Here is a 144179-nt window from a genome sequence, read left to right as displayed (position 1 = left end):
TGACAATAGTTCAATCGATTGAAAATTTATCAAACACCAAAAACAAGGAAAATCCTCATATCTACATGGTGATTCCTAACTGAATTGAAATAAATCGAAAAAAGGAATATATAGATTATTTACAGTTAAAGAAAATCACAATTTTTACGAAAGAAAAGTTTCTGGGTCATCACTCCCTGTAGCTAGAATTTTCATAATGGGGTCCTCGCGTACCTGTTGGCAGAAAGACTCCTTGGTGAGTGGTTTGTGATAGAGATGCACCCGATTCCCATTCACCTTAAAAGAATGGCCAGACCCGTCAATGGTAGTCAAGATAAGAGTACCATTGTTATGTACTTCTTGAATTTCATATGAGCTGAGCCATCTTGTTTGTAACTTGCCTGGAAAGTCTTGGAAACTAGAATCGTAGAGGAGTGCCCAATATCCCTTCTAAAACGTCTTGTTTTTTATAAGGTTGTCGTGCCACTTTTCCCTTTGCTACTGAATAATTACAGTCTCTTGTAGAGCGAGCAGTCGAGCCTCGTCTAGTTCATTGATTTGTTGAAGTCGCTTGGTTTGGGCTTCTATTAAATCCAGTCCAACTTCTTGAGCTATTCTTAGAGTCTTTATTTCAAATTCAATCAGGAAAATAGTTTCTTTTCCAAACACGAGTTGGTACGGAGATTATCCAGTAGTATTCCTCCAAGTTTTGCGATAGGCCCACAAGGCCTTTGGAAGTCTAGCAGCCCAATCTCGTCGATGTGTTGAGGTTGCCTTGATCAGAATTACTTTAGTGACATTATTGGTGCTTTCAACCTGCCCATTCGCCTGTGGGTGATATGGGGAAGTGATCTTGTGTGTAATGTGATGGTTTCTGAGAGTGGCTGTAATCTTGTGTCCTACAAATTTCCCTCCCCCATATGTTATCACTTCCCGCAGTAAACCATACCGCACAAATAGCCCAAAAAGGAAGTTAATCACAGCTTCCTCTGTGGCTCTTAGCAAATCTATTGTTTCCACCCATTTCGTCACATAATATGTGGCAACCAGTATGTAGGCCTTTTGATTTGATGGTGGATGGAATGGGCCAACAAAGTCCAATGCCCATCGTTCAAAGGGTTCTATGACTAGTTGGGGCTACAACGACATTTCATCAGATTGGCCAGGCCGACCCATCCTTTGGTAGCTATCACAAGCCTGGGCATATTTATTAGCATCTTTAAAATAGTGGGCCAATAATAGTCCATCTGTAATACCTTATTCCCTGTCCTTCGATCTGCGAAGTGTCCCCTACAGGGCTCGTCATGGCAAGCCTTCAGGATGTCATAAATCTGATCCTTGCGAATGTATCTGTGTATACACATATCGGACCCTGTGTGAAAAAGATATCCACCAATCCAAGGGAATCGAGCGCTGCATTGGTTGATTTGTTTCCTTTCCCTTGCTGTCAAATGCCTGGGCAACTTCCCCATTGCTAGATAATTTTCTACATCTGTGTATCATGGCGTCTTGAATGATATGACAAACAAATTTTCATCTAGAAATTGGTCATCCACTGCCAGTGGATCATTTACCTTTAGGATTTGAGACAGAAAATCAACGACTGGGTTTTCCTTCCCCAAATGATCTTTGGTAGTGATATCAAACTCCTGCAAAAGCAACAACCAACATGTCACTCGACCATTCATGATAGGTTTTTTAGCTAAATACCTAATGGTAAAGTGATCAGTATACAAAAAAAAACTTGGCAACGAGTTATATAATGTCTAAATTTGTTTATGGCATAAATGACAACTAAGAATTATTTTTCTGCTACTATATAATTAAGCTTTGCAACAGTAAGATTTTTGCTAATGTAATATATAGCATAAGGTTTTCTGTCCTCCTCCTAGTCGAGGAAAATGACTATTGTTGCATCTGATGCATCTGTGGATATGTGAAAAGGCAGCTCCTAGTTTGGTCCACATAATACTGGTGTCGTCGAGCCTAGTTTCTTTAAACCTGTAAAAGTTGTGTCACATTTGTCAGACTATTTAAAATCAACATTTCTAGTTAAAGCATATAAAAGCGCAGTAATTTGTGAATTTTTTTGATAAACCTACGATAATAGCCTACATATCCCAGGAAGATACGTACTTGTGTCTGAGTACAGGGTGTAGGCAATAAAAGAATTACCTGTATTTTGGTTGGATCTACCTGTATCCCGGATGCAAAAATGTAATGTTCCAAGATTACACCTTCGGTCATCATCATGTGACAGTTGAGTTCGCTTAAATATAACATGGTAGCAATGCATTGTTCTATAACATTTTCTAATGTTTGAAGTGCTTGATCAAATTCATCGCCATGTGGAGTAAAGTCATCCATATAAACTTCGAGTCCTTCGTTTATCATATTAGCAAAAATGCTGAGTATGGCTCTTCGAAATGTGGTTGGGGCATTGCATAAGCCAAATGGTAACACTCTATAAGCGAACGTACCCCAGGGGTTGGTGAAGGTTGTTTTTTCTTGGCCTTTAGGGGCGATTTGAATCTGATTGTAGCCGTTGAAGCCGTCTAGAAAGGAAAATAATTGCTTCATTGCCAAAGTATCAAGGACTTGATCAATAAAGGGAAGAGGGAATTATCTTTCTGTGTTTCCTTGTTCAATTCACAATAATCCACACAGATACGCCACTTACCATTTTTCTTGGGGAAGACTACCAATGGAGAGACCCATTTGCTATCTGAAATAGGATAAATGAAATTCATGTCCAACAACTTTTGTAATTCTTCTTTTACAATGTCCTTGAGATGTGGATTCAATCTCCGCTGAGGCTGCTAGATAGGATGAGCATCCTTTTCGATATAGATGTGATGTGTGCACAACTGTGGGTCTATACCCTTCATGTCAGGATAATCCTAGGAAAAAGCCCCTTTATATTTTTGCAGGACCTAAATGAGATTTTGTCGCTGATCATTGTCCAGACTATCATTAATGTTTAAAACTTTTCCTGGTTCAATTTCCACATGCTTGCTGTTATGAATCACAGTCGTCTGGATGTGCTGATCATCAGTATCCTTCAAAGGATCTTCCAAGGCTTCATTATCAAGAATTGCTTTTAACATTTGACATTTGACATTTCTCACATTAGCTGGCTGATTGATAAAGTTGTTTATAACATCATTTTCGGTACGATCTTTGAATTCAAGTGCCTCTACTACTGCGAGTGGTGAACAAATGCTTTCTTCTAGGTATGCTGGTGGTTGTTTACATGTTTTTACAATGGGCAGACTTGGTTTGGTAGGAGGATACAAAAAAATATTTTTTATAGCATCCTCCTTAGCAATAGTCATGCTGCCCGCTCGGCAGCCTATATAAGCATTAGCTGTCGCCAGCCAAGGTCAACCCAAAATTAGAGGGGGACCATCCAATAGACTCTTTGGGTTTATAACAAGAAAATGAATTGGATACTCCCATGAATCAACATAAACCATAATATCCTATAAAGTTCCTTCTAGACTTACCACTGAACGATCAGAAAGTTCTAGTAAGGTGGTGGTTGGTTCTAGCGCTGTAATACCAAGTGCTTGACAGGTTTCTACTGTTAAAATATTAATGCATGCACCCAGATCAACTAGTGTATTGAGAAAGGAATGACCATATATCTGAACTGTAACTATGGGGTTCCCAGGATCTTCATACTTGACCACAGTTTTCCCTCCCAAGAGTAAATGAGATAAGGTTCCTACAACATAAATGGTGGGTGAAGTTTTTTCTTTCTTGATAGGCTTCTTTACACATAGCTCTTTAATTGTTTTAGCATAGATGGGAATATATTGGATGGCCTGGAGGAGAGGAATTTTTATACAAATATTTTTTAGTTCCCCTACAAGATCAAAATCTGGGTAAACAATTAGTTTAGGTATCGTTAACCTTTCGAGGAACGGGGGAGAAGTGACTATGAGTTCCTCAGGATCTTTATGCTGATTTGTCTCTTCTCCTTGTTTTATTTCGGTATCAATTACAGGTGGTAGTATATGTACAGGTGGGGTTTTGATCCCACTTGATGGATGGTCCCTATTTTCCTTAGGGGGTGATGATACATTATGACCTTAATCTAAGTTCAATACATTCTTTTTGTTCAATCTCATAGTTTGAGCTTTTGACAATCTGCACCAGTTGAATCGGTCTGTTATTGGGATTCAGATTCAGTTGAGCTAGCAATTGAGGGTGCAAAAGAGAATGAGGATTTTTCTGTAATGGATAAGGAGCTGATAATGAAGGTTGAGGTTGAGGACATGTCCCCATAGGAGTATTGGATATTCCCAAAGGTTGCTACTAATTTGTAGACCAGTTCAGATTTTGAGAAGTGAAGGTAGGCCACTAGGATGGACAAGGATTACCTTGCCAAATAGGAGCAAAAGGAGAATTTTGCCAGCCATTACCCAAAAAGGATTGAGTTGGCCATGGTGTCATAGGGAATGCCTGGGATTTCCAATTCGAGTAAGATGATTGGCCTTTCCATGCTGCTCCAGGGTTCTATTGTTGATTAAACTATGAAGAAGGAAAGAACTGGGATGCGTCCTGTGACATACCTGTATGTTTTGCCTACAATTTTTGACGCTAGTTCACTATGTACACTGGTTCTATCTCTTCCTTTGCTTCCTTGAAGGCTGCTTTCAACCCAGAAGTGATGGAAATTGTTCAATGGTGTGATCCTTACTATAGATAGCACATGTCTGAACCATATCCAACAGACACTCTCATTGGTTGTGCTTCTTTTGGCAGCGTGGGCAAAAAACGACCAAGTTTTGTTCTGCTAAGGCTTATTTCTGTTTAGCCAGCAGGAAGTCCAGCTACATTATGAGGGTGCCCATAATGTCCGTCTTGAAATCTTATAGGAGGTTATCGATTTCCATTCATGTTACGCCTCCACTGTGTGGTTTGCTTCCCCTACTCATGGGATCTCGACTTCCTTTTCCTGTGCGTGTTCTTCCTCATGAACACCTGATACACAAGCGAATGATTTCATCATAATCTTCTTGAGAAATATCCCCTTTCCCCATTAAATTTAGAGTTTCTATCCATTCTTCTTTCATTCCTTTAATTAAGATAACTCTTAGGAATTATTTTGGTAAGGTGGTGTGTGGAGATCTCTACAAATTATAATGAAACTGTTCGACATATTCTTCTAGAGTTTCATTATCCTTTGCAACCATCTTAAAGATTTCATCTTTTAGCTCCCTAGTCTTGCAAAATTCCTGGTATCTTGTGAGGAAGGAAGTTTTCATATCATCCCAAGAGTTAATAGTACGTCCACCCAGACCCATGAACCATCTTAAAGCTGCTCCTTTCAAAGTAGAAGGGAACAATTTTAGCTTTTGAGGGTCAGTGGTGTAGTCATACCCTCTGTAGAGGACGTCAAACTTGAACATGAAGGCATCTAGATCCTCTGTGATCATCCCATGAAAAGTTGGGATGCTCTGCAAAGGAATAGCCTTCATAGGGGCATTGGCCACATGGTCGACTATGGGATATTCCAATGTCGAAGTTTGACCCTGAGGTGGTTTATTTTCCATTTGGTCAAAGATGTGCCAATATCCTTCAGGGATTTTAGGAGGTGCTATTTGAGTAAGCAGAAGATTAGCAATCTAGGTTGGTTTTGCAGCACTGCCTAGATCTGGGATCACAGGAGATCCTTTTTCAGACAAATGAGGTCCCACCCTAGTAGTCCCACTAGTTTCTCCCTCTCCTTCTCTTACGTTCCACCATTTTCCCTCTTGTAGAGGATCAAAATGTAAATTTTCTGTAACCTGAAGACTCTGTCCAAATCCTCCAATTTGGTTTTGAATCTTAGCGCATGTTGCAGATGGTGAGCCTGCTGCCTGAGGGATTACAATAGGACTTTTTCTAGATACAGTTCAGAATCCTAGTAATGCTTGAGACTCTGCTTTTCTTATGATTTCGTCTATAAAGGTCATTCTCCCAAGGTTCATCTATCCCTTGGGTTTTGTGGATTTAGGTGGGGGGTTCTGATCTTTTTCTATGTTTCTATTCCTAGTCATTCATTAAAAAACCTATTCCTATTAACCTCTAAGATTTTGTTGAAAAGCGGGCTGGTAAGAAAGCACTTTACTTGCAAGGTAATATGCAGGTTCTTACCTCCCATTTTTAAAACCCAATTCTTTTACAACAAGATAAAAAGAAAATCACTTTGAAACACTCTCCCTAGAAATGATGCCAAAATTTTGGTGCATGAAGATGTCTTTTTATAGGCAATCTTAATTCCTACATTAATTGTCAACCCAAGGCAATTATTTTATTTCGAGAGTGTTAGCACTATATATGCAGTGAATTCAGAGTTTAACTGATAATGAAATAAATTGGAATAATTGCAATAGCTAATGACTATCTCTTTTAAATCTAATCCAAACCACTCTAAAAGAAATAACTCTGAAATAAATTCATAACACACTTTGCAATTCTACTTAACCTATTATGAAAGAAAATGAATCTGAATCACACTTGGCAATCTCAAATGGAATTGAAACTAACTCACTTAATCATGAAAGAGAAATATAACAATTGAATCAACAAATAGTAATTGAACAACAAACAGTAATTGAACGACATATGCTAATTGAAAAACAGATGTTAATTGAACAACAAATGATAAATAAACAACAAATAATCATGTAAGAATCCTATGAAAGGCAAACAATTATGTCTCTGAAATATATGATAAAATTACTTGGAATGAACATCGATCTAATCATAACCAATTTAATCAAGAGCATCACACATATCTAATAGACATCTAAATCTGAATCTTGAATAAACAACAAATATGAATCAGAATAGTTAATCCTCACGGTAATCAAAATGATATTAACTTAACAACAATAAACAATAAAGAATAGACAAAAAGAATTATAACATAGGTAAAGAAGAAAATATTCTCTTGACTGGGCCCAAAGTCTCCAGAAGTCCCCGCTATTAGATACTCAAAATATGATTATAAATTAAATGTAGTCTTCTTCATTAAAACAAGTAACAGAGTTACAACATCACCAAGATGAAAGTATTATCTATCAAAAAGAATAGTTACAAACTGTGAATTTCTGAACTAGTTGTGCAGTTTTCTTTTTAGCCTTATATATAACATTTAGAAAATTAAATAGATAAAAGTGAATCCTTAGCATCAGGGGATCCTGAGGATTTCACAATACTCGATCTGATTCTGTCATAAAATAGCATCGGTCTGCCCGGTCTTCCGCTCCCCTGCTTTGCCTCTGACGTTGTATTTTTCCTTTATGGGATGTCATTGTTCTATTGATTGAACAACCATCATCCAATTCGTGTCTTTTGCACATAAAGATAGTAAAAGTTAGTTTTTCCTGCTTAGATTTATCTAATTTTTTATTGATTACTTTTACCCAACTTCAATTGTTGTTTCTTGTACTTTTATCCATAGAATGAAGTTAGACATGTGAAGACAAATGCGAAATAAAGCTCTTTACAAGGAGAAAAGGTACCTTTTTCTCGTCCCAACAACGACTATATAATAGATATGATTAGTGACGCTACATGATGGCACTTAAAGATACCATAATGGCATATTTATCGATGGAAATATATTGGCAGGTGGAATTCTCTCTAGTTGAGAGGGAGTGTTAAAATTATGGAACTGTGATCAAATTCCACTTTTGACATCTCATATGATGAATATAACATTTTCAATGGATTCCTCTTTTTGAGAGGACCAAAATCAACCTAAAGATCACATTATTTGGACAAGAAAAAGTTGGTTTTTGAATTTATTTATTTACTCATGTATATTGGTTTAGGTCAACCCTAAGCACGTGTACAATTGGACAGGTCAGCCTCAGCAGTAAGTGGACCCTCATGGAAGCCTATATATAGAAGATATCTCAAGCTCATTTGGATACAATCATCAAGCACTCTCTTCTCTATTCTATTGTTTGTTTCACACAGGTGAGACGAAGGAAAGCTTGCGCAAAGGGTTCAAAAATATAGGGTCAAATCTCACACATGTCTAAGGGAGTGTCCAGGAGGTCAGGGTTTTTGCAGTTTAGTTTGGTCCCTAGAATCTTGCATCTATTTCTCTAGAGAGCATCCATATTAGTCTCAAACACTCACACACAATGTCTAAGGGAGCGTTCAAGAGGCTAGGGTTTCCGCAGTTTAGTTTGGTCCCTAGATGCTCACATCCAATTCTCTAGAGAGTGTCCATATTAGTCTTAGATGCATGCACACTATGTTTCAGCATGTGTCCATGACCAAAATATGAAGTATCAATATTTTAAATATTTCTCTTAGTGAAAACCATATTCAGTAGTTGACTATAGTCAGTGATAGTGCATTACAATCCTCGGAATCAGGGTTTTGAGTACAATCATGTTTAGGGTCATGTCATGGATGTTCTAGTTGTTTTGTTGCATTGTTGAAGATATATATTATTGTACTCCTTTTTGATGAATCATTTGATGACGATCTAAGAAGAAGAAGATTTTTCAAGGGTTTTCCCCGTAGTGGGTTTTTCCCTGGTCTCTGACCATTCTTGGTGAATCTATGTGTGCATGCTTTTCTTCTATTGTTTCTTTATGTATTGCTGAATTGATGATGATGATATTGTTCTTTCTATATAGTTTCATATTCTGATGAATAATGATGTAAATCTAAATAATGTTATAATGTTGTGGCGTGAACTTAATGTTTAATGAAGAAATCCAATTATCAAAGCAAATAACAATGTAGCCCCATGAAAATTTAACTCCCATATCTTAGAAGCACCACAATGCAACTTGGCACTAGATAGAAGGCGTGACAAAGGCTTCTCCATATATGGATGCCAAACTTAACATTTCACTTTCTATAAAATTCACGACTATATGCAAAAAATATTCCCAAGGACCCTCTAATGAGCACAATCATAAGATGGCATGGCATGAACCATGGCACCACTTGGAATCCACATCATATTTCTTTCCATGTCTTGTTGATGTCGCACTGACATCATGGTGATGTCATCCTACCATGTGGCATCCTTTGAAGGTGCCATGTGTTATCCAAAAATACACCCCCTTAGACATCCAAAATGACCATTTTACCTGCCACGTGTAGAAAAAATGGCTTCCTAGTGAAGTGTCAAATTACCAAAAACAAAGAGAGACCCATTATAAAACTTGGTGAGAGCTCTCCAATAGCACGACAATTCGTCAAACCAAGCTACGATTTTGTCACAATGGACGACAAAAATACTAGGGTATTTACTATTAAAGGGCTCTTTGCCCCCAAAGAACTTTAATTTGCATAGTGATTTGTTGGAGAATTTGGAGAGGAGGAGAAGGCCCTAAATCTCTAGGAGATCATAGTGGATAAACCTTCCATCGAAATTTGAATCTGCGAGTTGGAGGTAGGTGGCCTAACCTTACCCGTCAATTTGGGTGGATTAGACTTTAAGATAATGGCTTCAACTTACTGGAGGAAACCACTGCTATTCCTTACAATTAAAACACATTTTTTGGACCATGTTCTGAATTCTAGAATGTATAAACTAGGTCAAGAAGTGTGTCCTACGCATATTTGAGGGAAATGTTAGAAAATTATATATTACAGAGCAATGGAACACATAAAATATATTGCAGAAATATAAACACAGAACATGCATAAAACAAGAGAGACACAAATATACGTGATTCACACAATTTGGGCTACATCCACGGAGAAACAGCCAGTCCTTCCTTTTATATTATCCAACAAAATGAAGAGATACAACCTACAACAGATTCGTTGTAATTCCCTCTTCGCTCTCAATCTTCTCTCTCTTCCTCACTTAGAATATAGATCTACATAGTCGTAATACAATTCCCTCATATATTGTGAGGGGTTTCCTTCTAGGGAAAAAACCTTAAATTAAACATAACTTCTACCATCAGATCTCCACCTAATGGATGACCCAGATTGACTATGAAATTACAACATTTTACAAGGAAATTTTACATCTATTTTTAGCTTCAGGGGTGCTACACCCGATCCCTCGCTAGGTGGGGGGGCTCCAAATAATCTTCATCACCCTCCCCTAAACCCCCCTGGCGACGTACATTTTATGGGTGGCGTTGCTGCCACATTACGAATTGGGGTCCAATGCGGTGATACTTCTGAATAAAGAAGATAATCATGCTCCACACCCAATACGAAAAAACTATGTTTTGGGTTGAAAGGAATAGCAATTTTGGGGGTTTCTGTTGAGCTAAAGCTAAGAACCAGGAGAGGATTCTTTTGGCTTTGAACTGACACCCATGATATATACTTGTTGACAATATTGCCACCCTTGGGGGTGATGGGTGAGATACATCTAGTACTACCTCATGGGAGGAATATAGGGGAGTGTGTGGAGTGTCATTATGTACCTGGTGCTCGTGCAAAGGGTATGACAATCCATATTCAATACTTGGAGAGACTCGAGACACAAGCTACATCTATGACAATGGTGTGGATATTGGGTAGTCATGCCTTTAATCACATGGCTGGGGGGCATATGATGCTTGTAGAGAGTGTATCGGAAGGGACCTACTATGGTCGGGTCCAGATGATGTTGTCATCGTTGAAATGACAACTGAGAATATGTAGGTGATAAACCAATAATAACTATTCATTTGGGACATGGTGTGCACATTCTTCTTTGAGAATATCCCGACTATCCATCCACATGTATAGATCCATGATGGGGTCCCACAGGAGCCTAGGATGCGCTACAAGGGGAAGCTACTATGACGAGGTGGAGGAGGGGGAATCAAACGGGTGTTCCAACCTTAGTTCGTTTCTCATTGAGATTAGATTCCACTATACATATACGACTATCCATATAGTGGAATTAACATTCAGGGGGATCCTGATCTACCACTACAACTAAGACAAGCATGGGGTTTAGATGGTAAATAACAGTTTCTATATTTTGGTTGCATGTAAAGTTTATAAAATAAATGTATTTGTTACTGATCTCCAAACTTTTGGTATGCATATATAGCCTCAGTAAGGTAGACATGATATGCAAGACAAGTCGTAGCACCTAGGGCTACAGATCAGAAAGGGTCAACATCATGGAAGAGAGCGTATAGTGATGCACTATTGGAGTACCTTCATTGTAGGTTCGATGTACTACTAATGGGGGTGATAGAGCGTGGATGGAATGAGATAGAATATCATTATATGGATGAGTGTACTGGGATTCATTCAGAATGGTGATGTATCACAAGGAATATAACTATGGTTGGTCAGGAAGTTCGAGACTTACGGGTAGGTGGAATAGAGCCATTGGCCCGAGATCCCAAAGATGATAGTGATTAGGCATAGGGACATGTGGGCCCCTATTTTTTTTTTTGTAACATGCTATGGGCATGTCGAATGTATTTAGAGTAGTGGACTCCAAACACTATATGTTGGATATTATGATACATAATATGGTTATGCATCTTTTTTGACGATTTTGGTTTTCCATTTGTTTATGTTATGGATGTCTTCTTGTATATGCATGTGATAAATGTCAATATAGAATTTTATTTGCAATGGTATCTACATAGTTATTTTGTGCTCTAGGAACATGATTGAATGAAATGGATTCAAATTCACGTGCCAAAATCTTAACTCGTAGATATTTTCTAAAGAGGATAGGATTATGCACATGATAAACATCATTCAATTGCATGACAAGTAGCAAGGAATCAAGACAAACATGAAGGTGAAGGATGTAATGATCAAGGGCATCAGCTAACAAACCTATCATTGCATCATATTCATCCTAGTTATTGGTGGTAGATCTGATGCAGACGCTGGTGGACTGAACAAACGAATGAAAAGGGGTGAAAATGGCCCAAGTTGTCAAGGCTAGATTCCTAGAGAAGCGACTCGCACCATTGGAACAACCAATATGTGGCATGGATAATGGACCCATATGAAATATGCAAGAAGAAAATGAATGAGATGATGGGGGATGCAATCTACCTAAATTCATGTTGGGAACGGGATCCCCCAAGGACAATTTTGGGGCTAAAAGCCCATGTTTGGGTCAATTTTGTAATAAAGTTGTAAAGTTTCTGTATTTTGTGGTTGCGGAGCACGAAGGTGTCATGGGTCATAAAGGGTTGTCCACCCTTATTTTGTAAATTGTAAAGTCGGCTGAAAAGATCCACCCATGGTCCACCCATGGTCCGCGGACCATGGGATTGTATAAAAAGGAGCTAAGTAAGTAAGCTCTAAGTAGTTTTAAGTCTTTAGCAAAGTATGGAGTGAAGAGTATTGGTAGAGAAGTCTAAGTGTTCCGGGTCTTAGCATAGGTAGAGGCTCTGCAGCTGAGTGCGCAGAGGCCTAGGGTGGAACTCCGCAACTGAGTGTATGGACCCCTGCAACTTTGTGCACAGGGCGGATAGAGTCTGTAATAATCTGAAGATATCAATAAAGAGATATATTCTAAAAATTCTGTGTATTTATTTCCTGTTAATGCATCTGGTTATATTGTGTTTGGGTTTACTTTATAATGTTTATATGATGTGTGATTATATGTGATTATATTGGTTAACTGAACGCAAGTAATAATATCAATTTACATGGCGCTAACTAGGATTATTTAGTAAGATAAGAAAAACCACTTAATATAACTTGGGAACCTATACAATACACTGCGATAGCAGCGCGAAATTACCTGGACCACAGGTTAAGGCTACGGGAAGGTCAGTCGTACACCTTCATGAAGGTACTGAAGGATGGAATAAAGGGCGAGACTAACAGAGCCCTAAATCTTAGTGACTTGTGCTAAAGTAGGAAGAGAGGGTACAAACCAACATCACGACCATCTCAGGGTGCAGAAACTTGGTTCCATCATCCCCCCATACTACTTCAGGTGAGACTTCAGTCTGTGCTCTGTGGGCTGATGCCAAAAGGGGTAGTAGTGTAGGGATTTGTTTGGCTAACTAACGCTAAACCTGGGTCAGGCCCCACGCAGCCAACAAATGGTTCCATTGCTGAGACCGAAATCTGCATAAGAGATGTGTGATGTCGTATCACTGGAATCCAACTAAGAAATAGATTGAAGACTAGTTGGACAAGAAGATCCACGAATTCATGGCGCAAGAGAACAGAAACCCATGGTTGACAAAGGAACAATGGCTGGACAAGTACCTATATATATAAATCCATGAGATCTTCTTCTGTTCATTTCCAGTTAAGCTATATGAGTGGATCGTGAAGCTAGCAGATAGCCAAGGAAGGTGGAGACTTTACGGTCCGATTGTTTGGACCCCGGAGTTAGTACAAATACTAGAAGCCTCCGAGAATAAGATCATTCGTGCTGTCGATCATTGTCTTGGTCACATCATAGGAGGATTTGTGATTGGATTCGTGGTCGATACCTTAGTTAGTTACAGCAAGGCAGAGCAGTGCTTTTTAAAAGGTCCACGAGTTAAGTACTTGAAGTCTTTAAATACCTGGATTAAGATGTTATTATGCGAAAAATGAGTTATGTAACTACCTTGATGTTCGGGGCTACGCAAAGTGGAAATATTTACATAAACAAAGGAAGAAAGGGTCCTAAATATAGCCCACTAATTTCACCTCCATTGGGTGATGAAGAGGGAGTAGCGCAGGCTTCTCCGCGAAGTGTAATTTAGTTAATAAAATAGGGATTCCTGCAACTGCCACCTCCACCCAAACCACCTCCAACTTCACCACCATCACCTGTGACTTCACCCATATCACCACCACCTCCACCACAGTTCAACATGGCAAATTCAGTGAAGCTACCTTTGTTCACAGGCTTGGGAAATGAGGACCAAGACCAGTTTTTGTTCATCGTGAAAGCTGTATGGGAATCTCAGGGTGTCACAGATGATCACATGAAGAAGGAAAAATTGGTTAGTGCTTTGTAGGATCATGCGCTAAATTGGTACATCAATTACTCTAATGATAACCCAAACGCTAGAGTGGTAGACATCCAGACCATGCTAAATAAAGAGTTCATTAGGCCTAAATCTGAGGCACGATCGATTATGGGGTTAAAGGAAATCGCGATGAAACTAGGCAAGACACCTTGGGAATTGGATGAGAGGCTAAAGTGTAAAACTTGTGAAGCTAATATGAACTTAACAGATGGACAACACCTCGAGTGGTTCGTGGCTTCACTCCTGCCACACCTAAGGGTTGCACTGTAGAACTTATGAATTGATGATGGAAAGAAAACCTACCTATAGGGTTTAGGCAAAAACACAGCCTCCTGACTAAAGCACTGGGATGGCGCGAATAGGCTTATAGGGGCACAGACGAGGTCGAGGCGAAGGAGGACCTGGCAGAGATCAAGGACAACTGATCTGTTACAATTGTGGAGGACCAGGACATTATGACCGTGAATGCACTAACCCAACATGAACATCATGCAAATATTGTACTCAGTTTGATCATAAGACAGAGGACTATCCTACGCTGATAGTGAGGATACGTGATAAGGGGGTGCTACCACCTCAGCTGACTCAGAACCTGCAGATGATGAGATCTGAGCCTCACAAAGAGTATCTGAATGTGAATATAGTGCTCTAAAGTGGAATTGCAATAGGTGATGACAAGGGGAAATAGCCCAAAGGAAATGCAAGGGTTCGCAAGGCTTTGACGAAGGAGGATGAATTTGATTTAGACTGCGCCTGTGAAACGTTCATGAAATCAAAGAAGAGCTTCGCTGAGGCCTCTACCTCAGGGAGAAAGGATAAGCCTGATTAGGAAATGGACCCTTCTATGCTTACGAACTTTCTAGAGACCTGCATGAAGTTGCTACACAACAACAAGGCTATGGAGTGGTTACAGGAGCTTATAAATAGATGCATCAGAAACAATCCAGGTGAACCGTGCGTTATACGGAAGATTGGTAAGCATAAAGGACAGGACAAGAGATGAGACTGACTGCATAGATAGGAGAATATGAAATGGATTAGGTTATTCTGGATCTGGGGTTAGATGTGAATGTTTTACCAAAGCAGACTTGGGAGTAGATGGGGAGACCCGCACTGCAGTGGTCTCCGATTCAGTTAAGGAAAATCAACAGAATATCATCCCCATGGGATCGCTGCAAGGAGTAATTGTAGATATTGAAGGTGCCAATGCATTGGCTGACTTTGAAGTGATAGAAATTGTGGATGAAATCAACCCCTCCCCTACACTCCTTGGCATTGATTGGGCTACTGACATGAACGGGGTAATCAATCTAAAGAAGCGAAATATGATATTTGAAAAGAAGTCACTCCGCATAATAGTACCCCTAGATTCCGTTGAAGGATCACACTATACTGAACCAGTATGTGATTACGAAAGCAATGACGATTTGGACTGCATATATAAAATAATAGCACAAGACAAAGATTGGGTGAATACAACAATGGATGGAAAAATTACATGGGATCGCGAGAGTTCCTACGCCTCAAACTCTGATGAAGAATTAGAGCATTGGCAAAATCGGCTACATGAAGTAACCACACTGAGCTGTAACATGATGACCCGGTCGCTGCACTATGTATCGTCAGAGGTAAGAAATATGCCCACTTACAATGGCTTGAACGATGTATATATATTTTTGGACGCATAAGAAAGGGAAGTACTAGAGAAGTAATGCTTATAGGCTTTGGACTAGGCACTGCGCGCTATGCCCACAAGATGGTTGGGTACGCACAAGGGTAGCTTTGATGATTGGCGTGAGTGTAGGAGGATGATGAGAACACACTTTGGGAAGCCGAAGGTACAAATGACAGACAAATATGATGGGAAGGATGATCCGCATGCACACTTGTCCAATTGGGACAAGGTTTATGGAGCGAAGCCCCAACCTGAATGGGTGCACTTGCTCTATCACACCTTGGATGTCATCCCAATGAACTGGTACTTGTAGATGGAGCTCCACCATGGCACAAGTGAATGGGATATTCTGCACGAAGGATTCATAATGACGTTCAGATTCGAAGATGGGTTTGATTGTATTGATGAAGTGCTACAAGAAGTTAAAGCAACAATATTTAGGATACCATAGGATCCTTTGGATCTGATTCGGACTACTCAGCTGAGCCACATGTTGGAATGTTATAACGTGACTACTGAAGATGAAGATGAGGATCCACAAAAAATTAATATCCCTAAATCATAGGGTCACCACGAAGTTGAGGGACCGCAGATCGAGAACCCTGATATAACCACGCCACTAAAACGAAACATGTAAATATTGGTACAGAGGCGGAGCCCAAATTCGCAAAGATTAGAGATTACTGGGATGATGCGACGGTAGATAAGGTCATTGAATTGCTTTGAAAATACCAGGATTTGTTCCCTACCAAGTTTAAAGAGCTAAAGTGGATAATATGAGACCTAGGCATTATGAAGATCAAGTTAAAACCTGATGTGAAGCTGATTAAGCAAAGACCTTACCGTCTCAATCCGAAGTATAAGGAGAAGGTTCACTTATAGCTTGACAATATGCTTGCGGCAGGCATCATTGAGCCTATAGAAGAATCTGATTGGGTAAGCCCAATGGTGGTACAGGAAAAGAAGAAGGATGAAATAAGGATATGCGTAGATCTCAGGAAATTGAATGATGCTTGTGTACATGATCCCTTCCCGACTCCGTTCACTAACAAGGTATTGGATAATGTAGGTGGCTAGGAAGCATACTCCTTCACTGGTGGGTTCTATGGGTACCATCAAATCAAAATCACGCTAGAGGATAGAAGCAAGAAGACCTTCGCGACTGAGTGGGGATGTTTTCAGTGCACTGTAATGCCTTTCAGATTGAAGAATGCGCCTGCGATTTTTTCGTGCGTAGTCATTGCTGCATTCAAGGAATTCATTCATAAGTTTCTGGAGGTGTACTTTGATGACTGGACTGTGTTTGGGCTGGTGAAATGCCATGTGGCAAGTTTGCGCCTGATGCTAGATACTTTTCAAAGGTACCAGATTACGCTCAATCTGAAGAAATGCCTGTTTTGTGCTCCTTTTGGGACTCTGCTCGGTCATGTGGTTTGTAGACAGGGAGTAATGGTAGATCCCGCGAAGATCGCAGTGATACTTAACTTAGAGACGCCAAGGAGTGTAAAATAGTTGCGCTCAACCTTAGGAAATACTGGGTATTACAGGAAGTTTATCAAGGGTTATGCCCAGATCACTGTGCCTATGGAGAATTTGTTGAAAAAGGATGTCACTTTTTGTTGGAACAAGGACTGTAAGAAAAGCTTGGATGTATTGAAAGAAAAAATGGTCACCGGACCGATTTTAGTCTTCCTGGATTAGAAGAAGGAATTTGATGTACATGTAGACGCGTCACGTATAGCACTTGGAGCAATAATGACATAGGTCGGCGGAGGAGAATTGGACCATCCTATAACATTCACAAGCAGGAGGTTATCCAACGCTGAGAAGAACTATTCCACCACCAAGCGCAAAGGGTTAGCCATGGTATACATGCTCCAAAAGTTTAGACACTATTTGCTAGGTGGAATTTTTAAGATGTATACAGATCATTCCGAATTGAAATACATGGTCAATAAGCCTGTGTTGGGGGGGAGAATTTGTAGGTGGTTTTTATTGTTCTAGGACTATGATTTTGAGGTTATTGTGAACCATGGATGACTGAACGCGGGACTAGACTATCTGTTGTGCAACGAAATAGGGGAAGAGCCCACTAATTTGGAGGAGGGATTGCTTGATGCGCAGCTATTTGCAGTGCGCATTGCGGATGGTCACTTTGAAGACATCATAAACTTCCTAACAATAGGAATCGCATCGGAAGGCTACTCCATCCAGTAGAAGAAGGAGTTAGTGGTACACATGAAAGAATTTTCTATCATTGTCGGACATCTATACAAAATGGGGTCTGATGAAGTATTATGATGATATGTACCAAAGTTTGAAAGGAGCAGTATCCTCACAGACGCTCATGGGGGCGTCGCGGGAGGACATTATGCAGGGAGAGCGACTGTGTAGAAGATTCTACACGCCAAGTTGTGGTGGCCAACCCTCCATCAGGGTTCAAAAGCTTACTGCAAGGTGTGTGATGTGTGTCAAAGGACTGATAGGCCATTGTGAGGGGATGAGCTGCCTCCGAGTCCACAAATGAAGTTACAACCCTTTGAGAAATGGGCGATAGATTTTGTGGGACCCATTCAGCCCCCAGGGAAGAAGCCAGAAGCGTGGTACATTATCACTACAACTGAGTATTTGACTCGATGGGCAGAGGCGCAGCCTGTGAAGGATTACACAGGCACAAATGCTACGAAGTTCCTCTTTGAGTATGCACTCACGTGATTTGGGTGTCCAAATATTTTAATGAGTGATTGTCGTACGCACTTTCTAAACAAGATGGTTAGTGCACTGACAGAGGAATTTCAGGTATATCACTAGAAAAGCACGCCTGATCACCCACAAGCTAATGGGATGGTTGACGCATTCAATAAGGTGCTAGAGAATGCACTGACCAAGGTTTGAAACACTCAGTGAAGTGATTGGGACCTATGCATACCCGCAGTACTATGGGCCTATCAGACGACATGCAAAAAGTTGACTGCATAGACACCCTTTAGGTTTGTATATGGCGTTGAAGTAGTGATGCCCATGGAATACATTGTGCCTAGTCTGTGCATAGCGACACTCACGAGTATGATGGATTGCGGAGCCCGGGAAGAGAGGCTCGCGTAGCCAGCTGAGCTTGAGGAAGAGAGATTTCTAGATGGATTTCACCAACAGGTCCAAAAGCCACGCGAAAAAGCATGGCATGATCAGCACATTAAGCTGCGCATCTTTAAAGTAAATGACCTAGTTTTTTTATATGACAAAAAGTTTGATAAATTTCTAGGGAAATTGAATGCACTGGTTAGGGCCCTATGCCATTAAGGAGATTATCGATGTTGGAGTAGTTCAGTTGGTTAAATTAAATGGAGATCCCTTCCCAGGAAAGGTGAATGGCAGCTAATTGAAGCCATACACCGGTGCTCCAGCCAAGTGACTATATAAGGGTAGCATATTCTTAACGCTCTAGGAAACTGAAAGGAGGCGCAGGACTATAAACTACACTACCCGGGTTGGGGAGCTGCACAATTGGAGGATTGTGCAGAGCAAGGATATGTCACAAGGTTCACAACAACATGAAGGGAGTTGTGCTACCCAAGGAGAAATCACATAGGTCAGCCTAAAAGTGACCGTTAAGGTCATTATTCATGATTTGACAGTGGAAATGCGGTCAAATGGAGTGGGCGACCAACATTTAAGACAAAATTTATGGGTAATATCATTGGAAATCTGTTGCCAATCTGGCATTAATGAACCGAATGTCGGGGGAACAGTCAGATTCAAGTTCGAAATGCCCTATAAATTACAGGTGGCTGCCGAGCGAAAAACACTTGGCATTTTAAGAATTGAGTTGTTGAGCTCTCAGGCGCACATGAACCATGAATTATTTGAAGCTCTGATAGTGAGTTCGGTGTTTGAGAAATTACTAGAGGTGACACAAGAACGATTGAATAGCTTCATGTTGACACCCTCAAAAGTTATGGACATCGAAGTAGTGACAGCCAAGGGTAAAATTTCTATGGGAAATTCTATGGGTAAAATTTCTTCAAGTATAGTGCATTGCGAGGGTTAGGAAGGAGTTCAACCTCTAGAACATCTAAAAGGTATGCCCCCTTTCCCAAACACTTGTGAATGATGTAAGGACCTATCCATAATGGTTCAAACTTCCCATGCCCCAAGACATCATGAGCTTGGTCATATACGAGGACAAGGTCTCCTTCGTGAAAGGTATGAGGGTGGAATTTTCGGTCATACTGAGATTTGGTGCACTTTTTATCCACTTCAATGGTTTTCAATACAACACGAAAATATTCATTGGTGTGCTCAAGCATGATGAGTCGTTGTTCTAGAGGTTGGGTGTCAGGGAGGAGTTCGACAGCAAGGTGGAGGGAGGGGATTTCACACTCGATCGGTAAGACTACCTCCTATCAAAAAACAAGGTTAAAAGGAGCAAACTCGGTGGTGGTTTTGACAGAGGTCCTATAGACCCACAATGCAGGGAAGAACATAAGGTGTTAGTCAGTATTGTGTTTATTTACTACCTATTAAAGCATAGTTTTGAGAACTTTATTGAAAGATTCAACTTGGCCATTGCCTTGGGGGTGATAAGACCATGAATATTGGTGTTCAAAGCCCAACAATGAGGATATCTCATGCTAGAAATCATCTTCAAAGTGTCAACCATGGTCAGAAACCAATTTCTTCAAAACCTTGAATCAATTGATAACATGGTTAAAGAAGAATAGGGTTGCAGGAGCTGCAATGTTATTGAACGTGGGCATGGCTTCAGGCCATTTGGTGAAATAGTCGACAACCAGTATAATATACTTATGGTTATTATCATATGGGGGTCAAAACTCCATAAATTCAATAGCCCATTTACTGAGAGGACTGGCCATGATGACAGGATGGTGGGGGTTAAGTGGAGCTCGAGCCTTAGGGGCATATAATTAGTAATTGGGATAATGTTTGACTGCCTCAACGCAATCACTAAAGAGAGAAGGCAAAAAAAATCGAGCGCGCATGATTTTCTAGGTAGTTTCCATTCTAGAGAGATGACCACCACAACCGCCATTGTGACAGGCATTGAGCGCTTGATCAACTTCAACATGGGTGAGACAATGATGGAGGACAATATCAACACCGCAATGATAAAGATTGTCACCGAGTAAGCGAGAGCCTTGATGTTGAATACATCTTCGATCATCACGAGCGAGATGAGGGTCAAATTTATGGGTTTGCAAATAGGTAAGGATTTCATGGTACCAAGGATCATCTGAGGTTATAACAAATAAGTGTTTGTTTGGAAGATCATCATTAATTGGCGGATCTGGCACACTAGTAGGAAATTCATAAATAAGTTCAGCAAGGGATAAATCTTTCTTACTCTTGGGTGTGAAAAATTCTAGATCAAATTCTTGGAGGATAATGATCCGACGTGCATACTTCCCATCAATGATCCATCGACTCAACAAGAAATCCATGGGGTCGGAACTAGTCACAAATTTTGTGGTACACATAATGATATAATGACAAAAATTTTAAACAGAGAACACAACAACGAATGCCAACTTCTCTTCATGGGAATAGGAAACATGGGGACTTTTAAGTTTCTTATTGACATAATATATGACATGCCCCTTCCCAATACCATCTTCTTAGATTAATACCCCAACAATCGAATCAGTGGAAGTTGAGATATACAATATGAAGTCCCTTTCAAAATTAGGTGGGATAATCAAGAGAGCGGAAGTGAGAGCATGTTTGATGGCATCAAAATAATGTTGAGCATGGTGATAAAAAACAAATGGAATGGTAGATTGAAGGAGCCCAAGAAACCCATGCGCAATGGTGGCATAGTCAGGAACAAACTGATGAAGGAAATTGGCTTTGCCTTGGAGGCTTTGTAACTCATGAAGGGTGCAAGGAGGAGGAAGTTTGAGAATGGCTTGAACTCTCAAAGGATCAATAGTGATGCCATATTTGGACAAATCAAACCCAATAGTCAATGACAGGAACACAAAAGATGCACTTGAGTGGATTGAGGTGAATGTTATACTTGTGACATCGAAGGAAGATAGTACACAAATCATGAAGGTGTTGCGACCAAAGCTTGGAATGAGCAGTGATATCGTCTAGATATGCAAGGTTAAAGTGAGCTAAGTCGTGAAAATAGTATGAAATGGCACACTAAAAAGTGGCCCAAACATTCTTTAGACCGAAAGGAATGACCCTATAAGCAAAAGTTCCCTACAAACTAGTGAAAGCAATTTTAAGTTGATCAGTATGATATATATGTATCTAGTTATATCCGAAGAATCCATCCATAAAGGAAAGAATCCCATGCCCCACACACTCATCAATGATTTTTTCTATGAAAGGTGTGGGAAAGTTATCTTTGGGACAAGATTTTTACAAATTGGGAAATTTTGTGCAAACACGAATGGTGCCTTGCTTTGTTAGGATAGGAACGTGGTTAGACACCCATGTGGTGTATTCAATGGGGTAAATGAGACCATACTACTTGAGCTTGTCAATTTCGGCTTTAATAGCATCAAGCCTGGAAGGATGGATAGGCCTTGTCTTTTTGTAGATAGGACTGGCATCGGGCCAAGTGTCGATGTGATGTTCAACAATGACAATATTAAGTTCGGTCATCTCAGAATAAGAACAATAAAAAAAATCACATAATTCTTTAAATAACTTAGTGTAAGCATCAATTTATCATAGGGTGCGTTGTGCCCCCAAAGTGATATTTTCTTCGACCCTAGTTTATTCGAAATGTTAATTTTGATGGTAGGAGAGATGTTAGCCATATTTCATTCTTCGAAAGCATCTGGTGCAGGATTGGGGATTTTGAATAAGTCGACCTCACCATGGATGAAGTCTTTGGACCCCATAGCATATTGATCATGGGTTTATTGCGGAAGTAAGTACACACGATGGTGCATATCATCCCAAGGATAACTAGGGGTGGTCATGGCTTCCATGATGTCTTCATCATAATGGAAGATGAGAGGATGGGAGGAAGAGAAACAAAAAGATGAAGAGTAGCTACCTAAGGAATCTTCATGAGAGACAAGTTTCACATGTGCATTGTCAAAAATGAGAGATAGATGACTAGTAGATGTGACATCTACCGATGTTGAGAACGAAGTGTTTGTCGAAGAAGGTTCAATAGAATCACAATAGGAAACATCAAGAGAGCCACAATAAATCGATCCCATGAATGAAGACAGGTAGATAATAGGGGCATAACTATCCATCATCTCAATGTTAGCAGGAGGGATAATGATGGGTGGTTGAGAGACCTCCTATTCTAGCATAAGAGTAGGACCAAAACCCACTGATAGAGGGGAAGTGGAATCATTATGAGCGACTTATAACTGGAAAAGTACTTCAATTGTATCACAAAAATATTTGAGATAGTGATGTAGGTTTTAACCTTATATAACGATTACCTACAAATGAATTCTTAAAACAAAAAATATAAAATGGCAAGAACATAAAACAAATACACAGATATTTTCCCCTAGATCCCAAAATTGGGACGACAAGATTGATTTTTAATTGTATTATTTTCAATGTTACCATATATATATTTTTTGAAGCATTCATAAACCCCGATCCATTAACCCTGGATTAGAGCATAAATGTAGTTCCCTTAACTAGATTTACAAAATACTATGGGCGGAAAACCATCATGCCCAAAATCATGTGCACAACCTATGCACAAAACCATGGGTAGGTTCGCCCACCACCTTTAGGTCTACATGTATATAGGGAAAAAAAATATCAGGGCACTACCATGAACCTCATGAAGGGGGGATATCGCCCCCCTGTAAACCCCCTAACAGGGAAGCTGCCTCCCCCCTATGAACCCCATATTATGCCCAACGCAAAAAACAAGGGGGTCTATCATCCCCCCTGTGACCCTTCCACACATACGACTAGTTTTGGAAAGAATATAACACACACCCACAAGGGGAAAGTGATTGGAATAATGGCCATAGTTATCACACAAAGGACAAGAGTGATTCATATGTAAGGATCTGTTCTTCTTAGCTGACTCGGGTAAGGTGACATGGACCTCAAGAATGTTAGAGTTAGGAAAGGTATCAAACACCACATTCTTGATATGAGGGAGCTCAAGACAATTATTGGTGGCATTCCAAACAACATAACACAAAGCGCATGGAGTAGGCTTTGAAGGCTTAGGAGGAGTAGGAGTTATTTGGTATGCCTTGTATTTGGTTCCCTTTTTCTGGGCTTTGCCCCCCTCACCAGATGCTTTCACAACAGGATTGGCTTCCTGTTGAGGTTGTTGTGGAACTAAAGCAAAGGAAGGGGAAGGAACAACAAGTTGAGCCAAGGTCAAAGTTGTGTAAATTTTTAGTTGATTAGGAGGAGTGTTTGCAGGAGGATCAATGTACCAGACTAAGATCCCTAAGGTAATGTTAGGTAAACTCAATGTAGCCATAATAAAGGTAGAGTAGATTCTAGGGGGCAGGAATAAGAAAGGTATATGAACATAAGTATAATGACCTTGGGGAACTACTCCTAGATGGTTAAGACTAGGGGGAATGGTGTCAAGTTGACATGGGTCGGGAGAGATATCAGTAGAAGGAAATGGGACTAGATGGATTATACCTGAAGGCTGGGTTGATTTAGGAGCAGGAGGTTGTAGAGGAGTTGGTTGTTGTGAAGGTGTAACTGACTGCTTATGGTGATTCGGATTTAAACAAGAATGCAACAAGTTACAGAGATAACCATAAACATAGATATGCAGCGAAAATAATACTTCATTTCATTAATGTAAAATACTGAAATATGCTTACAAACAACAATGGAAATAAACTAGCTAGGGCGATGGTTGCTTATCTCTGAGAAGAGATGTGGCGGCTACATGCCTATGAACTATGTTACAATGAGGCTCAAAGGCCTATTTATTGTTGAGAAATAATGGAAAACCCTTAGCATCCCGAAAACTAACCCTAGAAGATGAAACGCAAAATTGTGGGCCCCGTTTTGGGTAAGTTGGTACATCAACTTCCCAGGGTCGTAACTTTGGCACCCGATCTTCGTTTGACACGTACAATAGATCGTTAGAAATATCTATTCGAGCACTACAACTTTGGGAAGAGCAACATCGGTCCCTAGTGAGATGTTCTGCAATCTTTGATGTGTCCAGTAATGGTGGGAAGCATGGTCGAGGGCGGTACACATTAAACACCTGGTGCAGGCGAAGGAATGGAGGAATGTTGTGCTCCAAAGAATTATTTTCCACAGCCTTGGTAATGGCGTAAGGACCATGTTGGCATGGTCAAAAGCTTCTGATGGGCTCTTGTAAGGCGTTCTTTCTGCGAATGCAACCAAACTTTGTTGCCCACCTGAAGCTTGTGTGGCACCCCTGTAGGTGAGGAGAAGTTTTTCCCGTGTTCTTTCATGACCATATCCCTCTGCTGTTGCTACTGCGTGAAGGAACCCTTCACGAGGGTCATGGATTTGGTGACGATATTCCCCTTACTTTGGGAGTGAACCATACAGAAAATAAATTTCCTAGTCTGTGAGATGAGCTTGTTGCCTTTCTTAGCAGTGATCAAAGAGGTGGTAGTAGGTGGGGCTACCTCCGGTATCCTGTATTAAAGAAATAATAACAGTGCGATGCCTTGAATCATACACAGTATGTTGCTTCCACAAGTATGGTTGGCCTAATAATACATCACAAACGTCCAGAGGTGTAACATCACACAATACCTCATCTGTGAAGGGTTTGATGCTGTAAGGAAGGTGACACTGCTGGTAAACTCGGAGATCTTGTCCTTGGTGAAGCCACCAGATATTGTATGGCTATGGGTGTGGTGTAGTCAGTAGGCCCAACCACTTCACGACCTCTACTGAAATGAGGTTCTTTTGGCTGCCACTATCAACAATGAATTGCAGCGGGGAACCCTTCACCCACATCTGTGAGTGGAAAAGATGCTCCCCCTCTTCTGTATCCTCAGGCTCATTCTTCTGGATCTTGGCGGTGGCAACAGTGGCGCTGGGCTTCGCGTCAATGATCTACTTCCCTTTTCCATTCCCCTTGTCAGGTTCTCACTCAGGGTTGGAACATGCATTTGATTCGAAAGCCTTCAACTCGGCCACCAGTGACTGCTTGGTCCGACACTCACTTGTGTTATGAGTGGGACTCTTGTGGAACTTGCACCACTTTCCTGTGTCCTTCTTCAACTTTGTGGTTTTGTTCTTTTCTTGTGGCTTTGACAGGTTGTTTTGGGTCACCCCGCCTTGGCTTTGTCCTTTAGTCTTTGGATTTGTAGATCCAAAGTCTCACTTCTTCTGTTTAAACTTTTGCTCAATTTTGACAGTGTATCGGTACGCCATGCCGAGCAAGGAGGTGTTTAGGAACTCCATCTCTTCTTGGATGTATCTGTGTAGGAAACCATGGTATTTGAGTACCAAATGTAGCTCAGAGTCCTTGATACCCAACTGTGTGCGAAGGGTATGAAAAATGTTTGTGAACTCCGGCACATCTTGGTCCCGTCCCTGCCATAGCATGGTCCACTTTATGTATTTGTCCTCATAGCTTTTGACAGGGTAGTATTGCTCCTTGATGGCATCCCAGAAGGAATTCCAAGTGGGTGCAACTAAGAACATTGAGTCCATACTTTCATCCTTCTGCTCGCAGTAGGTTTCCCACCAGTCCTTGACGTGGGGGCCTGCTTTGAAAAGAGCAAAAATAATCCTTTCCCGACTCAAAATAAACCTAAAGCATGCAAATACTAGATGAGCTAGGCTCAGAAGGGATAAGAGGTGGGCCATAATAAGCCACAAGTAGTATGGAATCTTTATAGACTCCAGGAGACAAATCGGTTAAGGAAGTGATAGTATTATTTACAGTCATCAATGAGATTGTGATCTTAGGAGATGTCTGAGACTGAGGGTCATAGTAATTCAGTTGATAGATAGTGACAATCATTCCATTGTGGGGAAATCACATCTTGTGAAATACAACATATGCGACAACAGACATGGGATACATGTAAGTACGACCCAACAGGATGTTATAATCTAATGGCGTGTTAATGACATTGATATCAATCAAGACAATCTTTCTGACACCAGTAATGGGACAATTGTGATACAAACCGAGGGGCTACGAGGGATGACCATCCAAAGCACGAAGAGTTATAGTATATGAGGACAGGTTAGGGGATCCGAGTTTCTTCCAAACATTAGCGTCCATCACACATGTGGAGGCACCTTCGTTTATGATACACCATTGGACCATGGTGTTCTTTACGGAGACTAGTATTTGAAAGGGAACTAAGGAAGGAATGGAGGGATGTTCCACTTTGTCAATGTTGGATTGTTGGGGCCTGACCCAGGTTTAGAGTTAGTTAGGCAAACAAATCCCGGTACTACTGGCCCTTTTGGCAACAGTCCGCGAAGCGCGGACTGAGGTCTCACCCAAAGTAGTATGGGAGGGTGCTAGAACCAGGTTTCAACACCCTAGAGATATCTGATGAGTTCGATTGGTCTATGGTTTCTCCTTGCACGTAGGTTGCTTCATGCACCTTCCCTTTCCTCACGACTTTATACACTACCTTCGCGCAACCCTATCCAGGGGTTGTGTTGCGTTTTGCACTATTACCCAAGACCTTGATTATATTCCAATGTTAGTTAATTATCTTTGCCTACTCGAGTGCTTTGAGTTATACTTAACAACATAAAACATTCATATAGGTGCGTGCAGTAAATAAACAATATTTTTGCAAGTTATATCAATCATGCATTAACCCAAGAACAAATGCAAAAAATTATAACCAAACTTCTCTTTATTGATTATTTCCACGGTTACAAACTCGAATTGGCCTACGCATTCAGCTGCAGGGGTCTACGTACTCATTTGTAGACTAATAGGCCTTTGCGCACTTAGCAGTAGAGCCTTCTCCTACTCTACGACCCACAAACACACTCTAGACTTGACTCAATTACTCAGACTTCTTATCTTCTATTCTCTCTTGGTTCTCTTAGACACTTAGAGCCTTGCTCTATTTATATAATCCCATGGTCCACGGACCATGGGTAGGTCTATCCAGCTGACATTACATTACAAAACTAGGGTGAACAACCCTGTGACTATATTATGACTTCGCACTCCGCACCCGCAATTTGCGGAGCTTTACAACAAGATTTGGTAAAAACTTGGGCTTTGAGCCCCAAAACATGCCTTGGGGGGATTCCCTACCCAACAGGCCCCCAACACAAACATCATGACTTGCCCTCGAGTCACTCTGTCGGCGCAACAATCTTGGCATGGAGTCCCTCCAATTGTTCTCGAACTATGCGGAGGTCAGCAGCACATTGAGCTGTTGCTTGCTAGATTTGTTGCATATGCTGCTCCGAGACTTCTGTATCGAGAGTGCTTCTTTGCATCAATGTGTGCATCCCCTGCATGTGTGCGAGCTTGCCTTCTATTTCTGCTGTGATGGTGAAGGCCTCATCAATTCAAGGCTGGATGCACGCCTTTAGGACTGCTTCCTTATGTCATGTGGCATCCACCTACTCCTTCAGTGCTTTAGCCTACTACATCTGCGCGAGCCTCTGAGTAAGGGCCACCATCTATGCAATTCCTTTAACATTGTCATACTACTGTTGGAGTTCACGCACCTCTGTCTCCAAGCACTGGATGTTGGGGTCCTCCTGCAGATTTGTGAGGACCTCAAATGATTCTTCCAACATGCTAGTGCAGTATCGCACTGCACTACCAATTTCCTCCAATCCTGCTATGATAGCGCTAGCACGCTGTTCTCTGACTTCTAGGGGAGTGGATGGTTGTGCCTTTAACCACAGCTCGACAATCTGAAGGTTCAGCTCCAGCTAAACCTTTTTCGTTTCTTCCCTCGCCTCATGAACCCCTGCTACTAATATGTGGATCTGCGCCTCCGCTGGTATATCTGCTAGGATGACAAGCTTTGGGATGCTTTGGCAAGCATCATCTATCACCTATACTATCTATTGATTCTACAACACCAATTCATCACACTGCAAGCTTAGTTGTTCCATATTTATTTTCTGCTCACTGAGGACTTTGATCGCGTGGCTCTCCCTAGCTCGCAACTCTGCACTTATCCCATCCTGCAAGACATATAAGGTCTCATGCGAGAGTGCAGCTAGATTGATACCGAGACCTTTTAGCACACTAGCCAAAGGCCGGTCAGCCTCATTTGATGCCACTAGTGCCCCTTCCAATAGCACTATCGTGTTCATTATCTGTGTGCGCAACATTTGCTCTGCTACCGAGGATCCGACTATACCAACCTGAGGGGGGCGTACCTGTAATTCCTGTAATTGCACTTAGAGGGCCCTAAACACAATCTAGTTCTCCTACATGAAATCTTGGAGAGCCTCATTGGTGACATCACGCATCACTTCGCTGATGTCATGCAGATCACCCTCGGTTAGGGTCAGGGAAGATTTTAAGAACCCCCCCTAAATTTACATGTATAATAAAGGGGCGAATCTCCATGGTATATAGGAAAAATGGAAGGCGATTTTATTAATAATATGATATGTATATATAATTTTTTGGCTAATCTCTCACCAGCCATGGCGAATATTTTACTCAATTATAAAATCTTGTGTTTATTGAATACACAAATGAAATCATTGCATTTCTTTAAAATATCTTTTGAAATCAAAAGTACCGAAATTACATATTGATAACCTAGTGGGTGTAGGATAAAATTCACCCGTGCCATTCACAAAAAGCATGAGAAAAAACCTAATACTATATATAAAACCAGGAAAAATTCAAATTCATCACTTCTAGGGACCTCGTAACCACCCTGCCAATACACAAGTATGTTCCTGTTTGCAATTAGAAAAATTACCCAAATTACAATCTGTTTACTCCAGCATATGTTGGAAAGTTATAGAACGATGACTAGTGCAATCAATCCATTCCTTTTAGCCCTGGATTTGTTTCAGTTTAAAACAGAAGTATACAAATATACTTGTCCAATGTCTATGCTTTAACCATTCACCTTAAGATGTTTTTACAATATAATTTCCTAAGTCTATTTAATATCTTCATTATCATAAAAACCAACCTATATCCATCTTAACTCCACATCTACCACTCTTAGGGGGATGAAATATATTTATCCCTCTGAGCACTTGGTAGACCCAGAATTAAGATGGATCTAAGATGATATAATTTCCCCTTTAAATAGTCTATGCTACCGTGGTATTACCATGGGTCAATACCATGGGTTATCATAAACCTGGAGCTTAAAAATTACTATTAGTAATTTATAAAAATTAATAAAATTAATAGTTGATTTTTATTTTATTTTTTATTTTAATCAAGCTAAAATGTTTAACATACATTAAATTACAACATCCATTTTTACTCTTGATCGGATCAAATATTTTTTCACTCTATGCTAGTTTGCATATCACGATATTTGATACCTCTCGGGGGTTAGTAGATCCAGAGTAAATATGGATCTATGTTTAATTCCCCCATTTAAATAGGCTACATTCCAGGTGAATACCATGGGTCAATACCATGTGCCATTTTTATTTTTATTAATACTAATATTAGGGTTAATAATGTTTTTTTGCATGATATTAATAACAATCTAGTCCATGGTATTTGTCCCATAGTATTTTTCCCATAAGTTTCACCTAAATATAAGGCATTTTTTGAGTGTTCGTAAATATAAGGTGACTTATCGAGTAAATATAAAAAAATGTTTTATTTGTTTACCATACCTCTTGTTTATTTATATTTTTATTAATTTACCATACCTCTTTTACAAATATGGTATTTGGCCTATAGGATTCACTTAAATAAAACTTCTTTCTTGAGCCTTCATAAATAGAACGAGGGTTATGGACTAAATATAAAAAGAGGTTTTATTTATTTACCATGCATCTAGTTTATTTATATTTTTATTTATTTACCATACCTTTTGAGTAAGTATAAAAAGATGTTTTATTTATTTACCATACCTCCACTTTACTTATATTTTTATTTGTTTACACCCTTGCATGTATATAAGGTGACTTATGGAGTAAATATAAAAAATGTTTTATTTATTTACCATACCTTTCACTTATTTATATTTTTATTAATTTACCATACCTCTTTTATAAATATGGTATTTGGGCCTTTGGCCCATAGGATTCACTTAAATAAAACCTAGTCTTGAAAATGGGCGAATGGATTCACTTAAATAAAACCTATTCTTGAAAATGGGCGAATGGAAGGTTGTAACTCCTAATTTCAAGGGCTAAATTTACCTTTTTTACCCTCTCCCTTAAAATAAGGTGGGCTATTTAAGGTGATCAGGTTAATGGAAAATTTCAAGGCCTTGACCTTATTTCGTGACCCTGCCCACTTGGCTGGGTGCTGGCATTTCAGCTGTGTTGATGGGGTTTGTGGATCCGCACCTCCTTCTTCTGTTTCTGCTTCCTCTGCTTCCTACCCCTGTGAAGGCCTTGTTTGGCCCTCGTCCGCCATCGCGGCTATCTCCTGTGGTGCTGCTGCTGCTGCGACCTTTCCTACTCAGCTACTTTCTGTGTCACGTCTCATGCTTCCTGCACTTCTACTACCGCTGCTTCTTTTCTTCTCTTTTCAGAAAACTGTGTGATGTGCCACTTGGCTTCGTCCTTCTTTCGTTGTGTCGCCAACTTCTCGATTTCTGCGATGTTCGAGGCACGCCACTCTAATTATAATGCCTCTAGTACATTGAAAATAACGTCGTCAATGGCTATGAAGGGTAGCTTGGTCCACTATTTAGTCGGGTCCTTGCACGCCTTGATATGATGTTATGCATGTCTACTTTAAATTCTGCGAAATCTTGCAGATTTTTGTAAACAGTGGGTGACAACCACGGCCTACGGTTGATACCCATTCTAAGGTTCATTTCCATGAACACCCAAAAGATTTTGCTATCGCGTATCCGCTTAGCATCTTTCGTGGCCTAGAGCGAAGAGTACTTCACGGCCTTGGGAAGTCCCTGTCAATTATGGGGAATTGACTATCCTCCGACAACTCCCCAACCATGAGCACTATGGACAACAACAACGATGCATAGTGGAATGTTTTGCCTTGTCTCTAGGCTTTGCGGCAATTTTCTAAAAATTCCTTGCAGAGGAACTCGGACCAGTTAAACTGGACCCCCTCCATGCACTACTCAACCAGTGCTACCACCGGCATGGGGACTTCGTCCGCGCGGCACTTGCGCATGACCTTTCCTGCCAAGATTTGGGTCGCTACACACTCGGCTTTCTCCTTGATGTTGGAGATGGCATAGCCCCTTTTTTTCTTTCCAGCTTGTACTTTTTCTTCATGGCCTCTGCAATGGCCAAATAAATGCCCTTCCATTCCAATATGTCCATGGGGTCCTCTCCTTTGCATGGAAGATGGGAGACACGGTGATTCAGGTCTGGCGTGATGGGGATGGGCTCCTCCAGCCACAAACACCCATCATGCACCAGGCAGAGTAGCTGCCTGATGATGAAAATGGTTATTGGTGCACGGTGGAAGTGCGATACCCAAAGAAAGTTCAGTAGTCTAGCCTTCTCCACTCCACACAACCACTTTCACGGCTCTAGCTCTATAACCCCCGCCATGGTGTTTTGCTTCGGCTTCATGAGTTTCTTGGTTTCAAGGTGAGGGAACTTCTTGTGGTCCGCGAGGTCCCAATCTTCAAATTTTAGGCTCAAGACACGTCCCAGGTGCGTGCCCTCAAACATAATGTTATCTAGGAGGAGCGGGGTCTGGAGCGATCTCTTGGTCTCGTCCAGGTCCTTGGGCACTTTCACCTTCCCTTTTCGCATAGGGACATAGGTGGGAAATTTTGTTGCAGAGCGAGCAGGCTGAGTGTCCTCGTCCATGCCTTCATCCTCCTGCTTTGTGATGATAAGATCCTCCAGATCTCTTCTTCTTCATCTGTCTCCATGGTGATGGCTTTCCCCTTCTCCTCCATTGACAGTTTGGTGCGCAGTGGGTTCTGCGGGGACACACCTATGGCGACCATTTCTTGTTTGTCCTTCTTGGGTCTTAGTGTGCTTGGTGATTTTGGGATTTCTGACACAATCCCGACACCTTCTGGAACATCCCCCTCAGTCAGGGCTTGCACGACCTCCTCGGCAGTCGTTTCTGTTATGTCCATGACATCCTGAGCAGTTGCCATCGTACTCATCTGGAAATTTAGCACTCGCGAACTCAAGGGCTCAATCAATGCTTGACTCACAACACTCAGGGTTCTACTCAATCGCTGAATTCGCAAATGACCAAGTGTTGTTTGCTAGGTAACCCTTTGTATTTTATAGCACTTTTTGAATTCGAATTCGACCACTCCCCCCAATTCCAGTTCATTAATGCTTTCTTGGTGGCGGATTTTCCCAAATCTTGCCCATAAATCGCGTCATAAATACCTGCTGCCCACTCCATTTGGCCTCAAGTTGAACATCCCATCGTGAATAGTGACTTCAACAGTCACTTTTTGGCCAACCCACGTGACAGTGCAGCCCCTTGTGCATGGTCGTGGACCTTGTGACTTTTGGTTTTTGTGCGCAGACCCAACCTCGCGCAGCTTCCAGGTAGAGTAGTTTATAGTCCCGCGCTTCCTTTCAACTACTTGGAGCACTAAGAATGTATTTCCTTCGACTAGTTAGGTGGCTGCACCACCTGTGTAAAGTTCCATCATGTCCTCCATCATGGTTCTTGGAGAATCCCCACCTTTTATTGTTATGGTCAGCATCACGCATTTCATCATTTGCAACTCGCTACCCTGGTCACTATGCTTAGCAATATGTAGTCCAAGCCAAGGCATCAGACTGATCAATCCAGGGCAATAGTGTTCAAACTTGTTAGCATGATCATATGCACCCTACCTTACCATCCTAGTTTTTTCGGCGAGAAAATCTTCCTTAATCTCGTCCTCCAGCTTCTTGACTTCTACGTTCACCAGAGCGCTTTTCTTCCTTAACCGTGCCCTTTCTTCTTCAAGTTATTGGAGTCTAAGGTTTCCCTGTTGGATTTTTGCTTCCAAGGTTCCGTGAACCATCGTCCCTGGCAGTGCTGGATTAGGCATTTCAAGTACTAGAGGGCTTACAGTGTTCATCTCATATTCCAGCCTGCGCGGTGCCTGCGCGGTCAGGTTCTTACACGTGGCCCTATATGCCCATAGAACTACTGGTACGCGTAGATGCCAGTCAGTCTGTTTCGCATTTGTGGACCCTGTTCAGTACTTCACACACTTTGTTAAAGGCTTCCACGTGGATAACCTTCTACGCACTTGGTCTTACCATACCTCTTGATCCCAAACGGAAGGGTTGTTCACACCATTTTCTTGTCTGCTCCTGCTTACCAATCGTGTTTCCTATCGCGCGGACGATGTGCCTTTGGGTAGGTTGTGTAACATATGCCTGTATCCATCAGGAAAGGTGGGCATGCGGGCCATTTTATCTATTATACTAGGCTTTTATCCACATCTAAGGCTTCTCAAATCATAGGCGCATCATCCTTCTACATTTGTGCTAGTCATCCAAACTCTATTGGTGCATACCCCACCACCTTGCGGGCGTAGCGCACAGTACCCATTTCAATGCGTCGAAACGCTGTTATTTCGATGTTTCTTTTTCAAATTTGTTCAGGAACTCCTTGACTTCACCTAATCCATAGTACGTAGGCAGATCCCTTACCTCTGTTGCTACGTAGCACAGTGACCTTGTCATCATGTTACAGTTGAGCGTGGTTACCTCATGTAACAGGTTTTGACATCATTCTATTTCTTCGTCAAAATCTGATGTGCAGGAGCTTTCGCGCTTCCAACATATTCGGCCATCTGTGGTTGGATTTACCCAATCTTGCTCTCGCGTGGTTATCTTGTAAATGCAATCTAGATCATCGTTGCTATTGTAGTCACGCACTGGCTCTGTGTAGCGTGATCCTTCCGCAGGGTCTAAAGGTACCACTACGCGGAGTGACTTTTTCTCAAAAATAATCTTGCTCTTCTTTAGATTTATCACTCCATTCATGTCAGTGGCCCAATATATTCCTAGTAGTGCGGGATAGGGATTGTTGTCATCAACAATATCTATCACTTTGAATCTACTAGTGCGCTCGTACCTTCAATATCTACTGTTATTCCCAGCAATCTTCCCATAGGTAAGATCTTTTGCTAGTTCGCCATTTGCAGTTGGATAAGAGACCATTGCAGCGTAGGCCTGCCCATGTGCTCCCATGTCTGCTTTGGCAAGATGTTCGCATCCGATCCTAGATCCAAAATCACTTGATCCATTTCATATTCCCCAATCTGCACGGTCAATCTCATCTCTCTTCCTGTTCACATCACGTGCATCTCGAGCTTCTGGACTACGCGCAGTTATCTTGGCACAGTCCCAGCACATCTAGTTATGAATTCCTGCAGTCCCTTCATAGCCTCGTTGTCACACAGTAGTTTCATGCATGTCTCCAAGAATGTAGTGAGCATTGATGGGTCCATTTCTGGCTCCAGTCTGTCCTTACTTCCTAAAGTGGAGGCATCCGTGAAGCTATTCTTAGCTTCCATGAATGTTTCCTTAGAATGCTCCAAATCAAATTATGGTTCCTTCGCTAGTGCTTTGCAAACTTGTGTACTTTCTTCGGGCTGCTTTCCTTTGTCATTCCCTATCGTAATACCACTTCAGAGCACGATATTTACATTCGGGTCTTCCTCACACGGCTCAGGTCGCATCATTTGCAGGCTTTGAGTCGGGGGAGGTTGGAGTGCTCCTTTATCACGCAACCTCGCCATCAGCATGGGACAGTCCTCTGTCTCATGATCGAAAAATGTACAATATAAGCACGATGGTCACATCAAATTTGTACAGTCGTGGGCATAATGTCCTGGCCCTCTGAAATTGTAACATATCAGTTGGCTGTGACCTCTTCTTGGTCCCATTCCTCCTCGGCCTCGTCCACGCCCCTGAAATCTGGTGCGCGCCATCCCTGTGTTTTGATCAAGGGCCCGTGTTTCGACCTGAACTCTGTGGGTAGGAGTCTGATCCATCATCAGTTCATAAATTCTACAGGTATGCTCATCATGGCCTACGAACCTGCAGAAATTACAGAACAACTACTGCGAATTCTGCGTATACTTTTGTAATAGATGGCAATTATCTGTAGCATGCTTCCCTTCTATCTAATAAATCACGCACCATAATTCAGGTGCCATGCTAGGCCCTACTTGTGCCTCTGGTCTCAATGGAATTGGTCCTCCTCCCATGAGGTAATTTGAAAACACCGGGCAGTGGTCCTTGTCGTGCCCCTGGCCTTTTCACTTTACGCACCATACCTCGTTCCGCACTTTTGGACGAGCCATCCTATCTTGTTTCAAACTTTGCAACTGCAGACACAAATTTTTCAACTATGCATGAATCTATTGGACTCCTAGGTTTGGATGTTGTATCAAAGTCTCATGCAATCTCATCACTACCTCCAAAGTTTCAACGTGACTTGTTAGCCTTTGTTGCAACAACATTCCGTAGATGCGGGTTAACGAGGCTACAAACCATTCGTAGTGTTTCCCATCTGTTAAGGTCATGTTCACTTCGCGAATTGTGCACTTCAATCTTTGATCTAGATCCCACGGGGTTTTTCCTGGTAGCATTTTGATTTCCTTGAATCCAATGATTGACTGTGCCTCTGATTTTGGTCTGCTAAATTCCTTATTTAGTGTGGCCTAGATATCCGCTATCACCGCATTCAGATTGTCATTGGAATGCTTAATGTAACAATTCAGTGTGCGATCCTACAGATCACTGACCAATGTTGCCTTCTTTATATTGTCATCCGTGACACCTTGTGCTTCCCATACCGCTTTTACCACAAACCAAAATTGGTCCCGATCTTCATTCCCTACTCCCTTGAACACTGGTAGCTTTATCGCGCTGGCCATATTGCTCTGCAGTGGTGGTGGAGGTGGTATGGGCGAAGTCGGGGGTGAATATGGTGAAACTGGTGGTGGTGTGGGTGGGGGTGGTATGCACAAAATTCTCTGCTTTATCATATTGATCGCACTTCTTGGTGAAACCTTCACGAGTTCTTCTTCGTCTCTATGGGGAGGTGAAATCAAGGGGCTAGTTTCTAGTCCTATGCTACCTTCCTTTCTGTAGATCCTCCCACTCCGTGCAGCCCCAAACATCAATTTATTTGCATAACCCGCCTTTCACACATTAGCATTTTAATCGAGGTGTTCAAATATTTAACATACTTACCTCGTGGTCCCTTGAGGAAGCACTATTTTACCTCGCTATAGCTGACTAAAGTATCTACCGTGAATTTGGTGATGAATCCTCCAATGATTTGATCGAGCCAGTGATCGACAGTGTGCACGATCCTATCTTTCGATGCTTCCAGTTTGCGCACCAATTCTGGAGTCCATACAATAGGTTTGTTGAGTTTGCACCTTCCTTGGCTATCTGCTAGCTTCGCGATCCACTCGTACAACTTAGTGGGGAAGGATGCAAAGAAAATTTCGTGGATCTCCGTATAAAAGTAGAAATCTAACCACACTTCCTTTGATAATCACGTATTCCTGTTTTCCTACGCCGTGAACTCGTGAATCTTTTTGTCCAACCACTCCTTAATTCCTTTCTTTGTCGGATTCCAGTGGTATGACATCAGACATCTTTATGCCGATCCTGGTCCCGGCAACGGAACCATTTGTTGGCTTGTTGGGGCCTGAACTAGGTTTAGAGTTAGTTATCCAAACAAATCTTGGTACTACTGGCCCTTTCGGCAACAGCCCGCGAAGCGCGAACTTAGGTCTCACCCGAAGTAGTATGGGAGGGTGCTAGAACTAGGTTTCCGCACCTTGGAGATGTCTGATGAGTTTGACTGGTCCACAGTTTCTCCTTGCACGCAGGTTGCTTTTCGTACCTTCCCATCCCTTGCAACCTAATACATTGCCTTCGCAGAGCCATATCCAGGGGTTGTGTTGCATTTTGCACTATTACCCAAGACCTTGCTTATATTCCAATGTTAGTTAATTATCTTTGCCTACTTGAATGCTTTGAGTTATACTTAACAACATAAAGCATTCATACAGGTGTGCGTAGTAAATAAATAGTATATTTTCAAGTTATATCAATCATGCATTAACCTAAGAATAGATGCACAGAATTATAACCAAACTTCTCTTTATTGATTCTTTCCACGGTTACAGACTCGACTCACCCTACACACTTAGCTGCAGGGGTCCTCGCACTCAACTACGGACTACTAGGCCTCTGCGCACTTAGTTGCAGAGTCTTCTCCTAATCTACGACCCATAGACACACTCTACACTTGACTCAATCACTCAGACTTCTTATCTTCTATTCTCTCTTGGTTCTCTTATACACTTAGAGCCTCACTCAATTTATACAATCCCATGGTCCGCGGACCATGGGTAGGTCTATCCAGTTGACATTACATAACAAAACTAGGGCAGACAACCTTGTGACTCTATTATGACTTCGCGCTTGGCACCCACAATTTGTGGAGCTTTACAACAAGATTCACTCAAAACTTGGGCTTTGAACCCCAAAACATGCCTTGGGGGGATTCCATGCCCAACAGTCAACATCAAAAATATCAAATGATCATCAGAAGGATCCACAACGTCTAAAGCATAGATTATAGATTTATGTTGGGATGGGCATGTCTAGAGGACTTCCAGCATTGACATGGAAGCAAGGAACTGTGCCAAGTCATCTACTATGCTATAGGTATGGGTAGCTTTAGATGAAGCAAAATTTCAATGTAATGGACCTTTGGGGATCTTAGGGGGAACCTTGAATTTAGGTAGACAGATCTGTTAAAGGTGAAATTTGGTGACAAGAGAGGCTCAGTGGATAGTTGGGGTTGGGAATCGAATGTTGACTTTGCAGAGGGCTTGTCATATTGGCGCGACTGAGTCTCAAGGTTGACTTGTTTACTGTTGACTTCGTCAAAATTCATCATGAGGATCTGGTAGTTGTTCGGGCCAGCTTGTGAAGGTTGAGGAGATGCATTACCCTGAGTGGGTTTGGCAACTATATATCCTTGATGGGGAAAAGGATTGGTAAGCACAACTAGTTGTGATGAAGCAGGAGGGGGAGGAGGTCGAGAAATGGGCTGAGGACCTATAGAAGTAGTTTCTTGAGCTTCCCATGCTTTCTACATCTAAGGTAATAGGGGATATTCATGAGTATGATGGCCATATACTCTGCAGAAGGCATACAGTCTATTCATAGAAAGAGCCTTATTTTTCTTGGGTTGTCCACCCTTTTGTTGGGTAGTAGGTTGGTACCTTGAGGGGCATTAGGTGGTGGACCCTGGTTTCCTTAGTTACCTTGAGATGGTTGGTTTTGATTACCCTTCCACTTATTATTTCACTTGAGGTTGGGGGTTGGTTGCACTTTACTGAGCATACACTTGACCTTAAGGAGGTGGTTGTTATTGTGGTAGAGGAGGAGGAGGCATAGGAGGTTTGGGTGCTGGTGCCAGAGGGTCTGGAGTGCTAGGTGTTGGGATCGGGTCCCCCAGGGTTAAGTTTTGCTAAGTCTTATGTCAAATTTTGATAAGATATTGTAAAGAGACTACATTTTGAGGAGTTGAGCGTGAGTAGAATAGGTTGTTAAGAGTCAAAGAGGATTTTAGGAAAGTCAAAGCCCCTTATTTTTTAAATGAATGAGTTGTATTAAGCTCCCTCCATGGTTCGCAGAACATGGTAATGTAATGTAAACAATATAAAAAGGAGTCATTGAGGAGTCATTAGGAGTAAAAGGAAGTAAATTCAATGTTATGATTGATGCTTAGACTCTGAATTATTCTTTTCTATATTCGAGCGAAGGGGAAGGATCTTGCTACTGTGTGCGTAGAGACCTTGGTAAGTCCATAGTTGAGTGTGCAGGCCCTTGCAGATGTGTGCGTAGGGTTTAAAAAGTATATGTATCGAAGATCTGGATTAATAAAGAGTATTTGAAGCAATTTTGTGTTTGAACTATATACTTATGTGTTTTATGTATTTATGCTCAGTTGAATGCCATTTATCTATAAGATTGTCTTAATTACACCGCGAAGATCTGAATTTATTGTTATATGTTATTTTATGTATGATTAGACCTTTAGGAGAAGATCATAACTCTATTTAATTGGAAATTGCTTTAAGTTTGGGGATTTTGAGGATAAGGGTTTGCGAAGGTCAGATCAACCCTTAAACTAAAGAAATGCATTACCCCACATCAGATAGCCTTTTGGATGAAGAAACCTAGTTCTAGCATCCCCCAATACTACCTCGGGTGAGACTACAAAAAAGAAAGGTGGTTACACAAATATCTATACACAGAAGTGCACAAAGTTTTCTTTTCGATGTTCCCTTGAAAATTACACGAGTGGCTATCCAAATTAGCGGATAGAAAAGCTACTTGGAAGCACGACGATCCTATTGTGTGGACTCTAGAATTAGTCAAACATCTTGAACGATCTGATTATAAGGTTGCAAGGGATGTTGATTACTGGATTGATAGTATCTTGGATGGTTTCATCATTGAATTTGAAATTGATACATCTATGTCTTGTAGAAAATTTGAACACCGATTCTTCAAAGGTCCGAGAAGTAAGTACCTGAAATTGCTAGAGACTTGGATTAAAAAATTGTTGTGTGAAAAAGAGGTTATGCCTTTATATTAATGTTTAATAGAGGTCAAGCTGAATCTACGCGAAGTGGAAAGCGATTCAGAGTAGATCTAGAAAAATTTGGCGGGAGTGAATACAATCGTTTATTGGGAGAATCCGAAAGTGAAGAAGAAATAAGTAGCTCTAGTACACCCAGAGGTATGACGCAGTTAGTAGATCAGGATAATTATTGAATTCCAGATCCATCCACTCCACCTCTACTATTCAGTATGGAGAATACAATGAAAATGCATGTATTCAGGGGTTAGGGATCAAAGGGTCCCAATCAGTTTTGGTTCATCGCAGAAGTTGTGTGGAAGGCGCAGCAGGTCAACGATGATGACATGAATAAAGTGAAACTAGTTAAAATGTTACAGGAAAGAGCACTTAATTGGTACATCATATATAATACAACTCATCTAACTTCTTTGTTAGCTGAGACGATGGATGCGTTGAATACGTAATTTAGGAAGCTGAAATCACAAGCTCAGTGTGTGACCAAAATAATGGAGATCAAGTAGAGGGTTAATGATTCTATGTGGGATATAGATCATCAACTGACATGTTTACAAAGCCAATATAATCTTGATATTTCAAATGAAAACATAAGGACTGGTACATAGCTATGCTATTACCTCACTTAAGATTGTCGTTATCTCAGCAGAATATTGGGTCTCAAGCCGAAGCATTGGAGATTGCGATGAAGCTAGAAGCTTCACCGATCCAAGACACGAATTTAGGAGTTCAACAGATCCAGTCATAGTTAGCCAACCTACATATGGAGTTGCAGGATCTGAAGAAGGGAAACGAGGTTAAATCGGAAACACATTCTAAATTTTTGTGCATGAAGTGCACGACTAAAGGTCATCATAAAGATCAATGCCATGTATTCTTGGATTATATAACTGCAGGGGTCCCAACCCGCTGAAGCCAAAATCTTCCATTGGATCAAGCACCAGTGTAAGTTCCTGGTGTAGCATCTACCAAGTGTTAGGATAACATTCAACATATAACTGTTATCTATTGTAGAAGTTTGTACAGTCTCCAAAGAAACTCTTTTGTAACTTTTGTAAATTGGTTATTCATGATGAAAGGAATTATCGAAGCTAGGAATTGATGATGGACAGGACTCTGATGTATAGAATGCAGGCTGAAAACCATGTGTAGAATGATCAAGATTCACTTGCAGCTCATGGAGGATTCCAAGGATGGGGAAGAGGTCGAGGCCAGATTATTTGCTACAATTGTGGAGAGCCAAGACACTTTGCGCGTGACTATTAGAATCCAACTCACCCTTCTTATCAATATTGTCGGAAATTTGATCATGTTATAGAAGATTACCCAATATTAATAGCGAAGATGTAGGAGAAGAAAAACCAAAAACCAACACGGAATATTTAGATGATGGGTCCAAGCTGTGTGAAGATGATCCTAGTATAAACATAGTCACGCTAAGCGGTATAGCCACTGGTGAAGACAAGGTCGAAGGAAAACAACCAACATCGGATCTATGGTTTTGAAGAGCTGGTGAGAAGAATGTTGGGTTTGATTTACATAGAGAAAAATATACATTCATGGAGGCAAGAAAAATTTTTGTGGATCCAGGTGCTTCTACGTCTAAGAATCAGATGCCGCTAGTACCATGAAAGATAAACCTGAAGAAGTTACTGTGACGTAGGAATCATATCCCACAGTGTTAAAATTATTTCTACAGACCTGCATGAAGTTATTACGGGATTAGAAGGCAATTTAAGGGCTGCAAGAGCTGATAGATAATTGTGCTAGCAAAGATAAGTCATTACCAGAACAACACACAATCAATAAGGTGAACCAAAGCAAGAAGAGAACGGGTAGGGAGATGTGGTAAACAACATAGTTTGGTGATTTCGAGATCGACCGGGTAATCCTAGATTTGGGATCTGATGCTAACGTACTACCAAAGAAAACTTGGGAACTAATGGGGAAGCCTAAGTTATAGTGGTCGCCAATATAGTTGTGCATGGCGAACTAAGAAAAGATAATTCCAATGGGTCACTTGCATGGAATCACTGTAGATATTGAAGGTACAAGTGCAGTTGCATATTTTGAGGTTATTGAGATAATAGATGATAGTAATCCACACACAGTGTTGATTGGGATTCATAGGGCCTTCGACATTAAGGCAATTATTAATTTAAAGAAGTGAAGCATGGTGTTAGTGCATAAATCTACCTCAGGCTGAGAAAGGTAGGACCTAGGATAACATCGAACCACGCTTAACCTGGTAGCTAGCCCTACCAGGTCGGGAGAGGGCTCTCTCCTTGTCAATCTCAGAAAAGATGGCCTATGAAGCTTGAGATGACTGATGTAATGACTCATTTTAGGCTAGGTATGTGTGCAAAAGAGTTTGATTGAATTTAATGGTGTTTTGTTGGCTCAAATGGTAAGGCAGATTTGGGTCTGGGGAATGAGGCTCAATTTTGCAGAGATCTCTATGGGGCAAGGTAGGCAACTGATTTGGCACTTCAAATTGAATGCAATGGAGAGATTTAGATAGGTGAGGAGTTGAAGAGGGCAAGAAAACTTCAGGGATCCTCTTCAAACAGTTGAAAACATCAATAACTAAGCAAACCCTAGGTAGAGCATTGTAATTTCAATGGATTCTACCTTTATCCTTGTTTGTTTTAGTTAAGAAGAAGCAGGAGAGATAATGGCATACATAAAACACATATAAACTTACAATTTACAGAAGGAAACACAATACCAAAGCAAGATGCCACATGAATCCCATAAAGTGCTACAAATCTTGGTCTATTCCTTAGCCAAAACCATTGAGATGAGTATACAATGAAGCTCCAAGCTTTCTCAAAAGTCCAACCTTGCTAATGACTGAAAATTCACAAGATATAGACAAACAATAACTCATCCTAGCCTCTAGGGGTCGAGCTCATGATTTTAGGAGCTATTCCAACTAATTCTAAACTGAGAACTAAAAATTAGGCAGTGGAACAGCTTGCCTCTAGAAACTAGGAAACTGATTCATTCAGTTGCAAACTACTTTTTGATAGATGAATCTATGTCCATGGGTGAAAATTTGAAATAATTACATAAATATCCATCAATTTACATTAAATTACATCATAATTTTGACATTAAGAAGGAGAAAAGTCAAACTGTCAAGAAACTAGGCAAAAAACAGAGTATTCTTGGTCAAACTGGGCAAAATTTCCCCAATGCACCGCATTTCCCTATGTGTAGCACTTGTTTGCAGCCACTTTTAGAGGCCTTCCCAATCTGCTCCAACTGTGCTTGTTGGAAAGGTATGCCCGTCTACTTTCCAGAATAAATAGAATTTTTGAATTTGGCCTCCATTTGCCCCTCCAAAAATGAGTTCTCCCATCACTGCTTCCTGTGTGTCAAAATAGGGGCAGTAAGGTCATTTTTTGGGTGTTTTTGACCTTTTTGGGGGTTCAAAACCTATCAAAATTTGTTGGCCATTGGTAGGCATGCATATTTTTCCAAGACAAAGCCAAAGATGCTGAGTTTTTATCATTTGGAGGCCTCCATCAAAAGTGAGTGCCAGGTGGCGCAGCGCATTGGGCAAAAAATTCTGTGTTTTAGCCCACAAATTTAAAAAATGCAAAAAGCATCCCAAATTTTTTGAAATTTGGGCTGAGTGTTCTCCATCAAGTGCTATGTTGGGCCAAGGAAGCCTCAGCCAATATCTAAATTCTATCTTGCTCCTTTCACCTCCTCGATGCCCTTTTCAACTTTGCCTTCAAGCTTCTGATTCTTACATTGTAACTTTTATTTCTCGCCATGTAATGATAGGCCATATTCCTCAACATTGTTTTCTCCCTGTTGGCCTTCTCTAAAAACTTTTCCAAGTGGATATTAGCTCTCTCAAGCCAAGATTCTCGATCAGCACTAATTTCTTGCTCAAGTGATGTGAGCTTCACCTTCCTCCTTTTGGCAGCTTGCTGGTTTTCTTGTATGTTTTGAAGCTCCATAATTGTTTGTTGATCCTCTAGCTACTTGTTTCTTTTCTCCAGGTACTTTATTATCCACTTAGCTCTTTCTAAGTTGAGGGACAAAGAATTAATGTCCGCATGTTGCTCTTGGATGACCTCCTTGAGCTTTGAGCTTTGTGGGCCCAAATCTGTGTCATTATCCTGAATGAGAATGAAATTGGTCTTCCAGAAAAGATGGCCTCTGCAATCTCCGTTGTGAAAGTCTTCCATAAACTATTTTTCCTCTTCTTCAACCAAACAATTGAGCAAGACACCACCAGGATCTATCCAATAGAGTGCATTATTCATGATACAAAACTTGGTATCCTTCAATTTCAATGTCCTACTTTTGTTCTTAGCCATTCCGGGTGGTGATGACAGATTTTGGAGTACATAAACAATGTCCTAATACCAAGGAGAAAGAAGAAAATTTTTTGATACCTAAGTGGGCAGACTCTCTTCATCTTCCTCGAGCATAGCAGCAATGAGATTGATGTCCAAGGCTTGCAAATTTGACTCGGCCATTAGCTTAGCCAGCCCCTGTCCTTTGATGAGCTTTGTCGGTTTGATCTCGACATCATATTCCAACAAGGCAACAATCCATTTGCCTGGATCTGTTTGCACTAAGACATGTTTAACAGTAGCATTAGGGACATAAGCAAGGATGTGCGAATGCATAATATAAACTTGAAAATATTTCAATGCCTTTACCAAAGCAAGGGCATGTTTTTCAATAATATTGTACTTTAATGCCGCATCCCTTATGGTCCTACTGAAAAATGCAATTGGTTTCTCAAGCTAGTCTCTTTTTTTCATCAAGACCACTGCCATAGTATGATCCAAGGCAAATGAAAACAATGAAATCCGGAGTATAGTTCGGGCTGATCAAAATCGAAGCTGAAGAAAGGGAAAATTTCACCAAATTGAAAGACTTAATTTCTTCCTCGGTCCACTTCACTACACTATATTTTTTGAGCATGTTTTTGATTTCCCTTAAATGTTCTAGAAGATTGGGCACAAAGCGACGCAAGAAATTCATCTTACCATTGAATGATTGGATTTCCTTCTTACTTCATGGAAAATCAATCTTTTGAATGTCTTCCACCCGAGCTGGATCAATGCGAATGCCCTCCTTTGATATGATATGACCGAGAAGCTTGCCTTCATCTATGGCAAACAGACTCTTCTTTGGATTGAGAGAAATACCATATTTCCTACACCGCTAAAATACAATCTTCAAATGATAAAGGTGATCTTCATCTGAATTAGAGAAAACTGTCAAATCATCAAGATAAACAACTAGAAAAACATCGTTTTCATTAGCAAATGCAATATCCATCACCCGTTGAAAGGTTGCACCAACATTTTTCAATCCGAAAGGCATCTTTGCATAGTGAAAAGTTCCCCATGGAGTGGTGAATGCTGTTTTGTCTCTATCATCCTCATGGACCAGAATTTGGTTATACCCAGAATACCCATCAAGTAGCAACATGCAGGAAGCCCAACTACCCTCTAAAGTATGTGATCCATCTTGGGCAATGGATAGTTGTCCTTAAGAGATGCTTTATTCAGATTTCTAAAATCAATACATAACCAAATCTCACCTGTTTTCTTGCGCACGGGCACTAAATTTGAAATCCAATATGAAAATCTTATAGGGACGATGATTCCAGCTTTGTACAACCGATTCACTTCTTTCTCAATTGAGGGCAACAACTTTGGATTTATTCTTCTTAGCTTCTGATGAAAAGGCTTTTGATTTGGCTTGATCAGGATGATATGTTGAATTATGCTTGTGTCATATGCCTTCAAATCTGAATAATCCCAAGAAAATACATCAGTAAAAGAAGATAATAAACTGATATACTTTGCTTTTACCTGTGGAGGCAATGCCTTTGATAACTTCACCATTTTAGGATTTTCTCGATTGGCAGCAAGCTCGGTTTTCGGGCCACATCATCCTGATCGAACAGCTCCTCTAAAGGTATTAGACCTTTAGGAAACGTTGTCCTTCAGCTGCAACACTTCCATCTAATTGACTTCTATATCTTTGATTGTCAGGGACAGCTGGGCAATGTTTTACATGAATCTCAAAATTATTGTTTGAATTCATCGGAATTTTCAAATTACTTGCTGCTGTTGCAAGTGAATTTGCAATGACATTCTGAATACAAGGGACACATGTCAAAGTGTAATCTGAAAATACTCTCAAGATATCTAATACCACATTGCAGCAGGCCTGCATTCGAGGATGCTTAGCTTGATATTCTCCTTTCACTTGCTTGATAACTAACTCGGAGTCGCCATACACTAAAATCCTTTTAGCATTCAACTTTCTAAGAATTTTCAAACCAACAATTAAAGCCTCATATTCAGCCTCATTATTTGAACAGTCAAAAGCTAGTTTATAAGAACAGACCCTTACATTGCTTGGCACTTTGTTTGGGGCGAAAACAGGGCTGCGTATCCAAATGCCAATTCCAGCACCTTCCCTTCCTACCGCGCCATCAAAATCCATGCTCCACAAGCCTGCTTCGTCCTCTTCCAAATGCTGAAATTTTGTTTGCTATGTTACTCTTCCTTGCTATCCGTCAATATGTTGTTGCTGTCAGAAGGCTGATTGCTCAACTGTACTATCAAGTCTTTGTGTTTCTTGTTTTAAGACCTCTCTAAAATTTTCAGTGATCTCTAGAATGTCTTCTACTTCAATTACTTGGCTATTTACATCATTAAAGCTATCTGAATACAAAACAAATTATTCTAAATCAATATGTACATAGTTGATTGGATGATTTACCGGTTTCTCTTTGCTGGTGATCATGTACTTCATATTTTTCTCCCGGTATAATTTTCTCATTTGACCGAACATGGGAATAGTAGCATAGGAGAAATCAAGATGCATTGTCCCTTTAATATTTTCTCCCCAAGATCTGGAAAGAAGCATGCAAAATCTAGGAGGTATATCCGCCACAACCACATCCATCAAAACACTTTTAGCCGGAATTTGATCCAAACTGACCACCAAATCTTTGATTAGACCAATGCATCTTACTCTACTAGAATCAAAGGAATAAAGGTCATGATACTTTCTAGTGATATCCAATCCCAATTTCTCCATGATGGCCTTAGGCATAAGATTATGAGAGGCTCCGGAATCAAACATAGCATTGTGTAATACATAATCATGCACCCTAAGGCTGATGTAAAAAGGAGCTACATCACTATCTTGAGACTGACCTTCCAATGCTGGACCAAAAATCAACTCAAGTCTATCATCCTCCACGTTCACCATATCAGATGATGGATCCAAATTCAAAATCTTAGACACCTGACCTTTGTAGCTGTTGTTCTTCATCAACTCAGTCAAAGGAATAGATACTTTTAACTTAGCAATTTCATTTTCTAAGTTAAAAACTGAAATCTTTTCTACCTCTTTCGCTGAAACATCCTTCTTTTCAGTTTTCTCCTTTGATACACTTGGCTGATTGGATCTTTCATTTGCTGATGGCGTTTTGGTGGTAGGGTCAGCTGTCTCTTTTCCCTTTTTCTGCACAATGAGAGAATCATTCTTTGGCGTTGTTGTCTCCTTCCTTTTTTGAATTGGATTTATGGGCACATCTCTACTTCTGAGTGAATATTGTCGTTGCTAGGCTGATAGAGCATTCATGTATCCTCTTTGATATTCATCAGACTCTTCCTCAAGAACTGTTTCATTTTCCAAGATGAAATTTTTGTCCCTTTGTATAGCTGAATTCTCGAAATAATCCTCATCTTTAGTAATAAAAATTGGCATATCATCGGGTGTAAAGAAATGATTCTCTTCTCCAATTACATTCTCCTCATCATCTGATTCCAGACCATGTACAAAATTCTGCTGTAAGGGTGTCTTTACCTGCTACTGCGCTGCTTGGTCTTGTGCTTGCTGCTCTCTTTGCTTGATTCTAAATTGTGGTTGCTGCTGACCACGGAAGTTGGGATTTCTAACTTGTGGTTCAGGCTTGTCAATTATCAATTTGTCAACCATCTTCTCCATCTTCCAGAGCCCTTGATCTGAAGTGGAAACTTCTTCCTTTATTGTTACCTTATTTTCAACCTTTGTTCTAACTCTCTTGGCAAGCATATTAGCTTCAACGCTGACTGTAATTTTCTGCATGTCTTCCAAAGTGGCCGTATCTCTTTATTTTAATTGATAGGCCATATCATGATTGAAACCATCCAGAAACTTAATCAAATCCAGCCCCATAGGTGGCTTTATATGATCAGGAATTGCATTGTAAATAGAATTGAATCTAATACCATAATCTTGAACAGACTCACTAACATTCTGGTTGATGTTCTCATATTTGGAAAGGATCTAAAGAGGATTTTTCTTCACTTCCCAGCGATCCAAGAATTATCTCTGAATATTAGTCAATGTAGTGATACTTGCAGCTAGCAAAGCTCTAAACCACTTCCTCACTTCACCACCAAAGGTTTGTACAAACAGTCTCATTGTCACATTTTCTGCATCAATCTCATGAAGGCCAAAGAAATTTTTCATCCTATCCACATGTCGCTGAGCTGTAACACCGTGAGGAGTGCCATCAAACAATGAAATTTTACTTTGATAATCGGCAGGCATATCATCCAAATTTTGAGGCAGCACAAGGGGTGCAAAACGAGCAACCATTGCTCTTGGTGGATTTGCAATCGGTCTTGGGGATGTTGGGGGAGTGGGTGCAGCTGATGTATGGGGTGTATGAGGTGGGGATGGTGGTGAAGAAATTTTGGATGTTTGAGGGGTAGAAGGAGTGGATGGAGGTGACACCACTGCAGATTTTTTCACAGAGGTAGAAGGCTGAATGGGAATGGTGGGAATGAAGGGAGTTTCAGTGGGAATTTCAGAGCTAGATGCAATCGCGGAGGACCCAAGGGTTGCAGATGTAGACTCTAAGAAATCAACGATGTTTGAAGCCACAATTGAAGTTTGGAGTTGTTTCAAGATATAATTGTCAATCGATTTATTGGCCTTTTCAGTTTCAAGACCTTTGACAAACTCTGGATTTAGGACAGTAGAACAAACAACAGTTTCAGATTTAGTATCAAACAGTGACAAATCCAATTGTTCGCCAAACTCAAGATCTTCAAGATACTCAAAAACCACAGGACATGAACGAGATTTGAACACGAGAATCACATAACTTTCTTGGTAAAGGATTCTCGGAATAAGATTGGGATTTTCGTACACAGGAGGTGGATCAGGATCCGGATTTTCTCTGGTATATCCTCTAGAAGCCAGTGTGTTATTATTTCCTAGAAATCAAATGGACATAATCAACTTGTTCAGCCTATCAAATTCTAAACTTATCATCCAAAAGCTTAGAATTATCAGATGTACTTGGGAAATTTGCAAGTTAGATATTCCATTTATAAGACTAGACCGGAGATTGACTGAAGTAGTGTTTATCTACTTGCGCTAATGCAAAGCAAAAGCATTTTGAAGGCTACCTGGCTAATCTTCAAACTTTTTCTGTAGTTTATAAAACGAAGAACAGTAACAAACAAACAATTTCTTACCCAGTATGGTCACCACTATGTTAGTGCCTAAATCTACCTCAGGCTGAGAAAGGTAGGATCTAGGATAACATCAAACCATGCTTAACCTGGTAGCTAGCCCTACCAGGTCGGGAGAGGGATCTCTCCTTGTCAATCTCAGAAAATATGGCCTATGAAGCTCGAGATGACTAATGTAATGACTGATTTTAGGCTAGGTATGTGTGCAAAAGAGTTTGATTGAATTTAATGGTGTTTTTTTGGCTCAAATGGAAAGACAGATTTGGGTCTGGGGAATGAGGCTCAGTTTTGCAGAGATCTCTATGGGGCAAGGTAGGCAACTGATTTGGCACTTCAAATTGAATGCAATGGAGAGATTTAGACAAGTGAGGAGTTGAAGAGGGCAAGAAAACCTCAGGGATCCTCTTCAAACAGTTGAAAACATCAATAACTAAGCAAACCCTAGGTAGAGCACTGCAATTTCAATGGATTCTACCTTTATCCTTGTTTGTTTTAGTTAAGAAGAAGAAAGAGAGATAATGGCATACATAAAACACATATAAACTTACAATTTACAGAAGGAAACACAATACCAAAGCAAGATGCCACATGAATCCCATAAAGTGTTGCAAACCCTGGTCTATTCCTTAGCCAAAACTGCTGAGATGAGTATACAATGAAGCTCCAAGCTTTCTCAAAAGTCCAACCATGCTAATGACTGAAAAATCACAAGATATAGACAAAAAATAACTCATCCTAGCCTCTAGGGGTCAAGCTTATGAGTTTAGGAGCTATTCCAACTAATTCTAAACTGAGAATTAAAAATTAGGCAGTGGAACAGCTTGCCTCTAGAAACTAGGAAACTGATTCATTCAGTTGCAAACTACTTTTTGATAAATGAATCTACCTCCATGAGTGAAAATTTGACATAATTACATCAAGATCCATCAATTTACATTAAATTACATCATAATTTTGACATTAAGAAGGATAAAAGTCAAACTGTCAAGAAACTAGGCGAAAAACAGAGTATTCTTGGTCAAACTAGGCAAAATTTCCCCAATGCGCCGTGCTGATTTCCCTATGTGTAACGCCTGTTTGCAACCACTTTTAGAGGCCTTGTCGGTGTCCAAATATGCTCCAAGTGTTCTTGTTGGAAAGTTCTACCTGTCTACTTTATAGAACAAATGGAATTTTTGAATTTGGCTTCCATTTGCTCCTCAAAAACTGAGTTCTCCCAACACTGCTTCTTGTGTGTCAAAATAGGGGTAGTAAGGTCATTGTTTTGGGTGTTTTTGACCTTTTTGGGGGCTCAAAACCTATCAAAATTTCTTGTCCATTGGTAGGCATGCATATTTTTCCAATACAAATCCAAATATGCTGATTTTTGTCATTTGGAGGCCTCCATCAAAAGTGAGCGCCAGGTGGCACGACCACGACGCATTGGGCAGAAAATTCTGTGTTTTAGCCCAAAATTTTCAAAAATGCAAAAAGCGTCCCAAATTTTTTGAAATTTGGGCTGAGTGTTCTCCATCAAGTGTTGTGTTGGGCCATGGAATCCTTAGCCAATATCTGAAGTCTATCTTGCTCCTTTCGCCTCCTTGATGCCCTTTTCAACTTTGCCTTCAAGCTTCTGATTCTTGCCTTGTAACTTTTATTTCTCACCATGTAATGATAGGCCATATGCCTCAACATTGTTTTCTCCCTGTTGGCCTTCTCTAACAACTTTTCCAAGTGGATATTAGCTCTCTCAAGCCAAGATTCTCGATCAGCATTGATTTCTTGCTCAAGTGATGTGAGCTTCACCTTCCTCCTTTTGGCAGCTTGTCGGTTTTCTCGTATGTTTTGAAGCTCCATAATCATTTGTTGATCCTCTAGCTACTTGTTTCTTTGCTCCAAGTACTTTATTATCCACTTAGCTCTTTCTATGTTGAGGGACAAAGCATTTATGTCCGCCTGTTGCTCTTGGATGACCTCTTTGAGCTTTGAGCTTTGTGGGCCCAAATTCATGTCATAATCCTGAATGAGAATGAAATCAATCTCCTGCTCACCTGCAAGCCCCTCATCATGTAATGGCCTCTTGCCCTTGTCCTAAACCTACTATGTTGATGAAGGAAGCGAGACCCCTTCCACCCTGGGTGGAGATAATACTCGCTTTGCTGCTGCAAACAACCTTCTAGTGTCCTTTTGATAGGTGACAAACACCGGCACACTAGCGATCTGTGTCTCATGTCCCTCATGTTGATGTGAAGGTCCACCTTTATCATGAAAAGCTTCTGGAGGTACCTGAGGAACCGTGAAGAACTCATGAGAAATGAAATCCCCCCATGAGATGCCCTGCAAACCAAGTTGATGCATGACCACAATTTTGATGAGTGAAAAATGATATATATTGTTAAACTATTGCTGAGGAGTCTTCTATTGTACTAGGGTGGTAATCTTCTCAATATTTCGGCACATGAAGTAGGAGAGATTCATCATTCTCACCCTGGTAAAGTGCATCAACAATCTGATATGATGGGCATATAGGCGAGAAAACCGGCCCTCACAGCTGAAATACTTCATTATGAGTTTCATCAAGGGAGCATATGAGTCTTTCAAGTATCGAAAAGGAAAAACTATGTTGAGCTGTCTCAAATAACCAGGCTTGATGTATGGTTCATAATGTTCCCTGTCAATCTGCTTCCTTTTATTCCACTACTCTCCGACATTAGGAATGTCGGTTGCTAGAGAAATAGACTCCGGTGTCAAGGTGAATGCCACGCCAGCTAGATTGGCTTGGCCATTATGTAGATGAAGCACAAACAACCTAGCCATCTCATGATGGTACTGGACTCTAGCAACCATCTCACAGAACTGATAACAAGATTGGTATTGGAAGCATGTAATAGCAAGAGGGCAAGCCTGCAGCTTGGCAAGTGAAGTAGGCTCCTCTCGTATATGTTTTCCACCCTTGTGAGGTCTCCTTGGTCATGCATTTCTGTAGGAGAGTCACCGTGTGTCTCTTCATCTCGGTCATATGAAGGATCAGATTCCATGCTTGCTAATGTGTGAGTTTTCTTGATGAGTATGAAGAGATTTATAGTGATTTTAGTTTTCTGCCACCAAGGGTAAGAATGTATGAGGGACTGTGGAGGGAGAGAGTATGAGGGGTTTTGGGAATGTTATGACAAGTTTTTGGGAAATAGGGGGTTTAGGGAATAGTATGTAAGCTTAGGGATAGCAATTAGGGTTTGGGGATTTTGTAGTTAGGATTTGGGAAAATGAGAATTGGGGATAGGGGTGAATGACTTTTTTTTTTAGGAATATGGAAGTTAGGGAATGAGTGGATGAAATTGGGAAACAAATGGAGGAATCAAAAGTGAGGGAGTGGTGGAGTGAACTTGGCAGCAAAATCACAAATACAAACCCTAGGCAATTGTTTTTTGAGAAATTGCAAAGAGGTAGGGTTTTAGTTTTTTCACACTAAACCACCATAAATTCTAAGAAGAACTCTTTCACTTAGCAAGGGAAGAGCTGTAGACTTACTTGCACACCATCTGATTGAGAAAATTTAGAAATTTGAGGGAGTTTGTGGTGAAATCGAGCTTGGCAGCTCTATGCATCACGCCGCACCTCTTGTATGAGCTACGCCAGTATAAATTTAACACTGTGGAGTGCAGCCCAATGCACTATGCCACTTGTATGCGCCACACCTCCCACCCAATGCGCTGCACCTCCAAAACTGGAACTCTTTGCTGCGATTTTGCTTCCTTTCTCCAACACAACCTTCACTTTGCTCAATATTTCTTCTTTGAGTGCCAATGAGCTTTTTGAATTGTAAAGATGATTTATATACAAGAGATTTTGATTTTTCCTTCATAAAACCCACTTTTATAATGTTTGCAATGTGACTTACTTTTTCAACTCTGTTTTTGGGCAGTTTACTTTATTTGTGCCTTTAATGAACTGAATGACTTGATTTTTTGTTTGCCTTGCAGGGGATGGAGCTGCTAAAGCTTGGCAAGGTGACCAGAGTTGCCACTGAAGTTTTTTATATATGAGAGAACTTAAATTACATCAATTTATACAATAAAAACCTAAAATACTCTGTTTTTCCTCAAAACAGGGTTTTTAGGAAAAATACATTTCTGAGCATGAGATTATGAATTTTATTGGTACTGAAAGTTTACTCAACCTCCTCATACGCCTGCTGACTTTTATTAGACATTTTGAATACCTTTTGATGAAACCCTAGACCTAATGAAACTGAAACCCTAGAAATGACTCTTGCAAATTTAAAGACAAAAAGTGACTATAGATGATCTTGATGAATGGAAATGAGCGAGCAGGTAAAGGACATGAGGGAAAATGTACAACAAGCCACTATCGTCAGATGATCCATGCTCCTAATGGAATGCAGTTGACTGAGTGAGACACCTAATACGCAATGCAACAAGAGATTTTGATCTCTAACAGAGGGATGAAGATACCGACACTAACACATGGTATTTGAAAAGAATGATCTTCTAGTGGTTGTTCTGTTGGATCCAGTAGAAGGTGTGTGATACACAGAACTAGTCCATGAGTATTATGAAGACGAATAAATTGAGCACATATATAATATAACTATGCAAAATGAAGATTGGATCAATCCCACCACATATGGAAGGATCAACTAGGAGAAGGATAGTCCCTGCCGATCATATTCATATGAAGAGTTATAAAACTTGCAGAATTAGTTGCATGAGGTCTCTATGTTGCGATGCAATCAACTTAAAAAGTTGGTATGTTGAATATCTACTGAGGTACTAAGTTTCCTTGTTATGATGGCTTAGATTAAGTCAATATTTTTCTTGACCATTTTGAAAGGGACGTACCAGAGGAGAATCAGTTCCAAGCCTTAGATCTAGCTTTGAGAGCTGCATCTGCAAGATGGTGGGGTACGCACAAGACTAATATTGCTGACTGGAAGGAATATTATAGAATGATGCGATTAAGATTTGGCTATGCAAACACCTAACTCACTAAAAAGTATAGAGGAAAGGATGATTTTCCAAACATCTATCTCGATGGACTAAGGCATGAGGTGAGGTACCTCAACTAGAGTGGGTGCATATCTTTATTCATATCTTGGATGTTATCCCAAGGATCTAGTATTTAGAGACGGAGCTGTGACATGGGACTACTGATTGGGATGAAATGAAGGAGAGCTTCTTGCTGAAATTTGGTTTTGAAGATGGGTTCGAATGCATTGATGAAGCGCTTCAGGAGATTAAAGCATCAATATTTTGAACACCCATAGAGCCTATCACTTTGATACAGCCTGACTGGAGTATGCAACTACAACATGCTTTGGAATGTAACAATGTTACTATGGAAGACATTGACGAGGATACACATAATATTAATATCCCTGAGTCAGAGGGACAACGCGAAGTCGTTGGACCTGGTGTGTAGATCCCTAATATCTCACATCGGTGAACACAAAATTGGTAAATATTGGCTTAGAAGAAGAACCAAAATTCACGAACATTGGCAACTATTTGGATGAAGACACAGGGATAAGGTCGTTAAATTATTACACGAATATCGTGATTTATTTACAACTAAGTTTTTTGACTTGAAGGGGATAGTAGGAGATTTGGGTATGATGAATATCAATCTAAAACCAGATGCGAAGCTGGTTAAGTAGCGCCCATATTGGTTGAATCCAAAATACAAGGAAAAGGAAGAGAAGAACTCACTAAGATGCTCACAGCGTGAGCAATTGAGCCTGTAGAAGAATCATAATGGGTCAGTCCTATGGTGGTCAAAGAGAAGAAAATGAAGGGTGATATCAGGATCTGCATTGATCTGCAGAAGTTAAATGATGCATGTGTACATGATCCATTTCCTACACCTTTTACAGATGAAGTTCTAGAAAATGTTAGTGGGCAGGAAGCTTATTCTTTCACAGATGGATTTTCGGGATATCACCAAATTAAGATTGCGACAAAGGATAGAAACAAGACTACCATCATTATAGAATGGGGTTCTTTCCAATATACAGTCATGCCTTTCGGACCACAAAATTCTCCTAATGATATTCTCAAGAGTGGTAGTCGCCGCGTTCAAGGAATTTATTCATAAATTTTTGGAAACCTTCTTCGATGATTGGACAGTGTTTGGGCTAATCAAGTAGCATGTCTCTAGTCTGCGCCTGATGTTGGATACATGTAGAAAGTATCAAATTTCCTTGAATTTGAAGAAATGCCTTTTTGTGTACCTTATGGAATACTTTTGGGACATGTTTTGTGTAAGCAGGGATTGATGATAGACCCTGCTAATATTGTTGTAATTATCAGTTTGGATACCCCTAGGAATGTAAAGCAACTATGCATGACTTTGGGTCATAATGGGTACTATAGGAAGTTTATTAAGGTGTATGTGAAAATCACTGCACCCATGGAGTAGTTGTTAAAGAAGGATGCTACTTTCTGATGGGATGACAAATGTTAGAAGAGCTTGGATATTAAGAAGGAAAATATGGTTACGACACCAATCCTAGTATTCCCGGATTGGAAGAAGGAATTTCACGTGCATGTGGATGCATCTTGTATAGAATTGGGAGTTGTCTTAACTCAACTAGGGGCAAGAGATATTGATCACCCGATTGCTTTCGCCAGTCAAAAAACTGTCTAAGGCAAAGAAGAACTATTCAACCACAAAATGAGAAGGATTGGCCATGGTTTATGCACTACAAAAATTCAAGAATTACCTGCTAGGTGCACACTTTAAAATGTACATAGACCATTCTTCTTTGAAGTACCTGGTCAATAAGCCTGTGTTGGGGGGGGGGGAGGATCTATAGATGGTTGCTTCTTTTCCAAGAGTATGATTTTGAAGTGATAGTTAAGCCCAGGAGATTGAATGTTGGACCTGATCACCTCTCTTGGATCGAGAATGGTAAAGAGCCCACTAATATTGATGAAGGGTTACTTGACACACAACTCTTTGTTGTTAGAGTTGTAGATGAGAATTTTGTAGACATTATTCATTTTTTATCTACTGCTGTAGCTCCTGAAGGTTATACGACATAACAAAAGAAGGAATTACTTGGCAGGGCTACAAATTTTTCCGTGATTGCGGGACACTTATATAAGATGTGACCGGATGAAGTTCTACACTTATATGTGCCTGAATATGAAAGACCTAGTATTTTACCTAAAGCCCATGGTGGTGTTGCTGAAGGACACTATGTAGACAAGGAAACCACGCAGAAGATTTTCCGAGCAGGATTATGGTGGCCTACGGTACATAAAGATTCTAAGGAGTATTGTAGTGTGTGTGATGTGTGTCAAAGGACCGGGAGTCCATCATGAAGGGATGAACTTCCGTTAAATCCACAAGTCGTGCTACAAGAATTTGATAAATGGGAAATTGACTTCGTTGGACCTATGCATCCACCAAGGAAGAAGACAGAAGGGTGTTATATTATCACTACGACATATTCCTAACCAAGTGGGCCGAGGCACAACCTATGAAGGATGGCAACTGTTGCGAAGTTTATATTCGAATTTATTCTATCAAGGTTTGGATGCCTGAAGATTCTAATGAGTGATAGAGGTTCACACTTCCTTAATGAGACAATTGCGCTTTAACAGAATAATTCCAAATGTACCATCAGAAGAGTACACTATATCATCCCCAAGCGAATGCAACTGTCGAATCTTTCAACAAGATCTTCAAGAATTCCCTAACAAAGGTGTACAATGTTAATAGGAATGATTGGGATGTGCGCATACCGATGGTTATATGGGCATATAGGACGAACTATAAGAAATTGACTAGGAAAACACCATTTCGACTAGTTTATGGACAAGAAGCAGTGATGCCAATGGAATATATAGTTCCCAGTCTTAGGATCGTAGTAGTAATTGAGATGGAAAATCATGACGTAATGGAGGAATGCCTAACACAACTACTTGCGTTATAGGAAGATAATTTTTTGGTTGGCTTTCATCAGTGGGTTAAGAAAGCTAGAGAAAATGTGTGGCCGAATTGTCACATTAAGCAGTGTACTTTTAAGAATGGAGATTTGGTCCTCATGTATCACAACAAATTTACCAAATTTCTAGGGAAGTTCCAAATGCATTGGCTAGGACCATACATGATTAGGGATATTTCGGATTATGGCGTAGTTCAGTTCATGAAGATGAATGGGGAATTTTTTCCTAGCAGGATTAATGGGAGAAGATTAAAATTTTATAGGGATGATCCCACCCCTGCGCATTGACTACATGACAGCAGGAAAGTCTTAGTGCTTCTGGCAGTTGAAAGAGAGCACAGGACTATATAGTACTTTGTCAGGAAAAAATTCTATCAATCACAGAGAGCTACTCAATGTTTAGGAAGATGGAACAGGTGGAAGCTGCAACGAGGTATATGTGCTATAAGATGGGGTCCCATGTAGCCTACCCAGAAAGTGACTGTTGGAAAAAATGCAGTTGATTTGACAGCAATTTTGCCGTTAAAAGGTGTGGGGGAAATGAATTTAAGGAGCATATCTATGAAAATCTACTGCTAAAAATGCATTAATGAGGGAGATCTAGAGGGAATCAAGTGTTTTGAATTCGAAAAAGGTTATAAATATGGCACCCCACTCCACATTCGAACACTTTGCTTTCAGAGTGCTTATTTTATGATTTTGTACCTAAGTGTGAGCTGAGAGAATTGTTGGGTGTCTTAGTGAAATTGGATAGAATTGGAGAGGGAATTCTTGTAGAGAGGGCTTGGATATATCATGACCTATACACCACCTACCCATACTACAGTGCCGTGATCCCCTATAAAGTAGTATGCTATCTCAGCAGTAGCAACTAAGAAGAAAAAAATGCTGCAATAGACCCCGGTTCGGCAATCATCGCAAAAAATTCCAACCGAGTAGAGACATAAGTTAAAAATGGATAAAAACAAGCAGGCAATGGAACTGCATGACTTGGATGAGGAGGAATTGACTACTAGCCTTGAATAAGTCAACACCGAAGAGGTTGATCCCATTTCAAGGTTGCCTCTATATTTTCCACCACGGAAGCCAACATCCAAGGTCACTAAGGATCCAGATGCTATTAAATATAAGGTTTTCACTCCACTATTACTAGAATATGTACCTATTGAAGGCGAATTGTTGGCCTGAGTACCATACCTAAAAATGGAATATTGGGATTTAAATGATCGTAGTAAATACCCATAGTTTGAGCCAAATTAATACCTAAGATCTATATATTATGAAGAAACAAGCATTAGACGAGTTTAACCAATGAAGTGGGTTGCTAGAATTCAACGCACAAGATTGTTGAACATGTTGTATGTTCTGCATTTTGGGTGTAGTAATATAAATACTATCTGTGTGTGCTAATTGTTGGCTCTGGTGCACGATGAGTGCCTTTGGCTCGGGACGCCCATCCCTATTGATGAGATGTTGATCAAACAGATTACTGCACTACCTTGTCAGGGGGCGAATCTGGATGATGCTTTTGTAGGAAAGTCACAGGAGAAGAAACTAGCATATCAAATGAAGAGTGACTTTGGATTGATCAAGAAGTCTCGGGGCTATGTCATTATCTCTATCAGTGATCACGTTGTGCAGTTTTTTACCTCTATTTTGGCCAAGAAGATTATGAGAAAGTATCGCGCAGATGAAGTGTTGGCCCCTGTTTTCTCCTTGGCTACATAGTGCAACTAGGGGGTACAGTTCAACTCAGCGGGGTACCTCTGTCGAGAATTCCTAGATGATTCTTGTGAAGCATAGGAGGAAAGAAAGTCATTTCATATTGAATGGTTTTTACTTCTGATTACATTAATAGCTTGGAGAGAACCAGAGGAATCGCAAGTTCCCCACGGTGAACCCGAATATCTGTGAAGTTGCATGATATTCCTTGTTGTGGGCATCCAAAGACCCTACAAGGGCCATGGAAAATAAGATGTTTTGGGTTCTGTTCGAAATGGACCTACACATGGTGATTAACCAATGGCCGCAGTTATCACCTACCCTATTTTCTCAAGACTGCAATGTTGAAAAGTTCAAGGTTGATTTTCACAATGTATATATATTTGCTAAGAAGTATTTGACAGAACATTGGCATGCACTGCCATATCTGGTAGCAAAAGAAAACATTTTGGCTATTATCAGTAAGTGGTCAAGGGATTGGCTCACCCCAACCAACATGACGACATCAACAGGTGTTATAGACATTTTTGTGCCTTACAAATCCAAGCATGAAATGTCCATAAACCAAGGGCTCCTAAGTCCCTAAAAGTGTTGTTCTAACCCCTAAAGGAACAAGGTCAATAGATTACACCTTCTCCCAGAAGTTCTCCACCAGAAATTGCTCAGAATAAGTCAAAACGGGATCATTTCAGTTGCTCCACTAGCTAGGTGCGTTGCATTGCACCTAAATACACTGTGAGGGTGCGTTGCATTTCAAAATTCCCTTCTGTGGGGTGCGATGGGCGAGAAATGACAAATGGCAGTGTCATTCCGCGAGGTGGAGAGACAATGGAAGCTTCCAGAATCTTCTCCTGTGACACTTGCCTCACTGAATTCGACCAAGGATGAGTAAGAGGTCTTCAGTCTCCAAGTGGAAGCAAGAACTGACAGAGAGAAGACACTAATCAAATCACAAGCTGACTCATCCTCCTTACAGATATCTATATATGGATCCCTCATCCCAGAGATCCAGAGGCTGGAATTTTGCATATTGTAAGGAATTGCTGTTGGTTTTTTGAGACAAACATCAGATTGTTGGGTGGTCTATGCTTTGTTTGAGGTGAAGAGGGGCTTCTTTGCTGGGAGGTTGATGCTGGGTCAGGAGCCACTGGTTGTAACTCCTCCTGGATCTTTTCTTGCTTATCAATAAAAACTATTTGAGTTTTCCTCCATGCTTTTGTATCATTGATACTTGTTACATTTGTATGGTTAACTTAAATCTGATCCTAAGTTGTTTATGAATATAGATCCATGTCTTTGTATAGTGTTCTTCTTCTGTGATCTTACAGGTACTTTGTGAAGCTAGGAAAGTAAGGGAGCAGGTAGCTGGAGACTATCAAAGAAGAGAGGGATTGGATCAAAGGATTAGCGCAAGACACATGTTGGTTCTTTCTATTCCTCTCTATCTATAGTTCATAAAGGAAATACAAAAGTAGTTTTTCTCTATTTGTTTCTAAGGCAGCTGTCACACCTTAGTGGGATAGAGCAGTTCTAAATAGACACTTTTCCCTATAACAAAATGGCGACTCCGCTGGGGAGCTAATTAGTTTGTTTGTTTATCATTCTTTGTTTGTTTGTTTCATAAACTTATAAGTGGCATTCGAACTGCATTTGTCATAACAAATGCAAAGTAGACATCTGCTGCTTCAATCCATTCACTGGATCTATTTATGATTTGAACAATTGATTCACAAACTATCTGATTGCCCTTGTGATAGCTCTTAGATCCTCCTTAGATCTACCCCTGATTGTTGAATTACTGATTGCTTTTTACTCGGCCAAAAACCAAAGACTGAACTGCAAACTGTGACCCGGAACCCGGACAGAGTCTCGTTTCTGGCCCAACGCAGGTACTGTTAAGAGATCCTGAATTTCAGCGCACTTCCCGAAAGGGCAACCTGCGCTGCATTTCAGATTCTCTGTGTTACAGGTGCGCTGATTAGACTAGCCCTGTGCAACTGTGGTTTGTTGGCATTATGATACAAGTGTTGTCCTTGATGGCAACTCACTCAGAGGTTGATATAGGTGATGGCAACTTAATCAGAGGACAGATCTTAGTATAGCAGGTCAAGAAAGAGATATACGCAGGTTCATTGTGACAAATCAGTGTATACACGCGGGTTGGACGTGCCGAAGACGTGTATGCGTATACACACACTTTCACGCAAGGAAAAGCGCGTACAGGTGGGAAAACTTATGTCTTGGTCCGTGGTAGTTAGTCCTCGGTATTTGAACCTATGGTTTTGGACCATGGTATCTTGACAAGTGTGTTGAACCCAAGTATTGGGCTCTTGGTATTAATTTATTATGGTTTTGGACCGTGGTATTGAGCAAGGCCTAAGACTATAAATGGAGGAGAAGATCATTAGGCAAGGATGAGCAGCAAGGAATGGATGTCTGACGAAGTGGGAAGATCTAGTATTGCTAGTTATCTGTTTGTGACGCTTGGCTAAGGTTGGATCTGACAGCGAAGGTATAAGTAATTATCTTTAGATCTGTACGTGGGTTGTCTCTGGTGAAAGCGCGTACACACACGGTTTTGATATAGTCAAGCAGCGTATGCATTATGAGATTTGGTGTTTCAGGTTGTTGTTGATTCTAGTGGTTGTTGCAGAGTTCTGGGCTTTGGTTTGTGTTCTGTGTTTTTGATGACAGGGTTTCAATGATTCAGTATTGGGTGATTTAGAGATTTATGATGCAAGTATAAGTTGATGATTGTATTGCAGCAGTGATTGTTCTGTACTTATGGATCCAGTCTGAAAATTGATGAAACGTGGTCCCTAAAGAAAAGAAGGTTGTAGCCTTCTGTAGGTCAGCACCTACGTACTAGTATATTAGCTAGTACAAGAGCTATGGGGGTTGTAGCTCCCTTCCAGAAGTAGCTGGAAAAACGAGAGAGGGTTGTAGCCCTCTGCAGGTTGAAGCCTGCGTGCTGGTAAAGGACTGCACCAGTACATTGTAAAAGAAGTTTCTTATTAAAGAAGAAAGAGACGAATTGCAACAGGTGGTTTTCACCCACATTGGGTTTCCACCTTATATCTTGTGTTCATGTGTGCTTCTTATGTGTGATGATCTGTTCTGTTTTACTGCACCTGATTACTGTTATTATGGTTAATAATGTTCTGATGAATTTACTGAAGATAAGCTAACTGATTCATAAGATTACTGCATGTACGCTAGTTGCATTTAACACAGTCGCGTATATACGCTGATATACTGAACTGAAGCCGCGTATATGAATCTGAGTATGAAATTGAAAAGTATCTGAGTTGATAATACTGATTCACCCCCCCCCCCTCAGTATTATTTCCAACAATTGGTATCAGAGCAGGTCCTTCAGAGGTAGCTTGATCGCTTGAAGGAAAAGATCCATCAGAATGACTAATCCAGAAAGAGAGGCACACATCAGGCCACCAATCTTTGACGGGAACAATTTTACCCACTGGAAGATAAGAACCACTGCATATCTACAATCACTTGGAGCAGAAGTTTGGGGAATCATAGAAGGAGGATACAAATTCCCATCATCAACTCCTACAGATGCAGCAGAGAGAAAGCAATATGAGCTCAATGCCAAAGCTGTTACTGTCTTATTGGGAAGTTTGACACAATCAGAATTTATGAAGGTTATGCATTTCAAATCAGCCAAGGAAATATGGGACAAAATCATTCTGAGCTACGAAGGAGATGATCAGGTAAAAAGAGAAAAGCTTCAAACTCTCAGAATCCGGTATGAAAATCTTAAGATGCATAGTAATGAAAGCATAGCTAATTATTTCCTGCGTATGGATGAAATTGTAAATTGTATGAGGGATCCGGGTGAAGAATTTAAGGAAGTTGTCTTAGTTGAAAAGGTTTTGAGATCTCTGTCTGCTAAATTTGATTCCAAAATGTATGCCATAAAAGAAAAGGAGAATCTGTAGAAAATCACCATGTCACAGCTTCACGGAATCTTAACTGCTTTTGAAATGCGAAAAGAGGGACCATCAGAAGCCACATTTGAAGCGTCAGGATACATGTCAGAGGAAGAAGATGAAGTAAATTTTGTCAAGAATCTTGAACGGGGAACTGGATGGTTCAAAGGTAAGCTACCTTTCAAATGTTTTTCATGTGTTAGAGTTGGTCACTATGCTGCTAGATGCCCTCATAACAAAGGAAAGATGTCTGAAGAAGGTAATAGAAGCTATTATACCCATGTTAAAAGTAATGACTCATTCAATGGTAGTGAAGACATTAGAAGTCTCATGGCATATGAAAAGAAGAATGCAGAAACTGAGGAAGTTACCAAATTAAACGAACAATTGGAGACAGTAACCAGGGTAAGGGAGAAATTGCAGGATATAGTAAATGATCAGAGCATAACAATTCAGAGACTTGAATCAGAGATCCTCTCTCTAAAAGAAGATCTTGGAAAATCAAGAGAGCAGAACAGAGAAGCTCTTGAAGATCAAGAACATGAAGTGGTCAAATTAAAGCAACAAGTGGAAGAAGGAAGAAAAGCTGAAGAAGACCTAAGGAATCAGTATCTGGAAAAGGAAGAACAACATCAGGTTGAGGTAAATATCTTAAAAGGTAAATTAGAAGAAAAGGATAAATTGTTGCGATTTCAAGATAGTACTAAGATTTTGGATGACATTCTTGGTAGTCAAAGATCCCCTATTATCAAAACTGGTCTTGGTTTTTATGAATCCATTGAAGGTGAATCTAGCTCACAAGGTGAGGCAAGAAACTCTAATGAGAAATCTGAAATGCTCAACAAGGAACAACCAAGGAAAGAAATTCCTAAAGGAAAATCCTTTACTCCTAACTATGGAAGTGATAGACGATTATTTCCTCCACTGAATAATGTTGAATGTTATGTATGTCATAATCTTGGACATGTTGCAGCCAGATGTAGAAGTAGAATGGTTCAAGACCATAACAAAAGATCATCGTATCCCAGGTATTTCAGAGGATATTGCTTTGCCTGCAATGCATATGGACACAAAGCAATTGATTGCAATAGAAGGAACATGAAATATGTAAGATGTTATACATGCAACAAACTTAGACATAAAGCAAGGGAATGCAGGAGCAAATTTCAAAATTCAAATCAAGAGGACCATACATCATCACAGTTCCAGGAATTGAAGAAGACAGAATTAGAGACAGAAAGGTGTGACATAACTCAGTTAGCTAACATAATAGACACAGGGGAAAAGTGAAGAAATTCAGTATTCCATCTTGCATACGCTGATATAATGAAGATAAGTCGCGTATATACGCGAGTTACAGGCTGCAGAGTCGCGTATATAGAGATCAAAAGAAAGGGCAGCAGAACAGACCCAGGAAATGGTTCGGTCATGGTTGGCTCAGGCTCAGGGGGAGCATATACTTCAAATAATGCATTGTTGGCATTATGGTTAGAATTTGTTGATAAAGTCTATGAAGCTAAATGATACATCTTGCTGTTTGATCAAAGGAATGGTATTGCAGGTTTGGATGCTAATGCTTATGGTGCAGATCATATATGATGAATGATAGTCATGGTCTTGAATGAATTGTTGGTCTTAGAACTTGCATCTACTCAGGGGGAGCATGGATGGATTGATACAACTTGGCATATACAAAGGGGAGCTCAATCAGAAATTTCAGCATGTACTCAGGCGGAGTATGGACAGCAAAAGGTATACCAAGGAAGAAAATATCTTGGTCAGCCCTTTTCCCTTGATGTCAAAGGGGGAGAGTGACTTGGTGTGGTGGTTGCCATCAAGTCCAAAGGGGGAGATTGTTGGCATTATGATACAAGTGTTGTCCTTGATGGCAACTCACTCAGAGGTTGATACAGGTGATGGCAACTTAATCAGAGGACAGATCTTAGTACAGTAGGTCAAGAAAGAGATATACGCAGATTCATTGTGACAAATCAGCGTATACACGCGGGTTGGACGTGCCGAAGACGCGTATTCGTATACACGCACTTTCACACAAGGAAAAGCGCGTACAGGTGGGAAAACTTATGTCTTGGTCCGTGGTAGTTAGTCCTCGGTATTTGAACCTATGGTTTTGGACCATGGTATCTCGAAAAGTGTGTTGAACCCAAGTATTGGGCTCTTGGTATTGATTTATTATGGTTTTGGACCATGGTATTGAGCAAGGCCTAAGACTATAAATGGAGGAGAAGATCATTAGGCAAGGATGAGCAGCAAGGAATGGATGTCTGACGAAGTGGGAAGATCTAGTATTGCTGGTTATCTGTTTGTGACGCTTGGCTAAGGTTGGATCTGACAGCGAAGGTATAAGTAATTATCTTTAGATCTGTACGCGGGTTGTCTCTGGTGAAAGCGCGTACACACACGGTTTTGATATAGTCAAGCAGCATATGCATTATGAGATTTGGTGTTTCAGGTTGTTGTTGATTCTAGTGGTTGTTGCAGAGTTCTGGGCTTTGGTTTGTGTTCTGTGTTTTTGATGACAGGGTTTCAGTGATTCAGTATTGGGTGATTTAGAGACTTATGATGCAAGTATAAGTTGATGATTGTATTGCAGCAGTGATTGTTCTGTACTTATGGATCCAGTCTGAAAATTGATGAAACGTGGTCCCTAAAGAAAAGAAGGTTGTAGCCTTCTGTAGGTCAGCACCTACGTACTAGTATATTAGCTAGTACAAGAGCTATGGGGGTTGTAGCTCCCTTCCAAAAGTAGCTGGAAAAACGAGAGAGGGTTGTAGCCCTCTGCAGGTTGAAGCCTGCGTGCTGGTAAAGGACTACACCAGTACATTGTAAAAGAAGTTTCTTATTAAAGAATAAAGAGACGAATTGCAACAGGTGGTTTTCACCCACATTGGGTTTCCACCTTATATCTTGTGTTCATGTGTGCTTCTTATGTGTGATGATCTGTTCTGTTTTACTGCACCTGATTACTGTTATTATGGTTAATAATGTTCTGATGAATTTACTGAAGATAAGCTAACTGATTCATAAGATTACTGCATGTACGCTAGTTGCATTTAACACAGTCGCGTATATACGCTGATATACTAAACTGAAGCCGCGTATATGAATCTGAGTATGAAATTGAAAAATATCTGAGTTGATAATACTGATTCACCCCCCCCTCTCAGTATTATTTCCAACATGGTTCTTGTGCTTCATTCTTTCCAGTTCTATCTCTGAATTTTGCTGCCTGTGATCAATATATGTCTGTTTGAAACCCCTTTTCCTTGCTGTTATTCCGCCTCCTTTGTACAAAAGAACTGTAGATGTTTTTGTGTGTTTGTTGAGTCATTTACAGTTCTCCTTAGCAAAAGTAGCATAATCGTACTGTCGTCCTTTGATTTGAATCTGTCATAAGTGTCGATTTAAATCGTAGGAAAGAGTTTGATTGCTATTGATGGTTGATTATCCTGTTACTATTGCTTTTGGTCTGAATTTGTGATTTTCTAGTGTCAAAAACGAGTAATCATTTCAAAATCGTAAGGTGTCGTAATCATCTCTATTTTTTATTTCGAAAAGAAGCTTGTTTATGTTTGTCGCTTGAAAAGAAATTCAGATTTGTGCATCAACTTTATTTTTAGCATCCATATACTAAGAAAGTCGAAAACAAATACATGCATGTGCATTTGCATATAGACAGTCTATTTGGCTTAATTTAGGAAAGTGCATTTACAGTGTGCTCTTTGCTCTTTGTGAAAAGATTCTGTCTTTCTTTTCCCTAGTAGCTAGGATTTTCATTGCATAAAAGAGATAAAAAGTTTGTTTATCATCTTTAGATTGCATTTTAGGAATTACATATACATCTCGTGGTGAACCCAAAAGGAAAACTTCATAAAGCAATATCAACTTAAAATAAATTCAATGAATCTAACAACGCTTTGGAACTTAACGCACAACATTTAGAGGTCTAGGCTAGAGACATATTCCGGCGTCGTAAAGCCTGGTAACTGTTGTTCTCACTGATGGTTGGGTGATTCCTCCACTTTGAGACGATAAGTGCCAGTACGGACTTGTGCTCCCACGTACCGTCGTGTATATTTTGGGAGACCCCTATAGGCTTAAATTCTTTATCCATAGGAAGCCGTGTCTGCTGCCCTATCGATCGCAATGCACTGAACACAGCATTCGGGAAGATTGACTGCCGTACCGTAAAAAGTATTCTGCAGTTTTGCGATTGGTTTGGTACTCCCTCTACCTAGACTTCCAGAGCAGTCCCTTTCGTTCCTTTTCAGACTCCTTAACGGAAAAGGTCCATCTGAGCACTTGTCACTTCAAGCTCGTTAAAAATCGAAGGAGACTATAGTCATCTTTTGTTTTTGCTCGACTCTTAAAAACTGAAAAAACAAGTTGTGTCAAAGCGTCTAAAATTCATTTAATTCGGAAACATACTTCCCCTTTATTTTAGTTGATCGAGTAATCCGCAATCGTGGAAGAAAGTCAATTGAAACCCAGTCATTCGCGGAGTCTTACGAGTCAACCGTCTTTGTCTCCGGAATCGAAGCTAGTACAGACAAAGCGAACTCGTTTAACCGGTTCCAAATCTCCTATTAAAGTTAGAACAAGTGTTCCAACGACATCAGAGACTCCGGTTACTCCAAACATTTCTGGAATCCCTGCCTCTACAGAAGAAGTTCAACAGCCACAGAGGGATAGTGATATTGATCCTAGTCTGAGAGTAAACACTTGTGTTACTGAACCAGTTCCATCTACAACCGGTTCGGAGAGTCTTACTCTTCAAACATCTATCGCTGCCGATTCCATACCTTCTTCGGCACCAGAAATATTCTATGGACCTGACGGTCTTCCCCTTCCACCTGGTTTGATTGCCATAGAAGAAATTGTAGAAGATCCTCCAACAACTACTCCAACGCAATTTGGAGTCGGGATCACTCTATATCCTTCTTCATCAGAAGTTAGTCTACCACCAGCGGAAGCTCCTGTAGAATCGCTAGGTAATCTTTTGGATAGACTACAAATGTCTGAACAACCGTCAACATCTAGGACTGTGTCGTCTGACACAGTGACGGCAGAACTCCCTGCTATCACTCCGACAATTTTCGCCGGTATACCATCTGTCCCGACTAGCTCTCAACCGCTAGAAGGAGCCCACTCAGGGGATACTTCGACAGTATGGTCTGTTCCTGTTTGTTCATCCGGAATAATATCCGGAAAGTCTTATGTTGAGTCTCAACAAATTGATCCATTTGGAGGTCAATTTGGGCAGTCCGTCCCCCAAGGGCAAACCATTCCCTTGAGTTCTGGATTACCACCGTATGGGGGGAAATATACCCTTTCATTATCCCCTCTGGGAGGATATTTGTATGGGAGTTCACAACAACATTCAGGTTATACTGGAATTACCTCAAGCGGTTGGGTACCAATACTACCTCAACAACCAAGAGTTGTATACTCGATGCAACAATGCTTACCTATGTCAAACATATCGACTACGCCAGCTATTGTGACGGTGTCGCAAGTTCAAGCGCTACCTGTTGTATGCCAACCTCAGGTTTCTCAGGTTGTAATGCAACAGCCCCTTGACCCTGCGACTCAACCACAATCGCCGACTGGTGGAATGACATAGGTTCAGATGGGTACAATTACCCCTCATCCTGGTCAAACTGTTAGTATCGGTCAACAGCACATGGCTTCACAACCATGGCTAGTACAATACCAAAAACTGCAATTCCAACAAGTATACCAAGGTTCTGAGCAACAAATCTTTGCTAATAGTGGGCAGCCGTACATTCAAAACGGTCAAAATCAACCATTTTACAATGGTCATGTCCATCAACCTTACCAAACATACCAGCATCAGATGCATTATGCCGGTATGCAAAGACCAACTGCTCAGGAAATCCCATCTTATCATGGGTATGCTTTACCTAACCTGAATCAACAGTTACCCTTTATGGCAACTTTAGAGTTACCTGATTTAAATCGGTTAACAAACGATCCAATCGCTTACGCCCCTTGGTGGCCAGCGATTCCGCATAAACTTCCATCAGATATTCCTAAATTTAATGGAAATCCGGGTGAAGATCCATCGAATCACGTGATGACCTTTCATCTATGGTGTTCATCAAACACCTTAAATGATGATTCGATAAGACTTCACCTCTTCCAGAGGACGTTAACGGGTCCGGCGGCAAAATGGTACATCGAATTTCCTAGAGCTTCGTTCGACAACTTCAGTACCTTAGCCACAACCTTTTTAACCCATTTTCAGTTACCAATAAGGTACGAAATGGGAACAGAACTTCTTACCAACTTCAAACAGAAAACGGCCACTCACATATCTGATCATATACATGAGTGGCGACATCGTCGTAGGATGGTAAAAACGTACGTCCCCGATCAACTCTTAGTTGAATGGTTTATCAAGTCATTACTGCCTTCCATCACGGAAGATGAGGCAAAAGGGGGAGTCGTAACAGAAGAGCAATTTATCGCTCGTGTGCAATATCTGGACTTGATTTACACTCAGTCCGGCATGCTCTACGATAAAATACCTGACGCCCCTAGACCGGAATTCTCAATTCCTCCTCCTCCTAAATCGAACAATGACTCTCATGCTGGCGATGGCGTGATTGGCACAACAGACACGAAATCGACAAAGGCTACATCCAAAAAGGCCCATAAGATTTCAAGTCAAAATGTAAAGGATGAGCTTCTTGCCTCGGAAGTAAATCTTGTATCGACAGATAAAGGCAAAGAAACCAAGCAACCAGGGGGCAAGAAGAAAAAGAAAGGCAGAAAAAAAAGCAAGATGAGTCATCTCCTGGAAAACCTTCTGCAAACCCTTCTGGGCAAAGGAAACCCCTGCGGATTGTCATATATGCGATGAGGATCATCGGACGAGAGATTGTCCACAAAAAGCTGAAGTTAAGAAATTCTTTAAGAGTTCAAAAACCTTAGCAGTATTGACTGATCCGTTTCCAAACCCGGGAACCAAACTGGTTGCTAATCAAAATGCTTCCCGTTCCCAAGTGCTTATGTTGTCTATCTCAGAGCAGAAAAATGATGCTTTGACAAGGAATAAAGATTACGGGAATCCACAGTTGTCGAATAACAAGGCTAATGAACAACCTAGTAGTTCGACAACTTTGACCGAAGTTGTGCCACCCATCATTCCTGAACCAATGATAAAGTTACCAAAGGGAGTAGTACACAAATCGACATTTAATCCTAGTGCAAAAGTAGCACAGAATTATAATATAATAGAGGACCTGACCCAATCGTCGTCCCCTATGTCGACACTTGAGGTACCACAAAATTGCCCCTCCCAAAAGCAAGCTTTATTATCAGCAATAGGTGGGATTGACCCAATGGATTCCAATCTTGTGGCCTTTGATCATAAAGGATATGACCCTCAGTTACTAGCTCAACTAGCTTTCCTTATTCAAGTGAAAGCCCTCAACAAAATTGTTCATCGAGTAGTTTTAGCACATAGTTCAAGCTCGTTAAAAAATAAACATAAGACATGAGCAAATGTTTCCACCCGCGTTTAAGCTTGTTAAAAAATGAACTATTCCTCGGTAAATAACCATCGTGAATGTAGTACTTCAGCCATTAAAGCCTTGGTCGTGTTTGCACCGTCACCTCCACTTTTTCATTGGCCGATCATTCACCTCCATTTGATTGTTTACCCATTTTGAGGAATAGCCATGAAGAGTGATCTCACTAGCCATCCTTGTGACACTGCCATGATTGGAAAATTCCAAACCTTACCTGGAATCAGCTGCTACCCATGTTATCACTTGTTCCTCAAAAGATGAGTCTCCTTTAAGCTCTTTTTAATTGACTCGTAAAATATGAAAAGATTGCCGAGTCCTTGGCCTTCCAGCTCGTTAAAGGGACAGGAAGTGCTATCCCTCCTCTAGATTTTAATCTTTTTGGACATGAGGGATTATTACACAAAAAGATCGAGCACTTGTTTTATTCGGCACGTCAAAAGTATCGAAAATTCATCCCTTCTGTATTGTTTTATACTTTTTTGGACTTAAGGGATTAGATGACGAAAAAGGAATTTTGGAGTTTCCTTTACGTTCCTTTTTATACTCTCTAAAATTGAAAAGGACCAAGTTATCTTTGTCGTTAAACTCGTTAAAAAGATTAATAGCGACAAACTTGTCTATAGACGAGAACGAGTTTCACTATCGCTAGGCTCGTTAAAACATAGCAATGGGTTTGCCCGAAGGGAAAATTATAGAACAAGCATATGTTATCCTCCTCAAGCTTGACAAAAGTAAAGAGGTACTGGTCAGCAATGACTGGGAAAAAATTGGGAAGAAAACTCAAAGAAACTTTGTTGGTAGCAAGTCGCTCTTGAACATGACACTTCCACTCCGTGTCCGAGTCAGGTTGGGTTGTTTCATTCACCGGTCACATCACCATGGTCACGCCATACCATCCACATTTGGGGTTAATGCTACCAATCCATCACATCAGTGTCGCCGATATGTTCAAGAGAAGTCATCCAGAGAAGTCACCTGTGTCTCACCCACTACCATACATTATACTCCATTCTTTCATGACCGCCACCCTGAACCTTATATCACCAAATCGTTTTCACCTCCATTAAAATCATTTGCTCCGTTCCGTGTCATTGATGTGGGATTCATTAAGGCCCTCCTGTGATGGATCACTTCTTGTCGACATCAGCTCATTATCCAAGAAGTTGATCTAGGAACACCCCATTCAGTACTTCGAAGCTTGCCAGCCTCAATGGCAAGTTTCTCACTTCCGGCGACAGGTTTACATCAATGGCCTTCGACCGAAAGATTTTGTGTGGTGTTCGACGCCAAGTCCTTTATTCACACCACATGAATTGTACTGCAGTACCTTGAGGATCATTATCATTATCGGTGATTCCTCTCGTGCTTGTTAACAGTTTACATCATTGACTGGTAATCAAGCGATGTCTTTCCATGTTCGACTTCAGAACATTTCTCACATGGATCGACTTGTACTTCGAGTGAAGATCGGACAAGATTGAAGACCCCGGATCTAGTTTCATCCATCCGGGCTGCGATATATATTCAGGAAAATAAAGACATTAAATGTACATCATTGCTGCACAGATAATCATCCACTCAAAAGGATGATGGCTCTACCAGAATCATCAGTCTACACTCAGACGATTGTCTGTCCTATGTACATGAAAACGAATTTATAAAGCTGAGCATGGGAATGCTCGCCTCAGCTAGATCATGAAAATAGTATGAAGATAATGTATTGTATTGTATCTTATTACAGGTCTCCTCCCAGCATTGAAAGAACTTCGGATCCTCATAATAAAGCATTTCACCCGACACCAAAAGGTTAACGGCCTCATACTTTAGGGGGCAACTATTATAGACGTTTTTGTGCCTTACAACTCCAAGCATGAAATGTCCATAAACCAAGGGCTCCTAAGTCCCTAAAAGTGTATTTCTAACCCCTAAAGGAACAAGGTCAATAGATTACAGCTTCTCCCAGAAGTTATCCACCAGAAATTGCTTAGAATAAGTAAAAACAAGATCATTTCAGTTTCTCCACTGGCTAGGTGCGTTGCATTGCACCTAAATACACTTTGAGGGTGCGTTGCATTTCAAAATTCCCTTCTGTGGGGTGCGATGGGTGAGAAATGACAAATGGCAGTGTCATTCTGCGAGGTGGAGAGACAATGGAAGCTTCCAGAATCTTCTCCTGTGACACTTGCCTCACTGAATTCGACCAAGGATGAGTAAGAGGCCTTCAGTCTCCAAGTGGAAGCAAGAACTGACAAAGAGAAGACACTAATCAAATCACAAGCTGACTCATCCTCCTTACAGATATCTATATATGGATCCCTCATCCCAGAGATCCAGAGGCTAGAATTTTGCATATTGTAAGGAATTGCTGTTGGTTTTTTGAGACAAACATCAGATTGTTGGGTGGTCTATGCTTTGTTTGAGGTGAAGAGGGGCTTCTTTGTTGGGAGGTTGATGCTGGGTCAGGAACCACTGGTTGTAACTCCTCCTGGATCTTTTCTTATTTATCAATAAAAACTATTAGAGTTTTCCTCCATGCTTTTGTATCATTGATGCTTGTTACATTTGTATGGTTAACTTAAATCTGATCCTAAGTTGTTTATGAATATAGATCCATGTCTTTGTATAGTGTTCTTCTTCTGTGATCTTACAGGTACTTTGTGAAGCTGGGCAAGTAAGGGAGCAGGTAGCTGGAGACTATCAAAGAAGAGAGGGATTGGATCAAAGGATTAGCGCAAGACACAGGTTGGTTCTTTCTATTCCTCTCTATCTATAGTTCATAAAGGAAATACAAAAGTAGTTTTTCTCTGTTTGCTTCTAAGGCAGCTGTCACACCTTAGTGGGATAGAGTAGTTCTAAATAGACACTTTTCCCTGTAACAACAGGCATAAGCAAGACCACTACAAAGACAATGGCTAAGAAAAAAGATCTGAAGAAAGACCCAAATAAAGATCCCTAGAAGGTCACGATTGACCTGGAGGAACCCATTGTACCGAAGAAAGAGCGCACTGTCGATGCAGAAACTGTCGAGGAGGAAGAGGGTGGTGTAGACCCTTTTGTGAGCATGGAGAACTTCGAGTCTCCGTTCATTATCAAGAAGTGGTAGAAGTGGAGCATTTGCGGTGCGCAGAAGAAACAAAAATCGAACAAGTCTGCCAGCGTTGAGCCACTAGCCCTCATAGAGGGGTCTTTGATGAAATTGGGGATGTTTTCAGATCCATGAAGGAAGATATCTAGGGACACATCAAAGAGAAACACCAATCAGTATTGACGAAGGTCCAACAGGGCCTTAAGGAATTGGAGGTATAGACAGACGTTCTACAAGTGAGCGTGGGCCATGAGAGCGCAGGCCAAGCGAGCCTAAAGCAAGCGAGCAAGACAACCTCAACAACAGAGCTTACCATAGACCTCTGCATAGTGCAGTTGTCAGAGGGATCATTGCATGTTGACACTTCAGAGGATAGGAAGCGCCTATTGCATATAAAGAACTTGAGCCTTAACATTGCGATGAACCTAATTCAGTCCTTGCATGAGCTACATCAAGGGGTACTGGATGAGCTTCAGGTCTAGGAATATTGGGTATTACTTGTTGTAAGTGAATTCAAGACTAAAAACCAACAAATGTTCAAGGAAAAGGTGTAGTCGCTAAAAGAACAAGAATAATTCATTGCACATAATCAGCAGATGGAAGTGGTGATAGCGCATGTATGTAGCGAGCTTCCCGAGCTCCAGATTCCAGCAGAGGCAGCTTCGACCGAGAAATTACAGAAGCTAGCATCCATAGTGAAAGAATCTAAGGCTGAGGTGGGAAAGGTGTGGTTTGAGCTGCAGCTATAGATTTCAGAGCTTTAGATGAAGTTGTAGCCTACCACCCCTCCAGAAGTCCAAGAGCAATGTGAGGCTACTATCAAAGCCAATATCAAATTTCTTGTCTGTATTTAAAAAATGCAACCAAATTTTTGAAAGTATGATGGAAATATGGGCCTCATTGCAAGAGGATCCACATCTACAGAAAATTGAAGCTGACATCCTTGAGAAGAAACTATAGTTTAATGAATTCAGGGCAATAATGCGAACCTTAGCACCTGTGCAGGGGTTCGCCAAACTCCAAGAAGGGAAAACCATACAAACTCAGATCGATGAGTTGTGTAGAAAGGCCTCTATCATTTCAACAAGGACGCAGTTTTGGGCTGATGAAGCAAGCCAACTATCATAGAATGTCTAGAGAAAATTGAAAGCCCTTCAGCAGATGCAGAGGACAATGAGCTTAGTAGTCGCAGGATCAACTACAGAGAAGTGGGTTGAAGAGGTTCGGCAGGCCACCACGCAGTGTACAATAAAAATTCAAGCCTTAAGTCATAATTCAGCAACCTCAAAGCACGTGTTGAGCACATAATAGCTGAGTGACTCGGATGAGTCATATCTTTGTGTTGGGGGCCTGTTGGGATAGGGTCCCCCAGGGTTAAGTTTTGCTAAGTCTTAAGTCAAATTTTGATAAGATATTGTAAAGACTCCGCATTTTGAGGAGTGGAGTGTGAGTAGCGCAGGTTGTTAAGAGTCAAAGGGGATTTTAGGCAAGTCAAAGCCCATTATTTTGTAAAGGAATGACTTGTATTAAGCTTAATCCATGGTTCACAGACTATGGTAATGTAATGTAAACACTATAAAAAGGAGTCATTGAGGAGTCATTAGGCAGTAAAAGGAAGCAAATTCGATGTTATGATTGATGCTTAGAGTTTGAGTTGTTCTTTTATGTAAGGCGAAGGGGAAGGCTCCTACTGCTATGTGCATGGAGACCTTGGTAAATCCGCAGTTGAGTGCACGGGCCCCTGTAGCTTTGTGCGTAGGGTCTTAAAAGTATATGTATTGAAGATCTGGATTAATGAAGAGTATTTGAAGCAATTTTGTGTCTGAACTGTATATTTATGTATTTTCTGTATTTATGCTCAGTTGAATGCCATTTATCTATAATATTGTCTTAATTACACCATGAAGATCTGGATCTGCTGTTATATGTTATTTTATGCATGATTAGACCCTTGAACGAAGCTCATAACTCTGTTTAATTGGAAATTTCTTTAAGTTTGGGGATTTTGAGGATAAGGGTTCGTGAAGGTAAAAACAAGCCTTAAACTAAAGAAACAGCTTACCCCCACATCACATAGCCTTCTAGATGCAGAAACCTAGTTCTAGCATCCCCCAACGCTACCTCGGGTGACAATGCAGCCTGCGCCAAGCAGGTTGTTGCCAAAAGGGCTAGTAGTGTAGGGTTTTGTTGGTTAGCGCAGCTAACTCTGAACCTGGGTCTAAGCCCCCTCAAGAAAACACTAGGTGGTGCATAAGGATAGAAAGGATTGGCATCAACATTGTTATAACTAGGTGAAGTAATATCTAGCCCTAGCATCGACTCATGTGGATGGGGATATGCATATGATGTGCTTGAAACTTGGTAAGGGTTTCCATTAGGAGGAGTAGGAGAGGGATAGGTGAAATTGGAACTGGTCCCCCCTTGGGGTTGACCATAACTCATGTGAGGTTGAGGATATGGTGGAGGTGGAGGGTGTGAGATCTATCCAACGATACCATCAACAACATGAGATTCCCTTGTTGCATTAGGAGCACGAGGCCGAGGCAGATCAAGAATGGGGGTATAAACATATCCTTAATATGCATAGATCAAGTCATATTTCAAAGCTACTTGGAGCGCGACTTCCTCAGACAGGGGGAACTAAGAGGAGACATATTTACTAATGGGGCTAAAACCAATCTAAGGAAACAATACATATAAAAACATTCTTCAAATTCAAGAGATTTACATATGCTCCTCCTTTTATGCCATTCTTGAACATGGTCAAACAGGCAGGTGGTAGAAGTTTGACAAAAAGAGGTCAAGAGTTCGGTACCAATGTCATAGCGGAGGGTAAATGGAAGTATGAAAAAACATATTTGGCTAGAGTCATGAAGTTTGAATGAAAGGCATGTGCTTGGTCCACATAGCACTTGGTAGTAGCTCCAATAAGAGTGTGTTGGAATAAACGAAGGTGAATGGAGTCTTTAGTGATGGAATTAAATGAACACCATATATGAAATAAGTGAACATGATTTGTGGGATCTTCTATAGGATTACCTTCAAACTTGGGGATGTCAGAAGGAAGCTTGGTAGGCATAGCAGGCCAACTGGGGTCATGAAGGAGAGGGTCATTGATGAGTTGGTTGAAATCAAGGAGGCTAAAACTAGCCATAAATGGAAGCAAAGGAGGAGGAATGACCATACCGGTAGAGGTTCCACTTGTGGGGTTACCTTGGTTAACACCTTGGTTTCCCACACCCACATTAGTTCCTAACATGGTGGTGGTATGGGTTTGGGAAGACACGGAATCAAAGAAATGACTACAAGAATTAGCAGAACCGGAATCAGAATAAGGGTTCAATGGAGGACTAGGAGGATGAAATCTAGCTCGACGGGGAGGAGTAAGATTTCCTAAAGGAAACTGGGGAGGAAGGCCATGAAGTCTCCATGACAAATGCCTAGGGGGCACAATGATTTCCATACAAAGATGACTCAATAGACTAAAATGGGATGATAGGAGAAAAAGAAAAACAAACAACAAGTAAACACCTAGTGCAGTGATGCCAAGTGTAAACTAACTATATTAATATGTTATTGTAATTCAGGTAAACACATCCTATCAAAGGAAAACGACCTCTAGCCTATAGGTGATCTAAATCCTCAAACAAGCCCTAAATATATTGTTTCAGATGGCCTTCTAAAATACTTCTTACTTGATGGAATCTGATCCCTGCAAGTAGAGTTGTCCAGAGAAAGGTGGTGTAGAGAACCAACTACTGCATGCACCTAGTCCTATAGGGTGTTTTCCTATGATTGGTCATTATGGTTACCTTCGTCCCACGAGAGCGGTCGAGTCTTGAGCTTCTTGGTGATCAACCACCACACGGGTTTCCCTGCCACGGGTTGGGTAGCCCCAAGGAGAACTACTTGTATGATGACCTAGCCTAACCCCCTCTGAATCAGGTTTCTAATGCACTATGGCTTTGGACATGGGATGGTGAAGGATTTTAAGCTCCCTAATATGTCAACGTCTATGTCTTAATGTAAGTGATCGATGGGTGTTATTGGAAACCTATCCCACCGATCCTACACCTAACTACACAGATTGTTTTGGCCCTGGTGCCTAAGTGGGTTTATTGTATGTGTGTTGGATTATTAATGTGTAGTGTTTCATGTTGGGTGTGGAGCCTAATTATCTTCTGTATTCAAAGGTATCGCCGCATTGGACCCCAGTTCAAAATGGGGCAACAACGTCGCCCGTAAAATATTCACTATAGGGGGGTCCAATGGGGAGCGACTGCAACCTTTTGGGAGCCCCCCCTAGCGGGGGGATCAGGGGTAGCGTCCCCAAAGCTAAGAATATATGTAAAATTGCCTTGTAAAATGTTATAATTTCGTAGTCAATCTGGGCCATTCATTAGGCGAAGATCTGACGATAGACGTTATGTTTAATTTAGGGTTTTTTCCTTAAAAGGCAACCCCTCGCTATATATGATGGAATTGTATTGTGTCTATGTACATATGTATTCTGAGTGAGGAAGAGAGAGGAGATTGAGAGCGAAGAGGGAGTTACAACAAATCTGCTATAGGTTGTATCTCTTCAGTTTGCTGGATAATATAAAAGGAAGGACTAGATGTTTCTCTGTGGACGTAACCCAAACTGGGTGAACCACGTATATCTGTGTCTCTCTTGTTTTATGCGTTTTCAGTGTTTATATTTCTGCAATATTTTATGTGTTCCATTGCTCTGTAATATATAATTTTCTAACATTTAAAGTGATCAGGTGCTCATGTCCTAAGTGTCGTAAAAATGCTCAAAATTTAAAGTGCTCAGAACTGGTTCAAAGCTGAACGAATGGAAAGTGCTCGTCCTCCCGATTCTGGCGCCGCAAACGGTTCAAAAAACGGTCGCTGTATGAGGAAGATATGGCCAAAAGAATATTTTGCCCAAAACATTAGAAAATTTGAATTTTTTAAAAAAATTAAAAAAGGAATATTTCGCAGAATGTTCCTTGGAATATTCCGCAGAATATTCCTTGGAATATTCTAGAGAATATTCCCTTTCAGCAGCCAATCACAAGCCACCACGTGGCAGGCCCGGAGGGCGCCACGTGGCCCCAGATGACGTCAGCCAAACGGTTTGTGCGTATGTTAAAAAGTTTTGGGCACGCGCCGGGTTTGAACCGGTGACCTCTGCCTTGTCACCCGAAAGGTTTACCAACGCGCCACAGCCAATGGACTTGTTCAAAGGGTTGAGTAATGTGATTATCAAGTTTAAAAAATTGTTTGAGCGGGAAAAGAAAAGGGGGGCCAGCCCGCCCTCCATGTGACCTCGGCCCAGGAACCACGAGCTAGCACACTAACCGCCGGGCACGGAATCCGAAGTAAATCCGCCAGCTGGTCACATGTAACATTAAATGTAACTGCAGTAAGATGGCGGCGGAATTGGCGGAGCACCAAATTTGGCGGTCCCGCCATATTTGGCGGGCTTAACTGGTCGTCACTAAATTTAACTGGGGTTTTGTTAGGCCAAACTGGCAGTTGGGAGTAAATGGCCATAACTTTGGCTAGGAAAGTCGGTTTTGGACGAATTTTTTTTTGATTTTGGGTATTTTCGACCTTCTGAAGCCATTGGTGCTGGTCTTACAGCCATCAAAGGTCATTTTCATACGTTTTGAAGCCGTGAAATTTCTAGGAGCCACTAGGGGCCAGTATTGGGAAGACTGTACAGGGTTGCAGGTATCCATTGGAGGTGATCCAATAGTCAATCCTGAAGGATTCAAGTGTTTTGAATCCATTTCTACCATCTATTTCTCATGTAGATGCTTCTATTCAGTTGTATTTTCAATTTGAGCATTTTATAAAAACAAGGACAAGCCCATTTGGGGGCTTTGGACCCAACAGACGTAGCCTAGGAGGGGTGAACTGCTTTATCAACTTCTTTTGCATCTGTGGTTGGTTTATTTTGCAGAAAAAATTCATTTTAATGTGTTAAACAGTAAAAGGAAATAATTCTGCTATGCTTAGATGGGTCATAAACAGCTGAAAATTTCATGTGTTTCCTTTCTGCAAGACATGGAAGTCTTTTAAACATGTTTATTTCTGAATTGAATACCTTGCAAACAAATTTCAAGTAGTTTCAAATTCAGATCAAGTTGGTATCAAAGGCAGGTTGTTGCTTCTTTGTATCAAAATCAGTCAAATAAGCTATAGACAGAGCCTGAAATGAGCCAGGAAGCCTTCGAAATGCTCTTGTTATACAATTGCAAAGTAGATAAAAGCTCTTTCAGTCAATCTCTGGTGTAGTTGTCTTTTCATTGTTTTTGTGCAAAGATCTTCTAATTGTCTTGCAAGTATTGATGCTTACCAGGTTGAAACTTAAAAGAGGGGAAGGAAAGTTGACTAGAGAACGAGAGAATCCTCAGTCAAGGAAGGCCAGAGAGCCGTCACCTCCACCTTCAATTTCACCCTCAAGAGTCTCAGCAGAAGCTTCAAGGATGTCTGAACATGAAGGAGAAATTCCTATAGAGACAGATCCAAGAGAAGAAGAAAGAGTCTTCAGAAAGGCTTTCTTATATCTCACTGAAATGGTGAGGATATTGTACCAAGAAAGAAATGAGAAATTGGCTGGAGAAGGGTCCAAACATCCACATGAAGGAGAGGGCTCTTCAGGAGGTAAGAAGGATGATGATCATTCCAAGAAAGGACATGAAGGTAATGGTGATCCACCACCCCCATCTTCACCTTCTTCCTTTTCATCCTCGTCTTCTTCTGTTCATAAGCATAGATCCTCTGGAAAATGTCCTTTTTTGAAGCTTGATGTAAAATTCAAATTACCTATGTTTAATGGTGAAGTGAATGCAGAAAAGCTTGACAACTGGATTAGGCAGTTAGAAGTTTACTTGAGGATCCAAAATATGCATGATGATGCCACAAAGATTCAGTTGGTTTCTTTGAGAATGGATGGAGCAACCTTGGTCTGGTGGGAGGCCAAGACTAAAGAGGAGATCAAGAAATTTGGTAAAGTTACCTTAACATGGCTTGAATTTCTGTTAGCCATTAAAAAACAGTTTTATCCTCTTGCTCACATGCAGAAAGCCATTATGAACTAGCAAAATTTCAGACAACTTAAGGGTCAGAGTGTCCAAGACTACACCCAAGAATTCAGGAGAAGAGCTCTCTTGTTAGGGGTAGATTTACAGACCCAAGAAACCTTGCTGAAATACATTGGTGGCTTGCATAGCTACCTTAGACACACCATCTTGACGTTTAACCCTACTAGCCTGGACGAGGTTTGTGTCCAAGCTACCCATTTAGAGGCAAGGGGAAAAAACACATTTGAAGAAGGTAGAAACAAGCCCCCAAGGGGAAAAGCAAAGAGAAAACCTCCAAGGGAAAAGGAAAAAAGAATGCATCTGTCAAACAGGAGAGTGAGAAAGTGATATGTAAACACTGTTCTAAACCAGGCCATGAGGAGAAGAACTGTTGGAAATTACATCCTGAAAAAAGACCTCAATCTAACAAATCCAAAGGGAAACAGAAAACTGCTGCTGCTATATCTACACCACAAGATTTAGGGGAAGATCCAGGTGATGAAACCAAAATTGCAGCCATGGGTTTGAAAAACTTGAAGGGAAAAGAAATTGAAACTCAAGCCAGCACTATTACCTCAAACTGCCATGTACAAGCTCCTAACGAGGAACAAAGAATTGAACTGTTTCATGTGAGGGTGATTTCAAAACATACTAAGATTGACACACTTTTTGATAGTGGGTCACAAGCAAACCTTATATCAGAGGACTTGGTCAAGCAGCTTAAACTTGAGACCGTTCCACATCCGAAGCCATATCCACTTGGATGGATTTGCAAGGATGCAAATTTACAAGTTTCAAGAAAGTGCACATTGCGCTTTGCAATTACTGCACATTTTATTGACACAGTTGAACTTGATGTGGTACCTTTTGATATAGCAGGAATTGTTTTGGGAAGTCCCTACTTGTTTGACAGGAAAGCTATCTTTCATTGCCATGAAAACAAATATCATCTGTTCAAATATGGCAAGGAGTTCATTGTTAGAGCTCATCGCAAGAAGACAAATATAGCGATGGTGAATGCAGGACAGGTAAAAAGGCTGGTCAATTCAAGTAAGAATTTTGTTCTTCTTATGATTAAGCCCAAGGTTGATGTGAATCATGAGTCATTTGACAATTGTGATCCAAAACTTAAATCAGATCTATATGATGTAGTTGATGCATATCATCAGATGTTTCAGGAGCCAACAGGTTTGCCTCCTAAGAGGGAGATTCAACATGAAATCCATTTGCATCCAGATTGTCCTCTTCCAAACATAGGCATGTACCGCATGTCTATTATGGAGAATGTTGAAATAAAGAAGCAAATAAATGACTTTTTGGACAAAGGTTTCATAAGGCCAAGTACTTCGCCATGTGGGTCACCAATTGTATTGATTCCAAAGAAAGATGGCACTTGGCGTATGTGTGTTGATTTCAGGGCCTTGAACAAGATAACGGTAAAGAATCGTTACCCACTCCCAAGGATAGATGATTTGCTAGATCAGTTGAAAGATGCTCGATATTTCACTAAGCTAGACTTGCGCAGTGGATATCATCAAGTAAGAATTGAAGAAAGTGACATTTGGAAGACAGCCTTTAAAACCAAACAAGGACTCTTTGAGTGGCTTGTGATGTCGTTTGGTTTGTGCAATGCACCTGCAACTTTCATGCGGGTAATGGATGATGTCTTGCGTCCTTTTCTTGATGATTTCGTTATTGTCTACTTAGATGACATCTTAATTTTCAGCAAGTCTAGAGAAGATCATGTCATGCATGTTAGAAAAGTACTTGATGTTTTGAAGAAGAATCAGTGATTTCTTAAAATGTCAAAGTGTGAATTTGGAAAGACTTCTTTGGTTTATTTGGGACACATAGTAGGAGGAGGTGCTTTGAGAATTGATCCTGCTAAGATTGAGGCTATTGTGAAGTGGCCTACTCCCAAATCCATAACAGAGGTAAGAAGTTTTTTGGGTGCAGCTCAATATTGGAGGAAGTTCATCTCTAACTTCTCTTCTATAGCAGCTCCTATGCATGCAGTGACAAGTGTGAAGCATGCTTTCCAATGGGGAGGCAAGCAACAAAAAGCTTTCGAATCTTTGAAAGAGAAGATTAGTTCAGCTCCAGTCCTTGCATTACCGGATTTGAGACAGCCATTTGAGATACAAACTGATGCTAGTGATTATGCTATGGGTGCAGTTCTTCTACAACATGGTAAGCCTATTGCTTTTCATTCTGAAACTTTTAATGGTGTTGTTGTAAATTATCCTACATATGATAAGGAGTTGTATGCGTTGGTACAAAGCGTCAAAAAGTGGAAACACTATTTGATGGGCAAAGAAACTGTTATACATACCGACCATCAGCCCTTAGAGTACTTGCAATCACAAAGCAAGTTACAACAGTCACGACACTTCAGATGGATGGGCTTCTTGCAACAGTTCCATTTGGTAATAAGGTACAAGAAAGGTACTTGGATAAGGTTGTTGATATGCTTTCGAGGCCTATTATTGGCGCTGTTACTTTACTTAAGAATGATTCCATTGTACATGATAGTTACATAGAACAATATGCATCTGATGATGATTTTAAAGATGTGTATGCTAACTTGAGTAAAGGGAATCATGTAGAGGAAAATGATTATCACATGCATAACAATTTTCTGTTTCATTTGGGCAAGTTGTGTATACCACAGGGGGAGAGGATAAATGTCATAAGAGAAGCTCATTCTTCTCTTATTGCTGGCCATTTTGGTGTGAGCAAAACAGTTGCACATCTACAGAGGTATTGCTATTGGCCTCGCATGGTAGATTCTGTTTCAAGGTTCATAAGAGGTTGTTCATTATGCGCTACAAGCAAGCCTAGCAATAGGAAGCTTGGTTTGTATACTCCTTTGCCGGTACCTTCTAGACCATGGGAGAGCATCTCTATGGATTTTGTAGGAGGTTTGCCAAAATCTAGAAAGCAACATGATTATTTATATGTAGTAGTTGATCGTTTCAGCAAAATGTGTATACTTATGCCTTGTAAGAAAACTATAACTGCTGAACAAACTGCTGAATTATTTTTTCATCATGTATGGATTCACTTTGGTTTTCCTACTTCCATTATTAGTGACAGGGATTCCAGATTTGTGGGGAATTTTTGGTCCAACCTATGGGAGATGATGGACACAAAGTTGAAGAAAAGTATTGCTTTCCATCCGCAAACAGATGGACAAACCAAAGTTGTGAATAGAACCATTGTGCACCTCTTGAGAGGTTATTGCAGCAAGCATCCCAAGCTTTGGGATGAACATTTGCACTACATACAACATGCTTACAACCGTGCCAAGCACTCTTCCACAAACACCTCACTGTTTGAAGCTTGTTTTGGTTACTTGCCAAAATCACCTCTTGATTTCATTCTTGAGAAAGATGTTGCCATTGAGGGACATAGTGATATTGACAAAGCTCGTTCATTCATTGAAAGAATTCAGCAAATACATCAGCAAATTCAAGAACAGCTTGAGAAGAGTCAAGGCAAGTACAAGGAAAGACACGACAAGCATAGAGTCGATCACAAGTTTCAAGAAGGGGATGAGGTATGGTTGTACATTAGTAAGGAAAGGATGCAAGGAGAAGGTAAAAAGCTAAAGCCTATTCGTTATGGTCCATTCAAAATCCTCAAGAAGGTTGGAAATAATGCTTTTCAATTAGATTTGCCTTCCTACATGCAAATGTATTATGTTGTCAATGTGGAGAACTTACGTTTGTATGAACCTCCTTTGATTGCTGATCATGAAAGTGTTGTTCAGCTGCCATCTATAGAAGATTTCTCGCCAAAATTCTTAGATGAGCTGAAAGAAGATACAATCCTTGACAGAAGGACACACACTTCAAGGAGGGGCAGTGTAGATTATGTTCGGGTTGGTTTCAAAGGCAGCAAACCGAACAAGGCAAAGTGGATGGAGGTGGACAGAGTGAGGGAGCTGTACCCTCACCTCTTTAACAGGTAGTTGAAGGCTTTTGGGGTCCAAAAGCTTCCCAATGGGGAGGCGTGATCAGGTGCTCATGTCCTAAGTGTCGTAAAAATGCTCAAAATTTAAAGTGCTTAGAACTGGTTCAAAGCTAAACGAATAGAAAGTGCTCGTCCTCCCAATTCCGGCGCCGCAAACGGTTCGAAAAATGGTTGCCGTATGAGGAAGATATGGCCAAAAGAATATTTTGCCCAAAACATTAGAAAATTTGAATTTTTTAAAAAAAAATTAAAAGGAATATTCTGCAGAATATTCCTTGGAATATTCCAGAGAATATTCCCTTTCAGAAGCCAATCACAGGCCACCACGTGGCAGGCCCGGAGGGCGCCACGTGGCCCCAGATGACGTCAGCCAAACGGTTTGTGCGCATGTTAAAAAGTTTTGGGCATGGGCCGGGTTTGAACCCGTGACCTCTGCCTTGTCACCCGAAAGGTTTACCAACGCGCCACAGCCAACGGACTTGTTCAAAGGGCGGAGTCATGTGATTATCAAGTTTAAAAAACTGTTTGAGCGGGAAAAGCAAAGGGGGGCCAGCCCGCCCTCCATGTGACCTCGGCCCGGGAACCAGGAGCCAGCACACTAACCGCCGGGCACGGAATCCGAAGTAAATCCGCCAGCTGGTCACATGCAACATTAAATGTAACTACAGTAAGATGGCGGCGGAATTGGCGGAGCGCCAAATTTGGCGGTCCCGCCATATTTGGCGGGCTTAACTGGCCGTCACTAAATTTAACTGGGGTTTTGTTAGGCCAAACTGGCAGTTGGGAGTAAATGGCCATAACTTTGGCTAGGAAAGTCGGTTTTGGACGAAATTTTTTTTTATTTTGGGTATTTTCGACCTTCGAAAGCCATTGGTGCTGGTATTACAGCCATAAGAGGTCATTTTCATATGTTTTGAAGCCGTGAAAGTTCTAGGAGCCACTAGGGGCCAGTATTGGGAAGACTGTACAGGGTTGCAGGTATCCATTGGAGGTGATCCAATAGTCAATCCTGAAGGATTCAAGTGTTCTGAATCCATTTCTACCATCTATTTCTCCTGTATATTCTTCTATTCAGCTGTATTTTCAATTTGAGCATTTTATAAAAACAAGGACAAGCCCATTTGGGGGCTTTGGACCCAGCAGACGTAGCCCAGGAGGGGTGAACTGCTTTATCAACTTCTTTTGCATCTGTGGTTGGTTTATTTTGCAGAACAAATTCATTTTAATGTGTTAAACAGTACAAGGAAATAATTCTGCTATGCTTAGATGGGTCATAAACAGCTGAAAATTTCATGTGTTTCCTTTCTGCAAGACATGGAAGTCTTTTAAACATGTTTATTTCTGAATTGAATACCTTGCAAACAAATTTCAAGTAGTTTCAAATTCAGATCATAAAGTCTTAGCTTGGCAGTCTTAACCAAGCTCACATTCGCTTAGGGGGTTTGTGTGTGAAAATGATGTGTCAATTGGATGATTTAATTGAGCATGTTTTATGATGCCATGTGTTGTTGAAAACAAAGTGCTGAAAAACTGTAAATAATGTTGAAAATGGACAGTAAAATGAACAAAAAATCCAAGCACACAAACCCCCACCCAAGAAGGCTATAAAGAAACCAAAAAAGAGGAGTAAAACAAGTTACTCAAATACACACAAATTGGCAAAGGATTTAAGGTCTAAGGGACTGTGATCTAGAGGCACTAATATGTTGTAAATGATGCAGACAAACAACAAAAATCAGTGGTGAAAAATGTTGCAAAGATAGGCAAGAAGCTCCAAAACTTAGGACACACAAGGGGATCATAAGGGGGAAAGGAAACACCAAACTATAATGGGAGTAAAATTATGGAGAAACATATCCAAGAGGGTTGTAAAATAGTGGAAAAAACCATAGAAATTATTCAAAGGCTGAAAGTGTTGTACCCTAGACTCCTCAACTCAAAACATCTCTTCCTAAATGATGGAGGTGTACTTTAAACCCTAGGGGGGATTTTTCTTCCTCAATGAGAAATTACTAAGAGAATATAGGCCTAGGGGTAGTTTAGGAAATAATAAAAACCCTTCCCAGTACACACGCAACACAATCAACAAATCTAAAAAGTTGCAGAATGTGGATTCTGACCTAAAAAGTGTGTTTGAATGTAGAAAACTGGCTAAAAATGAGTTTTAGAATGCAGAAAAGGGGACAAAAAGTGTTTTTTTTTTCTCTCAAAACTCTCGGTCGGTAGATCTCGCCCATACTTTACCATCTCCTGCTCAGCTACTACTTGTGGCCTACCAAAATACGTGGAATACCAACAAAATCCAATTTTTTTTCCAGAAAAAGAAAGGAGATATAAATACAGAAATTGAGAGGCTAAAAACAACTAGAGAAAATACTAAAAATCACTAAAACAATAGTCACCAAGGATCTGAATTACTACACCAATGGAGCCACCATTTGTTTGTATGAAAATTCTTAGCAAGTGTACCAAAATTACTTCACTTAATTCAATGGTGACAAGTGACCCTAACAACAAGATGTGGTTGTTTATGCTTCAAACCTGCATTGACAAAAGAAGAAAAAATGTCAGCAAAAAGATCATGTGCAATATAAAACATAGAACAACAAGAAATAACTGATGCAATAACCCAATAGAAGAAAACTTTAAATAAATAATCTTTTATTGGAAAATGCTTGGTGAAGGAGGTTTACAACAAGGGTTTGCAAATCTCCCTCCGTGGGATGGGCCCTTTTGATGTCCTTATGTAGAAATTTTGAATAATATGACACATATTCAATGGAGATTATCCTGATCATGTACTATTGCGGAATACATACATAATACATAAGCTCCTCTACGTTGATAATCAATTTACAGAAGCATAAACATTCACAGGTGCACATAGAAGCATCAATCAAACTCATTAACACAGTATGTATCCCGAGGAAAGCATCTCGCTAAAAACCCCAACTATCTGTATATTATATTGACTAAATCATGTAACATTACAAAGTACAATGCTTATCACAAGCAATCTAGTACCAGCTCCACCTGTTACACACAATACGGCTCAGATCTGATCTCCAAATCTCCCCCACTGCTTGCCTGCCTCCACAACTCAATACCTGCTCAAGAATGAATGAGAATGGTTTACAAAACTCGTATTTAACCTCCAAAGAATCACTCACACTGGGAAAGACGTGAGCAGAGGCTATAATACTTGGCATTGGCCAATTCATTGGCATACTCAATCCCTTTGATTGTGAAAATCCTCATGCACAACTATAGTCACAACTGATAGCAATCTGGTCCTCTAACACCTGTCCCTGTTGAACTGAACATGCAATGATATGCAACTGAGTTAACTGATGTATTCTATAGTTGCATTATGAGTTAATAATTAGTTTAACAACTCATCATTAGTCTATTTGCAGTTAGACTAATTACAACTAGTTTAACCAAGTCAAACTGAACACAACTCCATCAACTCTACAATCAAATCCACCAAACTCAACTGATTGAGTTCTAACTGAAGTCATGCATGCAACAACTCAACTAACCCATAAACAAAGCGTACTTCCTTTTGACAGCTGCATGTGCGACATCTGTAGCTCAAACTGAAGTGCTCCAAGAGAATAAGATCAAGTTTATAGTCCAAATATTATTATGAGACAATAATATTTGAATTTTCTATTTTTGACACCCAGTCTAAAAATAGACTTTGATCACTCCTGCTATGATCACTCCTGCTGTGATCACTCCTGCTGTGATCACTCCTATTGTGGTCACTCCTGCTGTGATCATCCCTGCTGTGGTCACTCCTGCTGTGATCATCCCTGCTGGGATCCAAAAATAGAACTTGCGCCATAATTTGCCTGCGGGCCCACTTAGTGAAGGCGACGCTTTTCGCTAAGCTCCATCATCTTGTTGCATTCTCAACAAGAATTTCTTGTTGCACACTTTGCAACACTCCCTCTCAACAAGAAAGGCTTCCTCTCAAACCCGATCCTGTAACTCTGGAATGTTCTCCATGCAACACATCTCGCCGGTCCACTGGCTCTGTCATCAAAGTCTCTGACTGCTATTGCCTCTATCAACTGAAAACTCTGCATATCTGTGCTCTTCAGTATCTGACTGCTCTAGCCTCTGTCACTTTGATCTCTGACTGCATCTGTGTTGCTGCTAGTTCTATCTCTCGGCATTGCATCCGCGCTGCACCTCCCAACTGACCTCCCTATTGGGCTAGAAACACCCTATGATGCTGAAGCTCTACCTTCTACTGACAAGTGCTCCCTCTTTGACATCTGCGCTACTGCAACATCTCCATGCATCTCGCACCATTGCACACCTCTCTTTGCCACCTAGCACTATGCAAAACACTTGTGCCTCTCGCATTGTTGCAGCCTGCTAGCTATAAGTTGTCCTAGGATTCCATGCACTATCGCTCTCTCTGTCGCTCCATCCGCATCTGTCTCTACCCAATCAGTCAGTTCCTGCTACTACACATTGGGGCTCCCATAGCAAGGTCTCATAAAAGAGGTTTGGTACCTCAAGGATCCTGCCCCTCCTCCTTGGGACGATCAATCCACATCACCCCACCTCCTACCTGGAGGTATGGCTGCATGTGATCCCTCAGCCCACTTGGCTCGAAGTTTCCCCCTACTGGAGGTCTCTGGATGAGTAGATGTCTCTGCTCGATCTCCTCTCAGCTTCCCCTTGTTGTGGCTGCTCCACAACCTCCTGAAGCTACTGCACCAATCGTGGCTCCTCCACAATCGTCTGAGACTTATTCTGGCTCTGCATGTTGAGAGGTAATATACGCTCCCTCTCAACCACCAAGTCTCCATCAGTTGCCTCGCTGCTCAAGGCTTTGCATGCATCTTGAACCTCAAGAGCATACAAGTTCTTGACCCGTGAACCAATCTGCTTCACCTGTCTAGTGATGATGTGTCTAAGGAAAACCTTTCCCTTACTGAAGACCACATCATAGCCTTTATCTTCCAGCACCGCGATAGACACCAAGTTTCTCTTCAGTTCTGGTACATACTTGACATCGGTCAAGGTAAGGCGAGCTCCATGCTCCCTCTCAAAAATAACCGTGCCTACACCTGAGACACTATACTTCTCATCATTACCCATCCCTATGAGTATCTAGAGATCTTTCTCCTCCAAAGTAATGAACAAACTTTTGTCACCAGTCATGTGGAAAGAAGCTCCACTGTCAAGAAACCAACCACTTCCCATCATGAATGAAACCATGCATGCGAAGAGTGTGAAATCCAACTCAAACTGTGAAGCAAGTGCCTCACCTTCAGATCCTTCCCCGGATCCCTTCTTGGATTTCTTCTTTGGGCAATTAGTAGCATAATGACCCAACTCATGACAACGAAAGCATCTCACCTTCGCCTTGTCAACCTTCTTCCCATCATTGGAAGAACTGGATTCAGAAAGAGAAACCTTCCCCTTCCCCTTCTTTGCCTTACTCGCTAAGGCACAGTTCTCCTCATCCTACATGGATGAAGAACCATCTCTGGTGCATCGTCTAATCTCCTCCTGCATCAAATCCAACCATAGTCGTTCCTAATTTGGCAGTTTCTCCCTTCCATTCACCGAGTCCTGGTAGCTATGCCAACTCTTAGGAAGGTCAAGGAGTGCTAGACTCACCATCCTCATCCGACATTCACCACCACACTTCCCAGCTCATCCTGGCATTGGGTGAACTTCGTGAGATACTGGGGCATACTCTCTCCATTCTCACACTGAATGTTTCTGAGTTTATCTCTTGCTTTGGAATTAAATCCGAATTCCACCAGCTCAAAACTCAACTGCTTCCGATCTAAAATTCGTGAGAACAAAGTATTTCTTGTGCAGAGATCGACTGTATGGGCATTCACCGGATATCTCACCTTCCAAAAGAAGGATGAATCCAGAGGCTACCTTGCCCAATTACAGACTCTGCCTGAAGAAATAAAATGTAAACACTTTCAGAATAATAGATCTGATGATCAATACAACACTGATATCATGTAGAACTTCTTCTACAAATCAGCTCCCTCTGATACCATGTAGAAATTTTTAATAATATGACACATATTCAATGGAGATTATCCTGATCATGTACTATTGCGGAATACATACACAATACATAAGCTCCTCTACGTTGATCATCAATTTACAGAGGTAGAAACATTCACAGGCGCACATAGAAGCATCAATCAAACTCATTAACACAATATGTATCCCGGGGAAAGCATCTCGCTAAAAACCCCAACTATCTGTATATTATATTGATTGAATCATGTAACATTACAAAGTACAATGCTTATCACAAGCAATCCAGTACCAGCTCCACCTGTTACACACAATACAGCTCAGATCTGATCTCCAAATCTCCCCCGCTGCTTGCCTGCCTCCATAGCTCAATACCTGCTCAAGAATCAATGAGAATGGTTTACCAAACTCGTATTTAACCTCCAAAGAATCACTCACACTGGGAAAGATGTGAGCAGAGGCTATAATACTTGGTATTGGCCAACTCATTGGCATACTCAATCCCTTTGATTGTGCAAATCCTCATGCACTACTATAGTCACAACTGATAGCAATCTGATCCTCTAACATCTGTCCCTGTTGAACTGAACATGCACTGACATGCAACTGAGTTAACTGATGTATTCTATAGTTTCATTATGAGTTAATAATTAGTTTAAGAACTCATCATTAGTCTATTTGCAGTTAGACTAATTACAACTAGTTTAACCAAGTCAAACTGAACACAACTCCATCAACTCTACAATCAACTCCACCAAACTCAACTGATTGAGTTCTAACTGAAGTCATGCATGCAACAACTCAACTAACCCACAAAGAAAGCGTACTTCCTTCTGACAGCTGCATGTGCCACATCTGTAGCTCAAACTGAAGTGCTCCAAGAGAATAAGTTCAAGTTTATAGTCCAAATATTATTATGAGACAATAATATTTGAATTTTCTATTTTTGACACCCAATCTAAAAATAGACTTTGATCACTCCTACTATGATCACTCCTGTTGTGATCACTCCTGTTGTGGTCACTCCTGCTGTGATCATCCCTGCTAGGATCCAAAAATAGAAGTTGCGCCATAATTTGCCTGCGGGCCCACTTAGTGAAGGCAACTCTTTTCACTAAGCTCCATCATCTTGTTGCATTCTCAATAAGAATTTCTTGTTGCACACTTTTCAACACTCCCTCTCAACAAGAAAGGCTTCCTCTCAAACCCGATCCTGTAACTCTGGAATGTTCTCCATGCAGCACATCTAGCCGGTCCACTTGCTCTGTCATCAAAGTCTCTGACTGCTATTGCCTCTGTCGACTGAAAAATCTGCATCTCTGTGCTCTTCAGTATCTGACTGCTTTAGCCTCTGTCACTTTGATCTCTGACTGCATCTGTGCTGCTGCTAGTTCTATCTCCCAGCATTGCATCCGCACTGCACCTCCCAACTGACCTCCCTGTTGGGCTAGAAACACCCTCTGATGCTGAAGCTCTACCTGCTCCTGACAAGTGCTCCCTCTCTGACATCTGTGCTACTGCAACATCTCCATGCATCTCGCACCATTGCACACCTCTCTTTGACACCTAGCACTGTGCAAAACACTTGTGCCTCTCGCATTGCTGCAGCCTGCTAGCTATGCGCTGTCCTAGGATTCCCTGCACTGTCGCTCTCTCTGCCACTCCATCCGCATCTGTCTCTACCCAATAAGTCAGTTCCTGCTACTACACATTGGGGCTCCTGTAGTAAGGTCTCATCCAAGAGGTTGGGTACCTCAAGGATCCTGCCCCTCCTCCTTGGGACGATCAATCCACATCACCCCACCTCCTACCTGGAGGTATGGCTGCATGCGATCCCTCAGCCCACCTAGCTCGAAGTTTCCCCCTACTGGAGGTCTCTAGATGAGTGGATGTCTCTACTCGATCTCCTCTCAGCTTCCCCTTGTTGTGGCTGCTCCACAACCTCCTGAAGTTGCTGCACCAATTGTGGCTCCTCCACAATCGTCTGAGACTTCTTCTGGCTCTGCATGTTGAGAGGTAATATATGCTCCCTCTCAACCACCAAGTCTCCATCAGTTGCCTCACTACTCAAGGCTTTGCATGCATCTTGAACCTCAAGAGCATACAGGTTCTTGACCCGTGAACCAATCTACTTCACCTGTCTAGTGATGATGTGTCTAAGGAAAACCTTTCCCTTACTGAAGACCACATCATAGCCTCTATCTTCCAGCACCACGATAGACACCAAGTTTCTCTTCAGTCCTGGTACATACTTGACATCGGTCAAGGTAAGGCGAGCTCCATGCTCCATCTGAAAAATAACCGTGCCTACACCTGAGACACTATACTTATCATCATTACCCATCCCTATGAGTATCTGGAGATCTTTCTCCTCCAAAGTACTGAACAAACTTTTGTCACCGGTCATGTGGAAAGAAGCTCCACTGTCAAGAAACCAACCACTTCCCATCATGGATGAAGCCATGCATGCGAAGAGTGTGAAATCCAACTCAAACTGTGAAGCAAGTGCCTCACCTTCAGATCCTTCCCCGGATACCTTCTTGGACTTCTTTAGGAAATTAGTAGCATAATGACCCAACTCATGACAACGAAAGAATCTCACCTTCGCCTTGTCAACCTTCTTCCCATCATTGGAAGAACTGGATTCAGAAAGAGAAACCTTCCCCTTCCCCTTCTTCGCCTTACTCGCTAAGGCACAATTCTCCTTATCCTACATGGACAAAGAACCGTCTCTAGTGCATCGTCTAATCTCCTCCTGCATCAAATCCGACCATAGTCGGACCTAATTTGGCAGTTTCTCCCTTCCATTCACCAAGTCCTAGTATCTATGCCAACTCTTAGGAAGGTCAAGGAGTGCTAGACTCACCATCCTCATCCGACAGTCACCCCCACACTTCCCATCTCATCCTGGCATTGGGTGAACTTCATGAGATACTGGGGCATACTGTCTCCATTCTCACACTGAATTTTTCTGAGTTTATCTCTTGCTTTGGAATTAAATCTGAATTCCACCATCTCAAAACTCAACCGCTTCAGATCTAAAATTCGTGAGAACAAAGTATTTCTTGTACAGAGATTGACTGTACAGGCATTCACTGGATATCTCACCTTCCAAAAGAAGGATGAATCCAGAGGCTACCTGGCCCAATTACAAACTCTGCCTGAAGAAATAAAATGTAAACACTTTCAGAATAATAGATCTGATGATCAATACAACACTGATATCATGTAGAACTTCTTCTACAAATCAGCTCCCTCTGATACCATGTAGAAATTTTGAATAATATGACACATATTCAATGGATTTTATCCTGATCATGTACTATTGCGGAATACATACACAATACATAAGCTCCTCTACGTTGATCATCAATTTACAGAGGCAGAAACATTCACAGGCACACATAGAAGCATCAATCAAACTCATTAACACAGTATGTATCCCGGGGAAAGCATATCGCTAAAACCCCAACTATCTGTATATTATATTGATTGAATCATGTAACATTACAAAGTACAATGCTTATCACAAGAAATCCAGTACCAGCTCCACCTGTTACACACAATACAGCTCAGATCTGATCTCCAAATCTCCCTCGCTGCTTGCCTGCCCCCACAACTCAATACCTGCTCAAGAATGAATGAGAATGGTTTACCAAACTCGTATTTAACCTCCAAAGAATCACTCACATTGGGAAAGACGTGAGAAGAGGCTATAATACTTGGTATTGGCCAATTCATTGGCATACTCAATCCCTTTGATTGTGCAAATCCTCATGCACAACTATAGTCACAACTGATAGCAATCTGATCCTCTAACACCTGTCCCTGTTGAACTGAACATGCATTGACATGCAACTGAGTTAACTGATGTATTCTATAGTTGCATTATGAGTTAATAATTAGTTTAACAACTCATCATTAGTCTATTTGCAGTTAGACTAATTACAAACAGTTTAACCAAGTCAAACTGAACACAACTCCATCAACTCTACAATCAACTCCACCAAACTCAACTGATTGAGTTCTAACTGAAGTCATGCATGCAACAACTCAGCTGACCCACAAAGAAAGCGTACTTCCTTCTGACAGCTGCATGTGCCACATCTATAGCTCAAACTGAAGTGCTCCAAGAGAATAAGATCAAGTTTATAGTCCAAATATTATTATGAGACAATAATATTTGAATTTTCTATTTTTGACACCCAGTCTAAAAATAGACTTTGATCACTCCTGCTATGATCACTCCTGCTGTGATCACTCCTGCTGTGATCACTCCTGCTGTGGTCACTCCTGTTGTGATCATCCCTGCTGTGGTCACTCCTGTTGTGATCATCCCTGCTGGGATCCAAAAATAGAACTTGCGCCATAATTTGCCTACGGGCCCACTTAGTGAAGGTGACTCTTTTCACTAAGCTCCATCATCTTGTTGCATTCTCAACAAGCATTTCTTGTTGCACACTTTTCAACACTGCTTCATTGATCTGTTTCTCTCTCTCTCAATATGTAGAAAACCCAAAATAAAATAGAACTCAAGTGGGAGCTCAAATATGAGAAGACAGTAGTGGTGATGATGATAGTGATCATGGTGAAGAATGAATGGAAAATCCTCTTATTTATTAAAAACGTATTGGGCTAAATTATAAATTGGAAAATAATAAAATATTATTGACCAAATCAAGATCTAACCGTTAGGAATACTTTATTACATTTTTTGGAGAGGGAAAAGATATTCAAATTGTCAAAATATATTTATTTAGAAAATGGTTGAACTAATTAACTAATAAAATGATTTATTAATCATTTTGCAAAGATTAAGAAAAGTGTGAATTTGAAATAATTATTAAATAATGGTTTAACAATTATTTCAAAAATAATAATAAGGCATAATAAATAAATAAATATTGATTTATTTATATTATTCCAAGGTGATGTTGTCAAATGCGTTAAGAAATAAGTATCAAATAATGATTTAATAATTATTTCTAAAGAAAATTAAATAAATAATGATTTATTCAATTATTCTCACGGGTTTTTTTTAAACATAAATAATTTAATAAAAATGGTTTTCTAAGTTATTTCCTATGGTGAAAGTGATTTTACTATGGTAAAATTAATCCTACATGGTGTATTTTGGTCCACCTAGTTAGAAATAGCTAGGTGTTCCTTTTCTAGGTGATAACAACATGGGAACCTAGAGCATGCAACGTCTCCACCTAACACCCAGAAGTCTAGAGTATAGAGTGTCTCCAACCAAAGAAACACTTTAGGGAATACAAATTACGCAGTACCTCCACCTAACACCCAAGAGTACAGAGCATACAGTGTCTCTTCCCAATCAAACACTACAACAATATAGAGCCCAAAGTATCTCCACCTGCTTCACCATTTAGGAATCCTAGGCCCATAGTATCTCCAAATGTTACAACCATAGGAATAAAAATAACACCATGTCTCCACTTGTTACAACCATAGGAATACAAAGCACACCATGTATCCACCTAATAAACTCCTCAGGAATCCAAATAACTCGCTCTCCACCTATTAAACCACATAGGAATCCTGAGGACTATCCAGTGGTTCCACCTAATATTCCTTTTTATTTTGTGCTACTTCACCTTTTTTGTTTGAAATTTCTCTTCACATTCCTTGATTTCACATTCTTTGAATTCCTTTTCCACTCGTCCTCATTTGTTCTTCCCTTTTTTGTGTTGACTCCTCCACATGTCTCTCCCTTTACAAGGCTATATGAGATCATCCCCATAACTAGGTAGCTCATACACCTTCAATGCTTATACCAGCTTGCTATTAATTCAACAAGGAGATGAGTAGAAATTAAATGCAACTTATGAGTTTGGTTATTTCCCTAAGCAATTCCCAAGCAACTTCTCCTATCAAGCTCTAACTCCATGCCCACTCCTCAATCCAGTCATTTTTATATTTTTCGTAATTATTTAAAATTTCACATGACAATATTTACATGGGGGGCAACCAAAAGGGGTTGTTACAGACCCCACTCCCATAGAGGAACATCGTCCTCGATATTCTATACCTGAATACAAATTTTATAGCGATCTTTATATACACAAATCTTTTTACATTTCCATTTACATTTACATTTTCTTGCATAATAAATAAAAATGGGTATGATACCCTCATTTAGTCAACCATTTCCTAAGTGACTTCATCTGGTCCAAAGTGCCTCCTCTACACCCACCCACCCTTGTCGAGTTATCTTCACCTGTTTCAAAGGAATAATGTGAAGCTTGAGACACCAAACTGGTTATGGAGAACATATGGGCATAACACCTAGGGGGCAAAGAAAATAAGGTCGACTCCTCATCAATAATTTTTGTCTCCTATTTCCACCCGGAGGGTTCAATTATATCCTTTCCACTCTATCATTGTTTCCTGCTAACATATTATTCCTATGTCCGCATAGCACTCCATTCATCGTAGGGTTATCAGGTTCCCGATATCCATTATATTCCGAGAAGTCATTAATAAAACTGACATGCTTGATTACTTGATTTTGAAGTGTGATATGCCTTTGATCTATAATATAATATGGTTTTGTTTAGAATTCTCCCCTAGATTCCACTTGTATCTTATACCAATCAACAACATGATTAGCATCATGCACATACTTTTTAAGAAGAAAAAACATGGAAAACATAATGTTCCTTCACTGTGGGTGGCAAGGCCAATTTGTAGGCCATTTTCCCCTCTTTCAATAATATGAAATGGTCCTCAAAATTTGGGCACTAGCTTTACACAAGACCCCATTTCTAGTGAACTTTTCCTTGATCTGATACAAATGTAAACATGTTCCTCCACTCAGAAAAATTTATGCATTCTCTGTTGATCTACATAACTCTTTTACATTTATTGATCTAGTTTTCAATTTTTCCTGATAGAAACTATTTATTTTTCAATTTCCTTTAAAACATTAGGTTCAAGAATTACCATTTTCATTGGATCATTCTAGCTAATGGGTGTGTTACATTTCCTTCTATATAGAGCCTCAAAAGGACTAATTTTCAATGATTCTTGGTAACCATCGTTGTAGGAAAATTCTACCAAAGGAAGAAAATTTTCCCACCTTTTAAGTTGATGCATAACTTACATTCTGAGCATGTCCTACAACACCCTTTTAAATATTTTAGTTTAAAATTCTCTTTCAGAATGGTATGTTGTGATATTAATTTATGGTATGTTCTATGCTTAGAGCAATTTACTTCTATTTCTTATTATTATTCACAGATTAGCAATCATATGTGCATAAGTAAAGTGCAGATAGAACATTAAATGATCAACAGAAAACAAGCCAAGACAAGAGACACAAGATGTGGCAGCTAGCCAAGGACAAACCCTAATATGGGGAAACCCTTTGATCAAATCTTCTTTTATCTTCAATAATTCAGTAGAGAGAAATAGTACAAAAATTTTATTTATATCAGCAATAGCAAACCCTAGATTAGCAGCATCAGCATTAGCGGCTTCATCATCAAAACTAGGGCAGTTGATATCTCGCAAACCGACCGTCGGATAATCTTGATTCCTTCACCAAAAAATGTGGCCTTCAAAGGATATCCAGGTACACCTACAACACAATTTAGAGGAGGAGGTCTGATGGTTAACGCTGGTCAAACTTTGGATCTGCAGTTGCAGCTTCAGGTTTTGCACCTTCCTTCCACACGTGTGAGAGAAGAGTCACCTACTGCACTGGGGAGAGAGAGAGATGTGATGAGTTGAGGGAGTCCAAATGAGGAAATTCCTCCTGTATTTATACACATCTGATGATAATTGAATAGATGCGACTGTTGGGCTTCTAAGCCTACATGAGTTTTTGGTAGGCTTGATAATTATTCCATAATCAAAATAAATTCATATCTCGATAAATACTTATCAGAGTCGGATGATATTTAGATTAATCATACACCTCTTGATGAGAGAAATCTAATAAAAATATTATCAGCCATGAATAAGATGATCCACATGTGTTACACTAAAAAATGTCACCATGACTATTTACAGTTAGTATGGCTCAATCAACAGTCATGCTACCCTCTTAGGCAAGTCTTATACCTCTGCTCTCCATGTCAAACTCCAAAAAAGAGAGAAAGTCTTGTATAAATGTATTTATCTCTGGGGACGCAGGTTCTCTCAAACTTATCTGCGGGGACGCTCCCAATGTTCACAAAAGCTGCGTCCAAAGACGCTCTGTATGTAAAGGGACAGGTGCGTCCCCCTGTAAAAGTTAGAATGCGCAAGTTTCATCTTTAAAAAGTTACTTGTGGTCATTTCTAGAGCATTCTAGAAGGTTGTTCGACGTGTATTGGGCGCCTCCAGATGGTTCATGCACTCCTATCAAAGAGGAACTTATCCCATCAATAAGGGAGTGATCCCATCCAAAGAGGGGACTATCCCATTGATGGTGGACCTGATTAACCTCCTCTTGAGTACTATAAATACAGGCATTGGGCCAGAAGGAGGAGAGGTTGAAACTATACATTTTCTAAGGGTAAATGCTGCAGGAATTAGGACTCCCATTTAGAAGCTTGTGAGGAGAGATTACCATCTTTGCTTGTTCTATTTGGAAGTGGGTGAGCTTTGTCAAAGTAGAGGAAGACTCTTGTGGACCCTGGAAGGAGCTTGCACAACACCAAGGCTCAGGTTGTAATGGTTCCTTTTGATTACCTTTAATGCAAATTGGTCCATTCTTCTCAATAACTTGTTGTTTATGGGTTATTTCATGTACTCCTTGGTCTATATGTTGAATATGCTTTGTTTTATGTTATAATCAGGTGCTATTTAATTGTTTGACTGTTGGTGATTGCAGGTTTTGGAGAAAAGGAGGAGCTCATCCAGATCAACAAAGCTTGGACTTCTACAACAGCGTTTGGACAAAGGTAAGAACGAAACACTTGATTTCTCATATCATAATGCATGTTTAGAGAAGGATAGCTCCAGTTTGTTTTGTTTGTCATTAGAATGTCTTAGACTTCTAGGAAGGTCGGTTGTGTCCACACTTTTGACTGATTCCGTGTGACAAATTGGCGACTCCGCTGGGGAAACCATTGATGAGAAGAGTCTTTTCTTTTGTGTGAACTTTGCTTTGAGAAAATTGGTTTATTTTTCTGGTTTTGGCTCTGTGATTCTGTCTCTGGGTGGGTTAGCTTAGGATTAGTTTTATTTTGCATTTTCTTGAGTTTTTCAGTAGGACGCACCCTCTGAGTGCTGCACAGTGCGTCCCTGGACGCACTTTTGCTGTGTGCACAGAGCGGGCCCGCACCTGCGCTAACGAGTTGCCTGCGTCCCCCTGCTAAAATTTGAGAAAACTTCATTTTTTGCTTTTTTACTCTTAGATTTTTTTGTTTCTTAGTTTTTTCTGCCCAGATTCATTAGTCCCTTGCCAAGAATCTTCACCTGAACTTGTTTTCATAGCATTAAGTGTTTTAGTGGATTTCATTGAAATTTAAGCCTAGGGTTTGATTTTTGAAGTAGATCCTGTAGTGACTTTAATGGTGGAAGTTGTCAAGCCTTAGATCTCTCTGGTTTGGTCAACCTTCTTAAGAGTCGGATCTGTCGTAAGTCTACCCGTGTGAGCAACCAACCTGTTGAGTTGTCTCTTTGGTCAAATTTCAAAGTGCTTGTTGATTAAGTCTTGAATTCCATTTTACAAAAAGAACAAAAAGATTTGAGTTTTGTTTTGATCAGCTCTTGATTCTGCAATAGCTGGTCCTTGATTTGATTTTGGTCAAGTAAAACAACCTAGAAACATCCTTGTAAGTTTTGGCCTCGTTAAGTTTGCTTAGAGTAAATTTACCTTTTAGTTTGCTTGTGAGTGAATTTTCGTAGATTTTAATAGTTGTTAAGATTGATTTTTGTTAAATTAGATTTATTTGCTTTATTAAAAGAAAAATACAAAAACATCTTCTTTAAAAGTCTTGTTTCAAGTAGCTTTGAAAGTTTTGAAAGAAAAAGAGTTTTTCGTGCAAGTAAAGAGTGGTCATGTTTGTGTGCTTGAAAAGAAAAAGAGAATTGTTTCTTTGATTGTCTTTTCTAAGGAAGTTGTTTTCTCTAAAATTTGCATTCTCTCAACTCTCTTAGTTAAGAATTTCATTGAAAAAGCAAAGTAGCGTAAATCATCTTAGGTGCATCTTTGTAGTGGTTGGAGTCGAGTCTACATACCATTGGTTTCACTTCCACTACCTTGTGACTTTAAAGAAAAACCATAAAAGTAACGCTTAAAGTAAAATTGAAATAGTAACTTTTATTTACTAGGGCTCTGAAGCACCAATTTAGATCAGGCTAGTGTCTTGGAGTAGGTGAGTAATTAACTCTCCAAGACAACAAAACCAAACAAGTAGTTTATCTTGTGATAGAATAAATCCAATTGTCTCACTTGTACTCTGGGAAAGCTCCTCTTAAAGGAGAAGCACGAGCTCGTGTCCGAACCAGTGAGGGGATCATTCCCCCCTCGTTGGGAACGACGCCAGACAGTACGTATTACAAACGGTAAACCTCGGATTAACCATTGTCGAGGAGCCAGGGGTCACTTGTCGGTAAACCTTGGATTATTGTCAAGGAGCCGGTAAGGGGATTGAGCTTGCTACTCTGCCCTTGCGTGCTGTCGGAGTTTAGACTGTTCCCCCAGGTGCATTTGTTGCGATTGGTAACCTTAGTGGCCATTATCTTTAGGATTCTACCGAGGTGACGGTGGAGGGAAGGTCCCACTGTACCTGGAGCAGACGTCGGTTATACTCACTTGGATTTTCTGGGGGGTTCACTTCACTCGAGACGGTTAAAGTGGAGGAACTTGGTCCAGTCTATTCATTAAGCAGGTTGCCGGGGTAACTGTTCCACCCGCCATTTCTGTACTGAATCCAGCGAGGTTGGGCTTCATCACCAACTAGCGCTTTTGGTCCGGAAGACTACTGTTTGTGTTTGGTTTGACGCCCTAGATTCTTTAGGCGTGTGATTCAAATTTGTTTGGTTCTTTAGAGACTTTAGGTGGTTTGATTTGAAATTTTATTTTGTTTTCGTGTGTAGTAGTTAAAAGTTTTTAGCTGTGGCGGAATTACCGAGACAGTCCCGTAGACTGCGGGGCCAGTCTCCTGAAGTTGTTTCTGTGGCCGAATTGTTGAGAAGATCCCGTAGACTTAGGGGTGAACCTCCTCAAGACGAGTCCAGTCATTTAGAAGGTTTGAAGGTCCTTGTAACTCCTCCTAGTGGCAGTAGAGTAGGTTCACCTGAAGAAGGAGAATCTTCCTTGGTGGTCCATCCAGATTACCAAAGTTTAGAGACAGGTTATAATCCCGAAGCTGTTACAGTTTCTGAGCTTGTTGGTAGTTTTTCGTCTGCTAGTGATACAGGCGAAGAACCAGAAATATCCGAACCTGTTACTCCGACTCCTAGTGTTCCTGATTCACCGAGAATAGAAAGAATTATCACCGAAAATCTTCCTGTTGGTTTGATTGCTATTGAAGAACTTGTTCCAGAGGAAGAAATAGGCGTCTCTGATCCTGAAGATCAAATTACCCTTGATCTAAGGGAGCGTGAATCTATCTTTTACAGTCCTCCTAGAAGTACTACTTGGTACCTTTCATTAACAAATCATCTAGACAACTTTGGGCTAGGTTTTTCTACACCTCGTACTCCTTTTCCACCTGGAGGTATTCATACTCCTGTAAATATGTCTGGTCAGTCGTCCGTGTTTACACAAAGTCCTGAATCTTTTTTACATGGCGGTCCTTCTGTTCCTACTGGGTATCAATCTCTTTCTGGTACCTTTGCGGGAGCATCTCCTCAACCCGTAGATCATGGGTTATTAGTTGGAAACAGTGGTAATGTACCATTGGGTGTAGGAGACATTTACATGATGTCAGGTTCAGTTCCCGTTTCCCAACCTCAAGGTGGCCAATTACCGCCTGGGGGGCAGCCTTCGTTAATGCCTGGGGGGCAACCTCAAGGTACTTCATTCGTGTCTGGGGGGCAACCTCAAGGTCAGTACGCTCCTATGGGGCAATACATACCTCAAGGTCAACCCCAGCCTCAATATGTACCCCAAGGTCAACCTCAGTATCAATATCAACCTCAAGGATGGCAACCCCAAGGGTATCAACCCCAAGGGTATCAACCTCAAGGGTACCAACCTCAAGGTCAAGGTCAACCCCAGTATCCGTATTTACCTCAAGGTTATCAACCTCAAGGTCAATACTCAAATCAAGGTTATCAACCACCTCAAGGTCAATCGTATGGTCAAGGTATGGGAACTACACCTTACAATTATCAATCCTATCCTCAATCCGGCTATGGATCTCAGTATCCTCAACCTGTTATGGGTCAATACCCTGGAATGTTAGTGTGGGATCCTTCACAGGGTCAACAGATGTTGCAGCCGAGTATGCAGTCGGTACCTCAAGCTGGACAACCTGTAGTTTCTGGTCCACCCCAGCAACCGCAACCTGTCCAGCCAAGTGTTCAAACCTCTGTAACATCGGTAGTTACTCAGCCGCCAATTGCACCTAGTACTCCATCTCAAACGGCTGCTGCAACTACCGCCACATCTCCCATACTTACTTCTGGAGTATCGACGGCTCCGATTTCTACTGTCTCTGTAACCACTCCTCATACATCTGTACCGTTGTCCGGATCTACGATTCAAACCACGGTCCAGATGCCTGTAGGCCAGCCTGGTATAAGTACGGTTGTCACTACTCAACCTCAATTTGTTCAACCTCCGTACCAGGGACAGTATCAACCTGGGCAAGCTGTCCAACAACCAGTTTACCAGTATCAACCGTATCCTGGGTACACTTATCAACAACCTCAACAACCCCAGTACGGTCCGGTTAATCCTGGTTTTCCAGGAGGATATAATATCCCAAATGCAACTCCTGTTCCTAGTTATCCTGGATATCCTCCTCCTGGGGCCGGTATTGTGACCCAGAGTTTTAGAGATCCTAACCGGCAGTTACCGTTTATCGCAACTTTGGATTTACCAGACTTGACGCGCCTAACGAACGATCCAATTCAATATCTTCCGTTCTGGCCGCCAATGCCAAATAAGTTGCCCAGCGATATACCCAAGTTCGAAGGTAAGTCTGGAGAGGATCCGTCCAATCACGTGATGACTTACCACCTCTGGTGTGCTTCAAATTCTATCTCGGATGATTCGATCCGCCTACGTCTTTTCCAGCGTACACTCATTGGTCTTGCGGCCAAGTGGTACATTGAGTTACCACGGGCTTCTTTTTACAACTTTAGCCAGTTAGCTACCTCGTTCTTAACTCACTTTCAGTTACCGGTCAGATACGATAACGGTACGGAGTTATTAACTTCACTAAAACAATCAACCTCCACGTATATTTCTGATCACATTCATGAGTGGAGACGTCGAAGAAGGCTAGTGAAAGTTTTTATCCCGGACCAAATCTTAGCTGAATGGTTTGTTAAATCATTATTACCAAGGATTACTGAAGATGTAGCTAAGGCCGGAGTAGTTACTGAGGAGCAAGTCATTGCTCAGGCGCAATACCTTGACTTAGTTTACACTCAGTCGGGTACGTTACACGAGAAGATTCCGGATCTTCCAAAGTCGAATCAAATCGCTGCTGCTCCTTCGGGATCTCATGCCGCTGATGGTATGATTGGTATCGTGAATACAAAGAGCAAGAAGAAGTCTTCCAAGGCTTCAACTACTCCAATTATCACTTTGCCTGATTCTCCGACAGGAGAGTCTTCTCCTGAACTTACCGCCGATATTCACGCTGTAGAGTCATCTACGGCCAAATCAAAAAACGGTGGAAAGAAGAAAGGAAAGAAGAAGGCTAAAGCAGACAAGGCTCCAAAGGAGAAAACTGAAAAGTCGGAAACCACTGACGAAAAGCGCAAACCTCGATATCCTTGTCTTATTTGTGAAGAGGATCATTTTACGAGAGATTGCCCTCATCGGGCCGAGGTAGTGAAAATAGTCAAAGGTTCTCCCACTCCTGCTGTGTTAAAAAATCCATTTCCGGAGCAGGAGAATAAGATGATAGGTTCTTCCTCGAATGCCAGTGAAGAACCCATTTTGATGATGTCTCATGTGAGGATTGCGACTCGATCGCAAGATTATGGTAGTAAGAATCCTGTTGATGGTAAGGAAGCAGAATCTTCTCATTCTAATCCATCAACCTCAGCTCCTGGTTCCGATCCACTACAGATCGAGAAACCTAACCCAGACTTAGTAATTAAACCGCCCGCCAAGGGTGTACTTCGAAGGTCTGCTTTCAATCCACATGCGAGAGCGGCCCAGAATTACAACATTGTTGAGGACTTAGGTGTTTCACCCTCAGCAATGTCGGCGTTAGAAGTGCTGCAATCATGCCCAGCACAACGAAAATTGCTTTTGTCGGCTATAGGAGCTGTTGATGTTCAGGATCCGAATCTAATGATCTTCGATCTAGAAAATAGTACGCCGCGTCTCCCCCATCAAATGGCTTTCCAAATTCCAGTGATAGTCAAAAACAGGCCTATTCATAGGACCGTGATTGATGAGGGAGCTTCTACGTGTATTATGTCGATTCAATGTTGGAGATCCCTTGGTTCTCCTTCGTTGAACCAATCCCCCACCATCCTTAAGGCCTTTGATGGCCGTGGGTTCCGTCCGTTCGGTATTCTACAGGAATTGCCTATAGGGGTAGAAGGTAAAACCGTTAGTCTGGATGTGGAAGTGGTTGATGCCCCTCTAGACTACAACCTTCTTTTGGGTCGAAGTTGGTCATATGCTATGACAGCGGTCATTTCATCGGTCTTCAGAGTAATTAAGTTTCCACACAACGGTAAGATCGTGACTATTGATCAGCTGACATACTTTTCATCCGACCCAGCCTCTTCAGAGAGTATCCAGCATGTCGGTAAGACGACAATCCCTTATAGGGACGTTGGTGTAGGTTTAGTTAAGGATTCCGGTTTACTGGGAACTTTTCCTCTCCCTCCACTCAGCGTAGAACCTTCGTTTGCAACAATTCATATGATTACATCAGAAAATATTATTTATGATGATCCTTGGTTTGTCCCATCCGACTCTGAGATAGACTCACTCGGTAATGCTATGCCCTTGAGTCCATATGAAATTGCTTATGAAGCTCTCATGTCTTTTACCGACTTTCATTCAACCGAAGTCGACCAAATGAATGTGGTCAGTGAAGAGTCACTTTTCACCTCACCCTTAGAACGGATAGCGTTTCCCGAAGTCGTGTCATCTGACGAACAACTTCGTGAAATCCTAAGTGTAGACGATCTACCATGGGAGGATCTCCATCACAGATCTTCGTTTTTACCTAAGGATGATGCATTTGAAAATGATTTTTCATCTATCTTTACCGCTGAATATGTCAAAGACGCTCAGGATCCAACGAAACATTCTGATTCAGAGTTGAATTTAGGGAATATTTCTCGTACTATTCCCGTTGATATTTCAGTGAAGCCCGGAATTGAGGAGAACATTCATATAGGTGCCGCGTGTACTGAAGAAGAAATCCAAATTTACAAGGCCCTATTCCAAGAATTCCGCGATGTGTTTGCCTGGTCTTACGAGGAAATGCCAGGAATCGATCCTGCCATTGTTGTTCATGAAATAAAGACCTACCCGGATGCTAAACCCGTCCGGCAACGGTTGCGTCAGATTCACCCTCGAAAAGCGGCTGCGATTAAAGCAGAAGTCGAAAAGCTGTTGAAAGCAGGTTTCATTTATCCGATCCCGTTAACGGATTGGGTATCGAATATTGTTCCCGTCAACAAGAAACAAGGAACAATAAGAATCTGTATCGACTATAGGGATATCAATCGAGCTTGTCCAAAAGACAACTATCCTACGCCTTATATCGATCAAATTATTGATGATTGTGCCGGAAGTGAAATGTTTTCCTTTATGGATGGTTTTTCGGGCTATAATCAAATCAATATTCTACCTGCCGACCAACCAAAAACAGCATTCATTTGTCCATGGGGGACATTTGCTTATTGCAAATTACCTTTTGGGCTTAAGAATGCCGGGGCCACTTTTCAACGGGCAATGTCTTATGCATTTCATGACATCAAGCACATTGTGCAACCGTATCTCGATGATTTGCCTGCTCATTCTTTACGTCGAGCTGATCACCTTGTCCACCTACGAGCAATCTTTATGAGGTGTAGGCATTATCGAATTCGGTTGAATCCCCACAAGTGTGTTTTCTGTATAGAAACAGGTCGATTGCTGGGATTTGTTGTTTCAAAAGCCGGCATTCGCGTCGATCCCTCGAAAGTCGAGGCTATCATCAAATTGCCTCCTCCTTCGAGTTTGCGCCAACTCCAAAGTTTGCAAGGGAAAGCGAACTTTTTACGCCGATTCATCCCAAACTACGCCGAGGTCACTAAAGGTTTTACACGGTTGTTGAAACAGAACGTTCAATTCTTTTGGGACGAGATTGCCCAACAATCTTTTGATGCACTTAAACACGCGTTGACCCATGCACCGTTGTTGCATCCTCCCAACTACAACCAGGACTACTTCTTATACCTCGCAGCTTCGCATTCCACCATTGGAATGGTGTTAGTTCAAGAAGATGAATTCGGAGCGGAACATGTGATATATTATCTCAGTAGGACCTTAAATCCCACTGAGTTAAAATATTCGCATGTGGAGAAATTGGCCCTGGCAGCCGTTCAAGCTGTCCAGCGTTTTCGTCACTACATTCTTCTCCGTAAAACTACAGTTATTTCGGATTGCAACCCTATGATTTACATTTTGACAAAACAATTGCTAGGGGGCAAGTACTCTAAATGGATCGTTATCCTGCAAGAGTTCGACTTGGAATTCGAGAAGTCCAAGTCTAAGAAATCCTTAGTTTTTGCGGAATTGATGTGTGATTTCCCGAGTGCTGACACAGAGACTGTGGCAGAAGAATCCATTGCGGACGAATCTTTGTTTCTTATCAGTACTGTAGATCCGTGGTACGGGGATATAATCATCTATCTCCAAACCCAAACCTTTCGGCCTGAAGCTTCTAAGGCAGAACGTCGGAAAATTCGGTTTCAATCCCAGCAATATAAAATTATTGGAGATACACTTTATCGCCGAGGGGCAGACTTAGTTTTTCGACGTTGTTTAACTCACGAAGAGGCTGAGAAGGTTTTGAATGATTGTCACTCTGGAGCATGTGGCGGTCATATGTCTGGGTATGCCACAGCTCAGAAGGTGTTGCGCGCTGGTTACTTCTGGCCATCTATGTTTAAAGATTGTATCATTGCAGTCCGGAAGTGCCACAACTGCCAAGTGTTTGATCGAAAGATGCGCGCACCACCTGCTCCTCTCCACCCTATAATTGCCATTGGTCCATTCGCCAAATGGGGTATCGACTTTATTACTTGTAACCCTCACTCGGCCGGGGGGCATGCGTATATCATCCTTGCGGTTGATTATTTCACTAAATGGGCCGAGGCGATGCCTACATTCGACGCAAGCGGCAAAACAGCTGCAGTTTTCATATTCAATCATATAATAACTAGGTTTGGTGTCCCACAAGCAATCATTACTGACCATGGGAGCCATTTTCGAAACACCATGATGACTGAACTTACAAGCCAGCTTGGTTTGCGCCACGACAGCTCTACTCCTTATTATCCGCAAGCCAACGGCTTGGTTGAGTCTATCAACAAAGTTCTGGTTATCATGATCCGACGAACCATTGGTATTCATCGGTCGAATTGGCACAACATGTTATTTTCGGCGCTATGGGCATACCGAACCTCAGTAAAAACCTCAACAGGGTTCACTCCTTTCCAGCTAGTTTATGGCTTGGAAGCAGTGTTACCCATTGAATGTGAAATCCCATCACTTCAAATGGCTGTCGAATTACTTCCAGCTACTTCCGAAGAGGAGAAACGTTTATTGTACTTAGCTAAATTAGATGAGACTCGACGTGATGCTGCATTGGCAATCGAGACTCACGCGAAGCGAATGAAAGCTCAGTATGATAGAAATGTGACCCCTCGAAGTTTTTCGGAGGGAGACCTAGTGCTTTTATATGATCAAGCTAACGATAAACTAGGTGCTGGAAAATTCGTTCCTATGTGGCACGGACCCTATATTGTAAAGCGAAAGCTAGCAAAAGGGGCTTATGAGCTGGTAGATTTTGATGGGGACTCTTTGGGTAAACCCAGAAATGGACTTTACCTAAAGAGGTATTATGCTTAAATGGTGGGTATGGAGAATTTTTAGTTAGGTTAGGTTTTCTTTCTAGCTAGTATGATTGTTAGTTAGTCGGTGTGCTTAACTTAGTGAGTGTGTTTTTCGTCGTTATTCTGGCTTATCTTGGTTTTACTCTTGATATTACAGATGTCGACGCCTCTCCAAACATACATTGGATTTGCTGATGGTGCTTGTCGTAGTACACGGAATATCTCTTCCGCAGCTTGGGTTATCTATTCACCCTCTGACGAGTTAGTTTCTATGCATGGGGTAAGCCTCGGTCAAACAACGAATAACATTGCAGAATACAGTGCAGTGGTTGAATTATTATCCGAATCTATTTCATTTGGAATTCGACGTTTGATAGTGAGGTTAGATTCTGAACTTGTTGTATTACAGCTTAATAGAGTTTATGCCATTAGAAATCCTGTGTTATTAAGGTTGTTTTTGAGAGTGCGTCTCTTGGAACGTGAATTTGATTACATTGAATATCAACATATTCCAAGGTCTTTAAATACATTAGCAGATGCAATTGCTTCTCGAATGTTAGAGAGACATTTACGATAATCATGCAAGTACATTTAAAAACATTTCATCATACATGTTAAACAAGATAAGCCGGTAATAGTGATATATATATAGATAGGAGTGTGTCAAAAAATATACATCGTCTTCGATCATAGGTTGAAAAACACCTTATGATCGGCAAAAATGATAGAGTACAAAAAGTCAAAAATGTCACATGTGTCTACAAAGTGACTAGCCAATCACTGGTGGTGCTCCCTATACGACACCACTGCACGGGCTACCTTACACAAAAATCTCCTAAACGGTCCAGGGACTGCGACTACGAAGCGCTGAAGCCTGATAGGAATGTCATCCATAGTAGTCTCAGGCATATCTGCCGTCAGACACTCTAGATCATGCTCCAACTCAGCTAGTACTTCTGCAGCCGCGTCCTGTGGGGCCGGTACCGGTGCAGCTGGATGTCTCCTCTCAAAAGGCCGGAGGTTGGCTGGACGTTGTAGACCAACATCTGCATTTTGAAACTTTTACTGTCATTTTTGAGACGATATATATAAAAACAAAAAAAAATACATAACTTGAAAACTTGTGAAAAATAAAGTACCTCTGTCATCCCATTGTTCTCCCTGTGGAAGAACCATGTCCGGATCATGTCGAAAATCTACTCCGGCGTACGGAAAGTCCTGGATCGAGAAAACCTGGTCCTCCAACCAGTGAAAGTAACTATCAGAAAATCGAACAACTGCCGCGCCCTCGTCAGGATGCCGGGCCATCACCGCAACCCATCGTACTAGCTTTGGCTCCCGAGGACCCAAGATATCAACAGTGAGTTGCTGAGGGATCAGCATCGGAACTCTCTCTAAGGCGAAGCTCACGACTAAAGGCCCATATCCAAAAGTTTTCAGTCGTCCGTTCTTTGCCTTAGTCAGTTGGCTCTTCATATTGGCTGACACAGCATCACACCAGTTGAAGATGGTGCCTTGGTAACAGTCAATTGCCATCCGCATTTGGGACCCAGAAGCAATGTGCAAAGCGGCCGCGCCGCAAATTCTGGTAACCGTGAAAGCAATAACTTTGAGTTCACGCAGAGAGATGTGTTTGATCTCCACGCCTTTCGAATGGTGTGCCCCAGGAGTGCACCAATCTTCCCGGAGACTAACAAGGGATTGGCCACCCGGCCTAGTCCCGGCTAGATTGAGTTGCTCGCCTCTGTTTGGCAAGCCAGTGAGAAAGTATACATCCGAGGGCTCTATCTCGAGCTGGTGCCCTCCTATGTAAAAGCATTGCTCTTGAACGTTCCATCTCTCAACCAGCCATTCTAAGAATCTTACCTGAGCCCTCATGCCCGGTATGGCCCAGTATTTGTATAACCCGCATGCTTTTAGGGCATCCAGGGAAGGTTGGTGTTCTATTGCAGCTTCATCAACCTCTTCGTGCTCTCTTTCTCTCCAATCCAACATGGTGAGTGCCCTACACACCAAGAAATAATGATTAGAATTAATTTGGGGAAATTTGAATGGTTATTTGTGAGGATTGGGGTTTCAATTTCCGCGTTCCATGGAGGACGCACCCCGCGTTTGGAACACAGGGCATCGGGACGCAGCTGGCCTGAAGGTGGGCTGCGTCCCCCGACCATTTTCCTGTATAGGAAAAAGTCGGGGGACGCAGGTCACCCGAAGGGCACCTGCGTCCACCGAGGAGCGCATTTTGAAACCTAAACCCTCCCAAAAAACAAAACTAAAACCTAAAAAACAATTTTAATCAGATAGAAATGAAGAGTAGGATGTTGTAAAATACCTGGAAGAGACGGCGTTCGATTCTGACAGTCGGATTTTCCACAGCGACCACGGGAAGTTTCTTGTCAAAAGCTCCTTTTTCAACCTCAACAGTCAAACGGTAAAAATGACATGGTAAAAAGTCTTTTTATAGGTTTTTTGGATGAATTTGTTCATTTTTCACCATGGAAAGATGTTTTTCGATGTATTTTTGCCTATCTTAAACAGGTATGAGTAATGTGTCGCTTTTGTGCAGGACAAAGGGACTTAGAGAGAAATTGTCATTTTTTCACAAACAAAATATCAGAGTCATCTTTTAAGCCCTTTTCTGACTCCTAAAATATGAAAAGATTGCCGAGCGTTTCTTTTACACTCGTTAAAATGGAATTAAAAGACGGTCCCCTTATAGCTCTTTTCTGACCGTAAAATCAGGAAAAGATTGCCGGGTTTTTGTCGTTTCAAACTCGATACGGAAATAAAACGACGTGTCCTTGATCGCTTTTTACTTTTCAGGTCAGTGGCACTAATTATGAAAGTACTCCTTGGTCGCAAGATCAAGCGGTTCCCCCAGGTATTATTTTATACTTTTTCGGGCTTGAGGGACACAAATCTACGAAAAAGTTCAACTTGGAGTCTTCTTAAGTTTTTTCAGACTCTCTAAAATTGAAAAACACCGAGTTTCTCCTATACTGGGCTCGTTAAACATTTCACAGTAAAGGACCTGTTCAATTACAAACAGGAACGAACCACTCCTTCCTAGGGTTCGAATCAAAACTAGGTTGGACTCATCCGAAGGATGAGCTTATAATCAAGCACATGTTATCCTCCTCAAGCTTGTTAAAAATAAAGAGGTACTTGCCAGAAATGGTGGGGGAAAAAAGAGAAGAATGAGCCTATTTGTTACCTTTTGTCTCAGAAGAAACTTTATTACCACTCTTGAACACGACACTTTTCATTCACCTGGGTTGGGAAATCTTTTACCTCACAGTTGATCAAACCACTTTGAAAGTCTTTAACCGGGTTCCGTGGATTAACTTTGAGTTATTCGTCACCAAGCCATCTGTCGTGTCGTTATGTGTTCAAGAGGTCCGCAAGCAAAACTTTCATCTGCAAAATACTTGTCATCCATTTGACCATCCCTGAGTCAGTCCTTACAGCAACATTTCTTCAACTTGAACAATGATTTCGTGTTGCGGGCTTGCCTGCAACGGGTCGCTTTCTATCGACATCAGCACATTATCTAGAGAGATGACTTAGAAATCGTCAGTACCTTGAAGTCTGCATGCATCAATGGCAGGTTTCTCGCCTTTGACGTCAGTTTACATCATTGACTTTCGATCGAAGGATTCCGTGAAATGTTCGACATCAACTCATTCATTCACATCTCATGGATTGTACTGGGTACTTTGAGAACCATTGACATTACTGGTGGTCTCTCTCACGCTTGTTAACAGTTTACATCATTGACTGGTAATCAAGTGGTTTCTACCATGTTCGACATCAACTCATTTATTCGCATGGCTAGAATCGTACCAATTCGGGAAGTAGAGATGAAGACCCTGGATCTAGTTTCCACCATCCAGGCTGCGAGGAGTTTTGTATTCATTATCTAAGTAGACTAATCATAAACAGATGGCTGCGTCCATACTGTGTCTACAAAAGTCTATGATTGTGATGTACTGCAAGATCATTCCTATATCAGAGTAGTTAGTCTGTTAGTTAAAGTTTTGATCTGAGTATGGGAATGCCTACCTCAGTGATGATATAATCTTATACATGTATTTTGTGTTGAAAATTGCAGGTTCTGACCAGGCTCTCCACGGGATAATCCTTGAAATGATAAAGCGCTTCACCCTTCCTAGATATTACAAACCCTAATCTATTCCAGGCTTCGCACTTTAGGGGGCAATCTGTTACACTAAAAAATGTCACCATGACTATTTACAGCTAGTATGGCTCAATCAACAGTCATGCTACCCTCTTAGGCAAGTCTTATACCTCTGCTCTCCATGTCAAACTCCAAAAAAGAGAGAAAGTCTTGTATAAATGTATTTATCTCTGGGGACGTAGGTTCTCTCAAACTTATCTGCGGGGACGCTCCCAATGTTCACAAAAGCTGCGTCCAAAGACGCTCTGTATGTAAAGGGACAGGTGCGTCCCCCTGTAAAAGTTAGAATGCGCAAGTTTCATCTTTAAAAAGTTACTTGTGGTCATTTCTAGAGCATTCTAGAAGGTTGTTCGACGTGTATTGGGCGCCTCCAGATGGTTCATGCACTCCTATCAAAGAGGAACTTATCCCATCAATAAGGGAGTGATCCCATCCAAAGAGGGGACTATCCCATTGATGGTGGACCTGATTAACCTCCTCTTGAGTACTATAAATACAGGCATTGGGCCAGAAGGAGGAGAGGTTGAAACTATACATTTTCTAAGGGTAAATGCTGCAGGAATTAGGACTCCCATTTAGAAGCTTGTGAGGAGAGATTACCATCTTTGCTTGTTCTATTTGGAAGTGGGTGAGCTTTGTCAAAGTAGAGGAAGACTCTTGTGGACCCTGGAAGGAGCTTGCACAACACCAAGGCTCAAGTTGTAATGGTTCCTTTTGATTACCTTTAATGCAAATTGGTCCATTCTTCTCAATAACTTGTTGTTTATGGGTTATTTCATGTACTCCTTGGTCTATATGTTGAATATGCTTTGTTTTATGTTATAATCAGGTGCTATTTAATTGTTTGACTGTTGGTGATTGCAGGTTTTGGAGAAAAGGAGGAGCTCATCCAGATCAACAAAGCTTGGACTTCTACAACAGCGTTTGGACAAAGGTAAGAACGAAACACTTGATTTCTCATATCATAATGCATGTTTAGAGAAGGATAGCTCCAGTTTGTTTTGTTTGTCATTAGAATGTCTTAGACTTCTAGGAAGGTCGGTTGTGTCCGCACTTTTGACTGATTCCGTGTGACAACATGGAGTTTGGCCCTAGTTGCAAAATTTAACACTCCCTCTCAAATAAGGAGAACTCCATTTGCAATCTATCTGTCGGTCACTACTATTCATCCATCAAATGCACTGCCCTATACAACTTGACCCTTGCCCTGCTCTGCTCTATTCTACCTGCTCTGCCCTATACTGATCTTTACTGTTCTACTCTATTCTACTCTACTCTACTTTGTTATGTTTTGCTATGCTTTGTTCTTTTCTGCTATGCTTTTGTCCAAATTATGAAGAAGAAGAAATGATCAAGGATGCATCATACTGACTCAAAGTCAGACTCAGAGTATGTACCATTGGTCCTAGACCAATCTCAACCAACCCGAAGTCAGCGTCATAGTGAGTACAACTCTTACCACTAGTCCCAGACTAGTTTCATCCTCCACTGACTCAAAGTCAGTCTCAGAGTGCGTACCACTGGTCCCAGACCAGTCTCAACCCACCCGAAGTCAGCGTCATAGTAGGTACCACTCCTACCACTGGTCCCAGACTAGTATCATTGATCCCAAATCAATGAAGGTCATCCTAGCATAGGGAGTATGGTAGATATAGCGATGCATCCATCGGTACTACTATGGTTCGTAACTTCATTTCCCTACTCATTGATCAGATGAGAGGTACTTCCCATGAGTCCTTGACTGCATGGGTAGGATGCCTTGATAGGAGAACTAATCATCTTGCTACAATTGTCATGGAGAACACATCATCCAGACCTCATAGGAGAACTAATCATCCTGCTACATTTTTTCATGGAGAACACATCATCCAGACCTCACAGGAGAACTAATCATCTTGCTACATAGTCGCCACAGGGTGATACAGGGAAAGCTTTGATTCTTTTACCCTGTGGTCATATGTCGCTCCAAGAAGTACCACGCACAACCTCCTGGAGCTGCAAGAGTTCCATACATCATACAGGACCCTCATCAGAGGGTTTCTAAACAACACCAAGTCGTTCTCTGAAAGTCAAGAATTTGACCTTTCCTAGGTGCTTTGTTAGAATGTCGGTGACCTGTTCATCTGTACTGATATGTTGGAACCTTATAGCTCCCTGCTGCACCATATCTCAAATAAAGTGTTACTTGATATTGATATGCTTGGATCTATCATGAAATATGTGATTCTCTGACAAACGAATCCCACTCTGGTTGTCACATAGGATCACGGTGGTATCTAGTGTAAATCCAAACAGCTCACCGAAGAGCTTATGCAACCAGACTACCTCACAGGATGCCATGCTAGTAGAAATATACTCTGCCTCGGTGGTGCTCAAGGCCACTGACTTCTGCATCCTACTCATCCAGGATATCGAAGTAGATCCCAAGGAGAAACAACACCCAAAAGTGCTCTTACGATCCACCACATTACCTGCCCAATCAGCAACAGTGTATCCAAGTAGTCTCACATCTCCGGTAGTGTATCTTAACCCATAAGTGATTATGCCACGAAGATATCTCAACAAATTCTTGGCACCAATCCAATGTATGTGGTGAGGTTCAACCATATGTTGACTCAACATGTTGACCGCGAAGCATATATCTGGATGGGAGTTCACTAAGAACATTAATGCCCTGATGAGTTCACGATACTCTGTGGCATTTTGTAAAACAGGTCCAGCAATGCTACCACTTAGCTTCTTAAAGTCAACTCCATCGAGGTAGTTACAGGCTTACAATCTACCATACCGAATCTTTCCAATATCTTCACCGTATATTTTCCTTGAGATAGGAAAATTTCCCTCGGCTTCTACCAGACTTCAAGTCCTAGGAAATAGTGCATTAGTCCTAGGTCCTTCATTTCAAATTCACAAGCCAACTCCCTCTCTCATTTGTGAATGAGAGGGTCTGCACCTATTAGGAAGAGGTCATCCACATACAACACCACTATGAGAGGTTTTTCATTTTCAACCTTGAAGTAGAGGTTAGGTTCGTCTTCACTCCTAGTGAATCCCAGCTTCATCAAGTAGTTGTCGATCCTTTCATACCATGCTCAGGGTGCTTGCTTCAGCCCATAGAGAGCTTTCTTCAACCTGCATACATGAGATTTTTGATCATGAATCTCAAATCCTTTAGGTTGCTCCACGTAGACCTCTTCTTTGATCAAACCATGTAAGAACGTTGTCTTGACATCCATCTCATGTAGATTCCATACTTGTGAAGCCACAAGGGCTATGATTGAGTGGATGGTGGTATATCTGGCAATAGGTGCAAATATCTTGTCATAGTCGATACCTTCCTTCTAGGAGAAGCCACGAGTGACAAAACGAGCCTTATATTTTTCCGTACTTCCATCTGCTGCATGCTTTATTTTGTAAATCCATTTAGAAGTGACAATTGTTTTGTGTTGGGGTCTGGGAACTACTTCCCAGACATCATTCTTCATAATAGTCTCATATTCTTCGTTAATAGCATCCTTCCATTCTTGATGTTTGATGGCATCTGAGAATGATGAAGGCTCATTGTGTATGATCGTGCTCATGATGGTCAAGTAACCTTGATATCTGTTGGGTTTCTTACTTTCACGAACGTTTCCTCAAAGTGTAGTGTGCCCTTCAACATCATTAAGTAGCCCCCTAAGCCAAGAGGGCCTCTTCCTGGAAGAGGAGGGCTCAGGTGGATCAATAGGATCCATGGGTTCTTCCACATTAGGCATTATTTCATCATCCTTCTCTTTCGGTTCCCTGGTGTTGACTTCTTGAGAGTTCCTCAAAGTCGGAAGATTGTCCACCTTGCTGAGGGCCATATCTTCGTCAAAGGTGACATCATGACTAATCACGACTTCCCTTTGACCAGGAACATAGATTCCATAGCCCTTAGTATTTTCACCATAGCCCACGAAGATTCCTTTCTTTCCAGATGCACCCAATTTATTCCTTTTCTCTTTCGACACATGAAAATATACAGGGCTTCCAAAAATTCTAAAATGAGATACGTCAGGTTTCTTACTCGTGAACATTTCTTCAAGAGTCTTGGAACCCAATGCTTGATGAGGGCATCAATTTTGTACATATACGGTAGTGTTTGAAGCTTCGACCCATAGAAACTTCGGAAGTCTTTGATCATGGAGCATGGCACAAACAACTTCCACAATCGTATGGCTTTTCCTTTCCACCACACCATTCTGTTTAGGAGTATATGGTGTAGTAGTCTCCCTCTTGATTCCAACCTCTTTACAAAAGTCATGAAACTCGTTAGACTTATATTCAGTCCCATTATCAGTCCTTAAGATCTTGATCTTCTTTTCGGTTTTATTCTCAATCAGGGCTTTGAAGTGTTGAAACTAAGAGAACACTTCATCCTTCCTTTTCAAGAAGTATATCCAAGTCTTTCGAGAATAGTCATCTGTAAAAGTAAGATAATATAAATATCCTCCAAAGGAATTCACAGGCATCATACCAGATATGTCTGAGTGAACTAGTTGTAATATATCAGAGGTCTTGCTTTGGCTTGAGGTGAATGGTCCCCTTTTGAGCTTTCCTTCGGCACATCCTGGACATACACCTTCTTTCTCTACTCGAAATTCGGGCATCCCTGTTACCATTTGTCTTACATCAGGTAGAACTTTATAATGAAGGTTGGAAAACCTTCGATGCCAAAGTTTAGATTGAATAGATGTGTCACAAGACATGACACCTAGTGGACTTCCACCAACCTGATATAATGAATCAACTCGAAACCCAAGAGTGACGGCGTCTTTAACATTATTTTTCCATGTACCTTGTCATCGCTAAAAGTCACCTTGTAGCCTTTTTCTTCCATTTCTAATATGGACACCAGGTTCTTCTTGAGGTCAGGTACATATAATACATCCTGTAAGTGGATCATATTTCCTTGATTCAATTTAAGAGAAACATTGCCTACACCTTTCACGAGATATTTTATATTATCTCCAAGGAAAATTTCCAGGTTAGTTTCCCTCTCTATTAGATTATGGAGAACTTCTTTATAACCAGTGAAGTGCCTTGATGCACCACTATCAATGAGCCAAATTCCCATTGACTCTGAAGGAGCAGAGGTAGATAGAGCAGCTAGTAAATAATATTCATCTTGCTTATTTTCAACAATGTTGGATTCATACCTGGAATTTTTAGCCTTCTTGAATGGTTGTCCTCTTCCTTGATTACCAACACTCCTTTTACCTTTGCTATTAGATTTCCCATTCCTTTGATTTCCATGAGAGGAATTTTGATCATCATCCCGATCTGAGATCTTTCTATCAAGGCACTCCTTCGCATAGTGACCTGGCTTATCGCAAATGTAACATCGTCCTTTTCTTCCACCATTAGGTCTAGCCTTTATTTTTTATTTAGTCCTAGAATTATTCTTTTCTTAGCATGAGAAGAAAAGGTAGCAGGAGGACCTTTAGGCATGGGCTTTTCTTGCTCTTCTACCCTTGTTTCTTCGTGAATGCATCTAGCCATTAATTCCTCGAAACCAGGAATTACATTATTTTTCAGAAGAGTAGTCCTGAACACGTACCATTAGGATGGTAATTCTCCAAGAGTTGTGAGTGCCATTTCCCTATCAGTAATAGTCTCCCCAATAGATAGGAGATCGTTCCTGATCTCGATGATCCTTAAGAAGGATGCATGCATACTCTCATCTTTGCCCTTCTTAATTTCCTTCAACTTATTTCTAAGAAACAGAACTTGATTTGCATCATTAACTTTAAATAAACTCACCAGTTTGTCGTAGATTTCCTTGGTGGTGTTCAGATCAGAGATGTAGACCACCAAGCGCTTGTTGATAAAGTGCCGGGTGATCTTCTTTGTTTTGACTTCGTCGGTTTTCCATTTGTTCCTCGCAGTAGTGGGTGCATTTGATGGAGGCTCAACATTATTTCCTCTCACATGGTCCAACACTCCTTGATCTTCTAAGGTTAGATCAATAGACATCTTCCATCCGTGATAGTCAGCTTTCTCACGGAGCTTTTCTTTGACAGGGAAGAGCGTTGAGGACCCCATATTTCTTTTAGGATAGCCTTGCCAATCTTCTCTCTGGTGATTGCTTTTGCTCTTGCTTAGGCTTTGTCTTCACCTTAGCTCTGATACCATGTTAATTTATGGTATGTTCTATTCTTAGAGCAATTTACTTCTCTTTCTTATTATTATTCACAGATTAGCAATCACATGTGCATAAGTAAAGTGCAGATAGAACATTAAACGATCAACAAAAAACAAGCCAAGACAAGAGACACAAGATGTGGCAACTAGCCAGGGAAAAACCCAATATGTGGAAACCCTTTGATCAAATCTTCTTTTATCTTCAATAATTCAGCAGAGAGAAATAGTAAAAAAATCTTATTTATATTAGCAGTAGCAAACCCTAGATTAGCAGCATCAGCGTTAGCGGCTTCATCATCAAAACTAGGGCAGTTGATATCTCACAAATCAACCGTCAGATCAGCTTGATTCCTTCATCAAAAAATGTGGCCTTCAGAGGAGATCCAAGTACACCTACAGCGTAGTTCAAAGGAGGAGGTCTGATGGTCAACGCTAGTCAAACTTTGGATCTGCAGTTGCAGCTTCAGGTTTTGCACCTTCCCTCCACATGTGTGAGAGAAGAGTCACCTACTGCACAGGAGAGAAGAGCCTCTTTACTGCGCTGGGAGAGAGAGAGAGAGAGATGTGATGAGTTGAATGAGTCCAAATGAGGAAACGTCCTCCTGTATTTATACACATCTAATGATAATTGAATAGATTCCACTGTTGGGCTTCTGAGCTTACATGAGTTATTGGTATGCTTGATAATTATTCCATAATCAAAATAAATTCATATCTCCATAAATACTAATCGGAATTGGATGATCTTTAGTTCAATACTACACCTCTCGATGAGAGGAATTTAATAAAAATATTATCAGCCATGAATAAGATGACCCACATGGAGTTTGGCCCTAGTTTCCAAATTCAAAATGTGTTGAAAGCTAACTCTATCCCCAAAACAACAAACAATGCTTTCTAAAACTTCGAGGTAAATATGGAATCCCAATCCAAGATGATATTCTTGGGTATACCATGCAATCTAAATATATCCTTCATAAAAATATGAGCAATATCAATTGCCTTGTAAGTGGATTTAATAGCTATGAAATGAGCCACCTTTCTCAACTTATCTACCACCACCATTATGGCATCATGTTGCCTAGATGTCCTTGGCAGTCCAGTGATGAAGTCCATAGAAATGACTTCCCACTTCCATTCAAGAATGGGGATTGGCTGCAACAATCCCACTAGATGTCTTCATTCCACTTTCACTTGCTGGCACTCCAAGCATATAGTAACATATTTTGCCACATCCTTTTTCATGCATGGCCAATAATATCTATTTTTCATGGATTTTATCATCTTTTGCTAAGTAAGATGACTTTAATATGGAATTTTATGAAATTCATCCAAGATGAGCTTCTTCAAATCGCCCATGCAAGGTATATACCACCTACCTTTGAATTGCAATAGTCCATCCTCTGTGAGGGATTAATTCTTACCCAATGCCCCTTCTCACTCTAGTTGCTAGTGTTCTCTCACTTGTTGGCAATGTTCACCCTACTGTATTACCTATTTAATATTTTCTTGTATATCGACTTCACAAGTATTGATGGTTGTCACATGAACCACTTGTAACATTCTACTAAGTCCATATGCTACTTTTTTTCCTTGCCTTTGATGTACTTGATTTCAAAATCAAATTCACTAATGAAGGCTAACCACCTTAACCGACTTGCATTCAAGTTGTGATGATCAATAGATACCTCAACCCTCCATGATTTGACATCAATATAAACTTTCTTCCCAACAAATAGTGCCTCCACATTTTTAATGCATGCACTATAATTACTAATTCCAAGTCATGAGTGACATAATTTTTTTCATGCTCATTCAAATTCCTTGAATCGTAACAAATTACATGTCCTTCTTACATGAGGACTCCATCGATCCCTTGCATTTATATGTATAGACTACAAAATATTTTTCTATATCTTCTATCCTCAATATTGGTGCATTGATGAGCAAACATTTTAATTGCTCGAATCCAACCACACATTTTGCTATCCATTTGAATTTAAATCCTTTCTTTTGTAATGTTGTGATTGGATGCCCAATATTTGAGAAATTGTGGATAGACCTCTAGTAGTAACCATCCAATCACATGAAGGATCTGACTTCTAACACATTCTAAGGATTAGGTCACTCCATAATGACTTTGATATTTTCTAGATCTACTACCACCACTTCCTAGGAAATAATATGTCCTAAACACTGAACTTGTGACTAGAAGAAATAAAACTTTCTAAGTTTGGCATAGAGCTTGTGCTCTCTCAGTAATTGCAACATTGTTTCTAAGTGTTTTTTATGATCTTCCTTGGTTTTTTAATAAAAAGAGATGTCATCGACAAAGACCGGCACAAACTTGTCCAAATATGGACTGAGAACATTATTCATTAAACACATAAATGTTGTTGGGGCATTTGTTAGTCCAAACAACACAATCATAAATTCATAGTGCACATACTTGGTTATAAATGGCATATTGTGAATATCCTCATCTTTGATTTATACATGATGGTATCGATACCTCAAGTCAATCTTTGAAAATATGAAAGACCCTCTTCACTGATCATACGAGGTGTCAACCCTTGGCAAAGGGTACTTGTTCTTTATGGTGGCTTTATTTAATTCCATGTAGTCAATACAAAGCCTCAAGGTGTCATCTTTTTTATTTTCAAATAATATTGGTGTTCCCAAGGTGATATGTTGGGTCTAATGTATCTCCTAACTAGCATTTCTTTTAATTACAATTTTAATTTAACTATCTCCTATGTACTCATGTGATATAGGGCTCTTGACATTGGTGTTGTTCTTGACAAAAATTATATTGAGAAATTGATTTCCCTTCTTGGCAACAATCCCAGAATTTTTTTAGGAAACACATCCTTAAATAAGTTTAATATTAGGCACTCTTCCAAAATATTGCTATTAATTTCTAACTCTCTGGTCACTTGGCAACGTACAAATCACACCTCTTTCGAATGCACCACTTCATTTGTAGTGTTGATATTTTTCGAACTGACATCAATTTTATTTTTCCTTGCAGTGTCACTTTTTCCCTTTTGTGACTAAGACATTCAATTGATTTTGGTCTCGTGTCTTACCAACCAATCCATTCTGACTAACATGTTGTATGAATCCAATAGTAATAAATTCAAATTTGTGTGAGGGCATGTCATTTATTACTACTATGCATGACCTCACCAAATTTTTGACTCACCACTTAGTTATTGTTTCTACTTGAACCAACCATTGTTTTTCATGGGTATCTTCTACAATGCACATATATCTTATCTATTTAGCTAACATTACTGAAATCAGAACTTGGATTTATCAAAATTGCAATCAACTGGTTATTGATCATACCTTCCATTTTGATCATTGATTGTTGGTGATAAGCCTACTTATTGTCCATCACATCATAGATATATAACACACTTTGATCCACATCATTCAGTATCTCTACTTCTTGTGCATTGTATGGTCTTGGACCATTCTATTGTCATTAAGGATAAAGTCTTTCTCGATGGTTTTATCCACAAGCCCAACACTACATATGTCCTCCTATGAACCTCTCAACTTCCTCTCACATAGGATTAGTGAAACAGTCCTTACCAATAACAATGGTGTTTTGCTTAAACTCACCCTTGGCAGAAGTGGAAAACTTCATATTTCTTCTTCCTCGCTGATGTCTAGAAGAATTATGCCCTTTTCCTTTAAAACTAGGTTTTTTCATCATTTTCCAATCAACTTTGAACTCATACTTGTTCTTGGATTGTTCATAGCAATACTTCATTTTCCAGATGGTATCCTCAAATGTTTTAAGCTCATTAAATCTATCATGTCCCTAAATTATTGTGGAAACCCGCTAAGGTACCTCTGGATCTTTACTCCCTAATCCTTGATGTAAGGTACATACCTTAACAACTCCAAAAATTTGTTGGTAAATTCATCAGTTGTTAGCTTCCCTAATTTGTGTTCATGGAACTCCTTGACCTTGATGTCATAGTACCTATCAGACAGATACCTTTCCTTGAAATACCTCTCAAATATCCTCTAGGAAAACGATTTCTCTCTAATATATTTTGCATTCCTCAAATCTTCCCACCAGATATCAATCATTCCCTTTAAGATAAAAATAACTACACTTGATTTCATGTTTTCATAGTCATCAAGCACCCTGAAATACTTCTTCATCACTGACAACCATGCCTCTGCTTCCTCAACATTCCTCACCTCTCCATAAAATGTAGGGGGGTTTTCCTTCTTAAATTCCTCCAACCTTAAATCTTTTTCCTTCCTTTTCTATTGATAATTTATTTTAGTTGCAAAATTGGACAACTACGTGTCCTCCTCTCTGGAGCATCTAGTGGAGTTCCACCTCTCATTGTGTCTTCAATTGTCTTGTTATTCCTTTTCTTAAATTTTCTTCCTTATGCATAATCAATCCTCAATTGATTCTTCCCAAGTCTTGATGAACTTTGCCTATATTTATACTTCCTTATGTAGTTGGAACATAGTTCATGTTGTTTTTGTCTTAGAAAATACGTTAGGTTTTGCAGTATGACTACATTTATTATTGCCTACGTTTCCTTAGATCTAAAAATATTCTCATTGTCAGCCTTGCAACTTCTTAAATCATCCCTTAAAATTCTCAAGCTATCCATCTAGTCGGGGGATCCTCTCTCTCTTTTTCTCCACCAACTCTTCTTCCTAAACCATGTTGGAATCTATAATTGTTGTACTACACAATTCTTTTTCTCATCCCTTTTACTCTTTTTTTGTTCCTTAGTGTCTTCTTATGTGCTATCCCACACACAATTGTTAGCCAACAATATAAAATTAACATATTTACCCATTACCTTGGAAATTTTCAATAAGAATATGGATGCAAGGTTATCTGAAACACTAAATTTCAAGTTAGTACACCAGTTAGATAGCAATTAACATATCATGATTTTCTATTTCTATCATTCCATTGTTTTTATGCCAACACTTTCATACAACAAATAGTTCATAATAAAAATGCTACAAGCAACACACGTTGCAAACAACAAATAATAATTAATATTATTATTATTCCAAGTCCCTTTCAATTCAAGTGCTAAACCTAGGCACTCTAATACCACACAATAGCACTCCTTCCCAGCCTCCCTTGGTATACAGGGACATCGAAGGTGTTACTCTTAACAAACCTTACCTTCATGGTCTCATTATGAATATGGGGTTTTAAAAGTCCTTCTTTCCCAAAGTTAGTGGAAACTATAGATAAATTCAATGCGTCTAGCTCATCAAGAGCTTTCCAACGATATAACCTTTATCTTGATCCAACCTTTGGATTGAGAGTTATGTCGCTTTAAAGTTTGACCAGTTAGAAACTGCAACGTGGAAACCACCAATAGTCTCCATGCCCAGGGCTAAAATTCTCGCTATTTTTCCACCTAGTGTGACATAGGAAGAACACATTAGCAACCCACATTAATTATGCCCCCCTTCCCTTCTGATAGTTAACAAGGTGGGTCTACTATTTGTCTCTTATGTGACTAAATACTACATAGTTCTCCCTGCCCGATATTCTCCATGTAGCTAATGGACAAATATTCATTTATTTGTCTCTATTAGTCTACACCCATATCTTAGAAGCACCACAATGAAACCTGGTTCAATACAAAAGGTGCGATGGAGGTTTTTCCATTTATGGACACCAAAATTAACATCGTTTTTTTGTCAACTCCATAGCTATATGTAAAAAATGATCCCAGGGTGTTGATTTTTAAAGTGCAATAGTTACTTCTAATGATGTTGATATTCTTTCAATTTTTTAACAGTATATCACTAAGCAATTTCACTTAAGAAATTCATCCATATAAAAGCAATAGAACAATAGAGATCAAAATTCACAAAGAGAGCACAATATTTACCCTGGGAAAACCCAGTAAGGGAAAAACCCAACAACCTTTTCAATATAGAAATTCTTCTTTTCAATAAGAGACACACCTAGACCTATAGACAACAACTAGGTCAAACTGACCTTTGACAAATATATGGTCAAACCCGGTCTTCTCTATCGAATTCAAGCCTCCAATATGATCCAATAACTCGTCCTTATCATCTACCCTAGGATGAATTACGACCTCCTAGTAAATGTCCAGAAACCCAAAATTTTATCCTTGAAACTTGCCTAGAAAATTTCCACCACTAACAACTGCAACTGCCCAGAAAATATGAAAACTAGAGAGAGATATTCCTTCCACACGTGTGAGATATATAGAGAGAGAAAATAGATGTTTTCAACCTTCTTATTCATCCTCCTTATCCTTATTATCCTTCATTTGGATGCCCAACAGATACTTGATGAGAGATATCAAATTGTTGCCTTGTGGAGGATGTCGAGTTGCCTTTATATAGAGATCTATTGGGTGAAATGGGTATGTCCTTTGCCTATGCCAATGTGACTTGGAGGGAGACCAACTTGCAATATTTGGAGCCAAAATTTTCAATTTCAAAAAGTTCAAATTTTCTTCTCTTAAAAGTACAAATGGGACATGACTCAAATTATAATTTTCTTTTGACTCTAGCATGAAGAACATGCTTTATAATAAACAATGTAAATATATCAAGTGCTACAATATACATTATTAATACCATCCATAGTTACAAAAATAAACATTTCCTTTTAACTAGAGAGGTATTCATAATGACTATCTAGGTGTACTCATTATTGACAATTTTTCTAAGAAAAGGTGATATCAATGCATTGTGGTGATTTTGAGATATGGGTGTAGACTAACAGAGACCAATAAATCATATATCATATCCAATTAAGCTTCTACATGGCTCATGGCATGTCATCAACACCTACTCATAACCATGACATATGGTATATAGACTAGTCGAGTTCACCATCATCCCAATTAGTCTCTCTGACTCATGGTGAAATTATCAAGACACGCTCTCTCTGATTAATCTAGTCCTCAAATCCAAAGGCCTCTCACTAGGCCAAGATGTTGAGATATTAACTCAACCTTTCTAGGGAGTACTAGTATGAACTCACTCAACACTCTTAGGGAGTTATATGGGACTTGATGCCAAAAATACCTAACTCAACCCTACACATGGAGTAATATAGGTCTATACCTCACTCAACTCTCTTGGGGAGGAATCTAGGTCTTAATTATAAGAGACCTCACTCAACCCTACATGGGGAGTAACCTGGGTCTTGATGCTGAGATGCTTCACTCAACCCTACATGGGGAGTAATATGGGTCTCTTCTCTAAGAGGCACTCACTCAACCCTATCTAGGGATCTCTTTGGGCCTCTCAAACCATTATCCATATAGGGAGAAGGTCCATTCATACTTTTTCATATTAGCACTCCCTCTCAATGAGAGATGGAATCTCCACAAGTTCAAGGTTGTCTCCAAAGTATATGAACTTCAATCTCAATAGAGGATTTGTCAGAATATTAGTTTTCCACTCATTAGTGGAGATGTAATAGAGCCTGAATGTAGTGGTACTTGATCTCAATGTGCTTTGACTTGTCCTGGAACAAGGGGTTCTCATAAAGCTTTAGACAACTTTGATTGTCACTTTTGATTCCAGCTCTTAGTCGAACAATCTTGCAAACAACTTCTGAAGGCATACTTCTTTAGTACAAGCTTCAATGGATATGATATACTCTGCTTTTGCAGTGTTGAGTGTGACAAATTTATGCTTCATGCTCATCCAAGATATCACAGCGGAGCCCAAACTGAATCATACTCTCAAAGTACTCTTCCTATCATTTGCACTCCCTTCCCAGTCAGAATTTGTATATCCCTACATTTGTAGACCTCTATTTGATACATATCTCAAACCATAGTTCACAACACCATGTAAATGTCTCAGTATGTGCTTTGCTGCATCCAATGCTCATGTCTCGATTCCAACTAAAATTTGCTCAATGTGTTCATTGCAAAGCAAATGTATATCCCGATATTAACCAAATACATCAATGATCTAATCAACCATGGATACATGGGTGGATTAATCAGGTTGGACTCAGAGCCTCTCAACTTCTTCAAGTTATTCACCATGAGATTTGGCATGGATTTACATTCCATCGCACCAAAGTTCTGAAGGATCTAAATAACATATTCTCCTTGACCAAGGAAGATTTCTCTAGTTTTATTCCATACTTCCAGTCCCAAATAATAGTGCATTAAGATAATACCCTTCATGCCAAACTTAATGAGAGAATCAACACCCGTGAGAAACAAGTCATAAACATATAATAATAAAATTACAGGTGCTTCTTCAAAACCTTGGAATACAGGTTTGGATCAACATCACTCTTGGAAAATGAAATTCTCAACAACTAGCTATCAATTTGAGCTCTTGGAGATTGTTTGCATCCATACAAGGCCTCCTTCAATCTACAAATGTGAGACTCCTTTTCATGCACCTCAAAACCTTTAGGTTTCTCTATGCACACCTCTCCCTCAATTACATCATTAAGGAAATATCTCTTTACATCCATCTAATATAGATTCCAACCCATCGAAGCAACAAGAGAAATAATAGATATAATAGAGGTGTACCTAGAAACTAGAGTAAAGGTTTCATCATAGTCCTCTCCCTCTTTCTGAGAGAACCCTCTAGAAACAAATCGTGTCTTATATATGCCAATACCTCCATCTGCAACATGCTTGATCTTATATATCCACTTGGAAGGCACCACTAAATTCCCTTCATGTCTCGACATATTTTCCCAGAAATCATTCTTCATGATGGATTGGTATTCTTTATTCATAGCTTCCTTCCATGTTGGCTAGCTACTTCTTCATAAGTGGAGGGTTCTACATCAATAAGGTTAGTCATAATAATTTCATAACTAGAAAACCTTTCAATTTTCTTACTTTCTATGGATGTTCCATGTGGAGCTGCATGTCCTTCTACTTCTTCCAACATAGATCTAATCCATGCTGGTATCTTATTGATCTCAAGAACAACAAGTGGTTCTACAAGTTCGCAAGGCCTTTTCACTCTTTATGATATTATGTATAACTTGAGCACTCTTCCTTACAATACTCATGTCTTTCTTCATTGTATGAGTCCATAGAAACTTCTTTAGACTTATAATATGCAATGTTCTCATCAAAAGTAACGTCCTGACTGACCTTAACTTGTTGTTGCTAAGGAATGTAGATTTTATACACCTTTTATGATTCATTGTAACCAAAAAATATTCCTTTCTTTCTTTAAGATTCTATCTTCCTCCTCTTGTCCTTAGGAACATGGATGTAAACTAGGCAAACAAAGATTCTCAAGTTCTCAACCTTTGGATTTTGTCTGATGAACACTTCTTTAAGAGTCATATCTTCCAGAATTCAATGATTATTTCTATTATAAATGTATATAGATGTTAAAGATGACTATCCCCATAAGAACATAGGAAATTCTTGATCATGCATCATGGCCTTGACAAATTATTCAATGGACGTGTTCTTTCTTTTAACCACTCCATTCTGTTATGAATTATAGGGGACAATCACCTCCATCTTAATCCTAGCTTCTTTACAGAAGGAAACAAGTTCCTTTGAAGTGTATTCTCCTCCATTTTCATATCTCAAAAAAATTGATCCTCTTTCTTGTCAAATTCTCTACTTCAACATTGAATAGTTGAAACTTGGTGAAGACTTCATCCTTGATCTTCATGAGATAGGTCAAAATCTTACAAGAGAACTCATTGATAAACATCACATAGGATAATGAAACTCCAAGTGATCTTATTGACATAGGACCACATACATCAGAATGAATCAGATCTAATATTTCCATAGATCTACTCTCGCTGCTTGGAAATGACTTATTGATATTATTTCTAGGTGCACAATTGTTACATACACCTTCATGTTCTATTTTTAATTCAGGCACTCCTAAAACTATTTGATTCAAAGTAGATAAATATCTATAATGAAGGTGACCATATATCTTATGCCATAGTTCATATGGATTGCTTTCATCATGCATCAAAGGTTGATTTGGTTGACCCAAGATTCTATGTAATCTTCCTTCATGCATTCCAATAACTCTAGCATCATCTATACTAGAGCCTTTGGGCCATATGAGTAATTTTCCATCAACAAATTCTACTCTATCTCCTTTATCTTCCAAACAAAAAATAAAAACCTTTTTTTTTTCAAAGCTGGTACATATAGGAGATTCCTGAGATGAATATTGTTACTAGATTCCAACTCAATGGATGTCTTTCCAATTCCTTTAACTGCATGAATGTGGTTGTATCTAAGCTCTACTCTTTGTGATAATATTCTTTCCATTATGCTAGTGATATTTTCACGGCCTCCTATTGTCAGGTCCCTATAATACTAGTGTATTCCCTCATTGTTATTTTCAATGTAGCCCCCTTATTGTTATTGTTGTGCCCATGTAGTCTCCATATTGTTATTATTGTGCCCCCATACAAGCCCACTATTGTTATTGTTGGGCCCTTACATTATTATTGTTATGTTGGCTCTAATTATATTGTGACCCCTTATACTCCTACATATACAAAGGAGGTTTTTCCATTTGAATCATCAAAGAATTGCTAATTTATGTAATGCAAAGGAGGTTTCCCCCTTGAAGAGGATAATTTTTACGTTGTTGATCTATCTATTTGTGAGCTAGTTGCATAACATTTGGTATCAAAGCTTTGGATTTTAGGGTTTCACTTCTTCAAACAGGCCATCTTGGCATTTTCGCTATAACGTTTTTTCGATGAGGCTTCAAAAGCTTAAACTTTTACCACGTGGAGCCAAAATCTCATAGAACTTCGTGTAAATATTTCAGATCTTGATTTACTATATTTTTGGAGATATGCTTTAAGGAATTTAGGGTTTTTGCGAGCTCTAGAATTCTGTCTCAAACATGTGACCTAGGGAGAATAGTCATAAATGTTTTTCTGCGTAGCTTCCGAAGCTAAAAATTTTACCATGTGGGGCTGAAATTGCAGAGGAATTTTTTTTAAAATTGTAGATCTTGGTTCGCTATGTTTTCGGAGATATGCTCTGATGAAGTTAGGGTTTTTACGGGATCTAGAATTCTGTCTCAGATAGATGACCTAGGGAAAATAGTCATAATTTTTTTATAAGAGGCTTCCGAATCTAAAAAATTTACCACATGGGTCAGAAGTTTTAGAGAACTTCGTGTAAAAATTTCAGATCTTGGTTCACTATATTTTCAGAGAATGCTCTGGGGAAGTTAGGGTTTTTGTGGGCTCCGAATTCTATCTCAAACGGGCAACCTAGGGAAAATCATCATACCTTTGTTTCAAGCATTGGATTGGAATTATATAAAAAGTGGCTGAAATTGCATGAACTTTAGTTTTTTGTGTAGTAATTTTAGGGCTGAAGGTTGAAACAGTGACACGTGGCATCCTGTACAACTTCGCTCTACTGAACCAATGCATAATCAGGTCATCATGGGAGATTTGACATAACTCTTTCTTGAGGAATCCAATATCAATAATACTTATGGGGCTAGAAAGAGGACTTAGAGAGCTACCACAACAAGAAATTTCAGAACTTGGAAATCCAAAATTACAAAGTTACAATCGTTTCAAGATCGAGCTCCTAAAATCAAGAAAAAGGTGTGTATTTGTTTAAAAATTGCATAACGTTTGTTTGAAAAATTAGTTTGAAGTGATTCAAAGGGGATAGTGAAGCATAGATATCATTGTTTAATTTCAAAATTCCTTGAAGAAAAAAAATGGAAACACTTAGTAAGAAACCAAAAAGCTCTACTCTGACACATGAAGAAGAGGAAGAAATTCAACATGATATATCAAAATTATGAGACCAAGTGCAAAAAAAATTTCTCTCATGGAGTAACCAAAAATGAAATGGAAGCTAAGATGGATGGTTTGAAGAATAGTTTAAAATAATACATGGAAGGTTTGAAGGATGGTTTAAAAGTAGACATGGTAGGTTTGAAGGAAGGTTTGACAAAGTTGTTACAAGAAATGCTTCCTAATGGCGAAAAGATATTAGATGAAACTCGTGATGAGAACAAAATAAATGTTGATCATGATTTCATAGACTCTAATGTTGGATTGAAGACCCATCATATTCTAAATATTGATATGAGGAAATTTGATGGCAAGGATCTCGTAACATGGATACTACATATGGAGCAATATTTTGATCTCCATAATGTGCAACACACACAAAAGGTACACATTGCAAATTTATATTTAGAACCCAATTAGTTTGTATGGTATCCATGGCTTTTTTCTCATAAATCACTTGTCACTTGGTCAATTTTTACGAAGGAAATGATAGCACATTATGAGGATACAAATAGCAACACCTTCTATAGTCAATTGATAAATCTCAAACAAAAGGGTTCATTGGCAAAGCACATTGAGGAATTCCAAAAATTTAATATAAGGGTAAATGATATTCCAGAGGAGCATAGGATTGATTCCTTCATAGGGAATTTAAAGGATAGCATCAAACAAGAGGTTCACCTTTGGGAACCTAATTCACTGGAGAAGGCATTCAAGTTGGCAAGAAAAATTGAAAGCAAAATTATGGAAACAAGTAAGCCTACCACTCACAACTATAAATATGGAAGTGCTTTTCTCCTAGCGTTCCACAACCTACAAGGTTGACACCACAAAAATTGGAAGAAAAAGGAGCAAAAGGGCTTTGTTAAAGTTGTGATAAAAAATACACTAAAGTTCTTTTTGTTTTTGCTAAAGCAAGAGTCATGCCTTCTTATCATTATATCAAACAAAAAATTACATTATGTACAAAATTCATCACACTGTGTGATAATAGGCTAAAAGGAAAATGCCCAGCTGAAGCATATTCCTCAGTTTCCCAAAAATTACCTACCCAACCCTTTTTATTACAACGCGTAAAATCATTGGGCATCTCAGGTCCCATGAGCCCTCCCCACGTGTAACCACCCACACAAACCCTTCCTATCTTTTGATCGTTGCCATTCAATTTTCTCTTTTGATCTAACAGCCGAGGTATACATCACGCCATGAAGAGGTAGGAAGATTAACCTTCGGGCCCCACTAAACTGCTCGCTCGATCCAAAGTGTTGATTTGTCTTGCGCCATCGGACGCCTGAGCCAAATATCGCACGACTGAAGTTGTCAAACTTTAGTGTGCAATGAGGGTGGTTTTTAGACTGGGCCCTCATCCACGTGTCATGCATTGTATGGCATCGCTGCCATATTTTCGAAATCACCTTTGATATGAAAGTGGTGCGATCGCACCAAAACCACTCCGGTAGCAGTTTTGACCTCTACCACTGTAAGATTGGGTAATGTTGTTGCTTAAACTGATGCCTTTGCTTGCTACTTTTAACATTCCTTCTATCTAAGAAAAATTTTCGCCCTACGCTAGGAATATTCTGGATTGTGGTCACCCTGGCTGCTAAGGCCAACCCTAGCCCACCTTCCATTGTAAACCTCTCTGTCCAAAATTGTGAAACTATTTGAACTCTGTCCATTACTAGTTGGATTCTTTAGTTTTGCCTCTATACACTTTTATGTCTTCTTCCGCCTGGTTATGGCAGAGTTTTCTTAGGTTTCTCTATGACATTGCGTTCCCTTTCATTAAAAATGTGCTATCCTTACAGCTGACACCTTGATTGGCTAGAATGCCTGGCAATTTGTTGGCCTTTCTCCGCACATGTATGAATCTGAGAGTGTGTAGTTCCTGTAGATGTACCTGAATTTTATGGAGAACTCAAGTTAACCTCCAATGTTTTATAACCTTTTCCAGCCTTGTTCCATTACTGATTCTCTTGGCTGCATTGATGACTAACTCTGAATCAGCTTCTATTATGACATTTTGGCAATTCTCTTGTATTAGAAGTTCTAAGCATTGTTCCAAAGCCATTAGTTCTGCCATGTTGTTGGTGGCTTTTCCTAAGTGCTCATGGAAGAGGGAGATTATGCTACCAGTATCATCCCTAAGAACTCCCCCAATGCCAGCCTTCCCTGGGTTGCCTTTAGAAGCTCCATCGATGTTATACTTTAAAAAACCGTCCGAGGGAGGACACCAGAACTCTTCAACCTTTTCTCTCATGATTATTTTCCTGTCTAGGCCTTGTGGAATAAGCCCCTGCATGCCTAACTACCTGAGAATTCTTAACTCTTCTTATAAGGGAGGACTTTTGGGGAGATCCCTAACTATGGTACCAACTGTCTCCTTAAGTTGTTTTAAGATCAAATCTACCAGGCGAAGCGAGGAATTCTTTTCCTCTTTGAATATTCTTTTGTTTCTTTCTTTCCATACATTCCATATAATGAAACTTGGCAAGAGAGCCCAGGCAGAGTTGAGAACTTCATAATCCCAAAAGTTATTCCTCTAGTTGTTTAGAGTGTTGGTGATACTTTCTTTGTCTCTATCAGACTTATTGAAGATGTTGGTAAAGAAATCCCATAACCTGGCAATGAAACTACAGTTGTTGAGAAGATGTTCCAGAGTCTCCTCTTGGGCTTCACAAAGCTGGCATCTGGAGGGTCCCAGCATACCCCTTTTTTTTATGTTGTCCTAGGTTAAGATTTTCCTATGGTGAACCAGCCACATAAAGAGTTTGATTTTCATCCAACCTTTGTGCCTCCATAGCTTCTGCCAAGTTTTATTTGGAGCTTGAGATTCCAGATCAAGGAGAATACCTTTTTCTTCCTTGATATTAAAGTTGCCCTCTTTGTTGTTACCCCATCTTAGCTGGTCCTGCCCTTTAGTTATTAAAATCCTCCTCTGATCCAGAATCCTCTTAAGGGACTCTGCTTTACTGTTGAGGGCTCTATCCTCTCTGCCATCTATTTTTTTCCATGTTCTCCATTTCTCTGCATTATGTGATTACTCCAAGAAGTCTTTCACCTTTACTAATCCTTGTTTGTTTGTCTCATGCTTGAGGTCCAAAAATTCCTCCTTCAGAAGATTAGGTTCTTTTTGCCACTTGTCCTCCCAGAAAAATGCCAAATCACCCTCTCTTATTCCCCAGAAATTGTTTTTTTGAACCACTTCTCTGTTCTCCTAGGCATTGTTCCATATGGGAAAGCCTTTCACTATTCTAGACATTCGTATGATTTTAGAAGCAAGCCAGGCATTGGCATATTTTTCCTTCCAGATTCTTGCCCATTCAGCTTTGGGATCCTTGACCCACCTCCACCAAAGTTTGGCCCCTAGAGCCTTGCTAAGAATCTCTAGATTATCTAAACCTAGGCCTCCTTGATTCTTGGGTATACAAATCTTATCCCATGAGACTAAAGCCCATTTTTTCCTTGTTTCCTCTTTACCCCAAAGAAAACCCCTTTGAATATTTCTGAGTTGTTGCAAGACTCCTATTGGAGCTGGGAGGGTTGATAGCATAAAGATTGGGATAGCTTGGAGTACTGCCTTTGTAAGAACCAATCTACCAACTAGATTTAACGATCTGCTTGTCAATTTCCTGACCTTGTCTTGCATTTTAATTATTACCAGATCCCATATGCTCTTGTGTCGAGGTTTAGCTGTTAGAGGAACTCCCAAATACTTGGAGGGAAGGGATTCTCTTTGAAAGCCTAGAATTCTGGAGACATTTCTCTGAATAGCAATATGGGTGTTAAAGCAAAAGATTTTTGATTTGGACAGATTGACTTCCATGCCTGTTGCCATAGCAAAATCATTCAAAATTTGTTTGTAAGAAAGAACTTCCTTAACTGATGGAATTCCTTGTAACATGGTATCATCTACAAATTGTTGATGGGTCAAAACTTGACCATTCTCCGAAAGTTGGAGTCCTTGAATTCTTCCCATTACTCTAGCATGCTTAATGGACCGCCCCAGCACTTCCATCATGAGGATAAAGAGAAAAGGAGAGAGTGGATATCCCTGTCTAAGTCCCATAGAAGGAATAAAAAGTTCAGATGGAGATCCATTAACTAAAATTGAAAAGCTGGATGAAGTCACCAGGGCCATGACCCATTTGACCCAATTATGATAAAAACCAAACGTTGTGAGCACTTTTTTGATGTATATCCAGTTCACTTTGTCATATGCTTTGGCTATGTCCAATTGCATTAATACCCGCTCTCTTATTACTTGTTAACGAGTGAGCCACCTCGTGAGCTTGAATTATATTATCCAGAATTGGTCTGCCTTCCACATAGCCAATTTGTTCCCCCAAGACAAGCGAGGGCAACAGGGGTTTGAGTCTGTTAGCCACCACCTTGGAAATTATCTTGTAAACTACATTCCATAAAGCAATGGGTCTATATCTCTCTCGCGTTTGAGCATTAACCTGTTTTGGAATAAGGGCTATAAAGGAGGTGTTGAGAGCTTTCAAGATGGTTTTGTTCCGCCTGGAATCTTTGACAACCTCTAAAATATCATTTTTTACAATATTCCAGCAGGCTTTGAAGAAATCCACATTGAATCCATCCAGACCTAGAGCCTTGCCATTTTGTATTTCCTTGAGGACCTCACTGACCTCCTTTTTAGTTACAGTGTTGTTGAGAGTACAATTATCCTCTCTGGAAACCAGTTTAGGGATATGTTTAATTAAGTCCTTGATGAAAGGTTCTCTAACTAAAAATTTTTCCTTGGCAATTTCAAGAAAGTGCTTTACTAACACTGCTTCTATCTCCCCATGGGATTGATGAATCTAGCCCTCCTCGTCCTTGATCAAATAGATTCTATTGTGAGCTCTGTTTGCAATGGTGGATTTGTGGAAAATTTTGGTGTTACGTTCTCCTTCTTTTAGCCATAGAACCCTATATTTTTGTTTCCAAAAAATTTCCTCTTGTTTACACAACGTGTCCCATTCTTGATGATGTTTCTCTACTAGATCATTTTTGTCTTTATCAAATCCATCCTTGATCAAATCTTGATTGAGCTCTAGGATTTTGTTTTCCACAATTTTCTTACTCGTAAAAATATTGCCAAATTCCTTCTTGTTCCAATCCTTTAGCTTCAGCTTGATGTGTTTTAATCTTTTATGTAGCAGGAACATAGTTGATCCCTGAAACTGCAAGTCCTCCGCCCACCATTTTTCAATGTTGCTGATGAATTCTAGGTGTGAAAGCCAAATATTTTCAAACCTGAACGGTTTGTTTCTTGGGGTGCCAATGCCCTTAATCTCCATTTGAATTGGCCAGTGATCTGAGCCTCCAAAAGGAAGAATTCCTGCTATTATTTCCTTGTCTAAAAGCATGAGATCCTCAGAGATCATGAATCTATCTAGCTTGGAAGCTACCTGGGAATCCCCTCCTCTTTTATTGTTCCATGTACATAGACCATTGTTTGTCTCAATGTCCACAAGCTTCATGTTTTCTAAAAATATTTGGAAGGTTGTGGAATCTTTATTTAGAGCTCTTGTACCCCCTTTTTTCTCCGAGAGAGATCTAATCATATTGAAGTCTCCTCCTATAACCCATGGTAGCCCTGCATGTCTGGTTCGGAGATCCACCAAGGAATCAATAAACCTGATTTTGTCATCTAACCTTTGAGGGCCATAAACATTTGTTACTAGATAAGTGTCCCTGTCTCCTACAGGTTGTATAACAATTGATAAATAATTCCTTGATGCCTCCGCATCAACTATTCCTATTTTTTTGGGATTCTAGAGGGTGAGGATACCCCCTGCTGAATTTTCTGCTTTGACTTCTAGAAACTAAAATCTGCTGAGCCATTTACTATGGATTTTCCTTAACTTTTGAATGGAGCACTTCGTTTCTTGGACAAAAATTATATCTGGAGCTGCCTGTTTCATTCTGTTATTCAACAATCTCTATTTTCTCTTTCTACCTAGACCTTTGATATTCCAAGTTGTGAACTTCATAATTACAGATTGGTAAAGGAGTAACCGGTTAGATCTTTCATCTTACCTGAGTCTACCATGAGCTTACCACATTCCATCAGTAGCTCATTCTACTTTTTTCGGCCTCTTTTTTTCCTGGGTTTCTTGGTGCTAACCCTGGAGTTGTTTTTACTTCTTTCACTCCTTGGTTACCCTATCTTTCAATGTTGTTTACTTCTTCTGTGCCCTTTGTTTGAGTTTTCCATAAGAACAATTGCTTTAGTCATTGCATTCTTCTTATGGTAGAGATTATACCCCACCAGTTGTTCCCTTACTCAAGAACCCTTCTAGATCTAGGTTTTCTCTATCAAGAATCTCCTGTAGCTCATTATCCTCCATTTCCATCTCGCACTGGGTCATTTCCTGATCCATTTCTATTTCTGATTCACTCATCATGATCCCTTTCTATTTTTCATTTACCTATTCCTGATCATGTTCTTCTTCCCTCTCCTTCTTATCATAACCCTCCTTCATTACTTGATCTTCAACTGTTGTTTCTTGCTCCTCTCCAAGAACTTGGAACTGATTCGGCCTAACCTTTTGTCCTTCACTTTGGTGCTGCTTTGGCCATTTTTTGTCGTTTTTTCCTTTGTGAAAGCTATCTGTGTCTTTCATTTGTTCTCTGCTTTACTGAGAGGGCGGTCTCTTAGAAAGTGCCCGTGTTCATGACATTTATGACATCTAAATGGAATATGCTCATAGTCAACTGTCTACACCCATTCCTCATCAAAAACCTCCAAGATGACCTCGTCCGGAAGAGCTCCAAATAGATCCATCTCTACACAGATCCTAGCAAAGGAGGTATATTTTCCCCTCCTTGTGGCTTTAGAAGTTTTGACATACCTTCCTAATTTATTGCCTATGGCAGTTAGCGATTCTATTTGCCAATAATCCAGAGGTAGAGAATAGAGTCTTACCCAAACCGGGACTGAAGTAAAAGTTTCCAGCTTCAGTACGAATTTCATCATCCACGGCCACATATAGAGCCCTGCTGCTACATAGAAATCAGGCCCGCCTTCAAACACTCTGTCTTTATCTTCAATATTTGTAAACACCACGGTGAAGAATCCCTTGGATCCTATATGAAGATCAATGCTCCCTTTAAGCTTCCAGTGGTATCTGATCCAAGTTTCTAAAGCCTTTTCAGTGGGCCATAGTCCCATGAATTTGCATATGATTGCATAGGTCTGCATGTGCGCCCTGTGCGCCTGCAACACTGGGTGATTTAAAACTACTCTGGGAGTGATTTCAAATTTGGGTTTGCACGGTCCCTTTTGTTTTATGTCTTTTGTTCCCTGTTTTTTTTCATTTTCCTCCTGTTGAAGCCTCGAAAATCGCTGCAACAACATGGGGGATGACCACTCGGTCCGGACCTTAAAGCAACTCCTTTTCTGTTTGGAATGGTGGTTCCGACTGGTTCAACTAGGTCCAGTTACCTTCTCTCAATCTCCAATGGCTTTAAAATATGACTTTCATTCACCAATGGAAAAGAGACATCAGATCATTCTTCTTGCTGATCAGGTAAGGAAGTGATCCTTAAGCTGATTTAGGGCTCAGCTAATCCATAACTAAAGTTTGCCTCTTTGGAAAGAGGACTTAAAAGAATGCATGAATTAATCTAAATGCAAACTTATGCTAAGATGCAAGCAAAAGGAACTATCTTGATTCTATCTTAATTAGGCAGATATAGATCTAACCTAACCAAGAGCAGGTATTTATAATATTGGGATTAAAATGTGTCATTTATAATGAATATCAAGTCAATGAAGTAGTTCAATTAACTGACATTATGGATACCAAACACATCCTATTGAGACCCTTTAACTGAAATAATCAATCAACAACACTCAGAAAGTAGTTCACAAAATGGTATTGATCATTTAATCAGTAACTTGAATAATTAAGCAATAATATGCGAAAGAAGTTCACAACATATCACTATCTATTCATCCAATATTAAAAGACATATTTGTGAGTAAATAGTTACTCAGAAATCAGAGTTCGGCCCATAAGAGCAGAGATAAATAACAACAAAAGCAGAAGCAAATTACCCATACTGACAAAAGTGCACAAATATGTAAGCAAATTGACACCATTCATGTTATCATAAAATCAAACCAGCATTTAAAACAATAGTATTCGAAATACCAGTTTATTAAATCCATTTCTCTAGCTCCGGTCTCTAATAGTCCTTTACAATGCCTGGGCTTCTTCTTTCAAAAGCAGAGCTACAATAGTGCAAACTCTGTTCATTATACATAACTCAGGATGTAAAGAAAAACCTCAATAATCTCCAGATCTGAGATTCTACTCCTCCCACCTACAACTATAAATCCCTATTACAAAAGTGCTTCTAGAATTTCAGAATTGCAGAGGAGAGCCGCCCCTTTACATTCTGCAATCTGCTATTTATAATATTTGCAAAGGAATTCCTGAGATGAATGTTTGCTGGAGAGAAATCTGTCCAATCCAATTTTATTTGCTCAAAATTCCAATCTTTAATTGTTGGAGCATTCTCATTGATTGAGATCTTTTCTCCATATCTCTTCTACTATTTTCCTGCAAAAAGAAATCAAAATAAATTAAAATGCAATCAATAAAACAAAATATCATTTCTGGCATTTAAGACAAATCTAATCAAATTCTATTTAAATAAATCATTGAAAATAAAATATAAACTCTCTATTGATGCCTGGGATGGTTTAATTGGCCAAGGATTTTATTGATGAGCGAATCTGCAATTAGAAGAGGCTTGGACAAATGAAAATGCAGAAAATAACTCAGAAAATTGGTTTTATTTTTAGAAATTCCGAGCTTGATCTTTTGCATGATTTTTGATTCAATTAATGACCAAATCTATCAGTGCAACCTCCTCAGAAATGTTTTCCTTGGTTTTATCTTTCCAATGAACCGTCCTGGGCCTCATTTGGCCGAGTAAAACTCAATCTATGGGCCTCCAAAGTTGATGAGTGAATTCTGGCGCAATTCTGGGATTTCTATTACTAAGCTAAAAATAAAAAATAAAAATTAATTAAAAATCTAATCCTAAATTAGACTCTAATTACCTAATAATTACTTCTAATTTATTTGTTAATTATAAGCTAAACTAATTAATTAATAAACTATATATTAATTAATATCCAAGTAACTAAAATATTAATTATTCATAAACTAATTAATATAAATAATATTTAAATTTAAATTTAATTAAAATAATTATATATATTAATTACATTAAATACTAAATATTATTAAAAATATTAATTAACCTACCACTCTATTCCTACCTTTAACTCATTTCATTTGTTCCACTCATTTCACTCATACGTATGAGTGTTGAATAAAACAAAACTTACATGAAACCTAGCGTAATGCTCCCTTGGTTAATGCCATGTTGGCTTATTGGGCCATCGCATATCTGCGATCGGGGAAGGAGGCCATCAGTTTTTAAGAAAATGCATTGTTTGAAACTTGCGATGCGATCCGACAAAATCTTTTTATTTTATACATTAAATTTTTTGTTTTGATTATATTAAAATAATTTAATAAATATTATATTAATAATAGTCATTAATTATTTTAACTTTTAACATGTACGTATGTATATATTTCAAAATGCATGAAAAATAAACCAAAAGTTAATTAAACCGAAGTTAAAACCTTTCGCGCATTGCCCTCATCGCATGTGTCTTTTTTGGTTTAAGTGTTCGTTTAAGAAATATGTGATAAGAATTATGCGAGAGATATGTTTTGCAATATGAGATTTCATCGCATCGTATGAAGGGTTAAGTTGGATTGCTATATGCGATGTAATATATATATATATATATATATAATTTTATTTTAATTAAATTAATCATATTAATTAATTAATTCAAAATTTAATATTAAATATCAATTTTTATTTTTGGTTTTATTTTAATGAAATTAGTTATGAAATTTTCTAAACTACAGCCATTCCGAAAATAAATAAAAAGAATAAAAATAACATTTTTAACCCAGACTAGATAAATGATGGGACTTCAAAGGAGTACCATTTTCAAACCAGTTGACCAAATAAGGCGAAACAAGCGTCAATAGGAAGCTTATAAAAAATTGATTCTAACAAAACAATCAAAACAAGAATCCAAAGAAAACGAAAAATTAACAATCGCGTAGGACAATCAAATAAAATAAAAATGTTAAAAGGTGCTTAGCCAAAAAAATTTATAGAAAGGGTCCCCATTATTTGAAGTGAAGACATCAATAATGGGGGGTTGTGTTTTTACCACAACAATGGCGACACACGGGAGAAGAACCAGTTATCTCTGTTTGATATGAATAAGATTTTCCTAAAATTAAAGTAAAAAAAAATTAAAGAAGAGAGAATTATGCTTGACATGCTCGACTAGGTTCATTAGTCTGAATAAAAGCAAGAATCATCTAACTGTAATTTTTCTTAAAATTTCTCATAAATTAAAATATTTAAAAACTCTATATCAGTCTTCAATTAGTTGTAGAGATAAAGCAGGGGTCACTTTATAGCTTAGCTTTTAAAATATAATCATTTGTCACAAGTAGAGCCACTGCTACTAGCAAACATCTATAGTCTCGACAGGGTTACCTTTTAATCATCAATGATTCAGAATCCCATCTTTTCAAGAATTATTGACCTAGAGATAGATCCATTTATATATTTTTATTTATTTATTTATTTATTTATTATTATTTTTAGTTCCTAAAAACCATTGTCCTGGTTTGGTAGCCAGATAGTTGACAATGCTATTCACTGGTTATAATTGGACTGAACAAGCTGGCTCGTGATGAGACCCCTTGTCTTATATTGTTTGCAATCATAAGCCATTACCCTGGTTTGTTTAGCAATGTTGGTAATGTCAGCCTATTTTTCCCCCATGATCATGGTAAGCAGGCTCATGATGAGACCTCTTATCTTTTAAGTTTAAATATATTTCTGAATCACACTCTAGAAAAATAAGACTTTCTGAGACAGGGAGAATCATTGACTCCTTAAGAGTTAAGAATGGCAATTTTAGAGTTTAAGGTGATTTTGCTGTAAAGTGTCTTTACTTGGTTAAAAATAAATTTTCTTGACTGATAATAGAACTTCAAAAGATCCTAATAAAATTTTGAAATCTCAAAATGATTACAATTTTGATGAAAAAAAAATTTCTCCAGATTTTATGATACTTTTCCAACTTCTCTTGACTGGTAATCTCTTCCTTAAGTATGTCCACCTTTATAATAAGAAAATCAAACTTTACTAAGAGATTTAATAAAAAGCTAATAGCTGACTATTAACAATTTTTCCCCATGTATGTTGACTATTGTTAGGTAACAAGAAGGCCTTCCATATAAATCATGGAAAAATTACCAAAATCAAAACTGGAAACCAAAGGAAAAGAATTCTTATGCTAAAATGAGAAAGAAATCAACAAACAAAAATAAAAATGAAGAAATTTTTAAAAATGCAAAGGAAAATCGAAGTTTCGCAAGATAAACTCAAACAAGAATGTTTATACCAACGTCTCAACAATATGAAGAAAGAAAATAATCGTGTAATCAATCCTTCTTATGTCGAGATTTAGAAAAATCATACCTTGCAAGGTTGTAACTGTTTTAGGCTTTTTAGATAGCAGTGATGATAAAATTCAGCCACAATGAAAATTTCCTGTCTGATATCAATCTTCTTGTTTCAAAGCATCAACTTAATCATTTTTTAATAAAAAGAATGCTTAGAGAAACAAGCTAAAGGTTTCGAAACTTCCTGGTGTAGCTGTTTCAATGAGGATTATCGCTGCTTCTTGAAATTAAGCCAAGAGAAAAGTATGGACTTCGAAAATATGATCTGGCGGAGGAATGGAAGCATTTATGAAGAGCTGCAAAACAGATTTATATATCAGAAAATCAAAACGGAAACTTAAAGTAAAGGAAATGGAAATTAATGAAAGTGGGTTCATGAATCTTACCATTGGATAATTGCTTTTGATCTTACCTGAAAGGTATCAGTTTCTCCAAACTAGCTGACTTCTTATTAACATTAAAAACTTGAAGAAGTCAAACTAACCAAAGTCCTATAACCCAAAATCATTATTTATTTTATCTAAACTAAAGCAAGCAGTAAAATGCAAAAAATGGAATGCTTAATGTTCAAGGGAAAACAAATGCATCAGAAATGAGAATGGAAATTTGCAGTAATGACTGTTTCTCAAAATATTATAAGTTCATATAAACTCCATGATTTTGTAAATTGTCCAAAATCAAGACCAATTCCAAAATAATAAAATTTAAATATGAAAATAGAGATGCCTTGAATTCCATATTTAATTATGGAATTATATATTTGAAACTGAAATATATGAGAAATCGAAATGATTTAGATATACTGCAAATTGGTGATTAGTTTCTTTTTTACCATAGTGGTTACCCAAGCTCGCTTTTTAAAATAACAGATCGCCATATTAGATAATTCGCATCATATGTTTCTTCACCATGCTTCGAGTTTAATATGCAAGACTTCACTCTTGTTGCTATGCCATATATCGATTAAATGTCAATGGCTTAGAGGCATGCATTGGAAACTATTGCATCGGAGG

This window comes from Pinus tabuliformis, chromosome 5_1 (genome assembly GCF_031772625.1).
Source record: "Pinus tabuliformis cultivar Carrire ecotype Pingquan chromosome 5_1, CPIR1, whole genome shotgun sequence".
Taxonomy (NCBI): domain Eukaryota; kingdom Viridiplantae; phylum Streptophyta; class Pinopsida; order Pinales; family Pinaceae; genus Pinus; species Pinus tabuliformis.
Note: the sequence above shows the minus strand (reverse complement) of the source record.